We start from the raw sequence: 144179 nt of genomic DNA on the forward strand, positions 1-144179 counted from the left end.
TTTTTCTTCGTTCTCTTGCTATCTTTATTTTAAAAGCAGAAATGTAAATCTTAGCAGCCAGCCCATTTTAGGTTCAGCACCATGAATAGCGCTGGCTTATTGGAGAGGTTTACATTATCCCACCAATAAGCAAGCATAACCCAGGTTCTCAACCAAAAATGGTCCAGCTCCTATGCATCACATTGCTGCTTTTAAATAAAGATAGCAAGAAAACGAAGAAAATTTGACAATAGGAGTAAATTATAAAGTTGCTTAAAATGGCATGCTCTATCGGAATCATGAAAGAAAAAAAAATGTGTTTAGTGTCCCTGTCCTTATACTTTGCGCAATGACAATAAAAGAAGCTAAATGGTTTATTTTATGAAATACATTATCTGATCATTGCTATTCTGCTCTTGTTATGTATTATGGATGGAACGATACTTACTAAAAGTTCAACAAAATTAGTTATTAAAGGGTTAACAGACCCTGGGGGGAAACTGCATAACTGAATAAACTGAACTTCCTTGTTTACAATCCCCTCAGAGTTTGACGCCCTCAGGGAGGAGCCAGCTCAGCCAGCAGCCACACAGTGACATAAACACTCAAAATGTCAACCACGAACCCACCCGCCGCCTCCCAGTCACAAAGCGGGAACCTCGTCTGGAAATAAACGTCATCTAAAAAAGGCTTGGATAATAGACTACAATTCCCGGTACTCTCCGCGGCACAGTGGCAAGACTGCATGCCAATCAGTAAAGGTTTGAGGGGATTTGTCTATCTTTGATTGGCTGGTAATGGGAAAGGCGGTGTCTTGGAGAGCGGTTGTGATAGTTACACCCATCGGGAGGAGTTGAGGCCTGAGTGTGGGGAGGCCGGCCCAGTGAGGTACTGGAGGCCGAGGCTTCATCCCAAAGAAGGCCGTACTCTGTTAGGTAAGTTGGCTATCCGTGGCTTACATCGTGTTATATTTATTTGGTGTGTTCTCTGTTTTCCCATTGTGCTGTATGTTATATGTAGCTTTCTGTTTTGTTTACTCATCCCTACATGTTTGCATAAGCTATTTAACACATTAACATCAACGAATGGATACGAAACGAATACAAATACCTCATAGTTTCATAGCGTGCACAGGTATGCGTTATTGCATAATGTCACAGAAACGATATACGTTTTCATCATAGTTTTAAGGATGTTTTAAAAATAGCTAACCTTGACTTTCTTTTCTAAGTACAAGTCTAAATATTGGGTACAATCTTACTGCTCTCTATCCCTTTAAGACTGTGTGCGTGTGGTACTAGTTGACCCTTTCAAGGCTGTGTGTGTTTTTTTTGTCTGACCCTTTAAGACTGTGTGACCAGGTGCTATCCTGCCCTTTAAGGCTATGTGAACATTATTTCCTCAGCAGTTTGTACAGTTGTTACCCAGAGGGCTGCTTTAAGTGTCTGTGTACAGTAAGCAGTTACAAATGTATAAAACCTGTAGGCTGAGGGTTTGATACAAGGTATCCATGTAGGTGAGCAGAGCTGGCTGGCTGTGGGGAAAACAGGGACTTTACACCCCAAAATATTGCTCCCCTTTTTGTTCCTGGAGACACAAACACTGCAGCATTGTTTGTATCCCTCATCTGAACCCCCACGCCAATTTTTGTAGGAAAATAATGACATATGGCTGAGAAAATAATTTAGAACGCTAAACTAAGATTTTACCAAATGTTGTTTTTAAATGTGCTATATCTCTTGAAACTCTTTTAAATCTTATGGTATATAAATACTAAATCATACTCATAACAAAATGTTGCTACAGTCCTTTTTTAGTATATTTGTCATCTAAAAATCTGTGTTCGTATATAACCCATTTGGTTATTATTTTCAACCAATATTGTTGGAACTCAATGGTCCACATAAATTCAGATTTTGGTGTTAAATCATTTGAAATAACATAAGGAATGTTGAAGTCAAAATTAGTTTCATTCCGATAGAGCATAACTTTGATGTGGCGGCTGTCGTGAACGTTGTTTGCTTATGGACCTGCATAAGCCCCATCTGCACCCCCACCCCTCGACACAGCAAGTTTGCGGCTTGCGATAGAACAACTTGGTGAATGGACGTGGGCAAATCTAACAGTCCGATCAGATAATACATAAGGAAAAAAAGCGTTACTGCATTATCTGGTCCGTGAAGTCGGTGGCTGTACAACCAATGGGGTCTTGTCTGATGAGTAGGGCCGTGTGCGCACGAACATTAGATGTTTCAATGATTTTATATGTATTTTTTTTTTTTTTTAAACACATACGTAGCCTTAAAGTGAGTGACAATTTTGATGAATTAGTGCCCGGTTTTTAATAATCCTATTAAAAACAAGGGCACTTTAAATTCATCAGAAATGACATTTCACTCGTTTTCTTCAAAAACGTACCTTTTTAATCCTGGCAGCCACTCCAGCACTTCATCCGCCCGTCGGAAGCCGTCTTCGCGGGTCCAAAATGACAAATCCGGCTTCCTCCAATCACGGCGTTGCATCAGGGGTGTTTTCAAGAAAACGAGTGAAATGTCAATTTTGATGAATTAAAGTGCCCTTGTTTTTAATAGGATTATTAAAAAAACAGGCACTAATTCATCAAAATTGACATTTCACTTTAGGGCGAGGCGTTGTAATAGTAAATCCTCAAGAATCCACCAAATTTATAAGTGTTAAAGCGTGATACAGAGATATTCATGGAAACCAGCGTTTGTACTGATTTAAAGCGTGCACTTATTTAGCACTTTTTTCAACTATCGCTGATTTTCATGAATATTTGTGTGTTGCTCTTAAAAACGTATAAATCTGGTGCTGTAAAACAGCCGAATGCCACTGCCCGCGGTCATATTTGTTATTTTGTGAACTAAAGCACATGCCTAATATATAGCGAAGGTTTTGCTGCTATTAGGTTACAGATGTGGATACAGCTGCTAAACAAATGAGAAGCAGGCATACATATGTTTGCTCCAATCACTAACTTTAGAGTTGTTTTTTTAACATTGTCTTTGTCTCTTTTTGCTTATTGAAAAGTAGTAAACATTAGACGTGTGCATTTGTTTTAAGAAACGTTAACACAAAATGTACAAATGCAAGTAAAATCTTTGATTTGTTTAGAACAGTTATTCAGAAGATGGCGGAGGCGTAAAAAGTTAAAATTTACACTTCAATATAGATTTAGCTAAAAAAATCTTGCTGCTGGCTTGTAGCACTAGCTATTAAAGGAACACAAAACCTCAATTAGAGTGTGAGATTTAAACAACTTTCCAACTCCTTTCTATTACCTAATTTGTTTTGTTCTCTTGGTATCCTTTGTATAAAGTTATACCGTGATATGCTAAGGAGCTGCTGATTGGTGGTTGCACATATATGCTTCCTGTTATTTGCCTACCTGGTGTTCATCTAGCTCCAAGTAGTGCATTTCTGCTTCTTCAACAAAGTATACAAAGAAAATTAAGCAAATTATTTAATAGAAGTAAAATTTAAAAGTTGTTTAAAATTTTATTCTCTATCAGAATCATGAGAACTTTCTGCTCCCCCCCCCCCCCCCCGTAAACCTCATTTGCTGAGATTAACTTGGGTGGATGTCAGTGGATTGGCCGGGCACTGCGCTGATCCTAGATCTTCTGGCATCCACCCCAAGTGAAGCTTGGGCAATTAGTTTTACAAAGTGGGGGGCGTTGGACCCCCAGACGGAGGAAAAAGATAGTGGAGATGGTGAAATTACAGTGAAGCGCCATCTGCTGCCAGCAAATGTTACCTGTGCTTGTCAAATATCCTGCCAAGTGGGATCTGTGAAAATTCCCTGAAGACTTTCTCTATAAGAAATAGCAGACAAATGTATTTCTGTTGACCAAAATAACCTTAATGAATATAGCATAATTTTTTTTTTTTTTTTTTTGTGTGCACATCTGTTAAACACAGTTGCATTTCTAGAACACTCATATTCTACTCCCACTGGGAATATACCCAGTGATTTTTTAGCATACTGGTGTATGCTTGCTTGTCATTTGCTGGCTCACTATATCCTTCATCTGGAGCAACACAGATTTTTTTTATTTTTTTGCATTTACCTCCTTTGCAGTGGTGAAACGCATAGGAAAAGGCAATAATTTGTTTAAATCTAAACTCAAAGAATTCTGTTTCAAGTGTTAGGGAATATTGCAGATTTGTTTTGCTAACTACAGGGTATTATAATATTTTGGATTTTTGCATGTGTAAAAAGACCTAATCTAAAAAGTTAATAGAGCTACCAACTAAACTATTTTAAAATAATGAATAATAATAATTATGTACCTTTTAACATTGACACACGTTTTAGAATGTCCACATGAGGTATTTGATTCCTGCCTTTATACAGTGACATTTTAGAGCTGGCTATCTGTCTGGACTCTAACAACTAACGTATGAGACCCTCCACACCGTGCTGTCACTATAAATAGTCAGACCCTTCCCCTAGCAATGAGGTATGTGGCCATCATGAGATATTTATGGATATCAGCTGCTGCCTTGTACCAGCTGCCTTCTTCTTTTTTTTTTTTTTTTTTTTTTTTTTTTTGAGTTGGTCACACACACAACGGCACATCAGTGCATCTCTCCTTATTACTTTAAAATCTCTATTATAAACAAACTCCTGCTTTTAAAGCTTCTGTGTAGCCATCAAAGCAAAAATCTGACTTTGCCCACAAAATGCTAACGGCTCTTTCTTTATAGGTTCCTGTGTGTTTTGAAAATCTCGTCATGGCCTCTGTAACATTAGGTAAGTTTTAATTCTTTTTTTAACTTGTCTATCTTTCCTGCATTTTATAACTTGGCAGCATATTGATAAAGGGGGGTGTGTGTATATATATAGAGAGAGAGATCGATCAATATCGGGCTTTAAAATTTTTAAAGCTAAGATCAAAAAATATATATATATATATATATATATATATATATATATATATATATATATATATATATATATATATATATATATATATATATATATATATATATTTTTTTATATATAAATTTAAAATAATGGGGGAGATAAAAAAAAAAAAAAACTGAAATTAAAACCCTCCATGTCTCAAAATTAAATCAATGTAAATATTTGCATAGGAAATTAGCACACCTAGGCAAGTATATCTTTTTGCAAGTGGGGATACTTACCTAGATGTGCTAATTTTACTTTTTCCCTCCCTGGCTCTAACCTTTTTATTTTATTTTCTGGCTCTAAAGTTTAATTTCTATTTGTCATTCCCTGTGTTTTGGCGGTTTTAAAATTTACAATAGCCATTGCTAGTAAAGTTGGAACCTAATCTCTTTTCATAGTAAAGTGTTTTAGCCCTCTTTGGCATCCAAAGGTTAAAGTTTGGTTCAAAAATACCCGCAACCATGTTTTGGCTTCTAAAACTTCTAGTTTTTTAATCCCTACGAATGTTCCACCATGCCCGCCAATTAAGTTTGTGTTTGCTTTTAAAGGGACAGTACACTGTAAAATGGTTTTTATATTAATGTATTTTCAATTACTTGTTATACCAGCAGCAGAGTATAAAATGTATGAGCAATTGCATTTTCATGTTTATTTATATGAAGTAGCTGGTTTTGTGCTTTTAAACCACAGCCTATTACAATGGGTTGAGCACCAGGTAATATCAGATCTCATTATGTTATCACTTTGTGTACACACACTAGCTTCCTTATCTTATATTTGTCTGAAAAATTAAAGCTCAATACATAGAGAACAATGGAAAGTTATCATTTTATTACTTAAAGTGAAGGTCAATTTAGATGACGGTGCCCGGTTTTTAAAAATCCGATTTAAAAACAGGGGCACTTTAATGCATGAATTTACTTTTTACTCGTGTTGTGAAAATTACGTACCTTTTTAATCTTGACAGCCGCTGCATCGCTTCCCCCACCCGTTGCAAAGCCTCTTTCTACGTCAGAAGTGACGGATCGGTCATCCTCCAATCACGGCGCCCCCCCTGGCGAATCGGTGTCTGATTCAACGCCGTGATTGGAGGAAGCTGGATTCCTTATTTTAGACCCGGGAAGAGGCTTTGCGACGGGCGGGAAAAGCGATGCAGCGGCTGTCAAGATTAAAAGGTAAGTATTTTCTCAACACGATTGAAATGTACATTTTGATTAATTAAAAGTGCCCCTGTTTTTAATCAGATTTTTTTTTTTTTTTTTTTTTTTTTTTTTTTTATATAAACTGGGCACTTTATTATGTAAATGTACATTCACTTTAACTATCCTGCACCCCACTGCTAGTTTAATTTCTTCTGCTGGTTGTGTTTACTTATCCATTCAATAGCTGAGCCTCCAGTATCGAAACTTTCAGTATAGGTTGGGAAACCTCAAGCTATTTCAAAGGCCAAAATGTAATACACTCCAGCAGGTAAAATGGATCATTGGGAACAATTTAAATAGGAGAAAACATTTAGGTGAACTGTCCCTTTACAGGGAGTTCAGAATTATTGCATGTTGTCTTACTCCAAGCTGTATAGGCTCGAAAGCCTACTACCAATTAAGCATATTAGGTGATGTGCATCTCTGTAATGAGAAGGGGTGTGGTCTGACATCAACACCCTATATCAGGTGTGCATAATTATTAGGCAACTTCCTTTCCTTTGGCAAAATGGGTCAAAAGAAGGACTTGACAGGCTCAGAAAAGTCAAAAATAGTGAGATATCTTGCAGAGGGTTGCAGCACTCTTAAAATTGCAAAGCTTCTGAAGCGTGATCATCGAACAATCAAGCGTTTCATTCAAAATAGTCAACAGGGTCGCAAGAAGCGTGTGGAAAAACCAAGGCGCAAAATAACTGCCCATGAACTGAGAAAAGTCAAGCGTGCAGCTGCCAAGATGCCACTTGCCACCAGTTTGGCCATATTTCAGAGCTGCAACATCACTGGAGTGCCCAAAAGCACAAGGTGTGCAATACTCAGAGACATGGCCAAGGTAAGAAAGGCTGAAAGACGACCACCACTGAACAAGACACACAAGCTGAAACGTCAAGACTGGGCCAAGAAATATCTCAAGACTGGTTTTTCTAAGGTTTTATGGACTGATGAAATGAGAGTGAGTCTTGATGGGCCAGATGGATGGGCCCGTGGCTGGATTGGTAAAGGGCAGAGAGCTCCAGTCCGACTCAGACGCCAGCAAGGTGGAGGTGGAGTACTGGTTTGGGCTGGTATCATCAAAGATGAGCTTGTGGGGCCTTTTCGGGTTGAGGATGGAGTCAAGCTCAACTCCCAGTCCTACTGCCAGTTTCTGGAAGACACCTTCTTCAAGCAGTGGTACAGGAAGAAGTCTGCATCCTTCAAGAAAAACATGATTTTCATGCAGGACAACCTGTGGTCCATCATCAAATGTGAGATTTACAAGGAGGGAAAACAGTACACCTCTCTGAACAGTGTCTGGGAGGCTGTGGTTGCTGCTGCACGCAATGTTGATGGTGAACAGATCAAAACACTGACAGAATCCATGGATGGCAGGCTTTTGAGTGTCCTTGCAAAGAAAGGTGGCTATATTGTCACTGATTTGTTTTTGAATGTCAGAAATGTATATTTGTGAATGTTGAGATGTTATATTGGTTTCACTGGTAAAAATAAATAATTGAAATGGGTATATATCTGTTTTTTGTTAAGTTGCCTAATAATTATGCACAGTAATAGTCACCTGCACACACAGATATCCCCCTAAAATAGCTATAACTAAAAACAAACTAAAAACTACTTCCAAAACTATTCAGCTTTGATATTAATGAGTTTTTTGGGTTCATTGAGAACATGGTGGTTGTTCAATAATAAAATTAATCCTCAAAAATACAACTTGCCTAATAATTCTGCACTCCCTGTATATCCTGTATTTGTGATCATTACTGATTCTGTGATTTTACTTTTGTGCTTCTCACGGACTTTGCTTTTCTCATGAAATACTGAAAACCTTCTTCTCTTCTTGCTTAGCCACCTCGGAGTGGATTGGCTTCTTTAAGGACGCCGGCATCCCCGCTGGGCCAGCTGTGAATTATGCAGTCACATTTGTGGATAACAGGTGAAGACACAGCTGTTTGACTGTATTATCAGGGGTGGGGAACATGTCACTAATAAAGTACAGCTAAGGGTGATCATTCAAATTAACAGGTGTGGGGGGAGGGCTGTTTTTGTAACTAGTAAAGCTGCTTTCTTTCCTATGGCATGGAGAGTCCACAACTTCATTCCAATTACTAGTGGGATATTCACCTCCTGGCCAGCAGGAGGCTGCAATGAGCACCCCCGCAGAGCTGTTAAGTGTCACTTCCCTTACCCATAACCCCTAGTTTTTCTTTACCTCTTTGATTGGGAGGATGGCGAAGATGAGTGAGAAGATTTAATCCTTTAATGGGTACTTTATCCCTGCAAGCAAGGATTGGGGTCTAGCTGTGTCCATGTCAATCTCTTTAAGAAAGTAGTGGTGGCTTTTAGCAGTTGGAAGGCGGCAAGGTTGTCTTTGTTCTACTTCTAACCTTATTGCTACCCCTGTTATTGAAAGCCATAGTTTGTTACTCTGTTCTCTCTCTCTCTCTCTCTCTCTCTCTCTCTCTCTCTCTCTCTCTCTCTCTCTCTCTCTTTCTACAGGTCCCTGATTGATAGTAAGTGTTCTCTCACACCTTTAGTAGCTGTCTTTCTGCCTGGAAGCTGGATCTTCCGGTAAGTGCTTTTGTCTTCTAGGTACTGAAGGCTTGCACTTTAAGGAGTTTATCTCTTCACTGGATCTCACGGGACATATTTTATCCTTTTCCCCAAGGCAGAACATAAAGGGATGTGAGATGTCATCTCAGAAAATGCAGCATGTCTGCAGAACGAACAGGACACATGCAGGAACTGTTAGCGCTTGAACTTTGTAGTGCTGCTCCACATTAGACAGTTCTCTTCAAACAGAGCTGTGCTCTGGCTGCACTGTCAATTTTCCTTAACACAGTGCGTCCAGGGTAAAATTCTGTTTGAAGTGAGCAGTCAAATATGCAGTAGCGCTGCAAAGCAGCAGCACATTGCTTGTTGACTGGCTCTCAGAGATTTTTCCAGTCTGTTTATTCTAAATGTAAGAGCACTGCATCTTTTTATTACTACTTTTCTATGAGAAAAGGAAACGGATTTATTAAAGAGACATTTTAAAATTTTCTTTTTTTTGTATGCAGCTAATTTGCAATGCAATTTTCAACTACTGCACTATATTATAAAACATTAAAAATTTGCTTTATTCTTCAGTTAACCAACACATTGCAATTGAACTGGCACTATATATATGTGTGAGAGAGACTAAGGGGTTAATTGTTTCCCTTATTATCAGAGATGAAATCTCTTATGGGAATGGCTGAAGGGGCATTATGGAGTTTTTTTTAATTGCAATATTGGAAGTAAAGCTGTTATGGTAATAGGTTTCCTTAAACTTTTCACTTTAGAGTTTATCCGATAGAAACGCTCGCCTTTAGCCTGTGTCGCAGTTTCTTTTGCTGCCGCTCACGTGACTACTTGCTCTTCCGCTTGTAATGCGGAGCGACGTCATTTTCAGTAAGTCTTCTTCTGTGGTGATATCGTCCTGCTGAAGAGTCCTTCTTCTTGTATTAGTTGCAGCTTCTAGATCGGTTACGGTAGGACACCTAAGTCAGACTGAGGTTTAGAGGTGCAATTTTTTAGTCTCACAAATTTTTTTTTATACTTGCCGTTATATCGCTCTGAGGGCTTACTCTCCTTAAAGTGACACACGGTTGCTTTTATCAGGTTATCGTTTATTCCTTTTTATTATTGGGCTTTCAGCTATGGACACAGAACAGGAGCCTGTTTCTTTTGATAAATGCTTATGTTTATAGGCCCAAATTGTTTTACCTATGCAATTTTGTTTCTCATGTTTAGCTATGACTCTAAAATTTTAACATAAGTTACTCCCTTATGAGCCTATTGTCTCTCAGGATAATGCTGTTCAGGATATGCCACAGCTTTCTCAAACGTCTAAAGCCTTAATGGTTTCCCATACACTGCCCTGGTTTTCCCCTCAGCCTCCTGGGGGTGTTTATTTGCCAGGAGATTTTGCTGCACAGTTAAAGCTGCAGATACCGCAGAAGTTATCTGCTTTCCCTGTTGCTGGTCAACCTCTCATATGTCTGAGGAGGATACCTCAGTAGCTTCTGAGGGTGAGATCTCAGATTCTGACATAGTAAGGGAAAATTCTGCTGAATCTGAAGAAGTTCATTTCAGATTTAAACTTCGTTTACTTCTAAAGGAGGTCCTGGCTACTTTGATGACTCAGACCCTCCTGTGCAACCCTAAAAAAATCTAGTAAACTTAATAGATGTTATGATGTTCCTTTTTCCGTGGAAGTATTTCGAGTTTCAGACCGTATGTCGGAAATTGTAGCTTAGGAATGGGATAAAAAAAGATGATTCCTGTTGTTGACTCCATTCGTGATTTGTGGTGCACTGTGCCTAAGGTGGAAGGAGCTATCTCTACTCTAGCCAAAAGAGCTACTATTCCTATAGAGCAGTGTTTCTCAACAGACCGTCTGCAACAGACCTGCTTGTGGGCCGCAACCCGACATAGCCTCCAGACACTCGCTCTGACAGGCCCGCCTTTACACATCTTCGAAATTTCGAACGGGCCTGTCAGAGTGCCAATGCGCATGTTCGTTTGCGCACTGTGAGTGGGTAGTGGCAGCGTGCAGAGCGTGAAGTAAGCCCACTGACACCAATGACATAATTACGGCCACTGATACCAATGTATATATTTAGGGCGGCCACTGGACACCAATGTGTATGGATAAGAAGCTTGCTTAAAGAAGATGTACATTTATCAGGGATTACAGTGGCAACCTACTGCAAGTATTGCTATGGTTTCAGGTGCAACATCTTATTGGTGCAATGCCTTGTCTGAGCTGATTTTAGAAGAGACTTCTATAGAGGAGATCCAAGATAGGATCAAGGCTCTTAAACTGGCCAATTCTTTTATTTATGATGCCAACATGCAAGTCATTAGACTGGGAGCCAAGATGTCTAGCTTCGCTGTTCTAGCTCGCACGGCTCTGTGGCTAAAATCTTTGTCGGCTGATGTAACTTCCAAGTCTAACTACTATCTTTACCTTTTATAAAGGTCCTGGTCCTATTTGGTCCTGGTCTGGTGGATATAATTTCTGAGATTACAGGTGGAAATGGTCTTTCCTACCTCAGGACAAGAAGAATAGACCTAAGGGTCGCCAAAATTCTAATTTTCATTCATTTCATAAATTCAAAGGACAGAAGTCTTCCTCTTCCAAGCCGGAGCAGTCCGAAACCTCCTGTAGGTCCGGCCAGCCTTGGAATAAGGGAAAGCAATCCAAAAAGCCTTCATCTGATGCTAAATCAGCATGAAGGGTCCACCACCGGTCCAGTTTTGGATCAAGTGGGAGGCAGGCTCTTTTTTTTTTTTTTTTTTTTTTTTTTTTTTTTTTACAAGTTTGGATACGCAATGTCCCAGATCCTTGGGCTGTGGACATAGTATCCCAGGGTTACAGAATTGGATTCAAGACTTGTCCTCCCGGGGGCAGATTCATCCTCACAATTATCTGCAGACCAGGTAAAAAGAGAGGCCTTCTTAAACTGAGTACAGGCCTTTTTAAACTGAGTACAGTACCTATCACTCCCTGGGAGTGATCTAGATCCTGTAAGGTAACGGGGTCAAGGAATCTATTCAAATCTATTTGTGGTTCTCAAAAAGGAGGGAAGTTTTCTGTCCCATTTTAGACCTTAAATGTCTCAACAAATTCCTCAGGGTTCTGTCCTTAAAGATGGAAATCATTTGTTCCATTCTTCACTTGGTCCAAGAGGGTCAGTTCTTGATGACCATAGACATGAAGGACACATCTTCATGTTCCCATTCACAGGGATCCTCGCAAGTTCCTGAGGTTCGCCTTTCTGGACAATCACTTCCAATTAGTTGCACTTCCGTTTGGCCTTACCACAGCTCCCAGACTATTCACAAAGGTTCTGGGGGCTCTTTTAGCAGTGGTCAGATCTCAGGAAATTGCGGTAGCACCTTACCTAGACAACATCTTGGTTCAGGTGTCATCTTTTTCAACTAGCAAAATATCATACAGAGTTGATGGTTTTTTCTTCGTTCCTACGGGTGGAAAGTGAATCTGGAAAAGTTTTCCCTTTTTCAGGGCTACAAGGGTGTGTCTCTTAGGAACAATCAGATTCCCTGTCCATGAAGATTTTCCTGATGGATGTCAGAAAATCCAAATTTCTTGGTTTGTGCCTTTCTCTCCAGTCTATTTGTCCATCAGTGGCTCAATGCATGGAGGTAATTGGTCTGATGGTTGCTTCGATTGACATCATTCCTTTTGCTCGGGTCCATCTGAGACCTCTGCATGCTCAGTCAATGGATCAGAGAAAATTCAGATCTATCGCAGAGGATAGATCTGGATCCCCTAACAAGTTTGTGTCTCTCTTTCCCTCTCTCTCGCAGAGTTTCTGAACTTTCGGCTCTGCAATGTAATTCCCCTTACCTTTATTTTTAATGCTGATAAGGCAGTCCTTCATACTAAGCTGTGATTTCTCCCTAAGGTAGTGTCGGATTGCAATATTAATCAGGAAATTGTTGTTTCTTCTTTTTGTCCCAATCCTCCTTCCCAGAAAGAACGTCTTTTGCATAATGTGGATGTTGTGCGTGCTCTAAAATTTTACCTTCAAGCAACTGAAGATTTTCGGCAATCTTCTGCCCTGTTCGTCGTTTTCTCTAGTAAGCGCAAGGGTCAGAAGGCCACTTCTACTACCCTTTCTCTCTGGTTGAGAAGTGTTATCCAGTTGGATAGCTGGGCAGCAACCTCCTGAAAGAGTTACAGCTCATTCCGCTAGGGCTGTTTTCTCTTCCTGGGCCTTCAAAAATGAAGCTTCTGTGGGGCAACATGGTCCTCTTTGCATACTTTTTCAAAATTCTACAAATTTGATACTTTTGCCTTGGCTGAGGCTTATTTGGGAGAAGAGTTCTTCAAGCAGTGGTGCCATCTGTTCTCCCTCCCTTTTTCATTCTGTGTCTTCTAACTTGAGTATTGGTTCCCACTAGTAATTGGAATTAAGTCGTGGACTCTCCATGCCATAGGAAAGAAAACAAAATTTATGCTTACCTAATAAATTTCTTTCTTTCCGGGCATGGAGAGTCCATGACCCCACCCTTATTTAAATTTAAGATGACCGTTTTTATGTAAAACCTCAGGCACCTCTACCTTTTTGTGTTGTGTGTTTTTTGTTTTGTTTTTTCCATTTCCCTTTGGCCGAATGACTGGGGGTTATGGCTAAGGGAAGTGACACTTAACAGCTCTGCTGGGGTGCTCTTTTCCACCTCCTGCTGGCCAGGAGTTGAATATCCCACTAGTAATTGGAATGAAGTCGTTGACTCTCCATGCCCGGAAAGAAAGAAATTTATCAGGTAAGCATACATTTTGTTTTTGTGGTGAGACATTGGGAACCTCCTGTATAAGTGTTGCATGGGAAAATGTTGTAGCATGTTCAATTTTTTTATTTATTTTAATCAAGGGCACAGACACAATTCACATTAAAGTGGCATTAAACACGTTCCAATTGTAATATAAAATGTTTAGTTGTGTGTAATAAAAAAACTTTGCTTACTGTTTGCCCCCCCTTGTTTTCGTTTAATCTAAAAGGACAGTGTACTGTTAATTGATGTCCAATGGCTTTCTTTCTTTTTTTTTTTTTTTTAAATTTTATTTATATCCAGCAGTGCAGACACACGCATAATATGATATCATACCACGCAGGGTAGAAAAGAAGAACAATACATTAGTCAAGATACATAGTAGATAATTGAGGAACTCAGTGCAACCATATCCATATGATAGTCATGCAAACTTTCAGTCTCCATTGAGATCCTGCTTAGTGTCCTGCATATCTACACAGCTGGGGTTTTTATTTTAATTTTGAACCTAAAGTATTCTTACTAACTGAACTACCTAAATAACAGAATGGTTCTAAACTAAATGGGGCTAATGCAAGATGTCTAAGTTGATTGTTGCACTCTTTTGTGTATCTAGTTATGCATAGAACTGGCAAGTTTTAGTGAAGGTAGAGCAGGCTATATAGACTTTATGGTTCATTCAATAGTTAAAATATTGTAGCAGTTGCGCTAAGAGATTTTGAATCAACCTAAGTAGAGCTACTGATAATTGATTGTTGCACTGCTTTGTGTATCTAGTTATGCATAGAACTGGCGAGTTTTAGTGAAGGTAGAGCAGGCTATATAGACTTTATGGTTCATTCAATAGTTAAAATATTGTAGCTGTTGCGCTAAGAGATTGTGAATCAACCTAAGTAGAGCTACTGATATTTGTATGAAAAAGTGTGTAGCTAAGTTGCCCCTAACAACCTAAGTTAGAATCTATATATAAACTCAACTAATCTAAAAAAAGAGTAAATAATAAACAATACCCTGCCTACCAAACAGTATCCAGACAGCCGCTCTACTGTGTCTGCATAATCCTATAGGTTTGACGAATTGGGGTTGCGGTTACTAAAACATATAATCAGATATTCACCCCAAGGATTTATCCTGCAAGCTAAATGTAATTGCCACAGCCAGATTTGCCATTAATTGAGTAGAAATTATATTTGTCAGAAACAGATCAGGTGTCGGGCACATAAAGACTCAAGTGGTTATAGATTTGATCCCTCCTAAATTAGCAGCCTTTAGTTGGTATAGATCTTTTCATGTGTAGCAAGACAGGGCAATAGGTCTAGCAACGTAGGACATCAAGCATGATAGCCATAATATGCATGGGAGCATCTTAAAAGGGTTTATATGCAATACATTGACCACTTTCCCGCCACCAATATGTCACATCCTATCATGCAATAATAAAAGGCATTAACACATTATGTAATATGTCAGACAGGTACACAGGGGGGATAACAATAGATAAAGTACATCAACCCAAGGAGGAGAATGGGAGAGGGAGGGCGCAAATATGAATAAAGGAAAATTAGATTTAAGTTGAAGTTTCTGTAGCGCATTGGTTATAATACAGTAAGATTCTGCTGTTACAGGATTACAATGTGACACAATTCAGTGTGAGAGAAATACATAGGGCTGAATAAAATACATTTGCATCACTTTCGACTGAAATAAATAATCCCCTGAGCGGGAGCTGGATTAGCTGACAGTGTCTAGTGATCCTAATGGCGGCTCTGGTATATGCCTGCCCCATTGTTATCGATCTACAGGCAGCAAGTAGTGATCCCGCTCCCAGAACAAACAAGCAGGTCAAAGTTGTTAACCGTTTAAATTATATTGGACATGAGTTAGTTGCAGGTGCTACAGTATACAAAAGGGAATGTCCTAAACCTGAGTAGTTTTCTCTCGTTGTGCGTTATCATCCTACCCCAGCTTTCGGTGGATCCAGGCTTTCTTTTGATCTCAGGCTAAGGCGATGTCCGGTTATAATGCTGAGGTTTGGTAAGATGCTGAGTAGAGAACCATGGGGCCGGGGAGAATCAACGCTGAGACTTACAGAGCCATAAACATCCACGCTCACGCTGGAGCTGCTTGCTATAGAGGTGCAGTGCCACGGTGAGAATGAGACAGAGTCAACCGATTCTTTCTTTAAACTATACGGCCAGACTCCGGGTGTAGAATCAGATTCTTCAGAAACAATGGTAGGGTATTGCTATTGCCGACCATTCCAGCTTCCCAAGTAACCCGTCCATCCATGTGTACTAGAGCCTTGGTAGAGCGTTCATCCCTCGCCTGGGATGCCGTACTGGGGTCTAAAATGGCCGCTGTCAAAAAGGTCTCCTCGGCACTCATTTTGCCTGTTGGTATCTGTAGCGGTACTTTCAAGCCAGCAGAGGAGGTTTTCAATCGGTCTGTTGTATGCAGCACTCGCGTTTCCCAGAGGAGCATCGCCATGGCAGTTGTTAGGGAGTCAAACAGGGGTTGGAAAGTATCAATAAGGGAGGAAATAGTGCGCTTCATCTTGTGTGCTGCCAGGGCAAACACTCCCAAAACGTTAGTGAGCTTAAATTTTCTTTTATATGCCTTCTCGGTGGCCAGGAGTTGGAACTTCCTGATCCTATAATTTTCCCGGACACACTTATTGTCAAGGGAGTGCTGGATGACTTAAGATTCAGCCACAATTCTTTTAAGGGCAATTGTCGTTCACAGAGCAGTGTGAAACAGTGGCCATCTTGCTGAGCCGCTCACCGGAAGTCCCAATGGCTTTCTTATACCAGATGCTGTGTGTGTGTGTGTATATATATATATATATATATATATATATATATATATATATATATATATATATATATATATATATATATATATATATAATATATATTTTTTTTTATTCCTTTTAGTTTTGTTTTTATGTATGAAATGTCTGTCTGGTCTTTGAAACAACATCCTTTCAAAATGGACTGAGCTTGCAGTGAGTACAGACATCCCTATCTTATTACATTCTACACACTCAAGCGTTTCTCTGTATGCACAAATCACATTGCTTAGAGAGAACAATTGAAAAAGGTGCTAAAATGTTCAATCTCTCTCAAACCCAACTGGGGCTGTTACTGCAGTATTGAAATTTTCAGTATAGGCAGACACAAAACAGGCAAAAGAAGCTTTGTCATTTAGAACAGGGGAAACCATTACAGTACACTGTCCCTTTAACTCTTCAAATTGTGGCTTTTCCAGTTTTGAGAATTGGAAGTGCACACTGGTGGTCTAACCCTTCTTTCATATCTGTACTGAATTGGTCTAAGCAGAGGTGACAAGATAAGATTCTGGGAAAATAAAAAAGTTGTGCTAACAAAATATCAGTCACAAGCTGTGTTTAACCCTGACTAGTTACTGGGTACCATATAAGACATATGGTGGTTAGGCCATAAAAAACACAAAAACAAAATCGGAAAACCAATGTTATAGCAGTTGGTATGGTGGGTTAAAGGGATATGAAACGCAATTTTCTTTCCTAAGACATGGAGAGTCCACAACGTTATTCCAATTACAAGTGGGAATTTCACTCCTGGCCAGCAGGAGGAGACAAAGCTGTTAAGTGTCTCTTACCTTACCCATAACCCCCATTCATTCTCTCTGCCAATGGAGGAGTTGAAGTTGGGTACTATGATTCAGGCTCGCAAGCCTGTTGCTCGTAAGATTTACCATTAGGTGTGGTGTAAATACCTCTGTTGGTGTGAATCAAAGGGCTACTCTTGGAGTAGGGTCAGGATTCCTAGAATTTTGTCTCTTCTCCAGGATGGTCTGGAGAAAAGGTTGTCAGTCAGTTCTCTGAAAGGTTAGATTTCTGCATTATCTATTCTTTTACAGAAGCATCTGGCGGATGAGCCAGATGTTCAATCTTTTTGTCAGGCCCTGGTTAGGATCAGGCCTGTGTTTTAAATCTGTTGCTCCTCCTTGGAGCCTTAACCTAGTTCTTAAAGTTTTTCAGCAGACTCCATTTGAGCCAATGTATTTCATATATATTAAGCTGTTATCTTGGAAAGTTTGTTTCTTATTGCTATATTCCTCTGCTCAGAGTTTCTAAACTCTCGGCTCTGCAGTGTGATTCGCCTTAACTTATTTATTATGCAGATAAAGCGGCCCTTCGTACTAAATTGGGGTTTCTCCCTAAGGTGGTTTCGGATAGAAATATTAATCGGTAGATTGTTGTTCCTTCACATATGGAACGTCTGTTGCACAACTTGGATTTTGTGCATGCTCATAAATTCTACCTACAGGCTTCTAAGGATGTTTTCTTTGGAAAGCGAGAGGGTCAGAAGGCTACTTCTACTAATTTCACTCTGGTTGAGAAGTATGTGTTTTTTTTTTTTTGTTTTGTTTTTTTTTTACTTATGAGACTACTGAAAAGCAGCCTCCTTTAGAGACTTACAGCTCATTCCACAAGGGCTCTGTCCTCTTCTTGGGCTTTCAAAAATGAAGCTTCTGTGAAACAGATTTGCAAGGCTGCAACTTGGTGTCCCCTGCATAATTTTTTTCAAATTCTACAAATTTGATACTTTTGCCTCGGCTGAGGCTTCCTTTGGGAGAAAGGGTTCTTCAAGCGCTGGTGCCTTTTGTTTTGGTCTGCCTGTCTTGTTCTCCCATAACTATTTATTCAGTGTCCTCTAGCTTGGGTATTGGTTCCCACTAGTAATTGGAATGACGTTGTGGACTCCATGTTAAGACAAGGAAAGAAAACAAAATGTATGCTTACCTGATAAATGTCTTTCTTTCTGGACATGGAGAGTCCACGACCCCACCCTTTTGATTAGAAAGTAAAAAAAAATTCTAAACCTCAGGCACCTTTACACCTTTTTGTGTTATCTTTTTTTTCATTTTCCTTTGGCTGAATTACTGCAAACACAAGTAGGACTCCAGCACTCCAATAATTTAAAAGGCAATGTTTATTAGAAAGCAACGTTTCGGGGTCACAGCCCCTTATTCATGCTCAATGAGCATGAATAAGGGGCTGTGACCCCGAAACGTTGCTTTCTAATAAACATTGCCTTTTTAAATTAATGGAGTGCTGGAGTCCTACTTGTGTTTGCTGAGTATTGGAGGGCTGTGGCAGTGCCCTTGGTCTCCCGTGCACCCAACCCTCTGTGCTGTGCTTTTCTTGGGATTGGCTGAATTACTGGGGGTTATGGGTAATGTGAGTGACACTTAACAGCTTTGCTGTGGTGCTCTTTGCCTCCTCCTGCTGGCCAGGAGTGAAATTCCCACTAGTAATTGGAATGATGTTGTGGAGTGTCTATGCCTGGAAAGAAAGTTATCAGGTAAGCATAAATTTTGTTTTTCTTTCATGATTCAGAGAGGGAGCAACCGGGAGTAGTAAACAGATCATTCTTAGATTGGACAAAGGTAATTGGTGGGGTCCCCCAGGAATCGGTACTGGTCTCTGTTCTTTTTAATATTTTTATTAATTACTTAAAGGATTACTTTCTGTTATAATTTTTAAGCCAAACAACTAACATATTAAAGTTAATAAACATTAATTAAAACCTACTGACCTATATTTTCTCCAAAACGAAGTTTCATAACTTTATAAAAGTTATATCTTTTATTCCCCGATGTCACGTTATCCTGCCCACTATTTTCAGCACTGCGTGTTCAAAATACTTAAACCAATGAAATTGTGTTTAAAGTGCCATTTTGAAACCTATGTATTGTAAACGGATTGGTACAGAGCAAAGGATACCCACGGAGTGGGTTTGGAAAACAATTAAATTTGCAGACAAGATTTCTGATATACGGTAGAGATGTTAATGAAATGCTATTGATAAAAAGCGTATTTGGGGTAGTTAGTTAGTAACCGGCATAGAAAATATTTACTTACAGTGGCCCTTTAAATGGCAACATCTCTATTTTTGCAGATGATACAAAGTTGTGTAAGGTCATTAGGTCAGAGCAGGATGAACTAGCATTAAAAGGAGATTTGAAAAAATTAGAAGAATGAGCAGGTTAATAGAAAATGAGATTTAATACAGGAAAATACAAGGTTCTACATTTTTTAAGTAAAAATAAGCAGGCAATGTATTTAAATGGGACAAGACAAGCTTAAAGATTGGGTGCATAATGCAGGGCAGCGGCTTCAAAGGCTAATAAGATACTAGCAAGAGGCATTGATGGAAGAGAGGAAAGCATAATTCTGTCACTATATAAATCCATGTTAAGACCTCACCTTGAGTATGGAGTGCAAGTTCTGGGGACCAATCTCTAAAAACATACATTGCAGACCTAGAAAAAGTTCAGAGAAGGGCCACAAATCTGATCAGGGGAATGGAAAATTTAAGCTATGAGGAGCGGTTAGCCAAACTGGCTCTGTTTTCTCTAGGAAAAAAGGTGCTTGAGGTGACATTACTTTATATAAATATATTCAAGGTCCATATACAGAAATGGCAAAAGCTCTGTTTATTCCAAAAAAAATTTGTGACAAGAGGACACAATTTTAAGGCTGGAGGAAAGGAGATTTAATCTCCAGCAACGTACTGTAAGAGCCATCAAATTGTGGAACTCCTCACCTAAGAAGTAGTAAATGCCAATACCTTAGACACATTTAAAAATGGTTTAGATACATTTCTGTCTAGAAACAGAATTCAGGGATATTATTGCTTGTGTTAAATGGATCACCTTTTTAATGGGATTTGTTTAAGCTCAACTGGAGCTTTTTTGTAAGTATTAAAAAATGTATTTAGGTTAAAGGACTTCTATTTTTTTTTTTTTTTTTAGTCTTTCTAATTTAATGCTATCAATTTTTTTCATTCTCTTGGCATCTTTTGTTGAAAAGCAGGCACGTACGCTTAGAAGCTGGCCCATTTCAGGAGCACTATATGTCAGCAGTTTTGTATCTATTTCCTGCCACAAAGTGCTCCAGATCTTTTTAAAACTGAATATTGTGGAAACTAAGCAAATCTAATAATTGAAGTAAATTGGAAACTTTTTTTTTTTTTTTTTAATAGTACGCTGTCTGAATCACAAAAGAAAATGTTTGGGTTTTATACTCTTTTAATTTGTTACTAGACTATGGAAACATTTTGTAATGTTTTATGACACTTTATTTCGTGTTTTTTTTCTCGGCAGAATCCAGAAGAATATGCTGATGGACCTAAACAAGGAAATAATGAATGAGCTGGGAATAACGGCTGTGGGTGACGTGATTGCTATCCTGAAGCACGCAAAAGTTGTCCATAGACAGGTAGCTAACTTGTCACTGTCCTAGTATCTAAAATATGTACATATACAGACTCAATCCCTACAAAAACGCTCACTTTCTTCTACAAGATACGTCGAGTCCACGGATTTCATCCTTACTTGTGGGATATTCACCTCCTGCTAACAGGAAGTAGCAAAGAGCACCACAGCAGAGCTGTATATATATCTCCTCCCTTCCCTCCACCCCCAGTCATTCTCTTTGCCTGTGTTAGTAATAGGAAGAGGTAAAGTGAGGTGTTAGTTTTAAATTCTTCAATCAAGAAGATTTTTATTTTAAATTGTACCGGTGAGTACTATTTTCCTCAGGGAGATATGGAAGATGAAGATTTCTGCCCTGAGGTTGATGATCTTAGCAGATGTAACTAAGATCCATGTTGGTTCCCACAGAGTTTCTGAAGGTAGTGCAAGAGAAATCTTCAGTGGGGAGAACGGTTCCATGCTTCAAGCAGCATTGAGGTATGTTCAGTCTTTTATTTCTGAGGAGACTTTGTATATCAGAACTGGCTGATATTTTTTCCCTACAAGGGAAGGGGTAAGCAGTAGACCTGTACACTGAGGGTATTACTGAAAACCCTGTGTTTATATCTTTGTGACAGTATTGGGCTGAAAGCAATATTCAATGGGACACTGGGAGAGGCAGCTTGACGTTTTATATTTGATAAAAATAGTCAGGGCTGCAGTGTTATTAGTTGTGTTTAAGGGGACCACATGGCTTATTTTTCAAACCGATTCCCATGCGGTTATACAGACTGGTAGAACGTCCATGATGGGCGGGGCCTATTTCGCACGCTCAGGCGCACAGTTTCCTCTGACTGAGAAGGCAGCAGGCATTAGCTCCGGTGGGGCCTAAACTTGTGTTCTGTTCACCGGATCATAGTAGAGTCATTTTGCAGTACCCTGGGGGCAGGTAGGCGCCACAGCAGAGCTGTGGCGAGGTGCAGGCATAATTTCTCTTGTAAGGTGTATCCAGTCCACGGATCATCCATTACTTGTGGGATATTCTCCTTCCCAACAGGAAGCTGCAAGAGGATCACCCACAGCAGAGCTGTCTATATAGCTCCTCCCCTAACTGCCACTACCAGTCATTCTCTTGCAGCTCTCGACAAAAAAGGAAGTAGCTAGAGAGATGTGGTGTTTATTTAGTTTATCTTCAATCAAAAGTTTATTTTCAAATGGTACGGGAGTTGTACTGTTTTAGCCTCAGGCAGAAAGTTGAAGAAGAGTCTGCCTGTGGTTTTTGATGATCTTAGCAGGTTGTAACTAAGATCCATTGCTGTTCTCACACATAACTGAAGAGATGAGGTAACTTCAGCTGGGAGAATGGCGTGCAGGGTCTCCTGCTATGAGGTATGTGCAGTTTAAATTTTTCTAGAGAAATGAATATGCTAGAAAATGCTGTTAATACCGGATTTATGTAAGGTAAGCCTGATTACAGTGATTTAATAACGACTAGTATCATGCTTGCTGTAAAAGGTAATATTCTTATTACTTTCTCACATTACTGAAAATAAAATAACGTTTGCTGGAAGTGTTTAAACATTTTATTTCTACATATTGGTGATAAAACTTTATTGGGGCCCAGTTTTTTTCAACATGGCTGGCTAGATTTTGCCTAGGGATAGTTTTTTATGGCCCTCTCACTGTGAGTACAGGTTGGGAGAGGCCCAATTTCAGGCCTAAATCGTGCAGTAGTTTTTGCAGCTTGAGACTTCCAGCTTCCCTGAAGGAACCCCCTGAACACTTAGGGCCTCTACAAAGGGTTTTTGTGCATTCAAAAGTCATTGTATGTGCAGGTAGGGCCACAGCAGAGCTGTGGCAGTTTGATGTGACTGTTAAAAAAACGTTTATATTGTTTTTTTGATCCGGTTTTGAAACTAAGGGGTTAATCATCCATTTGCAAGTGGGTGCAATGCTCTGTTAGTCTATTATACACCCTGTAAAAATTTTGTAAGATTTACTGCTTTTTATCACTGTTTTTCAATTACTGACAAAATTTGTTTCTCTTAAAGGCACAGTACTGTTTTTTTTATTTTTTGCTTGTTTACATTTATCAAAGTGTTTTCCAAGCTTGCTGGTCTCATTGCTAGTCTGTTTAAACATGTCTGACATAGAGGAAACTCCTTGTTCATTATGTTTAGAAGCCATTGTGGAACCCCCTCTTAGAATGTGTATCAAATGTACTGATTTTACTTTGTTATAAAGATCATATTCTGTCTTTAAAAGATTTATCACCAGAGGAAATTGACAAAGGGGGAAGTTATGCCGACTAACTCGCCCCACGTGTCAGAACCTTTGACTCCCGCTCAAGGGACTCGCGCTCAAGTGGCGCCAAGTACATCTAGCGCGCCCATGGCGTTTACTTTACAAGACATGGCGGCAGTTATGGATCATACCCTTACAGCGGTATTGTCCAAACTACCAGGGTTACAAGGAAAGCGAGACATCTCTGGGACTAGAAAAAATACAGAGGTCTCTGACGCTTTAGTAGCTATGTCTGATATCCCCTCACAATATGCAGAAGCTGAGGCAGGAGAGCTTCTTTCTGTGGGTGATTTTTCTGACTCAGGGAAGATGCTTCAACCTGATTCTGATATGTCTACATTTAAATTTAAGCTTGAAACCTCCGCGTGTTGCTCAGGGAGGTTTTAGCTACTCTGGATGACTGTGACACCATTATAGTGCCAGAGAAATTGTGTAGATTGGATAAATACTATGCAGTGCCTGTTAACACTGATGTTTTTCCAATACCTAAAAGGTTTTCAGAAATTATTACTAAGGAATGGGATAGACCAGGTGTACCGTTCTCTCCCCCTCCTATTTTTAAGAAAATGTTTCCAAAATATGCCGCTACACGGGACTTATGGCAAACGGTCCCTAAGTTTCTACCCTAGCTAAGCGTACAACTATTCTATTACACTGAGAAACGCTTTGCTGTTTTTTATTGTGGAATAAATTTTATCTTACCTTTTAACGCTCCATCTGCTGCATCATTATTTTTTTGGCTTAGGCCAAACACATCAATTTATAACCCATTTGGAGCTTCTGGATCTTTGGTGTGAGCAATGTGACATTGACCAGCCCCTATTACACAATTTTTTGGGTTTCCCTGGACTCTCCCTGGTGAGACGACTAATTCCATCTGGCGATATCTTCCTACTGAGGTCTACCGGACGACGTGTGGTTCCGGACTACGAATACTGCACATTTGTGCTTTATACTGTGTGAGTAGGATTCTTGTGTTCCTATTGTTGCCCTTACCTATATTTTATGATCTGCACCATGTGGCGCCCTCTATCGATTTCTTCCTAAATTAGAAAGTTGTTTACAATTACATGCCCTATCAGAATCATGAAAGTTTAATTTGGACTTTACTATCCCTTTTTAAAGTAGCTAAACAAAAAATAAATGGGCTATTCTGTGCAGGGGTGATACATAAGTGGCATTTTCTTTCCAATGGCATAAAGAGTACACAAATCTATTCCATTACTAGTGGGAATTCAACTCCTGGCCATCAGGTGGAGGAAAAGAACATTCCAGCAAAGCTTTAAGTATCCTCCCACTTCCCACAATCCCCAGTCATTCTTTGCTGTGTACATTGTAGGTGGTGTGAGAAGATGGTGTCTGAAGAAAATCAAATTTTGAATCCTTTAATTAGTACTTTTCTATGCATGCAAGGATTGGTGCAATCCTGTGTCCATGTAATCATCTTTAGTAAGAGTAATGGTGGCTTTTAGCAGTTGGAAGACAGCGATGTAGTCCTTGCTTACCTTCCAACATTTATGCTACCCTGTTTTTCTTGCATCTTCAGGCCTCTGTCAGCGGTCGGATGAGGCTAACAGACCTGGATGTGCTGTGACTGCTCCACAGCTGAAGACTATGGAGGGCAAGTCCTTTCAAATATTTTTCACAGGGTGATATTTTGAAGGAAGGACTGAAAGATCAGGGACATAGTGGGACCTGCTACCTCCTGAAGGGATTACTATTCTATCTTATAGTGCTTATATTTAGGTGCATTATAAACATAAGGGCCACGTGGTTTTTAGGGTCTATGTGGTAATTTTCCCTTTGTTCACTGCTAAGTGAGTGTTAGGATCGTTGATGGCGCAGTTTTGATTTTGCGCCTGTTTTTATGATTACGGCCATAGAAACTTAGGCTGTATTTTACACTTAATATTTCTTTTCCCCTTTGCGATTGCGGTAGTAAAACTGCTCCGCGTGTTGGAAAGAAAGTCAGCCTTCCCTTTTGCCACGTCAGGTCCTGAATCTTGCTGGGAGACTTAATCTGCCATTGTGGGCAGATATAAGTAGCCGCTCTGTTAATTTTGCGGTGGTAAACGCGGCATCTGATATCGCAGATCAGAGGGGTCTTATCTTGGTTCAGTCGCCATATTTCCATTTTGCAAGATTAATTTCGGGTTCTCTGTTTTTCCATTCTCATGGGTGGACGGTGAATCTGGTTATGTGTTTCTTGGTGCCATGTACCAGGGTATATATTTTTTGAAGACGTTCATAGGCAGCAGTCATTTTGTGGCTTAGTGGTGAGTGTTGTAGCCTTGCAAATAGGTTAAGCGTATGAATCCCACTGTGGGGTTTACCTCCTATACTTGATCTCCATGTGGTTTTTCTTCTCAGAGGCTAGAAAATCCAATCCTTTTTTGTTCCCTGTCATTCTTTTCAGTACTCTGTCCCTCAGTGGTTCTGTATATTTCATTCAATTATAGACCAGCACTCTCCAAAAAAATAAGGCAATTATCCAGGGTGCTCCTGAACATTCGTATCCACACTTCAAAAATAGACAGGCACTCTCCGGTATTAAATCCAAAGTTTTTTTTCTTTTTATTGTGACGTTTCAGGGTATTTAGCCCCTTCCTCAGACAGAAAAATACATATACAACACACATCAAACTTACCCTCCTATATACCCCACAAAGTGCAAATGAGTGAACACAGGTGTGTCGGTTCTGCATCCCATTAGCACTACTGAGCATGTGCAAATGGCCAATTACGGCAACACACCTGGATCAAAACAAAAAAGCAAATGCGAAATGCACAAGTCTAATTGTAAAAATTGACCACATCTAAGCTGTAAGTAATTCTTCAATCAATCTTAGATTAGCAGCTGGAAAACAATCAGAAGACATTCAGAGATATACATAATTAACTGCGGATGTCAATGACGATATAGAACACCTGTGCTTACATAGATAGTATGGTTATGTGCAGGGGCAAAAATGTAACCTGGGTTGTCACTCCTGTAAATACAGCATCACATAGTATACGATTAGGCTCATGATATTATATAAGCGGCAAACCACACTATACCAACAGTTAAAACAAAAATATAACAACCCAAATACAGTAGATAGTAAACGGGGCCAACCTAAAAGGTCATATGTGTGATAAATTAATGACCCATATACATTAATCAGGGTTCAGTTGACACATACACAACAAGTGGGAAGTAATACTCAACGTCAGTGCGCAAATTTCATTACACATGTTTGGCGCAATGTCTTTGACTATGTGTTTAACCTGAAGTGGCTACCACATCGAAGTATCGGGCCACCCAAGCCCATAGATGTATAATTGTTTACACGTGTCCCCAATGGAAAGCTATTGGTTTTGTGATAAAGATCGCTGCAATGTCTAACGATGTGTTTAACCTGAAGTGGCTACCGTATCAAAGTACCAGGCCGCCCAAACCCATAGATGTATAATTGTTTACACATGTCCCCACTGGAAAGCTACTGGTTTTGTGATATAGATCGCTGTAGAGTCACAAGGATTACAAACTGGACACCTAATACCCGCAAATACATATTCCCATTTATCAGTATTAGTTATAAATAATAATAATGTGTTTGTTCAGTCTAACTCACAATATCATACCGGTACGTTTCTGTCTCCCCAAATATGTGGTGGGTATTTACCTATGTGCTTAACCTATTGACTGTGGCTGTATTGGCACGTTACTTTGGTTAAACCCATCAATAACTCACAGCGACCTTATGTTGCATCATAGCTATTGAAGAACACAATGTATAAATAACAGTTTAGAACAAATCTCGGCAGTCATAACTGCGGCTAGGCATCGCATATAGGTGGGCCAGTGTGCCAGACACCCCGTCAATATGGATAGGTACATAATTATTTAATGTTACACTATTCAGCAAAACAGCCAAGTGGAAAACATTTTGCAGTGTGTTTGTACAATAGCAGACTCATATAATAAATCGGAGGAAACCATGCATATCCATGTTGGTATTAAGTCCTCTAGGCACTAAAGTTTGTAGGTTGAAAATCCATCTGCTCTCTTTCTGTAGCAGCAGTTTCGCTCTGTCACCACCCCTATTCAGAGGTGGGTCATGATCAATGATCATGTATTTTAGCTCAGAGACTGAGTGCTTGGCAGATAAAAAAATTCTTGGTCTGCCTTGCCTGTTGCTAAAGCGCTTCTGATGGCACACTGATGATTAGCCATGTGGGTCCTCAAGTCATCGTTTGTTTTACCAACATAGTATTTACCACAGCTACAGTGTAGCAGGTAAACAACAACAAGCGGTGGTACAGGTCAGGCAAAATTTTATAAAGTATCTTTTGTTGCTCCAAGGATGCGTAAAGAATTTACCTTGGGAGAGGCCGTTACAAGTAGTGCATCCACTACATCTGTAGCATCCGTTTCTTGGTGTTCCCAACCAGGTACCTGGATTGTAACTTGCTTTAAAGTCAGGTCGCATCAGAATATCACGTAGTGACTTGCCCCTCTTGCATCCCATTCTCGGGACCTCGTAATCATGCAGTGGGAGACTTTTATCACTCTTGATAGTTTCCCAATTCTTCCTCAGTATCCCAGGTGTTTCCCATTTGTCAGGAGTGAAAGGAGTGACAAACGTGAGCATCTTCTCAGTCCCAACCTCACCTGTTTTCTTTACCAGTGCTTCGTCTTGGGTAAGACCTCTCAGTTCATTCAATGTTGTTTGGAGTTTCTTCTTGTAGTATCCCCTGCTCAGGAATTTCTTATTCATAACACATAGTTGTTTATCTCGTAGTGTTGTCACTGAGGGGACATGTGTAAACAATTATACATCTATGGGATTGGGTGGCCTGGTACCTCGATACAGTAGCCACTTCAGGTTAAACACATAGTTAAAGACATTGCAGCGATCTATATCACAAAACCAATAGCTTTCCATTGGGGACACGTGTAAACAATTATACATCTATGGGCTTGGGTGGCCTGATACTTCGATACGGTAGCCACTTCAGGTTAAACACATAGTCAGACATTGCGCCAAACATGTGTAGGTAACGAAATTTGCGCACTGACGTTGAGTATTACTTCCCACTTGTTGTGTATGTGTCAACTGAACCCTGATTAATGTATACGGGTCATTAATGTATCACACATATGATCTTTTTTAGGTTGGCCCCGTTTACTATCTACTGTATTTGGGTTTTTATATTTTTGTTTTAACTGTTGGTATAGTGTGGTTTGCCGCTTATATAATATCATGAGCCTAATCGTATACTATGTGATGCTGAATTTACAGGAGTGACAACCCAGGTTACGTTTTTGCCCCTGCACATAACCATTCTATCTATGTAAGCACAGGTGTTCTATATCGTCATTGACATCCGCAGTTAACCCCTTAATGACCAAGGACGTATGCCACACGTCCTCAAAAAAAAAAATACAGTTAATGACCGAGGACGTGTGGCGTACGTCCTTGGTCTGGAAAGCAGCTGGAAGCGATCCTGCTCGCTTCCAGCTGCTTTCCGGTTATTGCAGTGATGCCTCGATATCGAGGCATCCTGCAATAACCCCCCTTGGCCACCGAAGGAAGCTACACTACAGAAAAGGGCATTTTTTTTTTGTAAAAAAAAAAGGCACATTTTTTACTCAACGGAGTACTGGCAGACAGCTGCCAGTACCCAAGATGGCGCCCATTAAGGCAGAGGGGGGAGGGTTAGAGAGCTGTTTGGTGGGGGATCAGTGAGGTTGGGGGCTAAGGGGGGATCCTACACAGCAGCATATGTAAATATGCTAGAAAAAAACACACAAAAAAGCCCAAATATAGCTTTTATTTTAGTACTGGCAGAGTTTCTGCCAGTACTTAAGATGGCGGGGACAATTGTGGGGTGGGGGAGGGAAGAGAGCTGTTTGGGAGGGATCAGGGGGTTTCATGTTTCAGGTGGGAGGCAGTTCTACACTAAAGCTAAAATTAACCCTGCAAGCTCCCTACAAGCTACATAATTAACCCCTTCACTGCTAGCCATAATACACGTGTGAAATGCAGCGGCATTTGGCGGCCTTCTAATTACCAAAAAGCAACGGCAAAGCCATATATGTCTATTTCTGAACAAAAGGGATCCCAGAGAAGCATTTACAACCATTTGTGCCATAATTGCACAAGCTGTTTGTAAATAATTTCAGTGAGAAACCTAAAGTTTGTGAAATAGGGAAGGTTTTTTTTTTTATTTGATAGCATTTGGCGGTTAAATGGTTGCATGAAATATACCAAATTGGACCTAGATCAATACTTTGGGTTGTCTACTACACTACACTAAAGCTAAAATTAACCCTACAAGCTACATAATTAACCCCTTCACTGCTGGGCATAATACACGTGTGGTGCGCAGTGGCATTTAGTGGCCTTCTAATTACCAAAAAGCAATGCAAAAGCCATATGTCTGCTATTTCTGAACAAAGGGGATCCCAGAGAAGCATTTGCAACCATTTGTGCCATAATTGCACAAGCTGTTTGTAAATGATTTCAGTGAGAAACCTAAAATTGTGAAAAATGTTATGTTTTTTTTTTTTTTTTAATTTGATCGCATTTGGCGGTGAAATGGTGGCATGAAATATACCAAAATTGGCCTAGATCAATACTTGGGGTTGTCTACTACACTAAAGCTAAAATTATCCCTAAAAGCTCCCTACATGCTCCATAATTAACCCCTTCACTGCTGGGCATAATAAACGTGTAGTATTGGTATACACGTGCCTCTATCGTCTCCCTCTATCGTCTCTATCCTCTATAGTCTCCATCTATCCTCTATCGTCTCCATCTATCCTCTATCGTCTCCATCTGAGACCTCTAAGGTTATGCATGCTCAGACAATGGTTCATGGACAGTTTGGTTCTCTTTTGGAGGATAGTCCTAGTGATTTTTTTAGTACCATCCCTCCCAAGACGTATGTTCCTGAGTCCTGGGGGGGTTCCGATTATGGATACTAATGAGTTCAAGGATCCTGGGCTCAGGCAAAATCTGTTTCTTCCCTATTAGAGCATTGAAAATAGCTCTCAATGCTTAAACTCATCTGCATCAGTCTGGTTTTTTTCGTCTTCCATCAGTGAGCCTCTCATTCATTTGTTTTTCTCCTTCCAGGGAAGAACTGGGCGTTCCTTAACAATGTAGTAGGTGTCTTGATCCCTTCGGTGGGTGGAGTTCCTCTCTACCGCTTTGTGCTGTTCTCCTCCAAGGTGTGATCATCTGGGGATTCAATTTGTGGGTGCTTCACCTTCTGCTACTAAGTCATGTAGCTCAGGGGAGTAGGCTTCCATCTGGAGGTTTTCTCATCGATACCCTCAGGTGGTGGTTTCTGGAGTTGGATTTGATGGCGTTTCATTAAAATCCAATCAATCCTTGATATGGATCTGCTTCAAGGGATCCTCTTTTGTTCTGGGGGATGCTCTAGTGTTCATTGGGATATCGACTGATACGGTTTCTAGCAGTTTGCTTCTTTCCTTGATTATAGCCTGAATCAGGCTTCAGTGATTCTACTTGCTCCAACTTGACCTCGCAAGTTTTTTGATTTGCTACCGGGTAGAGATGTTGTCCTTTCCCACGTGGATATGGCCTCTAAAGAGGTATCTCTTTTTCAGGGCTCTTTACTGCATACAACCTTAGTCTCTCTGAGCCTGCCAGTTTGGAGATTTATGCCTAGTCTTATTCAGATGAGGTGTTTCACAAATGAGTTTTCTTTTAATACCATGATTAGTATATGTCGGTATCTCGCAAGATTTACCATAAAGTGTGGCACACATTCCTTTATTGGTGCAAATCTAGGGGTTTCCCCTAGAGTCAGGTGAGGTTCTCTGCTTTCTGTTCTTCATGAAGGTCTGGAGAAGGGTTTTGCCAGTCAGTTTTCTGAGGGGTCAGTTTTCTGTCCTTTAGATTCTATTGTATTATGTCTGGCTGTTCTACCTGATGTTCAATCCTTGGCTCAGGCCTTAGTCAGATTCAGGCCTGTGCTTTAGTTTATTATTCCTCCGTGGAGTCTTAAACTTGTTTTTAGGGTTCTGCAGCTGTTTTGAACCTCTACCCTCCTTTTGATATCCCGTTGTTGTCTTGGAAAGTTTTGTTTCTTGTAGGGTTTTTTTTTTTTTTCCTGCTCATGGTGTCTCCGAGCTTTCAGCTCTACTGTGTGACCCCCTTGTCGTCTTTCCATAGAATAAGGAAGTTCTCGTGCCAATTGTGATTTCTTTCTTAGGTGGCTTTCGGACTGCAATGTTTATCAGGAACTTGACGTTCCTTTGTCCTGTCCTAATGCTTCTTTTGTTAGGAACGTCTGTTCCATAACTTGAATGTAGTGAATGCTTTATTACTCTACCTACAAGCTCTGAGGTTGTCTTCTGGTTAATGTAAGGGTCAGATGGTCTCTTACACTTCTTTCTTATTGGTTGAGAAGTGTCTTTCAGAGTAAGCTGATTATCAGCCTCCTGAGTGGATCACTGCTCATCCCTCATAAGGCTGTCTCTCTTCCTAGACTTTCAAATTGAGACTTCTGTGGAACAATGCTGCAAGTCAGCCACTGGTCTTATGTTGCATTCTCTTTACAAATTCTATGAATTGAGGTTCTTAAAGAGGTGGTGCCTTCTGTTTAGGTTCACCTGTCTTGTTCTCCCTCACTTCCATTCTGTGTCCTCTAGCTTGGGTATTGATTCTCACTAGTAATTGAATTGACTTGTGGACTCTCCATGCCATTGGAAAGAAAACAAAATGTATGCTTACCTGATCAATTATTTTCTTTCCTTGCATGGGGAGTCCACAACCCACCCTTATTTTTTGCGACTGCTTTTAAAGTTTTTTTATAAACTTCAGGCACCTCTATACTCTGGTTCCTCTTATGTTTCCTTGGCTGAATGACTGGGGATTGTGGGCAGTGGGAGGATACTTAAAGGGACATAATACTCATATGCTAAATCACTTGAAACTGATGCAGTTTAACTGCAAAAAGCTGACCGGAAAATATCACCTGAGCATCTTTATGTAAAGAAGGAAGATATTTTACCTCACAATTTCCTCAGCTCAGCAGAGTAAGTTCTGTGTTAAAAGTTATACTCGGCTTTTCCCAGCTGCAGGTAAAAAAAAAATGAAGAAATGAACAGCAGCCAATCAGCATAAGCAGTGCTGAGGTCATGAACTCTCTTACTGTGATCTCATGAGATTTGATTTAACTCTCATGAGATTTCATTGTAAACTTCCTTTAAACTGAATAGGGAAATAACATGAATGCACGAGGCTCAACCCCTAAGCTGTCCCAAGACAGACACTAATATGCTGCTTAGAAATCCTTTACAATGGGAGGTGGCTACTGAGAAACTTTTGAGGTAAAATATCTTTCTTTTTTACATAGAGATGTTCAGGTGATATTTTCTAGTCGGCTTTTTACAGCTATACTGCATCACTTTCAAGTGTTTAAACATTTGGGTATTATGGCCCTTTAAAACTTTACTGGGGTATTCTTTGCCTCCACCTGCTGGCCAGGAGTTTAATTTGCACTAGTAATTGAATGGATTTGTGGACTCTCCATGCCAGGAAAGAAAATAATTTATCAGGTAAACATTTTTTTTTTTTTTGTAGGATATCTGTAAAGCGCTGATTGATCCTCCATCCACAACTCAGAACACTCTGCAGGCAGAACTGCGCAGGAGCGCCAACAGTCGCAACTGCAGTAAGCAAACCTTGCTGGGCAGATAAATGCGGATTGAAGGGAGTTGGGGCTTGCAATGTTTTTAAAGGGCCAGTAAACAACAATCTGGGCATGGGTCTGCAGTTGTATCATTAGTATGAAGAGTATTGTTTTGCAGTTGCGTTTTAGGGAAAGATGTAGCAGAGTTAGTGTTGAGTCTGCAGTATGCAATTTTTCATTTCTATAAATTTAGAAAATTACATGAAAATGGGTCAAAATAAAGTATATTGCAAAGTTGCATTATAATGTAAAACATTTTTATAATGAAATCTCAAGGTATACACTGTCCCTTTAATTTCCTAGTAACTGCTATAAGAACATGGGGTGACCTTTGCTGCATATTGTAGTAATTGTAGATGTCAAATCAGCAAATGTTAAGTTTTAGTGTGTGTGTATATATGTGTGTGTATGTATGTATGTATGTATCAGGGATCAATCACCCCTTCATCAGACCAAGTGAACAACCAAGTGTTTAACCATTTGAGTGCTCAGCACTTTCCCGCCTGGGTGCTAAGGTTTTTTTAAAGGGTTTTTTTATTTAATATTTTTTACTGTTGGAAAAGTTAGGCGATTACCTTTCCAACAGTGGGTCTTGGGGGTCTGTATATCAGCATGCCCCCTGCTCCTATATTTAACATTGTTAATGTTAAATAAAGTTGCGCGGTGACGTCATTATGCAGCACCGATCGCCGAGATAGGAGCGGATGTGAGCCCCCAGATCTCCCTCAAGTTGGGAGAGTGCTAGTGACGGCTCTGAGCCGTCATTAGCACTAAAGGGATTAAATAAAGTGTAAACCCCTCCCACCAATCAGGACAGCCCCCTGTTGTCAACATTGTAAATATTTGTATCGCATGTTTCATCTCACAATCTCTGTCAATCTAACTTTGTTGCAATAGTGGTATCTCATGATCTAAGTATTTTCAGAAAATAAAGACAAAGTATATATTCTTCTCTCAAAAAATAGTGTTAATACAAACAATGTGATACATTATGTAATAATGTGTACTAGTATTAATGGGCGGAAGTTATGCACATACCTAATATAAACAGTGATAATACCCTTATGGTTATACATCAAATTAAAAAGCAAAAAATGCCCTGATATACTGGAGATAGAGGAGTAATCGTATTAAACACTGCTGCGCTCTGCAGCATATGACAGCCTCAACCACCACTTCTACTAGTTTTTAAACTGTATTAAATAACTTACTTATTCGTTAGCTGTACTTACTCCGAAAAAGGGAGGACGCATCAGTGCCATTGCGTATAACTAAGCCGCCACACGTGTGTATCTTGGGCATGGTCTAAAATGGACCCAGAGAATCACACATCCGAAAACTGCCTAAAGAGGTGGTGCGACACCCATGGGCACACCGTAGGAAGTTAGTATAGGCAAGAAAGTAAACAATCAACTATACACAATAGACAATAATAGAGCATAAACCAGGCAATGTGAAATATGCAATCACACTAAATGTAAAATATACAATAACACTCAATGCAATATCGTAACACAGATGGAGTGGTCTCAGTCACACTGACGAGTGTAGTTGTGGAGCCAATCACACACTTAGTTTACATTGGTGACAAAGCCCATCTGTTTGAGGGAGGTGGAGCTCTTGGGCTGCTAGTGATTATTCACAGTCCATCACTCGGTAACAGAGAGGGGAATGTAGTAATGACAGGCAGACGTTGTCCTAAAAAATGGTAATAAACACACATTACTGGATAGTTATCAAATATGATAATATATCCCTCAAAGGGAGGGAAGGTCCCAATATTTCTGTTAACTCACTAGTCCAACTACCTGCTTATAGGGAACTAATGCATAGTACATTAAAATTGTAGGGTATGCCCGCCCACCACTCCAGACAACTGTTACTAGGAACATAGTAACTAGAACAAATGTTCACCACTTTCCCCACATGAATCAGGGGCGTGGGTAGGTATAAAAATGACTGAGTCCTCTCCATCTGTGTTACGATATTGCATTGAGTGCTATTGTATATTTTACATTTAGTGTGATTGCATATTTCACATTGCCTGGTTTATGCTCCATTATTGTCTTTCTATCGTGTATAGTTGATTGTTTACTTCCTTGCCTATACTAAATTCCCCATGGGTGTCGCACCACCCCTTTAGGCGGTTTTCTGACGTGTGATTCTCAGGGTCCGTTTTAGACCATGCCCTCATGGGCATGGTCTAAAACGGACCCACAGAATCACACGTCAGAAAACACGCGTGGCGGCTTAGTGATACGCAATGGCACTGATGCGTCCTCCCTTTTTCAGAGTAAGTACTGCTAACTAATAAGTAAGTTATTTAATACAGTTTAAAACTAGAAGTGGTGGTTGAGGCTGTCATATGCTGCAGAGCGCAGCAGTGTTTAATACGATTACTCCTCTATCTCCAGTATATCAGGGCATTTTTTGCTTTTTAATTTGATGTATAACCATAAGGGTATTATCACTGTTTATATTAGGTATGTGCATAACGTCAGCCCATTAATACTAGTTCACATTATTACATAATGTATCACATTGTTTGTATTGACACTATTTATTTTTTTTGAGAGAAGAATATATGCAGTTTATTTTCTGAAAATACTTCAATCATGAGATACCACTATTGCAACAAAGTTAGATTGACAGATTGTGAGATGAAACGTGATACAAATATTTACCATGTTGACAACAGGGGGCTGGCCTGTTCTGATTGGTAGAAGGGGTTTACACTTGATTTAAACACTTGGTTGTTCACTTGGTCTGATGAAGGGTTGATTGATTCCCGAAACGTTGTGTGTATGTATATATATATGTGTGTGTATATATGTGCAGGGCCGCCACTAGAAATTTTGGGGCCCCTGACTTATCCATTGATCAGGGCCCCCCCCCCCCTCCTTTGACGTGTAATTTTTGACCAAGTGACAAACATATATGCACTTTATTCTTAAGTGTCTATTTAAACTTGGAAATGTTGTAAAGGTAGTAACATATGCGCGCGCGCACACACACACACTCATACACACTCATACACTGAAACACACTCTCTAGCAGACACGCAAAGAAACACACTCACAGACACTCAGCACTTGTTTACATTGACCTGACAAGTAATGAGGTAAACCACAGTTCTGTAAAAAAGGAGATTTAGAAAACAAAATATGGAGTTCAGATTATCTTTTTGTAAAGGAAGATGCCAACTAAATGATAACAGCATGCAGTGGCTGAAAGGAAGGGCCCTAAACTGCCTAAACAATAATTTAAAGGTTAAATGGTGAATTGGTGACTTCCAAAAAGGTCTCATTAGTCTCAAAGTATGTAGAAAGATGTGAATAATCAGTAGTAATGTCAAAATGTCCTAAAAACACAAACTCAAACTTGCACATACACCCAAGGAAACACAGACATAAACACACACACACATAGAGACACCCACAGAAAACACACAAAGACATACACACAGAGAGAAAACATAAAACGCAGAAAGACATATATACACCCTCACAGAGACACCCACAGAAAACACATACATACACACACACACACACACACACACACACACACACACACACACACACACACACACATACACACATACACACATACACACATACACACATACACACATACACACATACACACATACACACATACACACATACACACATACACACATACACACATACATACATACATACATACACACACAGACAGACAGACACCCTCACACATACATCCACAGAAAACGCAGACATACACACCCTCACAGAGGCATCCACAGAAAATACACAAAGACAGACATACAGACATACAGACAGACACACACACACCCTCACACATACATCCACAGAAAACGCAGACATACACACCCTCACAGAGGCATCCACAGAAAATACAGACAGACAGACAGACACACCCTCACACATACATCCACAGAAAACGCAGACATACACACCCTCACAGAGGCATCCACAGAAAATACACAAAGACAGACATACACACACCCTCACAGAGGCATCCACAGAAAATACACAAAGACAGACATACACGCACCCTCACACATCCACAGAAAACGCAGACATACACACCCTCACAGAGGCATCCACAGAAAACGCAGACATACACACCCTCACAGAGGCATCCACAGAAAACGCAGACATACACACCCTCACAGAGGCATCCACAGAAAATACACAAAGACAGACATACACACACCCTCACAGAGGCATCCACAGAAAACGCAGACATACACACACCCTCACAGAGGCATCCACAGAAAACGCAGACATACACACACCCTCACAGAGGCATCCACAGAAAACGCAGACATACACACACCCTCACAGAGGCATCCACAGAAAACGCAGACATACACACACCCTCACAGAGGCATCCACAGAAAACGCAGACATACACACACCCTCACAGAGGCATCCACAGAAAACGCAGACATACACACACCCTCACAGAGGCATCCACAGAAAACGCAGACATACACACACCCTCACAGAGGCATCCACAGAAAACGCAGACATACACACCCTCACAGAGGCATCCACAGAAAACGCAGACATACACACCCTCACAGAGGCATCCACAGAAAATACACAAAGACAGACATACACACACCCTCACTTTTTAAAGAATCATATTTGTAACTGAGCAAACAAAAATAATTCTGTGAATTCAAAATTGAACATTAATGATCTGGGTAGATGGCTAGATGAAGAAAAGTACTTTTAAAAGGTTGACATATGTTTGTTTGATTTCTCCAACATTGGTGTGTCCGGTCCACGGCGTCATCCTTACTTGTGGGATATTCTCTTCCCCAACAGGAAATCGCAAAGAGTCCCAGCAAAGCTGGTCACATGATCCCTCCTAGGCTCCGCCCACCCCAGTCATTCTCTTTGCCGTTGCACAGGCAACATCTCCACGGAGATGGTTAAGAGTTTTTTGGTGTTTAAATGTAGTTTTTTATTCTTCTATCAAGTGTTTGTTATTTTAAAATAGTGCTGGTATGTACTATTTACTCTGAAACAGAAAAGGATGAAGATTTCTGTTTGTAAGAGGAAGATGATTTTAGCAGACAGTAACTAAAATCGGTTGCTGTTTCCACATAGGACTGTTGAGATGAAGTAACTTCAGTTGGGGGAAACAGTTAGCAGACTTTTCTGCTTAAGGTATGACTAGCCATATTTCTAACAAGACTGTGTAATGCTGGAAGGCTGTCATTTCCCCTCATGGGGACCGGTAAGCCATTTTCTTAGTCAAAAACAAACAGAATATAGGGCTTATTATGGGCTAAAAAACTGGTAGACATTTTTATGGGCTATATCGATTGCTTTATTTGTGCATATTATTCAAATTTAGGCTAACAATTGACATTTATAATCTTGGGGAAAGTTTATAAAACGGCAGGCACTGTATTGGACACCTTTTTTAGTCAGGGGGCCTTTCTAGTCCTAGACTGAGCCTCATTTTCGCGCCATTAATGCGCAGTTGTTTTTTGAGAACAGGGCATGCAGATGCATGTGTGTGGATCTAAGAATCTCTGAAAAAGCTTTTAGAAGGCGTCATTTGGTATCGTATTCCCCTCAGGGCTTGGTTGGGTCTTAGCAAAGACTATATCTGGGACTGTATAGGGGTTAAATTGAAAAACGGCTCCGGTTCCGTTATTTTAAGGGTTAAAGCTCTGAAATTTGGTGTGCAATACTTTTAAGGCTTTAAGACACTGTGGTGAAAATTTGGTAATTTTTGAACAATTCCTTCATACTTTTTCACATATTCAGTAATAAAGTGGTTTCTGTTTGAAATTTAAAGTGACAGTAACGGTTTTATTTTAAAACGTTTTTTTGTGCATTGTTGACAAGTTTAAGCCTGTTTAACATGTCTATACCTTCAGATAAGCTATGTTCTATATGTATGAAAGCCAATGTGTCTCCCCATTTAAATTTATGTGATAATTGTGCCATAGCGTCCAAACAAAGTAAGGACAGTACTGCCACAAATAATGATATTGCCCAAGATGATTCCTCAAATGAGGGGAGTAAACATGATACTACATCATCTCCTACTGTGTCTACACCAGTTTTGCCCATGCAGGAGGCCCCTAGTACATCTAGTGCGCCAATACTTATTACCATGCAACAATTAACGGCTGTAATGGATAACTCCATAGCAAATCTTTTATCCAAAATGCCTACTTATCAGAGAAAGCGCGATTGCTCTGTTTTAAACACTGAAGAGCAAGAGGACGCTGATGATAATTGTTCTGTCATACCCTCACACCAATCTGAAGGGGCCATGAGGGAGGTTTTGTCTGAGGGAGAAATTTCAGATTCAGGAAAAATTTCTCATCAAGCTGAACCTGATGTTGTGACATTTATATTTAAATTAGAACATCTCCGCGCACTGCTTAAGGAGGTGTTATCTACTCTGGATGATTGTGACAATTTGGTCATTCCAGAGAAATTATGCAAGATGGACAGGTTCCTAGAGGTTCCGGTGCCCCCCGACGCTTTTCCTATACCCAAGCGGGTGGCGGACATAGTAAATAAAGAGTGGGAAAAGCCCGGCATACCTTTTGTTCCTCCCCCTATATTTAAGAAATTATTTCCTATGGTCGTCCCCAGAAAGGACTTATGGCAGACAGTCCCCAAGGTCGAGGGGGCAGTTTCTACTCTAAACAAACGCACTACTATTCCTATCGAAGATAGTTGTGCTTTCAAAGATCCTATGGATAAAAAATTGGAAGGTTTGCTTAAAAAGATTTTTGTACAGCAAGGCTACCTTCTACAACCAATTTCATGCATTGTTCCTGTCACTACGGCAGCGTGGTTCTGGTTCGAGGAACTAGAAAAAGTCGCTCAGTAGAGAAACTCCATATGAGGAGGTTATGGACAGAGTTCACGCACTTAAATTGGCTAACTCTTTTATTTTAGATGCCGCTTTGCAATTAGCAAAATTAGCGGCGAAAAATTCAGGGTTTGCTATTGTGGCGCGCAGAGCGCTTTGGCTAAAGTCTTGGTCAGCGGATGTGTCATCCAAGACAAAATGACTTAACATTCCTTTCAAAGGTAAAACTTTATTTGGACCTGATTTGAAAGAGATTATTTCAGACATCACTGGGGGAAAGGGCCACGCCCTTCCACAGGATAGGTCTTTTAAGGCTAAAAATAAGCCTAATTTTCGTCCCTTTCGCAGAAATGGACCAGCCTCTAATTCTGCATCCTCTAAGCAAGAGGGTAATTCCTCACAACCCAAACCAGCCTGGAAACCAATGCAAGGCTGGAACAAAGGTAAGCAGGCCAAGAAACCTGCCACTGCTAACAAGACAGCATGAAGGAGTAGCCCCCGACCCGGGACCGGATCTGGTGGGGGGCAGACTCTCTCTCTTTGCTCAGGCTTGGGCAAGAGATGTTCAGGATCCTTGGGGCGCTAGAAATAGTTTCTCAAGGTTGTCTCCTGGAATTCAAGGAACTACCCCCAAGGGGAAGGTTCCACAAGTCTCACTTATCCTCAAACCAAATAAAGAGACAGGCATTTTTACATTGTGTAGAAGACCTGTTAAAGATGGGAGTGATACACCCAGTTCCAATAAAGGAACAAGGAATGGGTTTTTATTCCAATCTGTTCGTAGTTCCCAAAAAAGAGGGAACGTTAAGACCAATTTTGGATTTGAAGATCCTAAACAAATTTCTCAGGGTACCATCGTTCAAAATGGAAACTATTCGAACGATTCTACCCACCATCCAGGACAAGCGTCGTCCCTGTCAAAGGCAAAGGCTCATACGGACATCGTTCTAGCCTTTCTCACATCTCACGGATGGAAGGTGAACAAAGAAAAGAGTTCTCTGTCCCCGTCAACAAGAGTTCCCTTCTTGGGAACAATAATAGATTCCTTAGAAATGAGGATTTTTCTGACAGAGGTCAGAAAATCAAAACTTCTAAGCTCTTGTCAAGTGCTTCATTCTGTTCCTCGTCCTTCCATAGCGCAGTGCATGGAAGTAATAGGATTGATGGTTGCAACAATGGACATAGTTCCTTTTGCACAAATTCATCTAAGACCATTACAACTGTGCATGCTCAAACAGTGGAATGGGGATTATACAGACTTGTCTCCAATGATTCAAGTAGATCAAAAGACCAGAGATTCACTCCGTTGGTGGCTGACCCGGGACCATCTGTCCCAGGGAATGAGCTTCCGCAGGCCAGAGTGGGTCATTGTCACGACCGACGCCAGTCTAGTGGGCTGGGGTGCGGTCTGGGAATCCCTGAAAGCTCAGGGTCTATGGTCTCGGGAAGAGTCTCTTCTCCCGATAAACATTCTGGAACTGAGAGCGATATTCAATGCTCTCAGAGCTTGGCCTCAACTAGCAAAGGCCAAATTCATAAGGTTCCAATCAGACAACATGACGACTGTTGCTTATATCAATCATCAAGGGGGAACAAAGAGTTCCCTGGCGATGAAAGAAGTGACCAAAATAATTCAATGGGCGGAGGATCACTCCTGCCACTTGTCTGCGATCCACATCCAAGGTGTGGAAAATTGGGAAGCGGATTTTCTGAGTCGTCAGACATTTCATCCGGGGGAGTGGGAACTCCATCCGGAAATCTTTGCCCAAATAACTCAATTATGGGGCATTCCAGACATGGATCTGATGGCGTCTCGTCAGAACTTCAAGGTTCCTTGCTACGGGTCCAGATCCAGGGATCCCAAGGCGACTCTAGTAGATGCACTAGTAGCACCTTGGACTTTCAACCTAGCTTACGTATTCCCACCGTTTCCTCTCATTCCCAGGCTGGTAGCCAGGATCAATCAGGAGAGGGCCTCGGTGATCTTGATAGCTCCTGCGTGGCCACGCAGGACTTGGTATGCAGACCTGGTGAATATGTCATCGGCTCCACCATGGAAGCTACCTTTGAGACAGGACCTTCTTGTTCAAGGTCCATTCGAACACCCAAATCTGGTCTCCCTCCAGCTGACGGCTTGGAGATTGAACGCTTGATTCTATCAAAGCGTGGGTTTTCAGATTCGGTGATAGATACTCTGGTTCAGGCCAGAAAACCTGTAACTAGAAAAATTTACCATAAAATATGGAAAAATATATCTGTTGGTGTGAATCCAAAGGATTCCCATGGAATAAGATAAAAATTCCTAAGATTCTCTCCTTTCTTCAAGAAGGTTTGGAGAAAGGATTATCTGCAAGTTCCCTAAAGGGACAGATCTCTGCTTTATCTGTCTTACTACACAAAAGACTGGCAGCTGTGCCAGATGTTCAAGCATTTCAGGCTCTGGTTAGGATCAAGCCTGTTTACAGACCTTTGACTCCTCCCTGGAGTCTAAATCTAGTTCTTTCAGTTTTTTAAGGGGTTCCGTTTGAACCCTTACATTCCATAGATATTAAGTTACTATCTTGGAAAGTTTTGTTTTTGGTTGCAATTTCTTCTGCTAGAAGAGTTTCAGAGTTATCTGCTCTGCAGTGTTCTCCTCCTTATCTGGTGTTCCATGCAGATAAGGTGGTTTTGCGTACTAAGCCTGGTTTTCTTCCTAAAGTTGTTTCTAACAAAAATATTAACCAGGAGATAGTTGTACCTTCTTTGTGTCCGAATCCAGTTTCAAAGAAGGAACGTTTGTTACACAATTTGGACGTTGTCCGTGCTCTAAAGTTCTATTTAGAGGCTACTAAAGATTTCAGACAAACATCTTCCTTGTTTGTTGTTTATTCTGGTAAAAGGAGAGGTCAAAAAGCAACTTCTACCTCTTTCCTTTTGGCTTAAAAGCATCATCCGATTGGCTTATGAGACTGCGGGACGGCAGCCTCCTGAAAGAATCACAGCTCACTCCACTAGGGCTGTGGCTTCCACATGGGCCTTCAAGAACGAGGCTTCTGTTGACCAGATATGTAAGGCAGCGACTTGGTCTTCACTGCACACTTTTGCCAAATTTTACAAATTTGATACTTTTGCTTCTTCGGAGGCTATTTTTGGGAGAAAGGTTTTGCAAGCTGTGGTTCCTTCCGTTTAGGTGACCTGATTTGCTCCCTCCCTTCATCCGTGTCCTAAAGCTTTGGTATTGGTTCCCACAAGTAAGGATGACGCCGTGGACCGGACACACCAATGTTGGAGAAAACAGAATTTATGCTTACCTGATAAATTACTTTCTCCAACGGTGTGTCCGGTCCACGGCCCGCCCTGGTTTTTTAATCCGGTCTGATGAATTATTTTCTCTAACTACAGTCACCACGGTACCATATGGTTTCTCCTATATATATTTCCTCCTGTCCGTCGGTCGAATGACTGGGGTGGGCGGAGCCTAGGAGGGATCATGTGACCAGCTTTGCTGGGACTCTTTGCCATTTCCTGTTGGGGAAGAGAATATCCCACAAGTAAGGATGACGCCGTGGACCGGACACACCGTTGGAGAAAGTAATTTATCAGGTAAGCATAAATTCTGTTTTTTCCCCATTTTCTCCAACTAAGAGCACCACTTCAAATATAGTGTACAAATGTTCCCATCTGTCAGCTGTACTTATGGATTTTGAAAATGCTGTACTCTATATGGTCTTGGTGGAACCATAAGCTGTGGTACTCATACCATTAGATCTGGTTAAATGCAGGATTTAGGCTTGTTGGTATGTATTCCAAAATTAAGTCAGCTTTAGTGTAAACTGAACAGTTTTAAGTTAACCTGTCTCATTTCAATCACTGAGCAATCTTAGTCTGAGAGTATAACATGTTACGCAGATGTAAAAATCCTTGCATAAAGGGGCAGTAAGCTGGAATGTGTTTTTTTTATATATATATATATATATATATATATATATATATATATATATATATATATATATATATATATATACACACACACTTCTGCATGGTTTTAAATATAGAATTTCTACAGCATTGTCAAATCATAAATACACTGCTGCTAAAAAAAAATGTGTTTTTATGGACCCCTTGCACCACGATACAACTATGGAAATTAAAAACATTTGCTAAGTCCTACCTCCTCTGCAAATGAAAGTGATCTGCCGTCTGACTCAGGCACACACTGTACAAACAAAGTGCCAAGTATGTCTCACACTGTGCATAGTGGTTTAGTGTACACTCAGAAATCCTCTCAAATGCTAATACTTTACTCCTTGTAATAACATTTCCCATGCTCAATTAGCACTCTGATGTAGTACCCACTGGTGGCTGCTAAATTTAAAAAAAAAAAAATTTCTTTCATGTAATTGGCAAGAGTCCATGAGCTAGTATGGGATATACAATCCTACCAGGAGGGGCAAAGTTTCCCAAACCTCAAAATGCCTATAAATACACCCCTCACCACACCCACAATTCAGTTTTTACAAACTTTGCCTCCTATGGAGGTGGTGAAGTAAGTTTGTGCTAAGATTTCTACGTTGATATGCGCTTCTCAGCATTGTTGAAGCTCGATTCCTCTCAGAGTACAGCGAATGTCAGAGGGACGCGATGGGAGTATCACTTATTTGAATACGATGATTTCCCTAACGGGGGTCTATTTCGTAGGTTTTCTGTTATCAGTCGTAGAGATTAATCTCCTACCTCCCTTTTCAGATCGACGATATACTCTCAATTTACCATTACCTCTACTAATAACTGTTTTAGTACTGGTTTGGCTATATGTGGATGGGTGTCTTTTGGTAAGTATGTTTTTTTTATTACTTAAGACACCTCAGCTATGGTTTGGCACTTTATGCATTTATATAAAGTTCTAAATATATGTATTGTACTTATATTTGCCTTGAGTCAGGTTCATGTATTTCCTTCAGCAGACTGTCAGTTTCATATTTGGGGAATTTAAACATTTTAAGAAATTTTTTCTTACCTGGCGTTTAGTCTTTTTTTCAATTGACTACCTCTTGCTATTGCGGGTATTAGGCCTGCGGGTGCGTCAAATGCTAAACTTTATTGCGTCATTCTTGGCGCGAAATATTTTTGGCGCGAAAAAATAAGTTTATGACGCAACTTCGTAATTTCCGGGAATCGTACGTGACGCCGAGACCTTTCACACGGCGCCGTCATTTCCGGTTATTTTTGCCGCCAAAAAAGTTTACGTTACGTTGTGCGTCCTACTTGGTGCCAATTTTTTTTCATTATTTCAATACCCCATTGATGTTTGCCTCTTGCTTTTCTCTATCAGAGGCCTATGCTTTTGCATTTTTTCCCATTCCTGTCATATAAGGAAATAGATAATTTTGCTTTATATGTTGGTTTTTTCTCTTACATTGAGCAATATGTCCCAATCTGATCCTGTCTCAGAAGTTTCTGCTGGAACATTGCTGCCTGACATCGGTTCTACCAAAGCTATGTGCATTTGTTGTAAAAGTGTAGAAATGATTTCACCAAATGTCATTTGTAATAGTTGTCATGATAAACTTTTACATGCAGATAGTGTTTCCATGAGTAATAGTACATTGCCAGTTGCAGTTCCTTCAACTTCTAATGTGCATGATATACCTGTAAATTTTAAAGAATTTGTTTCTGATTCTATTAAGGCTTTGTCTGCATTTCCACCTTCTAATAAACGTAAAAGGTCTTTTAAAACTTCTCATTTAGCTGATGAAATTTCAAATGACCAACAACATAATTTATCCTCTTCTGATGAGGATCTATCTGAAACAGAAGATCCTTCCTCAGATATTGACACTGACAAATCTACTTATTTATTTAAAATAGAGTATATGCGTTCTTTATTAAAAGAAGTGTTAATTACTTTGGATATTGAGGTAACCAGTCCTATTGACGTTCAGTCTAATAAACGTTTAAATGCTGTTTTTAAACCTCCTGTGGTTTCCCATGGGGTTTTTCCTCTTCCTGAGGCTATTTCTGATATGATTTCTAGGGAATGGAATAAGCCAGGTACTACTTTTATTCCTTCTTCAAGTTTTAAAAAATTGTATCCTTTACCAGCAAAATCTATAGAGTTTTGGGAAAAAATCCCCAAAGTTGATGGGGCTATTTCTTCCTATGGAAGATAGTACTTCCTTTAAGGATCCTTTAGATAGGAAGCTTGAATCTTATCTAAGGAAGGCCTATTTATATTCAGGTCATCTTCTCAGACCTGCTATTTCTTTGGCTGATGTTGCGGCTGCCTCAACTTTTTGGTTGGAGAATTTAGCGCAACGAGAATTGGATCCTGACATATCTAGCATTACTCGCTTACTGCAACATGCTAATCATTTTATTTGTGATGCCGTTTTTGATATTATCAAAAAAAAATTGATGTTAGATCCATGTCTTTAGCTGTATTAGCTAGAAGAGCTTTGTGGCTTAAATCTTGGAATGCTGATATGACATCTAAATCTAGATTACTATCTCTTTCTTTCCAAGGTAATAATTTATTTGGTTCTCAGTTGGATTCTATTATTTCAACTATCACTGGAGGAAAATGAGTTTTTCTGCCTCAGGATAAAAAACCTAAGGGTAAATCTAAGACTTCTAACCATTTTTGTTCCTTTCGTCAGAAGAAGGAACAAAAACTCAATCCTCCTCCCAAGGAATCTGCTTCCAATTGGAAGCCTTCCTCAAATTGGAATAAATCCAAGCCATTTAGGAAACCAAAGTCAGCCCCTAAGTCTGCATGAAGGTGCGGCCCTCATTCCAGCTCAGCTGGTAGGGGGCAGATTAAGGTTTTTCAAGGATTTTTGGATAAGATCTGTCCAAAATCATTTGATTCAGAGCCCCAAGGCAGAACATGCAGTGATCTGAGATGTCATCACAGAAAATGCAGCAGGTCTGCAGAAAGAAAGGGACAATTGCAGGAACGGTTCATTTAGCTTTTCATCGCTGCTCCACATTAGGCTGTTCTCTTCAAACAGAGCTGTTCTCTGGCTGCACTGTGTAAGTTTTCCTTACCACAGTTCATACAGAGCAAAGCGCTGTTTGAAGTGAACAGTCAAATATTTAATAGCGCTGCCAAGCAGTAGGGTATTGATGGACTGTCTCTGAGATTGTTTCAAGCCCGTCCCCTAGCATTTCACAGTCTACAAAGCTGTTTTTTTGTGAATGTAAGACGTTCGTATGAGCAATGCACCTAATTTGCAATGCAATTTTCAACTAATGCACTATATTATAAAACTTTAAATATTGCTTTATTCTCCAGTTAATTAACACATTACAATTGAACTGGTGCTTTAGTGTAACTTCCTCATTTAAAATTGAATTTTATTTAAAATTGACCTGCAGAAATTTTTTCACTAAAAAAATCTTATCGCAGAAAGTGAAAAAAAGTTCTGCCTCTGGGATTCAGAGCATTGTCTCTCAAGGATATCGACTGAGAATATTTTTTTCTCACGTATCCCTGTAAATCCAGTAAAAGCTCAGGCTTTTCTGAAGTGTGTTTCAGACGTGGAGTCTTCAGGGGTAATCATGCCAGTTCCTCCTCAGGAACAAGGTTTGGGGTTTTATTCAAACCTATTCATTGTACCAAAGAGAGAAAATTTATTCAGACCAATTCTGGATCTGAAAATTTTGAATTGTTATATAAGAGTACCAGCTTTCAAGATGGTGACTATAAGGACTATTCTGCCTTTTGTTCAGCAAGGACATTATGTCCACAATAGACTTGCTGGATGCATAGCTTCATATTCCGATTCATCCAGAACACTATCAGTTTCTGAGATTCTCTTTTCTAGACAAGCTCTTCCATTTGGCCTAGCAACAGCTCCAAGAATCTTTTCAAAGGTTCTGGGTGCCCTACTATCTGTAATCAGAGAACAGGGTATTGCGGTGTTTCCTTATTAGGACGATATTTTGGTTCTAGCTCAGTCTTTACATACTGCAGAATCTCACACGAATCAACTAGTGTTGTTTCTTCGGAAACATGGTTGGAGGATCAATTTACCAAAAAGTTTCTTGATTCCTCAGTCAAGGGTCACCTTTTTAGGCTTCCAGATAGATTCAGTGTCCATGACCCTTTCTCTAACAGACAAGAGACGTTTAAAATTGGTCGCAGCATGCCGGCACCTTCAGTCTCAGTCATTCCCTTCAGTGGCTATGTGCATGGAAGTTTTAGGTCTCATGACTGCAGCATCGGACGCAATCCCCTTTGCTCATTTTCACATGAGACCCCTACAGCTTTGCATGCTGAATCAATGGTGCAGGGATTATACAAAGATATCACAATTAATATCCTTGAATCCCAATGTACGACACTCTCTGACATGGTGGATAGATCACCATCGTTTGGTTCAAGGGGCCTCTTTTGTTCGGCCAACCTGGACTGTGATCTCAACAGATGCTCAACAGGAGCTAAATCGATTTCAATTTGCACCCAGCTTTTGTGGTTGGAAGTGTTAAATTTGTACCAGTCTTGTACTCTCTGTAGCGATATGGCACGTTTGTAGGATAGGAGATGTGGGACCCCAAGGCCTCCTTCTGATGGGGGTTTAAAAAGTGTGTCTCTATTAATTCGTGGGGGCCTACGGTTCCAAGTCTTTCAGGTTGGGCAGCTGTTTGGGGATCTCTGACAGCACAAGGGGTTTGGAAATCTCAAGAGGCGAGATTACCAATAAATATTTCTTTCATGTAATTAGCAAGAGTCCATGAGCTAGTGACGTATGGGATATACATTCCTACCAGGAGGGGCAAAGTTTCCCAAACCTCAAAATGCCTATAAATACACCCCTCACCACACCCACAATTCAGTTTTACAAACTTTGCCTCCGATGGAGGTGGTGAAGTAAGTTTGTGCTAGATTCTACGTTGATATGCGCTCCGCAGCAAGTTGGAGCCCGGTTTTCCTCTCAGCGTGCAGTGAATGTCAGAGGGATGTGAGGAGAGTATTGCCTATTTGAATGCAGTGATCTCCTTCTACGGGGTCTATTTCATAGGTTCTCTGTTATCGGTCGTAGAGATTCATCTCTTACCTCCCTTTTCAGATCGACGATATACTCTTATATATATATACCATTACCTCTGCTGATTCTCGTTTCAGTACTGGTTTGGCTTTCTACAAACATGTAGATGAGTGTCCTGGGGTAAGTAAATCTTATTTTCTGTGACACTCTAAGCTATGGTTGGGCGCTTTGTTTATAAAGTTCTAAATATATGTATTCAAACATTTATTTGCCTTGACTCAGAATGTTCAACTTTCCTTATTTTCAGACAGTCAGTTTCATATTTGGGATAATGCATTTGATTTAATCATTTTTTCTTACCTTCAAAAATTTGACTCTTCCCTGTGGGCTGTTAGGCTCGCGGGGGCTGAAAATGCTTCATTTTATTGCGTCATTCTTGGCGCGGATTTTTTTGGCGCAAAAAATTCGTTTCCGTTTCCGGCGTCATACGTGTCGCCGGAAGTTGCGTCATTTTTTTGACGTTATTTTGCGCCAAAAATGTCGGCGTTCCGGATGTGGCGTCATTTTGGCGCCAAAAAGCATTTAGGCGCCAAATAATGTGGGCGTCTTTTTGGCACGAAAAATATGGGCGTTGCTTTTGTCCCCACATTATTTAAGTCTCATTTTTCATTGCTTCTGGTTGCTAGAAGCTTGTTCTTTGGCATTTTTTCCCATTCCTGAAACTGTCATTAAGGAATTTGATCAACTTTGCTTTATATATATGTTGTTTTTTCTCTTACATATTGCAAGATGTCTCACGTTGCATCTGAGTCAGAAGATACTACAGGAAAATCGCTGTCTAGTGCTGAATCTACCAAAGCTAAGTGTATCTGCTGTAAACTTTTGGTAGCTATTTCTCCAGCTGTTGTTTGTATTGATTGTCATGACAAACTTGTTAAAGCAGATATTTCCTTTAGTAAAGTACCATTGCCTGTTGCAGTTCCTTCAACATCTAAGGTGCAGAATGTTCCTGATAATATAAGAGATTTTGTTTCTGAATCCATAAAGAAAGCTATGTCTGTTATTTCTCCTTCTAGTAAACGTAAAAAATCTTTTAAAACTTCTCTCCCTACAGATGAATTTTTAAATGAACATCATCATTCTGATGACTCTTCTGGTTCAGAGGATTCTGTCTCAGAGGTTGATGCTGATAAATCTTCATATTTATTTAAAATGGAATTTATTCGTTCTTTACTTAAAGAAGTACTAATTGCTTTAGAAATAGAGGATTCTGGTCCTCTTGATACTAATTCTAAACGTTTGGATAAGGTATTTAAAGCTCCTGTGGTTATTCCAGAAGTTTTTCCTGTTCCTTATGCTATTTCTGCAGTAATTTCCAAAGAATGGGATAAATTGGGTAATTCATTTACTCCTTCTAAACGTTTTAAGCAATTATATCCTGTGCCTTCTGACAGATTAGAATTTTGGGACAAAATCCCTAAAGTTGATGGGGCTATTTCTACCCTTGCTAAACGTACTACTATTCCTACGTCAGATGGTACTTCGTTTAAGGATCCTTTAGATAGGAAAATTGAATCCTTTCTAAGAAAAGCTTATCTGTGTTAAGGTAATCTTCTTAGACCTGCTATATCTTTGGCTGATGTTGCTGCAGCTTCAACTTTCTGGTTGGAAACTTTAGCGCAACAAGTAACACATCATGATTCTCATGATATTATTATTCTTCTACAGCATGCTAATAATTTTATCTGTGATGCCATTTTTGATATTATCAGAGTTGATGTCAGGTTTATGTCTCTAGCTATTTTAGCTAGAAGAGCTTTATGGCTTAAAACTTGGAATGCTGATATGGCTTCTAAATCAACTTTACTTTCCATTTCTTTCCAGGGTAACAAATTATTTGGTTCTCAGTTGGATTCCATTATTTCAACTGTTACTGGTGGGAAAGGAACTTTTTTACCACAGGATAAAAAATCTAAAGGTAAAAGTAGGGCTAATAATCGTTTTCGTTCCTTTCGTTTCAACAAAGAACAAAAGCCTGATCCTTCATCCTCATGAGACCTCCTGCAAAGAGATTTTTTCTTTCCCGTGTCCCAGTAAATCCAGTAAAAGCTCAAGCATTTCTGAATTGTGTTTCAGATCTAGAGTTGACTGGAGTAATTATGCCAGTTCCAGTTCCGGAACAGGGGATGGGGTTTTATTCAAATCTCTTCATTGTACCAAAGAAGGAGAATTCCTTCAGACCAGTTCTGGATCTAAAAATATTGAATCGTTATGTAAGAATACCAACGTTCAAGATGGTAACTGTAAGGGCTATCTTGCCTTTTGTTCAGCAAGGGAATTATATGTCCACAATAGATTTACAGGATGCATATCTGCATATTCCGATTCATCCAGATCATTATCAGTTCCTGAGATTCTCTTTTCTGGACAAGCATTACCAGTTTGTGGCGCTGCCGTTTGGCCTAGCTACAGCTCCAAGAATTTTTACAAAGGTTCTCGGTGCCCTTCTGTCTGTAATCAGAGAACAGGGTATTGTGGTATTTCCTTATTTGGACGATATCTTGGTACTTGCTCAGTCTTTACATTTAGCAGAATCTCATACGAATCGACTTGTGTTGTTTCTTCAAGATCATGGTTGGAGGATCAATTTACCAAAAAGTTCTTTGATTCCTCAGACAAGGGTAACCTTTCTGGGTTTCCAGATGGATTCAATGTCCATGACTCTGTCTTTAACAGACAAGAGACGTCTAAAGTTGATTACAGCTTGTCGAAACCTTCAGTCACAATCATTCCCTTCGGTAGCCTTATGCATGGAAATTCTAGGTCTTATGACTGCTGCATCGGACGCGATCCCCTTTGCTCGTTTTCACATGCGACCTCTTCAGCTCTGTATGCTGAAGCAATGGTGCAAGGATTACACGAAGATATCTCAATTAATATCTTTAAAACCGATTGTTCGACACTCTCTAACATGGTGGACAGATCACCATCGTTTAATTCAGGGGGCTTCTTTTGTGCTTCCGACCTGGACTGTAATTTCAACAGATGCAAGTCTCACAGGTTGGGGAGCTGTGTGGGGATCTCTGACGGCACAAGGAGTTTGGGAATCTCAGGAGGTGAGATTACCGATCAATATTTTGGAACTCCGTGCAATTTTCAGAGCTCTTCAGTTTTGGCCTCTTCTGCAGAGAGAATCGTTCATTTGTTTTCAGACGGACAATGTCACAACTGTGGCATACATCAATCATCAAGGAGGGACTCACAGTCCTCTGGCTATGAAAGAAGTATCTCGAATTTTGGTTTGGGCGGAATCCAGCTCCTGTCTAATCTCTGCGGTTCATATCCCAGGTATAGACAATTGGGAAGCGGATTATCTCAGTTGCCAAACGTTGCATCCGGGCGAATGGTCTCTTCACCCAGAGGTATTTCTTCAGATTGTTCAAATGTGGGAACTTCCAGAAATAGATCTGATGGCGTCCCATCTAAACAAGAAACTTCCCAGGTATCTGTCCAGATCCCGGGATCCTCAGGCGGAGGCAGTGGATGCATTATCACTTCCTTGGAAGTATCATCCTGCCTATATCTTTCCGCCTCTAGTTCTTCTTCCAAGAGTAATCTCCAAGATTCTGAAGGAATGCTCGTTTGTTCTGCTGGTAGCTCCGGCATGGCCTCACAGGTTTTGGTATGCGGATCTTGTCCGGATGGCCTCTTGCCAACCGTGGACTCTTCCGTTAAGACCAGACCTTCTGTCACAAGGTCCTTTTTTCCATCAGGATCTGAAATCCTTAAATTTAAAGGTATGGAGATTGAACGCTTGATTCTTGGTCAAAGAGGTTTCTCTGACTCTGTGATTAATACTATGTTACAGGCTCGTAAATCTGTATCTCGAGAGATATATTATAGAGTCTGGAAGACTTATATTTCTTGGTGTCTTTCTCATCATTTTTCTTGGCATTCTTTTAGAATACCGAGACTTTTACAGTTTCTTCAGGATGGTTTAGATAAGGGTTTGTCCGCAAGTTCTATCTCTGCTCTTTCTGTTCTTTTTCACAGAAAGATTGCTGTTCTTCCTGATATTCATTGTTTTGTACAAGCTTTGGTTCGTATAAAACCTGTCATTAAGTCAATTTCTCCTCCTTGGAGTTTGAATTTGGTTCTGGGAGCTCTTCAAGCTCCTCCGTTTGAACCTATGCATTCATTGGACATTAAATTACTTTCTTGGAAAGTTTTGTTCCTTTTGGCCATCTCTTCTGCCAGAAGAGTTTCTGAATTATCTGCTCTTTCTTGTGAGTCTCCTTTTCTGATTTTTCATCAGGATAAGGCGGTGTTGCGAACTTCTTTTGAATTTTTACCTAAGGTTGTGAATTCCAACAACATTAGTAGAGAAATTGTGGTTCCTTCATTATGTCCTAATCCTAATAATTCTAAGGAGAAATCGTTGCATTCTTTGGATGTTGTTAGAGCTTTGAAATATTATGTTGAAGCTACGAAATATTTCCGTAAGACTTCTAGTTTATTTGTTATCTTTTCCGGTTCTAGAAAAGGCCAGAAAGCTTCTGCCATTTCTTTGGCATCTTGGTTGAAATCTTTAATTCATCTTGCCTATGTTGAGTCGGGTAAAACTCTGCCTCAGAGAATTACAGCTCATTCTACTAGGTCAGTTTCTACTTCCTGGGCGTTTAAGAATGAAGCTTCGGTTGACCAGATTTGCAAAGCAGCAACTTGGTCTTTTTTGCATACTTTTACTAAATTCTACCATTTTGATGTATTTTCTTCTTCTGAAGCAGTTTTTGGTAGAAAAGTACTTCAGGCAGCGGTTTCAGTTTGAATCTTCTGCTTATGTTTTTCGTTAAACTTTATTTTTGGGTGTGGATTATTTTCAGCAGGAATTGGCTGTCTTTATTTTATCCCTCCCTCTCTAGTGACTCTTGTGTGGAAAGATCCACATCTTGGGTAGTCATTATCCCATACGTCACTAGCTCATGGACTCTTGCTAATTACATGAAAGAAAACATAATTTATGTAAGAACTTACCTGATAAATTCATTTCTTTCATATTAGCAAGAGTCCATGAGGCCCGCCCTTTTTTTGTGGTGGTTATGATTTTGTATAAAGCACAATTATTCCAATTCCTTATTTTATATGCTTTCGCACTTTTTTATCACCCCACTTCTTGGCTATTCGTTTAACTGAATTGTGGGTGTGGTGAGGGGTGTATTTATAGGCATTTTGAGGTTTGGGAAACTTTGCCCCTCCTGGTAGGAATGTATATCCCATACGTCACTAGCTCATGGACTCTTGCTAATATGAAAGAAATGAATTTATCAGGTAAGTTCTTACATAAATTATGTTTTTAGAACTCCGTGCAATTCTCAGGGCTCTTCAGTTCTGGCCTCTGCTAAAGAGAGAACAGTTCATTTGTTTTCAGACAGACAATATCACAACAGTGGCATATGTCAATCATCAGGGTGGGACTCACAGTCCCCAAGCTATGAAAGAAGTATCTCGGATACTTGCTTGGGCGGAATCCAGCTCCTGTCTAATCTCTGCGGTGCATATCCCAGGTGTAGACAATTGGGAGGCGGATTATCTCAGCCGCCAGACTTTACATCCAGGGGAGTGGTCTCTCCATCCAGATGTGTTTTCTCGGATTGTTCAGATGTGGGGTCTTCCAGAGAGAGATCTCATGGCCTCTCATCTAAACAAGAAACTTCCCAGATACCTGTCCAGGTCCAGGGATGTTCAGGCGGAAGCAGTGGATGCACTGACACTTCCTTGGTGTTATCATCCTGCTTACATCTTTCCGTCTCTAGTTCTTCTTCCAAGAGTGATCTCCAAAATCATCATGGAACAGTCTTTTGTGTTGCTGGTGGCTCCAGCATGGCAACACAGGTTTTGGTATGCGGATCTGGTTCAGATGTCCTGTTGCCCGCCTTGGCCACTTCCTTCACGGCCAGACCTACTATCTCAAGGTCCGTTTTTCCATCAGGATCTCAAATCATTAAATTTGAAGGTATGGTAATTGAACGCTTAGTTCTAAGTCATAGAGGTTTCTCTGACTCAGTGATTAATGCTATGTTACAAGCTCGTAAATCCGTCTCTAGGAAGATTTATTATAGAGTTTGGAAGACTTACATTTCATGGTGTTCTTCTCATAAATTCTCCTGGCTTTCTTTTAGAATTCCTAGAATTTTACAGTTCCTTCAGGATGGTTTGGATAAGGGTTTGTCTGCAAGTTCCTTGAAAGGACAAATCTCCGCTCTTTCTATTTTATTTCACAGAAAGATTGCTATACTTCCTGATATTCACTGTTTTTGTCTTGTAAGGTGTATCCAGTCCACGGATCATCCATTACTTGTGCGATATTCTCCTTCCCAACAGGAAGCTGCAAGAGGACCACCCACAGCAGAGCTGTCTATATAGCTCCCCCTCTCCCTGCCACCCCCTGTCATTCTCTTGCAGCTCTCGACAAGAAAGGAAGTAGTTAGAGAGATGTGGTGTAATTTAGTTGTTTTTCTTCAAATCAAATGTTTGTTATTTTTAAATGGTACCGGAGTTGTACTATTTTGGTCTCGGGCAGAAAGTAGAAGAAGAGTCTGCCTGTGGTCTTTAATGATCTTAGCAGGTTGTAACTAAGATCCATTGCTGTTCTCACACATAACTGAAGAGAGAGGTAACTTCAGCTGGGGAATGGCGTGCAGGGTTTCCTGCTATGAGGTATGTGCAGTTTAAATTTTTCTAGAGAAATGTAAATGCTAGAAAATGCTGTTAATACCGGATTTATCTGAGGTAAGCCTGATTACAGTGATTTAACAACAACTAGTATCATGCTTGCTGTTAGACGTAATACTCTTATTATTTTTCACATTTCTGACATATAAAAAGTTTGCTGGAAGTGCTTAAATGTTTTTTATATGCATATTGGTGATAAAACTTTATTGGGGCTTAGTTTTTTCCACATGGCTGGCTAATTTTTGCCTAGGGATAGTTTTGTTTGGCCTTTCACTGTGAATACATAAGTGGGAGGGGCCTAATTTCACGCCTAAATGCGCATTAGATTTTGCAGCCTGAGACATCCAGTTTCCCTTAAGGAGTCCCCTGAATGCTTAGGACCTCTCTGAAGGGTTTTTGTGCTTTCCAAAGTCGATTGTATGGGAAGGTAGGGCCACAGCAGAGCTGTGGCAGTTTGTTGTGACTGTTAAAAAAATGTTTATTTTGTTTTTTTGATCCGTTTTTGAAACTAAGGGGTTAATCATCCATTTTGTAAGTGGGTGCAATGCTCTGTTAGCCTATTATACACACTGTAAAAATTTCGTTTGATTTACTGCTTTTTATCACTGTTTTTCAAATTCTGACCTTTTTTATTTTTCTTAAAGGCACAGTACCATTTTTATTTTTTGCTTGTTTACCTTCATTAAAGTGTTTTCCAAGCTTGCTGGTCTCTTTGCTAGTCTGTTTAAACATGTCTGACATAGAGGAAACTCCTTGTTCATTATGTTTAGAAGCCATGGTGGAACCCCCTCTTAGAATGTGTACCAAATGTACTGATTTCACTTTAAGCAATAAAGATCATATTCTGTCTTTAAAAAATTTATCACCAGAGGAATCTGACGAGGGGGAAGGTATGCCGACTAACTCGCCTCACGTGTCAGAACCTTTAACTCCCGCTCAAGAGGCGCCAAGTACATCTAGCGCGCCCATGGCTTTTACTTTACAAGACATGGCGGCAGTCATGGATAATACCCTTTCAGCGGTATTATCCAGACTACCTGGGTTACGAGGAAAGCGAGACAGCTCTGGAGTTAGAAGGAATACAGAGCACTCTGACGCTTTAGTAGCTATGTCTGATACCCCCTCACAATATGCAGAAGCTGAGGAAGGAGAGCTTCTTTCTGTGGGTGATTTTTCTGACTCAGGGAGGATGCTTCAACCTGATTCTGATATGTCAACATTTAAATTTAAGCTTGAACACCTCCGCGTGTTGCTCAGGGAGGTTTTAGCTACTCTGAATGACTGTGACACCATTATAGTGCCAGACAAAATGTGCAGATTGGATAAATACTATGCAGTGCCGGTTTACACTGATGGTTTTTCCAATACCTAAAAGGTTTTCAGAGATTATTACTAAGGAATGGGATAGACCAGGTGTTCCGTTCTCTCCCCCTCCTGTCTTTAAGAAAATGTTTCCCATAGATTCTGCCACACGGGACTTATGGCAAACGGTCCCTAAGGTGGAGGGAGCAGTTTCTACTCTATCTAAGCATACTACTATCCCTGTCGAGGACAGTTGTGCTTTCTTAGATCCAATGGATAAAAAGTTAGAGGGTTACCTTAAGAAAATGTTTATTCAACAAGGTTTTATTCTACAGCCTCTTGCATGCATTGCCCCGGTCACTGCTGCTGCGGCCTTCTGGTTTGAGTCTCTGGAAGAGGCCTTACGGGTACAGACCCCATTGGATGATATTCTTGACAAGCTTAGAGCACTTAAGCTAGCCAATTCATTTGTTTCTGATGCCATTGTTCATTTAACTAAACTAACGGCTAGGAATTCTGGTTTTGCTATTCAGGCGCGTAGGGCGCTATGGCTTAAATCATGGTCAGCTGACTTTACTTTAAAGTCTAAGCTTCTTAATATTTCCTTCAAGGGGCAGACCCTATTCGGGCCTGGATTGAAGGAGATAATTTCTGATATTACTGGAGGAAAAGGTCATGCCCTTCCTCAGGATAGGTCTAACAAGTTAAGGACCAAACAAACTAATTTTCGTGCCTTTCGAAACTTTAAGACGAGTGCGGCATCAACTTCCTCTAATACAAAACAAGAGGGAAATTTTGCCCAGTCCAAGCCGGTCTGGAGACCTAACCAGACTTGGAACAAAGGTAAGCAGGCCAAGAAACCTGCTGCTGCCTCTAAGACAGCATGAAGGATTGGCCCCCGATCCGGTAACGGATCTAGTAAGGGGCAGACTTTCTCTCTTCGCCCAGGTTTGGGCAAGAGATGTCCAGGATCCCTGGGCGTTGGAAATTGTGTCCCAGGGATATCTTCTGGACTTCAGAGCTTCCCCTCCAAAAGGGAGGTTTTACCTTTCACAATTATCTGCAAACCAGATAAAGAGAGAGGCATTCTTACATTGTGTTCAAGACCTCCAAGTTATGGGAGTGATCCACCCAGTTCCAAAGGAGGAACAGGGTCAAGGTTTCTATTCAAATCTATTTGTGGTTCCCAAAAAAGAGGGAACCTTCAGACCAATATTAGATCTCAAGATCCTAAACAAATTTCTCAGGGTCCCATCATTCAAGATGGAGACTATTCGGACCATCCTACCTATGATCCAGAAGGGTCAATACATGACTACTGTGGACTTAAAGAATGCTTATCTTCACATTCCGATACACAAAGATAATCATCGGTTTCTCAGGTTTGCCTTCCTATACAGGCATTACCAGTTTGTGGCTCTTCCCTTTGGGTTAGCTACAGCTCCAAGAATCTTTACAAAGGTTCTGGGGGCACTTCTGGCAGTCCTAAGGCCGCGGGGCATAGCAGTAGCCCCTTACTTAGACGACATTCTGATACAGGCGTCAAATTTCCAAATTGCCAAGTCTCATACGGACATCGTTCTGGCATTCCTGAGGTCGCATGGGTGGAAGGTGAACGAAAAGATGAGTTCTCTATCCCCTCTCACAAGAGTTTCCTTTCTGGGAACTCTGATAGATTCTGTAGAAATGAGGATTTACCTGACAGAGGCCAGGTTATCAAAACTTCTAAATTCTTGCCGTGTTCTTTATTCTACTTCTCGCCCTTCGGTGGCTCAGTGTATGGAAGTAATCGGCTTAATGGTAGCGGCAATGGACATAGTTCAGTTTGCCCGCCTACATCTCAGACCGCTGCAACTCTGCATGCTCAGTCAGTGGAATGGGGATTACACAGATTTGTCCCCTCTACTAAATCTGGATCAAGAGACCAGGGATTCTCTTCTCTGGTGCCTATCTCGGGTCCATCTGTCCAAAGGTATTACCTTTCGCAGGCCAGATTGGACAATAGTAACTACAGATGCCAGCCTTCTGGGCTGGGGGTCAGTCTGGAACTCCCTGAAGGCTCAGGGATCGTGGACTCAGGAGGAGGTTCTCCCGATAAATATTCTGGAACTAAGAGCGATATTCAATGCTCTTCAGGCTTGGCCTCAGCTAGCAACAATGAGGTTCATCAGATTTCAGTCGGACATCATCACGACTGTAGCTTACATCAACCATCAAGGGGGAACAAGGAGTTCCCAAGCGATGTTGGAGGTTTCAAAGATAATTTGTTGGCCAGAGATTCACTCTTGCCACCTATCAGCTATCCATATCCCAGGAGTAGAGAACTGGGAGGCGGATTTTCTAAGTCGACAGACCTTTCATCCGGGGGAGTGGGAGATCCATCCGGAGGTGTTTGCACAGTTGATTCAACGTTGGGGCAAACCAGAACTGGATCTCATGGCGTCTCGCCAGAATGCTAAGCTTCCTTGTTACGGGTCCAGGTCCAGGGATCCCAAGGCAGCGCTGATAGATGCTCTAGCAGCGCCTTGGTCCTTCAACCTGGCTTATGTGTTTCCACCGTTTCCTCTGCTCCCTCGTCTGATTGCCAAAATCAAGCAGGAGAGAGCATCAGTGATTTTGATAGCACCTGCGTGGCCACGCAGGACTTGGTATGCAGATCTGGTGGACATGTCATCCTTTCCACCATGGACTCTGCCTCTAAGACAGGACCTTCTACTTCAGGGTCCTTTCAACCATCCAAATCTAATTTCTCTGAGACTGACTGCCTGGAGATTGAACGCTTGATTTTATCAAAGCATGGCTCCTCCGAGTCAGTCATTGATACCTTAATTCAGGCACGAAAGCCTGTCACCAGGAAAATCTATCATAAGATATGGTGTAAATATCTTCATTGGTGTGAATCCAAGGGTTACTCATGGAGTAAGGTCAAGGTTCCTAGGATATTGTCTTTTCTCCAAGATGGATTGGAGAAGGGTTTGTCAGCGAGTTCCATAAAGGGACATATTTGTGCTTTGTCTATTCTTTTGCACAAGCGTCTGGGGGATATTCCAGACGTTCAGGCATTTTGTCAGACTTTAGTTAGAATCAAGCCTGTGTTTAAACCTGTTGCTGCATGGAGTTTAAATTTAGTTCTTAAAGTTCTTCAAGGGGTTCCGTTTGAACCCTTGCATTCCATAGATATCAAGCTTTTATCTTGGAAAGTTCTGTTTTTGGTAGCTATCTCCTCGGCTCGTAGAGTTTGACAGTGTGATTCCCCTTATCTGATCTTCCATGCAGCTAAAGTAGTTTTGCGTACCAAACCTGGGTTTTTACCTAAGGTGGTATCGAATAAGAATATCAATCAGGAGATTGTTGTTCCGTCATTGTGTCCTAATCCTTCTTCAAAGGAACGTCGATTACACAATCTTGACGTGGTTCGTGCTTTAAAGTTTTATTTACAAGCTACTAAAGATTTTCGTCAAACATCTGCATTGTTTGTTGTCTACTCTGGACAGAGGAGAGGCCAAAAGGTTTCGGCAACTTCTCTTTCGTTTTGGCTAAGGAGTATAATATGCTTAGCTTATGAGACTGCTGGCCAGCAGCCTCCTGAAAGGATTACAGCTCATTCTACTAGAGCGGTAGCTTCCCCATGGGCTTTTAAAAATGAGGCTTCTGTTGAACAGATTTGTAAGGCGGCGACTTGGTCTTCGCTTCATACTTTTTCAAAGTTCTATAAATTTGATACTTTTGCTTCTTCGGAGGCTATTTTTGGGAGAAAGGTCTTGCAGGCAGTGGTGCCTTCAGTTTAAGTTCCTGCCTTGTCCCTCCCTTCATCCGTGTCCTATAGCTTTGGTATTGGTATCCCACAAGTAATGGATGATCTGTGGACTGGATACACCTTACAAGAGAAAACATAATTTATGCTTACCTGATAAATTTATTTCTCTTGTGGTGTATCCAGTCCACGGCCCGCCCTGTCATTTTAAGGCAGGTATATTTTATTTTTAAACTTCAAACTTCAGTCACCACTGCACCCTATGGTTTCCCCTTTCTCTTGCTTGTCTTCAGTCGAATGACTGGAGGTGGCAGGGAGAGGGGGAACTATATAGAGAGCTCTGCTGTGGGTGGTCCTCTTGCAGCTTCCTGTTGGGAAGGAGAATATCCCACAAGTAATGTATGATCCGTGGACTGGATACACCACAAGAGAAATAAATTTATCAGGTAAGCATAAATTATTTTTTTACAGGCTTTAGTTCGTATTAAGCCTGTCATTAAATAAATTTCTCCTCCTTGGAGTCTGAATTTGGTTCTGAAGGCTTTACAGGCTCCTCCATTTGAGCCTATGCATTCTTTGGACATTAATCTACTTTCTTGGAAAGTGTTGTTCCTTTTGGCTATCTCTTCTGCTAGAAGAGTTTCTGAGCTATCTGCTCTTTCTTGTGAGTCTCCTTTTCTGATTTTTCATCAGGATAAGGCAGTTTTGCAGACTTCTTTTCAATTTCAGAAAGACTTCCAGTCTATTTGTTTTATTTTCTGGTCCTAGGAAAGGTCAGAAGGCTTTTGCTATTTCCTTGGCTTCTTGGTTGAAACTTGATTCATCAAGCTTATTTGGAGTCGGGTCAGGCCCCGATTCAGAGAATTACAGCTCATTCTACTAGATCAGTTTCCACTTTGTGGGCTTTTAAGAATGATGCTTCAGTTGATCAGATTTGAAAAGTGGCGACTTGGTCCTCTTTGCATACATTTACTAAATTCTACCGTTTTGATGTATTTGTGGTGATTTGTAGACAAATCAATTTTTTTTATTTTATTGTGAATTGTTCAGTTGGTGTCCTTTTAACCACGCATGTCGTACAGGGTACGTTGCACACAACCTGGTCTTTAAAGATCAGCGAGGTACCCTGTACGACATCAGGGTTTAAAACGTCTGGAAGCGATCCTGATCGCTTCCAGCCGCTTTCAAGGTATTGCTGTGATGCCTCGAGATTGAGGCATTACTGCAATACCTTTTTTCGAAAACCGATGCAGAGAGCCACTCTGTGGCCCTCTCTCCACCGGTAGCAATGGGCCCGATCGTGGGTGGGCGGCCCATCGCTATCCGGTTTCTGAATGTGCAAGGTGCACGCCGGGTGCGTGCAGGGAGCGCGCATGCGCGCGATTGCGTAACAGCCACTGCCACCAATGAATTAATGAATGGGAGAGAGGGAGGGGGGAAATAATTGTCAAAGGATCTGGGAGAGGGAGGAGGGTATTGAGGGGGGGCAGCTACACTACAGAAAAAATGTAATTACATAAAAAAATAAATAAAAAAAAAAACATTTTTAGGAGGCAAATTGGGTACTGGCAGACAGCTGCCAGTACCCAAGATGGCAGCAAATAGGATGTGGGCAAGAGTTATAGAGCTGTTTGGGGGGATCAGAGAGGTTGGGGGCTAAAGGGGGGGGGTCCATCACAGCTAAACAGATATATAAAAAAAAAAAAAAATTCATAAAAAAATGCCTTTTATTTTAGTACTGGCAGACTTTCTGCCAGTACTTAAGATGGCGGGACAGTTGTGGGGTGGGGGAGGGAAGAAAGATGTTTGGGAGGGATCAGGGGGTCTGATGTTTCAGGTGGGAGGCTGATCTCTACACTAAAGCTAAAATTAACCCTGCAAGCTCCCTACAAGCTATCTAATTAACCCCTGCACTGCTGGGCATAATACACGTGTGATGCGCAGCAGCATTTAGTGGCCTTCTAATTGCCAAAAAGCAACTCAAAAGCCATAAATGTCTATTTCTGAACAAAGGGGATCCCAGAGAAGCATTTACAACCATTTATGCCATAATTGCAGCACAAGTTGTTTGTAAATAATTTCAGTGAGAAACCTAAAATTGTAAAAAATGTAACATTTTTTTTTTTTTTTTTATTTGATCGCGGTGAAATGGTGGCATGAAATATACCAAGATGGGCCTAGATCAATACTTGGGGTTGTCTACTACACTAAAGCTAAAATTAACCCTAGAAGCTCCCTACATGCTCCCTAATTAACCCCTTCACTGCTGGGCATAATACATGTGTGGTGCGCAGTGGCATTTAGCGGCCTTCTAATTACCAAAACGCAACGCCAAAGCCATATATGTCTGCTATTTATGAACAAAGGGGATCCCAGAGAAGCGTTTACAACCATTTATGCGATAATTGCACAAGTTGTTTGCAAATAATTTCAGTGAGAAACCTAAAGTTTGTGAAAAAAAATTATGAAAAAGTTAATTTTTTCTTTATTTGATCTCATTTGGCGGTGAAATGGTGGCATGAAATATACCAAAATGGGCCTAGATCAGTACTTTGGGATGTCTTCTAAAAAAAATATATACATGTCAATGGCTATTCAGGGATTCCTGAAATATATCAGTGTCCCAATGTAACTAGCTAACTAATTTTTCTCTCCATCTCTCTCAACTCCATCTCACTTTCTTTCTCTATTCTCGCTTTCTTTCTCTATTCTCGCTTTTTTCTCTTTCTCTATTCTCGCTTTCTTTCTCTATTCTCGCTTTCTTTCTCTATTCTCGCTTTCTTTCTCTATTCTCGCTTTCTTTCTCTATTCTCGCTTTCTTTCTCTATTCTCGCTTTCTTTCTCTATTCTCGCTTTCTTTCTCTATTCTCGCTTTCTTTCTCTATTCTCGCTTTCTTTCTCTATTCTCGCTTTTTTTCTCTATTCTCGCTTTTTTTCTCTATTCTCGCTTTTTCTATTCTCGCTTTCTCTAGTCTCGCTTTCTTTCTCTATTCTCGCTTTCTTTCTCTATTCTCGCTTTCTTTCTCTATTCTCGCTTTCTTTCTCTATTCTCGCTTTCTTTCTCTATTCTCGCTTTCTTTCTCTATTCTCGCTTTTTTTCTCTATTCTCGCTTTTTTTTCTATTCTCGCTTTTTTTTCTCTATTCTCGCTTTCTCTAGTCTCGCTTTCTTTCGCTATCATCAATCAACTAAAAGACTCTTCCACCATTTGTTACTTGTAGCTGCCACAAGGATGATTGCCAACAGTCTGAGCAGGGATTCTCCACCGTCCACTCCCGTCCGGCGCCCTGACACCAGTGCTTCCAAAATTTCTGTCACTGTGTCCAACAAAGTGGCCTTAAAAAATGCGCAAGCAGGTAAGCTCACTAAAGGTTAATTTTAAGACCACATAAAGCGTTACTTTGGTAAGGTAGAAACTTTCTTCAGGTATGTTTTTTTTTAATGACCTTCACATCCGGTTTCATTTTTCAAGTCTCCAGTTCAATGTCATCCTCCTAAAAATCCAATAGATTTGGAGCTCTATTTTTGCTTAAAATTGTATTTTGTTAATTTAAATGAATGCTAAACCCAAAAAATATTTTATTATTCAGGTAGAGAATGCAATTTTAAACAACGTTCCGATTTACTTCTGTTATCTAATTTTACTTCATTAGCAGCTTCTAAGCCAATCTAGATGTGTTTTTCAGCAAAGGATAACAAGAAAATGAAGTAAATTATGTAATGGAAGTAAATTAGAAAGTTGTTTAAAATTGCATGAGGGTTTAAAAGGGACACTTAACTCAGATTTTTTCTTTTGTGATTCAGATAGAGCATGCAATTTTAAGCAACTTTCTAATTTACTCCTATTTTCTCCAACATAGGTGTGTCCGGTCCACGGCGTCATCCTTACTTGTGGGATATTCTCTTCCCCAACAGGAAATGGCAAAGAGCCCAGCAAAGCTGGTCACATGATCCCTCCTAGGCTCCGCCTACCCCAGTCATTCTCTTTGCCGTTGTACAGGCAACATCTCCACGGAGATGGCTTAGAGTTTTTTAGTGTTTAACTGTAGTTTTTATTATTCAATCAAGAGTTTGTTATTTTGAAATAGTGCTGGTATGTACTATTTACTCAGAAACAGAAAAGAGATGAAGATTTCTGTTTGTATGAGGAAAATGATTTTAGCAACCGTCACTAAAATCCATGGCTGTTCCACACAGGACTGTTGAGAGCAATTAACTTCAGTTGGGGGAACAGTGAGCAGTCTCTTGCTGCTTGAGGTATGACACATTCTAACAAGACGATGTAATGCTGGAAGCTGTCATTTTCCCTCTGGGATCCGGTAAGCCATGTTTATTACGATTGTAAATAAGGGCTTCAAAAAGGGCTTATTAAGACTGTAGACTTTTTTTGGGCTAAATCGATTGATTATTAACACATATTTAGCCTTGAGGAATCATTTTATCTGGGTATTTTGATATAATAATATCGGCAGGCACTGTTTTAGACACCTTATTCTTTAGGGGCTTTCCCAAAGCATAGGCAGAGCCTCATTTTCGCGCCGGTGTTGCGCACTTGTTTTTGAGAGGCATGGCATGCAGTCGCATGTGAGAGGAGCTCTGTTACTTAGAAAAGACTTTCTGAAGGCGTCATTTGGTATCGTATTCCCCTTGGGGCTTGGTTGGGTCTCAGCAAAGCAGATACCAGGGACTGTAAGGGGTTAAAGTTCAAAACGGCTCCGGTTCCGTTATTTTAAGGGTTAAAGCTTCCAAATTTGGTGTGCAATACTTTTAAGGCTTTAAGACACTGTGGTGAAAATTTGGTGAATTTTGAACAATTCCTTCATGTTTTTTCGCATTTGCAGTAATAAAGTGTGTTCAGTTTAAAATTTAAAGTGACAGTAACGGTTTTATTTTAAAACGTTTTTTGTACTTGTTATCAAGTTTATGCCTGTTTAACATGTCTGAACTACCAGATAGACTGTGTTCTGAATGTGGGGAAGCCAGAATTCCTATTCATTTAAATAAATGTGATTTATGTGACAATGACAATGATGCCCAAGATGATTCCTCAAGTGAGGGGAGTAAGCATGGTACTGCATCATTCCCTCCTTCGTCTACACGAGTCTTGCCCACTCAGGAGGCCCCTAGTACATCTAGCGCGCCAATACTCCTTACTATGCAACAATTAACGGCTGTAATGGACAATTCTGTCAAAAACATTTTAGCCAAAATGAACACTTATCAGCGTAAGCGCGACTGCTCTGTTTTAGATACTGAAGAGCATGACGACGCTAATAATAATGTTTCTGAAGGGCCCCTAACCCAGTCTGATGGGGCCAGGGAGGTTTTGTCTGAGGGAGAAATTACTGATTCAGGGAACATTTCTCAACAAGCTGAACCTGATGTGATTGCATTTAAATTTAAGTTGGAACATCTCCGCATTCTGCTTAAGGAGGTATTATCCACTCTGGATGATTGTGACAAGTTGATCATCCCAGAGAAACTATGTAAAATGGACAAGTTCCTAGAGGTGCCGGGGCTCCCAGAAGCTTTTCCTATACCCAAGCGGGTGGCGGACATTGTTAATAAAGAATGGGAAAGGCCCGGTATTCCTTTCGTCCCTCCCCCCATATTTAAAAAATTGTTTCCTATGGTCGACCCCAGAAAGGACTTATGGCAGACAGTCCCCAAGGTCGAGGGAGCGGTTTCCACTTTAAACAAACGCACCACTATACCCATAGAGGATAGTTGTGCTTTCAAAGATCCTATGGATAAAAAATTAGGTTTGCTTAAAAAGATGTTTGTTCAGCAGGGTTACCTTCTACAACCAATTTCATGCATTGTCCCTGTCGCTACAGCCGCATGTTTCTGGTTCGATGAGCTGATAAAGGCGGTCGACAGTGATTCTCCTCCTTATGAGGAGATTACGGACAGAATCAATGCTCTCAAATTGGCTAATTCTTTCACCCTAGATGCCACTTTGCAATTGGCTAGGTTAGCGGCTAAGAATTCTGGGTTTGCTATTGTGGCGCGCAGAGCGCTTTGGTTGAAATCTTGGTCGGCTGATGTGTCTTCCAAGAACAAGTTACTTAACATTCCTTTCAAGGGGAAAACGCTGTTTGGCCCTGACTTGAAAGAGATTATCTCGGATATCACTGGGGGTAAGGGCCACGCCCTTCCTCAGGATCGGCCTTTCAAGGCAAAAAATAAACCTAATTTTCGTCCCTTTCGTAGAAATGGACCAGCCCATAGTGCTACGTCCTCTAAGCAAGAGGGTAATACTTCTCCAGCCAAGCCAGCTTGGAGACCAATGCAAGGCTGGAACAAGGGAAAGCAGGCCAAGAAACCTGCCACTGCTACCAAGACAGCATGAAATGTTGGCCCCCGATCCGGGACCGGATCTGGTGGGGGGCAGACTCTCTCTCTTCGCTCAGGCTTGGGCAAGAGATGTTCTGGATCCTTGGGCGCTAGAAATAGTCTCCCAAGGTTATCTTCTGGAATTCAAGGGACTTCCCCCAAGGGGGAGGTTCCACAGGTCTCAGTTGTCTTCAGACCACATAAAAAGACAGGCATTCTTACATTGTGTAGAAGACCTGTTAAAAATGGGAGTGATTCATCCCGTTCCATTAAGAGAACAAGGGATGGGGTTCTACTCCAATCTGTTTATAGTTCCCAAAAAAGAGGGAACGTTCAGACCAATCTTAGATCTCAAGATCTTAAACAAGTTTCTCAAGGTTCCATCGTTCAAGATGGAAACCATTCGAACTATTCTTCCTTCCATCCAGGAAGGTCAATTCATGACCACGGTGGATTTAAAGGATGCGTATCTACATATTCCTATCCACAAGGAACATCATCGGTTCCTGAGGTTCGCATTCCTGGACAAACATTACCAGTTCGTGGCGCTTCCTTTCGGATTAGCCACTGCTCCAAGGATTTTCACAAAGGTACTAGGGTCCCTTCTAGCTGTGCTAAGACCAAGGGGCATTGCTGTAGTACCTTACTTGGACGACATTCTGATTCAAGCGTCGTCCCTTCCTCAAGCAAAGGCTCACACGGACATTGTCCTGGCCTTTCTCAGATCTCACGGATGGAAAGTGAACGTGGAAAAGAGTTCTCTATCTCCGTCAACAAGGGTTCCCTTCTTGGGAACAATAATAGACTCCTTAGAAATGAGGATTTTTCTGACAGAGGCCAGAAAAACAAAACTTCTAGACTCTTGTCGGATACTTCATTCCGTTCCTCTTCCTTCCATAGCTCAGTGCATGGAAGTGATCGGGTTGATGGTAGCGGCAATGGACATAGTTCCTTTTGCACGCATTCATCTAAGACCATTACAACTGTGCATGCTCAGTCAGTGGAATGGGGACTATACAGACTTGTCTCCGAAGATACAAGTAAATCAGAGGACCAGAGACTCACTCCGTTGGTGGCTGTCCCTGGACAACCTGTCACGAGGGATGACATTCCGCAGACCAGAGTGGGTCATTGTCACGACCGACGCCAGTCTGATGGGCTGGGGCGCGGTCTGGGGATCCCTGAAAGCTCAGGGTCTTTGGTCTCGGGAAGAATCTCTTCTACCGATAAATATTCTGGAACTGAGAGCGATATTCAATGCTCTCAAGGCTTGGCCTCAGCTAGCGAGGGCCAAGTTCATACGGTTTCAATCAGACAACATGACAACTGTTGCGTACATCAACCATCAGGGGGGAACAAGGAGTTCCCTGGCGATGGAAGAAGTGACCAAAATCATTCTATGGGCGGAGTCTCACTCCTGCCACCTGTCTGCTATCCACATCCCAGGAGTGGAAAATTGGGAAGCGGATTTTCTGAGTCGTCAGACATTGCATCCGGGGGAGTGGGAACTCCATCCGGAAATCTTTGCCCAAGTCACTCAGCTGTGGGGCATTCCAGACATGGATCTGATGGCCTCTCGTCAGAACTTCAAAGTTCCTTGCTACGGGTCCAGATCCAGGGATCCCAAGGCGGCTCTAGTGGATGCACTAGTAGCACCTTGGACCTTCAAACTAGCTTATGTGTTCCCGCCGTTTCCTCTCATCCCCAGGCTGGTAGCCAGGATCAATCAGGAGAGGGCGTCGGTGATCTTGATAGCTCCTGCGGGGCCACGCAGGACTTGGTACGCAGATCTGGTGAATATGTCATCGGCTCCTCCTTGGAAGCTACCTTTGAGACAAGACCTTCTTGTTCAGGGTCCGTTCGAACATCCGAATCTGGTTTCACTCCAGCTGACTGCTTGGAGATTGAACGCTTGATCTTATCGAAGCGAGGATTCTCAGATTCTGTTATCGATACTCTTGTTCAGGCCAGAAAGCCCGTAACTAGAAAGATTTACCACAAAATTTGGAAAAAATATATCTGTTGGTGTGAATCTAAAGGATTCCCTTGGGACAAGGTTAAGATTCCTAGGATTCTATCCTTCCTTCAAGAAGGATTGGAAAAGATTATCTGCAAGTTCCCTGAAGGGACAGATTTCTGCCTTGTCTGTGTTACTTCACAAAAAGCTGGCCGCTGTGCCAGATGTTCAAGCCTTTGTTCAGGCTCTGGTTAGAATTAAGCCTGTTTACAAACCTTTGACTCCTCCTTGGAGTCTCAATTTAGTTCTTTCAGTTCTTCAGGGGGTTCCGTTTGAACCCTTGCATTCCGTTGATATTAAGTTATTATCTTGGAAAGTTTTGTTTTTAGTTGCAATTTCTTCTGCTAGAAGAGTTTCAGAATTATCTGCTCTGCAGTGTTCTCCTCCTTATCTGGTGTTCCATGCAGATAAGGTGGTTTTACGTACTAAACCTGGTTTTCTTCCAAAAGTTGTTTCTAACAAAAACATTAACCAGGAGATTATCGTACCTTCTCTGTGTCCGAAACCAGTTTCAAAGAAGGAACGTTTGTTGCACAATTTGGATGTTGTTCGCGCTCTAAAATTCTATTTAAATGCTACAAAGGATTTTAGACAAACATCTTCCTTGTTTGTTGTTTATTCCGGTAAAAGGAGAGGTCAAAAAGCAACTTCTACCTCTCTCTCTTTTTGGATTAAAAGCATCATCAGATTGGCTTACGAGACTGCCGGACGGCAGCCTCCCGAAAGAATCACAGCTCATTCCACTAGGGCTGTGGCTTCCACATGGGCCTTCAAGAACGAGGCTTCTGTTGATCAGATATGTAGGGCAGCGACTTGGTCTTCACTGCACACTTTTACCAAATTTTACAAGTTTGATACTTTTGCTTCTTCTGAGGCTATTTTTGGGAGAAAGGTTTTGCAAGCCGTGGTGCCTTCCATTTAGGTGACCTGATTTGCTCCCTCCCTTCATCCGTGTCCTAAAGCTTTGGTATTGGTTCCCACAAGTAAGGATGACGCCGTGGACCGGACACACCTATGTTGGAGAAAACAGAATTTATGTTTACCTGATAAATTACTTTCTCCAACGGTGTGTCCGGTCCACGGCCCGCCCTGGTTTTTTTTTAATCAGGTCTGATATTTATTTTCTTTAACTACAGTCACCACGGTACCATATGGTTTCTCCTATGCAAATATTCCTCCTTAACGTCGGTCGAATGACTGGGGTAGGCGGAGCCTAGGAGGGATCATGTGACCAGCTTTGCTGGGCTCTTTGCCATTTCCTGTTGGGGAAGAGAATATCCCACAAGTAAGGATGACGCCGTGGACCGGACACACCGTTGGAGAAAGTAATTTATCACGTAAACATAAATTCTGTTTTTTCTTCGTTCTCTTGCTACCTTTATTTGAAAAAGGCATCTAAGCTAAGGAGCAAGCCAATTTTTGTTTTAGAACACTGAACAGCACTTGTTTATTGGTGGGTGAATTTATCCACCATTCAGCAAGAACTAAGGTTGTTCACCAAAAATGGGCCGGCATCTAAACTTTCATTCTTGCTTTTCAAATAAAGATACCATGAATAAAATTTGATAATAGGAATAAATTAGAAAGTTGCTTAAAATTGCATGCTCTATCTGAATGACGAAAGAAAATTTCTTTCATGTAATTAGCAAGAGTCCATGAGCTAGTGACGTATGGGATATACATTCCTACCAGGAGGGGCAAAGTTTCCCAAACCTTAAAATGCCTATAAATACACCCCTCACCACACCCACAATTCAGTTTTACAAACTTTGCCTCCGATGGAGGTGGTGAAGTAAGTTTGTGCTAGATTCTACGTTGATATGCGCTCCGCAGCAAGTTGGAGCCCGGTTTTCCTCTCAGCGTGCAGTGAATGTCAGAGGGATGTGAGGAGAGTATTGCCTATTTGAATGCAGTGATCTCCTTCTACGGGGTCTATTTCATAGGTTCTCTGTTATCGGTCGTAGAGATTCATCTCTTACCTCCCTTTTCAGATCGACGATATACTCTTATATATATACCATTACCTCTGCTGATTCTCGTTTCAGTACTGGTTTGGCTTTCTACAAACATGTAGATGAGTGTCCTGGGGTAAGTAAATCTTATTTTCTGTGACACTCTAAGCTATGGTTGGGCACTTTGTTTATAAAGTTCTAAATATATGTATTCAAACATTTATTTGCCTTGACTCAGAATGTTCAACTTTCCTTATTTTTCAGACAGTCAGTTTCATATTTGGGATAATGCATTTGAATTAATCATTTTTTCTTACCTTCAAAAATTTGACTCTTTTTTTCCTGTGGGCTGTTAGGCTCGCGGGGGCTGAAAATGCTTCATTTTATTGCGTCATTCTTGGCGCGGACTTTTTTGGCGCAAAAATTATTTTCCGTTTCCGGCGTCATACGTGTCGCCGGAAGTTGCGTCATTTTTTGACGTTATTTTGCGCCAAAAATGTCGGCGTTCCGGATGTGGCGTCATTTTTGGCGCCAAAAGCATTTAGGCGCCAAATAATGTGGGCGTCTTATTTGGCGCTAAAAAATAAGGGCGTCGCTTTTGTCTCCACATTATTTAAGTCTTCTTTTTTCAGTGCTTCTGGTTGCTAGAAGCTTGTTCTTTGGCATTTTTTCCCATTCCTGAAACTGTCATTTAAGGAATTTGATCAATTTTGCTTTATATGTTGTTTTTTCTCTTACATATTGCAAGATGTCTCACGTTGCATCTGAGTCAGAAGATACTACAGGAAAATCGCTGTCTACTGCTGGAGCTACCAAGCTAAGTGTATCTGCTATAATTTTTGGTATCTGTTTCTCCAGCTGTTGTTTGTATTGCATGTCATGACAAACTTATTAATGCAGATAAAATTTCCTTTAGTACTGTTACATTACCTGTTGCTGTTCCGTCAACATCTAATTTTCAGAGTGTTCCTGATAAACATAAGAGATTTTATTTTTTAAATCCATTAAGATGGCTATGTCTGTTATTTCTCCTTCTAGTTTACATAAAAGTCTTTTAAAACTTCTCTTTTTTCAGATGAATTTTTAAATGAACATAATCATTCTGATACTGATAATGGTTCTTCTGGTTCAGAGGTTTCTGTCTCAGAGGTTGATGCTGATAAATCTTTGTATTTGTTCAAGATGGAATTTATTCGTTCTTTATTTAAAGAAGTATTAATTGCATTAGAAATAGAGGATTCTGGTCCTCTTGATTCTAAATCTAAACGTTTAAATAAGGTTTTTAAATCTCCTGTAGTTATTCCAGAAGTGTTTTATCTCCCTGATGCTATTTCTGAAGTAATTTCCAGGGAATGGAATAATTTGGGTAATTCTTTTACTCCTTCTAAACGTTTAAGCAATTATATCCTGTGCCATCTGACAGATTAGAGTTTTTTTGGGACAAAATCCCTAAGGTTATGGGGCTGTCTCTACTCCTGCTAAATGTGCTACTATTCCTACGGCAGATAGTAATTCATTTAAGGATCCTTTAGATAGGAAAATTGAATCCTTTCTAAGAAAAGCTTACTTATGTTCAGGTAATCTTCTTAGACTTGCTATATTTTTAGCGGATGTTGCTGCAGCTTCAACTTTTTGGTTAGAAGCTTTAGCGCAACAAGTAACAGATCATAATTTTGTAGCATTATTATTATTCTATAACATGCTAATAATTTTATTGGTGATACCATCTTTTGATATCATTAGAGTTGATGTCAGGTATATGTCTCTAGCTATTAGCTAGAAAAGCTTTATGGATTAAACTTGGAATACTGATATGTCTAAGTCAACTTTGCTTTCCCTTTCTTTCCAGGGTAATAAATTATTATTTCAACTGTTTCTGGAAGGAAGGGAACTTTTTTTCCAAAGGATAAAAAATCTAAGGTAAATTTAGGTCTAATAATCATTTCGTTCCTTTCCTCACAATAAGGAACAAAAGCCTGATCCTTCATTCTCAGGAGCGGTATCAGTTTGGAAACTATTTCCAGTTTGGAATATATCCAAGCCTTTTAGAAAACCTATAGCCAGCTCCTAAGTACCCATGAAGGTGCGGACCTTATTCCAGCTCAGCTGGTATGGGGCAGATTACGTTTTCTTCAAAGAAATTTTGATCAATTCCGTTCTCAATTTCTGGTTTCAGAACATTGTTTCAGAAAGGTACAGAATTGGCTTCAGTTAAGGCCTCCTGCTAAGAGATTTTTTTCTTTCCCGTGTCCCAGTTAACACAGCAAAGGCTCAGCATTTCTGAAATGTGTTTCAGATCTAGAGTTGGCTGGAGTAATTATGCCAGTTCCAGTTCTGGAACAGGGGCTGGGGTTTTATTTTATCTCTTCATTGTACCAAAGAAGGTCAATTCCTTCAGACCAGTTCCGGATCTATCAATATTGAATCGTTATGTAAGGATACCAACATTCAAGATGGTTACTGTAGGACTGTCCTGCCTTTTGTTTAGCAAGGGCATTATATGTCTACAATAGATTTACAGGATGTGTATCTACATATTCCGATTCATCCAGATCACTTTTAGTGTCTGAGATTCTCTTTTTAGACAAGCATTACCAGTTTTGTGGCTCTACCGTTTGGCCTAGCCTCAGTTCCAAGAATTTTTTTCAAAGGTTCTCGGTGCCTTTCTTTCTGTAATCGGAGAACAGGGTTTTTTGGAATTTCCTTATTGGACAATATCTGGGTACTTGCTCAGTCTTCTCATTTTCGAAGAATCTCATACGAATCGACTTGTGTTGTTTCTTCAAGTTCATGGTTGGAGGATCAATTTACCAATCAGTTCATTGATTCCTCAGACAAGTGTAACCTTTCTCCAACATAGGTGTGTCCGGTCCACGGCGTCATCCTTACTTGTGGGATATTCTCTTCCCCAACAGGAAATGGCAAAGAGCCCAGCAAAGCTGGTCACATGATCCCTCCTAGGCTCCGCCTACCCCAGTCATTCTCTTTGCCGTTGTACAGGCAACATCTCCACGGAGATGGCTTAGAGTTTTTTAGTGTTTAACTGTAGTTTTTATTATTCAATCAAGAGTTTGTTATTTTGAAATAGTGCTGGTATGTACTATTTACTCAGAAACAGAAAAGAGATGAAGATTTCTGTTTGTATGAGGAAAATGATTTTAGCAACCGTCACTAAAATCCATGGCTGTTCCACACAGGACTGTTGAGAGCAATTAACTTCAGTTGGGGGAACAGTTAGCAGTCTCTTGCTGCTTGAGGTATGACACATTCTAACAAGACGATGTAATGCTGGAAGCTGTCATTTTCCCTCTGGGATCCGGTAAGCCATGTTTATTACGATTGTAAATAAGGGCTTCAAAAAGGGCTTATTAAGACTGTAGACTTTTTTTGGGCTAAATCGATTGATTATTAACACATATTTAGCCTTGAGGAATCATTTTATCTGGGTATTTTGATATAATAATATCGGCAGGCACTGTTTTAGACACCTTATTCTTTAGGGGCTTTCCCAAAGCATAGGCAGAGCCTCATTTTCGCGCCGGTGTTGCGCACTTGTTTTTGAGAGGCATGGCATGCAGTCGCATGTGAGAGGAGCTCTGTTACTTAGAAAAGACTTTCTGAAGGCGTCATTTGGTATCGTATTCCCCTTGGGGCTTGGTTGGGTCTCAGCAAAGCAGATACCAGGGACTGTAAGGGGTTAAAGTTCAAAACGGCTCCGGTTCCGTTATTTTAAGGGTTAAAGCTTCCAAATTTGGTGTGCAATACTTTTAAGGCTTTAAGACACTGTGGTGAAAATTTGGTGAATTTTGAACAATTCCTTCATGTTTTTTCGCATTTGCAGTAATAGTGTGTTCAGTTTAAAATTTAAAGTGACAGTAACGGTTTTATTTTAAAACGTTTTTTGTACTTGTTATCAAGTTTATGCCTGTTTAACATGTCTGAACTACCAGATAGACTGTGTTCTGAATGTGGGGAAGCCAGAATTCCTATTCATTTAAATAAATGTGATTTATGTGACAATGACAATGATGCCCAAGATGATTCCTCAAGTGAGGGGAGTAAGCATGGTACTGCATCATTCCCTCCTTCGTCTACACGAGTCTTGCCCACTCAGGAGGCCCCTAGTACATCTAGCGCGCCAATACTCCTTACTATGCAACAATTAACGGCTGTAATGGACAATTCTGTCAAAAACATTTTAGCCAAAATGAACACTTATCAGCGTAAGCGCGACTGCTCTGTTTTAGATACTGAAGAGCATGACGACGCTAATAATAATGTTTCTGAAGGGCCCCTAACCCAGTCTGATGGGGCCAGGGAGGTTTTGTCTGAGGGAGAAATTACTGATTCAGGGAACATTTCTCAACAAGCTGAACCTGATGTGATTACATTTAAATTTAAGTTGGAACATCTCCGCATTCTGCTTAAGGAGGTATTATCCACTCTGGATGATTGTGACAAGTTGGTCATCCCAGAGAAACTATGTAAAATGGACAAGTTCCTAGAGGTGCCGGGGCTCCCAGAAGCTTTTCCTATACCCAAGCGGGTGGCGGACATTGTTAATAAAGAATGGGAAAGGCCCGGTATTCCTTTTGTCCCTCCCCCCATATTTAAAAAATTGTTTCCTATGGTCGACCCCAGAAAGGACTTATGGCAGACAGTCCCCAAGGTCGAGGGAGCGGTTTCCACTTTAAACAAACGCACCACTATACCCATAGAGGATAGTTGTGCTTTCAAAGATCCTATGGATAAAAAATTAGAAGGTTTGCTTAAAAAGATGTTTGTTCAGCAGGGTTACCTTCTACAACCAATTTCATGCGTTGTCCCTGTCGCTACAGCCGCATGTTTCTGGTTCGATGAGCTGATAAAGGCGGTCGATAGTGATTCTCCTCCTTATGAGGAGATTATGGACAGAATCAATGCTCTCAAATTGGCTAATTCTTTTACCCTAGACGCCACTTTGCAATTGGCTAGATTAGCGGCTAAGAATTCTGGGTTTGCTATTGTGGCGCGCAGAGCGCTTTGGTTGAAATCTTGGTCGGCTGATGCGTCTTCCAAGAACAAGCTACTTAACATTCCTTTCAAGGGAAAAACGCTGTTTGGCCCTGACTTGAAAGAGATTATCTCTGATATCACTGGGGGTAAGGGCCACGCCCTTCCTCAGGATCGGCCTTTCAAGGCAAAAAATAAACCTAATTTTCGTCCCTTTCGTAGAAACGGACCAGCCCAAAGTGCTACGTCCTCTAAGCAAGAGGGTAATACTTCTCAAGCCAAGCCAGCTTGGAGACCAATGCAAGGCTGGAACAAGGGAAAACAGGCCAAGAAACCTGCCACTGCTACCAAGACAGCATGAAATGTTGGCCCCCGATCCGGGACCGGATCTGGTGGGGGGCAGACTCTCTCTCTTCGCTCAGGCTTGGGCAAGAGATGTTCTGGATCCTTGGGCACTAGAAATAGTCTCCCAAGGTTATCTTCTGGAATTCAAGGGGCTTCCCCCAAGGGGGAGGTTCCACAGGTCTCAGTTGTCTTCAGACCACATAAAAAGACAGGCATTCTTACATTGTGTAGAAGACCTGTTAAAAATGGGAGTGATTCATCCTGTTCCGTTAAGAGAACAAGGGATGGGGTTCTACTCCAATCTGTTCATAGTTCCCAAAAAAGAGGGAACGTTCAGACCAATCTTAGATCTCAAGATCTTAAACAAGTTTCTCAAGGTTCCATCGTTCAAGATGGAAACCATTCGAACTATTCTTCCTTCCATCCAGGAAGGTCAATTCATGACCACGGTGGATTTAAAGGATGCGTATCTACATATTCCTATCCACAAGGAACATCATCGGTTCCTAAGGTTCGCATTCCTGGACAAGCATTACCAGTTCGTGGCGCTTCCTTTCGGATTAGCCACTGCTCCAAGGATTTTCACAAAGGTACTAGGGTCCCTTCTAGCTGTGCTAAGACCAAGGGGCATTGCTGTAGTACCTTACTTGGACGACATTCTGATTCAAGCGTCGTCCCTTCCTCAAGCAAAGGCTCACACGGACATAGTCCTGGCCTTTCTCAGATCTCACGGATGGAAAGTGAACGTGGAAAAGAGTTCTCTATCTCCGTCACCAAGGGTTCCCTTCTTGGGAACAATAATAGACTCCTTAGAAATGAGGATATTTCTGACAGAGGCCAGAAAAACAAAGCTTCTAGACTCTTGTCGGATACTTCATTCCGTTCCTCTTCCTTCCATAGCTCAGTGCATGGAAGTGATCGGGTTGATGGTAGCGGCAATGGACATAGTTCCTTTTGCACGCATTCATCTAAGACCATTACAACTGTGCATGCTCAGTCAGTGGAATGGGGACTATACAGACTTGTCTCCGAAGATACAAGTAAATCAGAAGACCAGAGACTCACTCCGTTGGTGGCTGTCCCTGGACAACCTGTCACGAGGGATGACATTCCGCAGACCAGAGTGGGTCATTGTCACGACCGACGCCAGTCTGATGGGCTGGGGCGCGGTCTGGGGATCCCTGAAAGCTCAGGGTCTTTGGTCTCGGGAAGAATCTCTTCTACCGATAAATATTCTGGAACTGAGAGCGATATTCAATGCTCTCAAGGCTTGGCCTCAGCTAGCGAGGGCCAAGTTCATACGGTTTCAATCAGACAACATGACAACTGTTGCGTACATCAACCATCAGGGGGGAACAAGGAGTTCCCTGGCGATGGAAGAAGTGACCAAAATCATTCTATGGGCGGAGTCTCACTCCTGCCACCTGTCTGCTATCCACATCCCAGGAGTGGAAAATTGGGAAGCGGATTTTCTGAGTCGTCAGACATTGCATCCGGGGGAGTGGGAACTCCATCCGGAAATCTTTGCCCAAGTCACTCAGCTGTGGGGCATTCCAGACATGGATCTGATGGCCTCTCGTCAGAACTTCAAAGTTCCTTGCTACGGGTCCAGATCCAGGGATCCCAAGGCGGCTCTAGTGGATGCACTAGTAGCACCTTGGACCTTCAAACTAGCTTATGTGTTCCCGCCGTTTCCTCTCATCCCCAGGCTGGTAGCCAGGATCAATCAGGAGAGGGCGTCGGTGATCTTGATAGCTCCTGCGTGGCCACGCAGGACTTGGTATGCAGATCTGGTGAATATGTCATCGGCTCCACCTTGGAAGCTACCTTTGAGACGAGACCTTCTTGTTCAGGGTCCGTTCGAACATCCGAACCTGGTTTCACTCCAGCTGACTGCTTGGAGATTGAACGCTTGATCTTATCGAAGCGAGGGTTCTCAGATTCTGTTATCGATACTCTGGTTCAGGCCAGAAAGCCTGTAACTAGAAAGATTTACCACAAAATTTGGAAAAAATATATCTGTTGGTGTGAATCTAAAGGATTCCCTTGGGATAAGGTTAAGATTCCTAAGATTCTATCCTTCCTTCAAGAAGGATTGGAAAAAGGATTATCTGCAAGTTCCCTGAAGGGACAGATTTCTGCCTTGTCTGTGTTACTTCACAAAAAGCTGGCAGCTGTGCCAGATGTTCAAGCCTTTGTTCAGGCTCTGGTTAGAATTAAGCCTGTTTACAAACCTTTGACTCCTCCTTGGAGTCTCAATTTAGTTCTTTCAGTTCTTCAGGGGGTTCCGTTTGAACCCTTACATTCCGTTGATATTAAGTTATTATCTTGGAAAGTTTTGTTTTTAGTTGCAATTTCTTCTGCTAGAAGAGTTTCAGAATTATCTGCTCTGCAGTGTTCTCCTCCTTATCTGGTGTTCCATGCAGATAAGGTGGTTTTACGTACTAAACCTGGTTTTCTTCCAAAAGTTGTTTCTAACAAAAACATTAACCAGGAGATTATCGTACCTTCTCTGTGTCCGAAACCAGTTTCAAAGAAGGAACGTTTGTTGCACAATTTGGATGTTGTTCGCGCTCTAAAATTCTATTTAGATGCTACAAAGGATTTTAGACAAACATCTTCCTTGTTTGTTGTTTATTCCGGTAAAAGGAGAGGTCAAAAAGCAACTTCTACCTCTCTCTCTTTTTGGATTAAAAGCATCATCAGATTGGCTTACGAGACTGCCGGACGGCAGCCTCCCGAAAGAATCACAGCTCATTCCACTAGGGCTGTGGCTTCCACATGGGCCTTCAAGAACGAGGCTTCTGTTGATCAGATATGTAGGGCAGCGACTTGGTCTTCACTGCACACTTTTACCAAATTTTACAAGTTTGATACTTTTGCTTCTTCTGAGGCTATTTTTGGGAGAAAGGTTTTGCAAGCCGTGGTGCCTTCCATTTAGGTGACCTGATTTGCTCCCTCCCTTCATCCGTGTCCTAAAGCTTTGGTATTGGTTCCCACAAGTAAGGATGACGCCGTGGACCGGACACACCTATGTTGGAGAAAACAGAATTTATGTTTACCTGATAAATTACTTTCTCCAACGGTGTGTCCGGTCCACGGCCCGCCCTGGTTTTTTTAATCAGGTCTGATAATTTATTTTCTTTAACTACAGTCACCACGGTACCATATGGTTTCTCCTATGCTAATATTCCTCCTTAACGTCGGTCGAATGACTGGGGTAGGCGGAGCCTAGGAGGGATCATGTGACCAGCTTTGCTGGGCTCTTTGCCATTTCCTGTTGGGGAAGAGAATATCCCACAAGTAAGGATGACGCCGTGGACCGGACACACCGTTGGAGAAAGTAATTTATCAGGTAAACATAAATTCTGTTTTTTAGGTTTCTAGAATAGATTCAGTGTCTATGACTCTGTCCTTGTCAGACAAGAGAAGTTTAACATTGATATCAGCTTGTCAAAACCTTCAGTCACAATCATTCCCTTTGGTAGCCTTATGCATGGACATTTTAGGTCTTAGGACTGCCGCATCAGATGCGATCTCCTTTGCTCGTTTTCACATGCGACCTCTTCAGCTCTGTATGCTGAACCAATGGTGCAGGGATTACTCAAAGATATCTCTATTAATATCTTTAAACCGATTATACGACACTCTCTGACATGGTGGGCAGATCACCATCGTTTAGTTCAGGGGGCTTCTTTGTTCTTCCGACCTGGACTATAATCTCAACAGATGCAAGTCTTACAGGTTGGGGAGCTGTGTGGGGGTATCTGACGGCACAAGGGGTTTGGGAATCTCAGGAGGTGAGATTTCCGATCAATATTTTGGAACTCCGTGCAATTTCAGAGCTCTTCAGTCTTGGCCTCTTCTGAAGAGAGAGTTGTTCATTTGTTTTCAGATAGACAATGTCACAACTGTGGCATACATCAATCATCAAGGAGGGACTCACAGTCCTCTGGCTATGAAAGAAGTATCTCGAATTTTGGTTTGGGCGGAATCCAGCTCCTGTCTAATCTCTGCGGTTCATATCCCAGGTATGGACAATTGGAAAGCGGATTATCTCAGTCGCCAAACGTTGCACCTGGGCGAATGGTCTTCACCCAGAGGTATTTCCTCAGATTGTTCAAATGTGGGTACTCTCAGAAATAGATCTGATGGCTTCTCATCTAAACAAGAAACTTCCCTGGTATCTGTCCGGATCCAGGGATCCTCGGGCGGAGGCAGTGGATGCATTATCTCTTCCTTAAAAGTGTCATCCTGCCTATATCTTTCCGCCTCTAGTTCTTCTTCCAAGGGTATTCTCTAATATTCTAAAGGAATGCTCGTTTGTCCTGCTGGTAGCTCCAGCATGGCCTCACAGGTTTTGGTATGCGGATCTTGTCCGGATGGCCTCTTGCCAGCTGTGGACTCTTCCGTTAAGACCAGTCTTTCTGTCTCAAGGTTCTTTTTTCCATCAGGATCTCAAAACCTTAATTTTAAGGTGTGGAGTTTGAACGCTTGATTCTTGTTCAAAGAGGTTTCTCTGACTCTGTGATTGATACTATGTGACAGGCTCGTAAATCTGTATCTAGAGAGATATATTATAGAGTCTGGAAGACTTATATTTCTTCCGGATGGTTTAGATAAAGGTTTGTCCGCAAGTTTCTTGAAAGACAAATCTCTGCTCTTTCTGTTCTTTTTCACAGAAGGATTGCTAATCTTCCTGATATTCATTGTTTTGTACAAGCTTTGGTTCGTATAAAACCTGTCGTTAAGTCAATTTCTCCTCTTTGGAGTTTGAATTTGGTTCTGGGGGCTCTTCAAGCTTCTCCTTTTGAACCCATGCATTCTTTGGTCGTTATATTACTTTCTTGGAAAGTTTTGTTTCTTTTGGCCATCTCTTCTGCCAGAAGAGTCTCTGAATTATCTACTCTTTTTTGTGAGTCTCCTTTACTGATTTTGCATCAGGATAAGGCGGTGCTGCGAACTTCTTTTGAATTTTTTACCTTAGGTTGTGAATTCTAACAACATTAGTAGAGAAATTGTGGTTCCTTTATTATGTCCTAATCCTATGAATTCTAAGGAGAAATCATTGCATTCTTTGGATGCTGTTAGAGCTTTGTAATATTATGTTGAAGCTACTAAGTCTTCCGAAAGACTTCTAGTCTATTTGTCATCTTTTCCGGTTCTAGAAAAGACCAGAAAGCTGCTGCCATTTCTTTGGCATCTTGGTTGAAATCTTTATTTCATCATGCCTATGTTGAGTCGGGTAACACTCCGCCTCAAAGGATTACAGCTCATTCTACTAGGTCAGTTTCTACTTCCTGGGCGTTTAAGAATGAAGCTTCGGTTGATCAGATTTGCAAAACAGCAACTTGGTCCTCTTTGCATACTTTTACTAAATTCTACCATTTTGATGTGTTTTCTTCTTCTGAAGCAGTTTTTGGTAGAAACGTACTTCAGGCAGTGGTTTCAGTTTGAATCTTCTGCTTATGTTTTTTCATTAAAATTTTATTCTGGGTGTGGATTATTTTCAGCAGGAATTGGCTGTCTTTATTTTATCCCTCCCTCTCTAGTGACTCTTGTGTGGAAAGATCCACATCTTGGGTAATCATTATCCCATACGTCACTAGCTCATGGACTCTTGCTAATTACATGAAAGAAAACATAATTTATGTAAGAACTTACCTGATAAATTCATTTCTTTCATATTAGCAAGAGTCCATGAGGCCCGCCCTTTTTTGTGGTGGTTTTGATTTTTTTGTATAAAGCACAATTATTCCAATTCCTTATTTTATATGCTTTCACACTTTTTTCTTATCACCCCACTTCTTGGCTATTCGTTAAACTGAATTGTGGGTGTGGTGAGGGGTGTATTTATAGGCATTTTAAGGTTTGGGAAACTTTGCCCCTCCTGGTAGGAATGTATATCCCATACGTCACTAGCTCATGGACTCTTGCTAATATGAAAGAAATGAATTTATCAGGTAAGTTCTTACATAAATTATGTTTTTTGGGTTCAGTGTCCCTTTAAAGCAGGGATGGGAAACATTGGCCTTCCAGATGTTTCAGAACTACATTTCCCATGATGCTCAACTGGACTTCATAGTGCCTAAGCATCATGGGTAATTTAGTTCTGAAACATCAAGGTTCCCTGCTTTAAAGCCATGCATCAAACTTCAATCTGACTTTCTTTTCCCAGCATCAACCACTAAACCATGCAATACTTCTGAGGTGCCAGTAAAACGACGCAGAGTAACAGCCGAAATGGAGGGGAAATATGTCATCAACATGCCCAAAGGGACCACTGCTAAGACTAAAAAAATACTTGAAGAGCAAGCGTCCAGAGGTGGGTACAAATGGTTATTAATGGCGTTGAACTGATTAATATGAAATTCTCTAGCCAATGACAAATGTGTGCTTTGTGATGCAGGTTTCGGGAGGACTTCGGTCTTTGATAGATTGGGAGCAGAGAACAAAGCTGATACAACTACAGGCAATAAGGTAGGTTTCTTAGGCTTTGAATCACAATTTGACACAAGTAGATGTTTTGTGTCCATTAATAGTCAACGTTACTTGTGGAGTGCTTAATATTTTTTTTTTTTTTTTTTTTTGCTTTATATAATTTTATATTTTTGAGGGCTTTGGTGGTGAAAGTTGTCTTATTTGTTTATTTTGTTTTTTGTTCCCTCTTCTCCACAGCCTACTGGAGTGTTTAGCAGATTAGGAGATGCCCATGAGGATGACAAGTCAACAGAAAGTGATGAAGAAGATTATATCCTACCTTATGAAGGTGTCTTGAAGAAAAGGACATCCCTGCAAGAAAGGCCAGGACTTGGTGTCACGGTTAAAGCTAAAGCCACCAGCTCAGAGAATAAACCAGCCGTCACTACACTCAGACGCCTGACGAGCAAACCTTCCGCTAGCGCCCCTGCCAAACTGTCCACTCCTAAAATCAGCATTGCGCAGAGGCTCGGTAAGGTCATAGAACCTGAAGATGATAGACCCAGAAAGGTTCCCTCTGCTGCTCTGGCAAAACGACTGGGGAAACCACAGATGGCTGCTCAGGACAGCAAGGTTACCAGCACCAAACCACCCACTGGAGGGTTCAAGGTCACTATCAAACGGACTTTGGGGAGCCCAAAAGTGAGCAGCAGCAGCGATAGCACTGCACGAATGGACAATACTAGAAATGTCAGTGTATTCAAACGGCTGGGCAGGAAGTCCCTCTGAGAAATGGGGGGGGTGCTTGAAATAAATATGTTGGCTTTTTACAGTTGCATTTCTGCCAGTTCTAATGTGTCACTGGAAGGCAAAGACCTGTTCCGCCATAAGTTTTGCTAAAATTTGCACCTATTTCTATGTTGGATATTTTTTTCACCTTGCTTTCTTGGTTTTTATTACTATCCAGGAACCAAGAATGCCACCAACATTAGTTTTTTAATATTTTGCGCAGGTTATCAGATGTCACTATTTATTTTTAGAACTAAAACAAAAAAAATAATCTAGTTAGGCTTACAAGTTTAATATTTTTTTCTTTTTAATGAAATATTTTACTATAATACACATGATTTTGCCCTATGTCTCTGCCATTTATTTTGGGTGCTAGTGTAACAGTAGATGTTTTGGGATGTGAAACACCTTACTCCAATCCTATTTCCAAGAGATTTATTTTCTTGAAAAACAAATATATAGAAAGAATCCAGGTGCTTTAGAGGTGTCGAACATCAATAAGCAAAGGCCCCAAACATTCCAGGATTTAAAGGGACAGTCAAGTATAAATTAAACTTTCATTATTCAGATAGGACTTTTAATTTTAATCGACTTTCCAATTTACTTTTATCATCAAATTTGCTTTTTTCCTCTTGGTATTCTTAGTTTAAACTAAACATAGGTAGGCTCATATGCTAATTTCTAAGCCTTTGAGGGCTGCCTCTTATCACATGCTTTTTAAATCTCTTTTCAACACAAAGAGACAAAGTACACGTGGGCTATATAGATAACACTGTTCAGGCACAGAAAGTTATTTAAGATCTAGCACAATACAATGCTAAATGTAAGACAATAGATAATAAACAGTCACAGTCATGTGATCAGGGGGCTGGAAGAAGGTTCCTAGATAAAAGGTAATCACAAAGGTAAAAAGTACATTAATATAACTGTTGGTTATGCAAAACTGGGGAATGAGTAATAAAGGGATTATCTATCTTTTAAAATAACAATAATTCTATGGTTGACTGTCCCTTTAAGAATCTCCAGTGTAAATAAGTCATACAAATTAATTCAATTTTAGCTAATCTTAAACTGACATAATACCCATATGCTAAACCACTTGAAAGTGATGCAGCATGAAAAAGATGACCAGAAAATATCACCTGTACATCTATATGTAAAAAATACTTGTGCCTCAAAATGTCTTCAACTACTGTCAGAGAAGAAAAAAAAAAAACACCCAATCAGCTTCATCAGTGCTGAAGTTAATTTGCTTTACCGCAATCTCATGAGATTAAACTCCCTTAGGAGGGAAATAACATGACTTTGCTTTAAAGTAAAAGAAATTTCAAAATTGCAAAGCGCATTGGTGCATTTTTGTGATATACTTTCATTAGCAAAAATGCTTCTAATAAAAGTTATGTGCGTATATGGTATGCGCACATATTATGTAAAGGCCTAGGCACCAGTATTCAAACACCAGACCACCTCATGGGGGCCGATTTTATCAAGTTCCGTATGGAGCTTGATGCCCCTGAAAGCTCGCCAGAAACAGAAGTTATGAAGCAGCTGTCTAAAGACCGCTACTTCATAACTTGTCCGCCTGCTCTGAGGCCGCGGACAGAAATTAACCCGATCGGGTTGACACCCCCTGCTAGCAGCCGATAGGTTGCAAATCTGCAGGGGGCGGCATTTATCATTGTCTGCATTTATATGCTGTCGGCGTTTATCGATGTGCAGCGGACATGATACGCTACATTGTATCATGTCCGCTCGCGCTATAATAAATATACCCCATAGAGTCAGTGGTGGCTGTTATGACACAAATGACATCTTTACAGAAGCAATACACACCACCGCCAGCTCTCTGAACTTGAATACTAGTGCACAGACCTGCACAACATATGTGCGTATGCCACAGAAACAGTAATAAATTACTTAAAGCATTTTTGCTAATGGAAGTATATAGCAAAAATGATTTTATTTCAAATTGAAATGTGTTTATGCACATTTCAATTTTGACTTTTCTATCCCTTTAAGTCTCTTTACTATGGGATGCAACTACTGAGGAAATGTTGAGGTAAAATATCTTTCTTTTTTTACAAGGGATATTTCCTAGTCGGCTTTTTTTTTTTTTCCCCCTGCTATGCTGCATCACTTTCAAGTACTTTAACATTTAGGTATCATGTCCCTTTAAAGGGACAGTATACACCAATTTTCATATAACTGCATGTAATAGACACTACTATAAAGAATAATATGCACAGATACCGATATAAAAATCCAGTATAAAACTGTTGAAAAAAACTTACTTAGAAGCTTCCAGTTTAGCGCTGTTTAAAAGGTTACTGGAACACCCACTGCAAGTGGGAAATAGCAGACCCCTTCCCTTTGCATATGAAAAGACCCTTTACACAAACAGAAGCAAGCTGGAGTAGGTATATGTCGGTATTCTCCTAAAACTTTGGGGCTTGGTTAGGAATCTGAAAATCAGAGCAATGTTTAAAAATAAGCATAACTATCCATTTAAAAAAAAAAAACTGTAAGGGCTGTATAAATTGATCATCTACAAAACATTTATGCAAAGAAAAATCTAATGTATAATGTCCATTTAAGGGGACATAAAATACCTTGTAATTCCAGACGTTTCTGTAGTCTTGCAATAAATTAGCAAACCAGCTCAGCTGCAATTGTTTTTTATTTTGTTAAATAGCCACTCCCCTCCTGCTTGTTATCTGGAGAAGCCAATCTGGATTTGTTACCAGAGTACACAAGGCTTGCCACTGTCATTTGATTAGCAAAAGTTACTGTTATGCAAGGTTTTAATCACTGGTCACTTCTGTTTAAGCCAATCAGGGGCAGTCTGCACATTGGTTCTAAGAGTTATATTTAGAGTAAAATTGTAGAAAGAGGGGAAAATTTTAATACTGGAAATATAGGGGTAATTTTTTGTTTAATATGCGTAATTGAACATTTTTATATTGCAGTCTCAAAGTATTATGTCCTTTTTAAGTCTTTTGGCTACCAAACTGGGCTGCATCTCATTCACAAATATTGTGATGCCTGTTTGCAGCAATTAGATGTTGTAATTGGACACCCCTGAAGTTGTTAAGAGACCAGCAGGAGCAGTTCTGCAGATGCTTATGAAAAGAGGAGCAGCAATGTGTGAGATAAGCAACGGTTTTATTGTTTCAAGACTGTCCACATTCCTAACAGGTGTGTCTTAGGTAGACTAAATACACAGAGAGAAGCACACTCACAGGAACGAACATCTGGCTCAATACTATTGTCATGTCTGTATACACTGAGTGAAATTAACCATCCATTTATATGCATGTCTATCAAGCTCTGCCCATCTGGGTTAAAGGGACTGTTAACCCAAAAACTTTCATTTAATTTGTTTCCAATAATTATTTATTTTTTAAGACACGAGTCCAAGGATCATCTTATTTACTAATGGAATATTCACCTCCTGGTCAGCAGGAGGAGACAAAGAGCACCACAGCATAGCTGTTAAATAGCTCCTCCCACTCCAGTCATTCTCTTTGCCTATGTTAGTGATAGGAAGAGGTAAAGTGAGGTGTTAGAAAAGATACCCCTAGGTGGAGTTAATAGATGCTCTGGCGGTCCCTTAGACCATCAGTCTAGCATACCTATTTATTATGTTTGCTCTTCTTCCTAGGGTCATTGCTCGCATCAAACAGGAGAGGGTTTCGGTGATCCTCATAACTCCGGCATGGCTTCACAGGATTTGACATGCAGATCTGGCAGAGATAGCATCTCTACCTCCTTTCAGACTCCCGTTGAGGAAGGACCTTCTGATTCTGGGGCCCTTCCTTCACCCAAATCTAGTTTCTCTGAAGCTGACTGCTTGGAGATTGAACGCTTAGTTTTATCCAAGCAGGGATTTTCTGTTTTGGTCACAGAGACCATGATTCAGGCTCATAAGCCTGTGACTAGAAGGATTTACCATAAGATTTGACGTAAATCTCTTTTGTTGCGAATTCAACTCAGGGAGTATAGTTCGAATTCCTAGAATTTGGTCTTTTCTCAGAGAGGGTTTGGAGAAGGGTTTTTCTATTCTATAAGATACGAGTCCACGGATTCATCCTTTACTTGTGGGATATTATCCTCCTGTTAACAGGAAGTGGCAAAGAGCACCACAGCAGAGCTGTCTATATAGCTCCTCCCTTGACTCCACCCTCCACCCCCTAGTCATTCTCTTTGCCTACTCTAAGTAATAGGAAGGGTAAAGTGAAAGAGGTGATAAAATGTTAGTTTTTATTTTCTTTAAGCAAGACTTTTTTATTTTAAATGGTACTGGTGAGTGCTATTTTCTCCCAGGTAGCAGATGGATGAAGACTTCTGCTTGGAGACTGATGATCTTAGCAGTTGTTACTAAGATCCAGAGTAGTTCCCACAGAATGGCTGAGGCAAACGTTTTTACTTTAAGAATGGAGGGTACACATGGCTTCACTTAATGGGTATATGAACCCACATGGCTAGGTTTTAGACCGCTCTGGTGCGGTTATTTTAGTCTGTGAGACATCGAGTGAGATGGGCGGGGCCTATTTTCGCGCCTCAGTTGCGCAGTTTTTCCCAGACAAGCAGCAAGCTCCAACTCCGATTGGCCTTTCAGAGACTGTTTGGGCCTAATCGAAGGGTTAATACGATTTTACAGACCCCTGAGGGCAGGTAGGCGCCACAGCAGGGCTGTGGCGTGGTGCAGGGAGTGTTTTCTCTTGTTAGGTGTATCCAGTCCACGGATCATCCATTACTTGTGGGATATTCTCCTTCCCAACAGGAAGTTGCAAGAGGATCACCCATAGCAGAGCTGCTATATAGCTCCTCCCCTAACTGCCATATCCAGTCATTCTCTTGCAAGCTCTCAACATAGCTGGAGGTAGTAAGAGGAAAGATGTAAAATATAGTTAGTTTTTTCTTCAATCAAAAGTTTGTTTTTAAATGGTACCGGAGTGTACTATTTTATCTCAGGCAGCATTTAGAAGAAATCTGCCTGCGTTTTTCTATGATCTTAGCAGAAGTAACTAAGATCCACTGCTATTCTCACATATGTCTGAGGAGTGAGGTAACTTCAGAGGGAGAATGGCGTGCAGGGTAACCTGCAATAAGGTATGTGCAGTTAAGTTTTTCTAGGGATGGAATTTGCTAGAAAATGCTGCTGATACCGGATTAATGTAAGTTAAAGCCTAAATACAGTGATTTAATAGCAACTAGTATCAGGCTTGCTATCAGAGGTATATACTCTGATTAATGTGCAATATAAAACGTTTGCTGGCATGTTTAATCGTTTTTATATATGCTTTGATGATAAAACTTATTGGGGCCTAGTTTTTTCCACATGGCTGGCTTTATTTTTGCTTAGAAACAGTTTCCTGAGGCTTTCCACTGTTATAGTATAAAAGTTACAGTTGGTGCAGTTAAAATTCCAAACTGTGACATTCAGCTTCCCTCAGCAGTCCCCTGCATGCTATAGGACATCTCTGAAGGGCTCAAAAGGCTTCAAAAGTAGGAGCTGTGGCAGTTGTTATGACTGTTTAAAAAACATATTTTCTCTTGTTAAGTGTTTCCAGTCCACGGATCATCCATTACTTGTGGGATATTCTCCTTCCCAACAGGAAGTTGCAAGAGGATCACCCACAGCAGAGCTGCTATATAGCTCCTCCCCTCACTGCCATATCCAGTCATTCTCTTGCAACTCTCAACTAAGATGGAGGTCGTAAGAGGACTGTGGTGTTTTATACTTAGTTTATTTCTTCAATCAAAAGTTTGTTATTTTTAAATGGTACCGGAGTGTACTGTTTATCTCAGGCGTTTTCTATGATCTTAGCAGAAGTAACTAAGATCCTTTGCTGTTCTCACATATTCTGAGGAGTGAGGTAACTTCAGAGGGGAAATTAGCGTGCAGGTTTTCCTGTAATAAGGTATGTGCAGTTAAAATATTTTTCTAGGGATGGAATTTGCTAGAAAATGCTGCTGATACCGAAGTAATGTAAGTAAAGCCTTAAATGCAGTGATAGCGACTGGTATCAGGCTTATTAATAGAGATACATACTCTTATAAAAGTGTATTTTAAAACGTTTGCTGGCATGTTTAATCATTTTTTACATATGTTTTTTTACATATGTTTGGTGATGAAACTTATTGGGGTTTTTTTTCCCACATGGCTGGCTTGAATTTTGCCTAGAAACAGTTCCCTGAGGCTTCCCACTGTTGTAATATGAGTGGGAGGGGCCTATTTTGGCGTTTTTTTTGCACAGCAAAAATTACAGACACAGACATCCAGCTTCTTCCTGCATGATCCAGGACTTCTCTGAAGGGCTCAAAAGGCTTCAAAAGTCGTATTGAGGGAGGTAAAAAGCCACAGTAGAGCTGTGGCAGTTGTGACTGTTTAGAAAAATGTTTCCAATAGACGCCACTACACGGGACTTATGGCAGACGGTCCCTAAGGTGGAGGGAGCAGTTTCTACTTTAGCAAAGCGTACCACTATCCCGGTTGAGGACAGTTGTGCTTTTTCAGATCCAATGGATAAAAAATTGGAGGGTTACCTTAAGAAAATGTTTATTCAACAAGGTTTTATTTTACAGCCCCTTGCATGCATTGCGCCTGTCACTGCTGCGGCGGCATTCTGGTTTGAGGACCTGGAAGAGGCCATCCAGACAGCTCCATTGAATGAAATTATTGACAAGCTTAGAACGCTTAAGCTAGCTAACTCATTTGTTTCTGATGCCATTGTTCATTTGACTAAACTAATGGCTAAGAATTCCGGATTCGCCATCCAGGCGCGTAGGGCGCTATGGCTTGAATCCTGGTCAGCTGACGTGACTTCAAAGTCTAAATTACTCAACATTCCTTTCAAGGGGCAGACCTTATTCGGGCCTGGCTTGAAGGAAATTATTGCTGACATTACTGGAGGCAAGGGTCATACCCTTCCTCAGGACAGGGCCAAATCAAAGGCCAAACAGTCTAATTTTCGTGCCTTTCGAAATTTCAAGGCTGGAGCAGCATCAACTTCCTCCGCTTCAAAACAAGAGGGAACTGTTGCTCATTCCAGACAGGCCTGGAAACCTAACCAGTCCTGGAACAAGGGCAAGCAGGCCAGAAAGCCTGCTGCTGCCCCCAAGACAGCATTAAGGAACGGCCCCCTATCCGGAAACGGATCTAGTGGGGGGCAGACTTTCTCTCTTCGCCCAGGCGTGGGCAAGAGATGTTCAGGATCCCTGGGTGTTGGAGATCATATCTCAGGGATATCTTCTGGACTTCAAAGCTTCTCCTCCACAAGGGAGATTTCATCTTTCAAGGTTATCAGCAAACCAGATAAAGAAAGAGGCATTCCTAAGCTGTGTGCAAGACCTCCTAGTAATGGGAGTGATCCATCCAGTTCCGCGGACGGAACAAGGACAAGGATTTTATTCAAATCTGTTTGTGGTTCCCAAGAAAGAGGGAACCTTCAGACCAATCTTGGATCTAAAGATCTTAAACAAATTCCTCAGAGTTCCATCATTCAAAATGGAAACTATTCGGACCATCCTACCCATGATCCAAGAGGGTCTGTACATGACCACAGTGGACTTAAAGGATGCCTACCTTCACATACCGATTCACAAAGATCATCATCGGTTCCTAAGGTTTGCCTTTTTAGACAGGCATTACCAATTTGTAGCTCTTCCCTTCGGGTTGGCCACTGCCCCGAGAATTTTTACAAAGGTTCTGGGCTCACTTCTGGCGCTTCTAAGACCGCGAGGCATAGCGGTGGCTCCGTATCTAGACGACATCCTGATACAGGCGTCAAGCTTTCAAATTGCCAAGTCTCATACAGAGATAGTTCTGGCATTTCTGAGGTCGCATGGGTGGAAAGTGAACGTGGAAAAGAGTTCTCTATCACCACTCACAAGAGTCTCCTTCCTAGGGACTCTTATAGATTCTGTAGAGATGAAAATTTACCTGACGGAGTCCAGGTTATCAAAACTTCTAAATGCTTGCCGTGTCCTTCATTCCATTCCACGCCCGTCAGTGACTCAGTGCATGTAAGTAATCGGCTTAATGGTAGCGGCAATGGACATAGTGCCATTTGCGCGCCTGCATCTCAGACCGCTGCAATTATGCATGCTAAGTCAGTGGAATGGGGATTACTCAGATTTGTCCCCTCTACTAAATCTGGATCAAGAGACCAGAGATTCTCTGGTGGCTTTCTCGGGTCCATCTGTCCAAGGGTATGACCTTTCGCAGGCCAGATTGGACGATTGTAACAACAGATGCCAGCCTTCTAGGTTGGGGCGCAGTCTGGAACTCCCTGAAGGCTCAGGGATCGTGGACTCAGGAGGAGAAACTCCTCCTAATAAATATTCTGGAGTTAAGAGAAATATTCAATGCTCTTCTGGCTTGGCCTCAGTTAGCAACACTGAGTTTCATCAGATTTCAGTCGGACAACATCACGACTTACACGTGGCTTACATCAACCATCAAGGGGGAACCAGGAGTTCCCTAGCGATGTTAGAAGTCTCAAAGATAATTTGCTGGGCAGAGTCTCACTCTTGCCACCTGTCAGCAATCCACATCCCAGGCGTAGAGAACTGGGAGACGGATTTTCTAAGTCGTCAGACTTTTCATCCGGGGGAGTGGGAACTCCATCCGGAGGTGTTTGCTCAACTGGTCCATCGTTGGGGCAAACCAGAACTGGATCTCATGGCGTCTCGCCAGAACGCCAAGCTTCCTTGTTACGGATCCAGGTCCAGGGACCCGGGAGCAACGCTGATAGATGCTCTAGCAGCTCCTTGGTTCTTCAACCTGGCCTATGTGTTTCCACCATTTCCTCTGCTCCCTCGACTGATTGCCAAAATCAAACAGGAGAGAGCATCTGTGATTCTGATAGCGCCTGCGTGGCCACGCAGGACCTGGTATGCAGACCTAGTGGACATGTCATCTCTTCCACCATGGACTCTGCCCCTGAGGCAGGACCTTCTAATACAAGGTCCTTTCAATCATCCAAATCTAATTTCTCTGAGACTGACTGCATGGAGGTTGAACGCTTGATTCTATCAAGGCGTGGCTTCTCTGAGTCAGTCATTGATACCTTAATACAGGCTCTGAAGCCTGTCACCAGGAAAATCTACCATAAGATATGGCGTAAATATCTTTATTGGTGTGAATCCAAGAGTTACTCATGGAGTAAGGTTAGGATTCCTAGGATATTGTCCTTTCTCCAAGAGGGTTTGGACAAAGGCTTATCAGCTAGTTCTTTGAAAGGACAGATCTCTGCTCTGTCTATTCTTTTGCACAAGCGTCTGGCAGAAGTTCCAGACGTCCAGGCATTTTGTCAGGCTTTGGTTAGGATTAAGCCTGTGTTTAAAACTGTTGCTCCCCCGTGTAGCTTAAACTTGGTTCTTAAAGTTCTTCAGGGAGTTCCGTTTGAACCCCTTCATTCCATTGATATTAAACTTTTATCTTGGAAAGTTCTGTTTTTGATGGCTATTTCCTCGGCTTGAAGAGTCTCTGAGTTATCTGCCTTACATTGTGATTCTCCTTATCTGATTTTTCATTCAGACAAGGTAGTTCTGCGTACCAAACCTGGGTTTTTACCTAAGGTGGTTTCTAACAGGAATATCAATCAAGAGATTGTTGTTCCATCATTGTGTCCTAATCCTTCTTCAAAGAAGGAACGTCTTGCATAATCTGGACGTAGTCCGTGCCTTGAAGTTTTACTTACAGGCTACTAAAGATTTTCGTCAAACATCTGCCCTGTTTGTCGTTTACTCTGGACAGAGGAGAGGTCAAAAAGCTTCAACAACCTCTCTCTCCTTTTGGCTTCGGAGCATAATACGCTTAGCCTATGAGACTGCTGGACAGCAGCCCCCTGAAAGGATTACAGCTCATTCTACTAGAGCTCTGGCTTCCACCTGGGCCTTTAAAAATGAGGCCTCTGTTGAACAGATTTGCAAGGCTGCGACTTGGTCTTCGCTTCACACCTTTTCAAAATTTTACAAATTTGACAATTTTGCTTCTTCGGAGGCTGTTTTTGGGAGAAAGGTTCTACAGGCAGTGGTTCCTTCCGTTTAAGTTCCTGCCTTGTCCCTCCCATCATCCGTGTACTTTAGATTTGGTATTGGTATCCCACAAGTAATGGATGATCCGTGGACTGGATACACCTAACAAGAGAAAACATAATTTATGCTTACCTGATAAATTTATTTCTCTTGTAGTGTATCCAGTCCACGGCCCGCCCTGTCCTTTTAAGGCAGGTCTAAATTTTAATTAAACTACAGTCACCACTGCACCCTATGGTTTCTCCTTTCTCGGCTAGTTTTGGTCGAATGACTGGATATGGCAGTGAGGGGAGGAGCTATATAGCAGCTCTGCTGTGGGTGATCCTCTTGCAACTTCCTGTTGGGAAGGAGAATATCCCACAAGTAATGGATGATCCGTGGACTGGATACACTACAAGAGAAATAAATTTATCAGGTAAGCATAAATTATGTTTTTCGTTTTTGTTAATCTGTTTTTTGTATTAAGGGGTTAATCATCCATTTGCAAGTGGGTGCAATACTCTGCTAACTTGTTACATACTCTGTAAAAATTTCGTTAGTTTAACTGCCTTTTTTCACTGTTATTTCAAATTTTGGCAAAATTTGTTTCTCTTAAAGGCACAGTAACGTTTTTTTATATTGCTTGTTAACTTGATTTAAAGTGTTTTCCAAGCTTGCTAGTCTCATTGCTAGTCTGTATAAACATGTCTGACATAGAGGAAACTCCTTGTTCATTATGTTTAAAAGCCATGGTGGAACCCCATAGGAGAATGTGTACTAAATGTATTGATTTCACTTTAAACAATAAAGATCAGCTGTTATCTTTAAAAGAATTATTACCAGAGGATTCTGACGAGGGGGAAGTTATGCCGACTAACTCTCCCCACGTGTCGGACCCTTTGACTCCCGCTCAAGGGACTCACGCTAAAATGGCGCCAAGTACATCAAAGACGCCCATAGCGATTACTTTGCAGGACATGGCGGCAATCATGGATAATACCCTGTCAGCGGTATTAGCCAGACTGCCTGAATTCAGAGGAAAGCGCGATAGCTCTGGGGTTAGACGTAATACAGAGCGCGCAGATGTTTTAAGGCCCATGTCTGATACTGCGTCACAATATGCAGAAGTTGAGGAAGAGCTTCAGTCTGTGGGTGACGTCTCTGACTCGGGGAAACCTGATTCAGATATGTCTACTTTTAAATTTAAGCTTGAGAACCTCTGGGTGTTGCTTGGAGAGGTTTTAGCTGCTCTGAATGACTGTGACACAATTGCAGTGCCAGAGAAATTGTGTAGACTGGATAAATACGCGGTGCCGGTGTGTACTGACGTTTTTCCAATACCTAAAAGGTTTACAGAAATTATTACTAAGGAGTGAGACAGACCCGGTGTGCCGTTTCCCCCCCCCCCCTCTTATTTTTAGAAAAATGTTTCCAATAGACGCCACCACACGGGACTTATGGCAGACGGTCCCTAAGGTGGAGGGAGCAGTTTCTACTTTAGCAAAGCGTACCACTATCCCTGTCGAGGACAGTTGTGCTTTTTCAGATCCAATGGATAAAAAATTAGGTTACCTTAAGAAAATGTTTATTCAACAAGTTTTTATCCTGCAGCCCCTTGCATGCATTGCTCCTGTCACTGCTGCTGCAGCGTTCTGGTTTGAGTCTCTGGAAGAGGCCTTTCAGACAGCTAGTCCATTAACTGGAATACTTGACAAGCTTAGAACACTTAAGCTAGCTAATTCTTTTGTTTCGGATGCCATTGTTCATTTGACTAAACTAACGGCTAAGAATTCTGGATTCGCCATCCAGGCGCGTAGGGCGCTATGGCTTAAATCTTGGTCAGCTGACGTGACTTCAAAGTCTAAATTACTTAACATTCCCTTCAAGGGGCAGACCCTATTCGGGCTTGGTTTGAAGGAAATTATTGCTGACATTACTGGAGGTAAGGGTCATACCCTTCCTCAGGACAGGGCCAAATCAAGGGCCAAACAGTCTAATTTTCGTGCCTTTCGAAACTTCAAGGCAGGTGCAGCATCAACTTCCTCTGCTACAAAACAAGAGGGAACTTTTGCGCAATCCAAGCCGGCCTGGAAATCTAACCAGGCCTGGAGCAAAGGCAAGCAGGCCAGAAAGCCTGCTGCTGCCTCTAAGACAGCATGAAGGAACGGCCCCCTATCCGGCAACGGATATAGTAGGGGGTAGACTTTCTCTCTTCGCCCAGGCGTGGGCAAGAGATGTTCAGGATCCCTGGGCGTTGGAGATCATATCTTAGGGACATTACTGGAGGTAAGGGTCATACCCTTCCTCAGGACAGGGCCAAATCAAGGGCCAAACAGTCTAATTTTCGTGCCTTTCGAAACTTCAAGGCAGGTGCAGCATCAACTTCCTCTGCTACAAAACAAGAGGGAACTTTTGCGCAATCCAAGCCGGCCTGGAAATTAACCAGGCCTGGAGCAAAGGCAAGCAGGCCAGAAAGCCTGCTGCTGCCTCTAAGACAGCATGAAGGAACGGCCCCCTATCCGGCAACGGATCTAGTAGGGGGTAGACTTTCTCTCTTCGCCCAGGCGTGGGCAAGAGATGTTCAGGATCCCTGGGCGTTGGAGATCATATCTCAGGGATATCTTCTGGACTTCAAAGCTTCCCCCCCACAAGGGAGATTTCACCTTTTGAGATTATCTGTAAACCAGATAAAGAAAGAGGCATTCTTACGCTGTGTGCAAGACCTCCTAATAATGGGAGTGATCCATCCAGTTCCACAGATGGGACAGGGATTTTATTCAAATCTGTTTGTGGTTCCCAAAAAAGAGGGAACCTACAGACCAATTTTGGATCTAAAGATCTTAAACAAATTCCTCAGAGTTCCATCATTCAAAATGGAAACTATTCGGACAATCCTACCTATGATCCAGGAGGGTCAGTACATGACCACAGTGGATTTGAAGGATGCTTACCTTCACATACCGATTCACAAAGATCATCATCGGTTCCTAAGGTTTGCCTTTCTAGACAGGCATTACCAGTTTGTGGCTCTTCCCTTCGGGTTAGCTACAGCCCCAAGAATTTTTACAAAGGTTCTGGGGTCTCTTCTGGCGGTCCTAAGACCACGGGGCATAGCAGTGGCCCCTTATCTAGATGACATCCTGATACAGGCGTCAAACTTCCAAATTGCCAAATCTCATACGGACATAGTGTTGGCATTTCTGAGGTCGCATGGGTGGAAAGTGAACGAGGGAAAGAGTTCTCTATCACCCCTCACAAGGGTTTCCTTCCTAGGAACTCTGATAGATTCTGTAGAAATGAAAATTTACCTGACGGAGTCCAGGTTATCAAAGCTTCTAAATTCCTGCCGTGTTCTTCACTACATTCCGCGCCCTTCGGTGGCTCAGTGCATGGAAGTGATCGGCTTAATGGTAGCGGCGATGGACATAGTGCCATTTGCGCGCCTACATCTCAGACCGCTGCAATTATGCATGCTCAGTCAGTGGAATGGGGATTACACAGATTTGTCCCCTCTGCTAAATCTGGATCAAGAGACCAGAGATTCTCTTCTCTGGTGGCTCTCTCGGGTCCATCTGTCCAAAGGTATGACCTTTCGCAGGCCAGATTGGACAATTGTAACAGATGCCAGCCTTCTAGGTTGGGGTACAGTCTGGAATTCCCTGAAGGCTCAGGGATCGTGGACTCAGGAGGAGAAACTCCTCCCAATAAATATTCTGGAGTTAAGAGCAATATTCAATGCTCTTCTAGCTTGGCCTCGGTTAGCAACCCTGAGGTTCATCAGATTTCAATCGGACAACATCACGACTGTGGCTTACATCAACCATCAAGGGGGGACCAGGAGCTCCCTAGCGATGTTAGAAGTCTCCAAGATAATTCGCTGGGCAGAGACTCACTCTTGCCATCTATCAGCGATCCATATCCCAGGTGTAGAGAACTGGGAGGCGGATTTTCTAAGTCGTCAGATTTTTCATCCGGGGGAGTGGGAACTCCATCCGGAGGTGTTTGCTCAATTGGTTCATCTTTGGGGCACACCAGAATTGGATCTCATGGTGTCTCGCCAGAACGCCAAGCTTCCTTGTTACGGGTCCAGGGACCCAGAAGCGACACTGATAGATGCTCTAGCAGCACAGTGGTTCTTCAACCTTGCTTATGTGTTTCCACCGTTTCCTCTGCTCCCTCTACTGATTGCCAAAATCAAACAGGAGAGAGCATCGGTGATCTTGATCGCGCCTGCTTGGCCACGCAGGACCTGGTATGCAGACCTGGTGGACATGTCATCCTTTCCACCTTGGCCTCTGCCTCTGAGACAAGACCTTCTACTACAAGGTCCTTTCAATCATCCAAATCTAATTTCTCTGAGACTGACTGCCTGGAGATTGAACGCTTGATTTTATCAAGACGTGGCTTCTCCGAGTCAGTCATTGATACCTTAATACAGGCACGAAAGCCTGTAACCAGGAAAATCTACCATAAGATATGGCGCAAATATCTTCATTGGTGTGAATCCAAGAATTACTCATGGAGTAAGGTTAGGATTCCTAGGATATTGTCCCTTCTCCAAGAGGGTTTGGATAAAGGATTATCAGCTAGTTCTTTAAAGGGACAGATTTCTGCTCTGTCTATCCTTTTGCACAAGCGTCTGGCAGAGGTTCCAGACGTCCAGGCATTTTGTCAGGCTTTGTTTAGAATTAAGCCTGTGTTTAAACCTGTTGCTCCTCCATGGAGCTTAAACTTGGTTCTTAAGGTTCTTCAAGGAGTTCCGTTTGAACCCCTTCATTCCATTGATTTCAAACTTTTATCTTGGAAAGTTCTGTTTTTGATGGCTAATTCCTCGGCTCGTAGAGTCTCTGAGTTATCAGCTTTACAATGTTATTCTCCTTATCTGATTTTCCATACAGATAAAGTAGTTCTGCGTACAAAACCTGGGTTTTTACCTAAGGTAGTTTCCAACAAGAATATCAATCAAGAGATTGTTGTTCCATCATTGTGTCCTAATCCTTCTTCAAAGAAGGAACGTCTTTTACATAATTTGGACGTAGTCCGTGCTTTAAAGTTTTACTTACAAGCGACTAAAGATTTTCGTCAAACATCTTCCCTGTTTGTTGTTTACTCTGGACAGAGGAGAGGTCAAAAGGCTTCGGCAACCTCTCTTTCTTTTTGGCTTCGGAGCGTAATACGCTTAGCCTATGAGACTGCTGGACAGCAGCCCCCTGAAAGGATTACAGCTCATTCTACTAGAGCTGTGGCTTCCACCTGGGCCTTTAAAAATGAGGCTTCTGTTGAACAGATTTGCAAAGCGGCGACTTGGTCTTCGCTTCATACCTTTTCAAAATTTTACAAATTTGATACTTTTGCTTCTTCGGAGGCTATTTTTGGGAGAAAGGTTCTACAGGCAGTGGTCCCTTCCGTTTAAGTACCTGCCTTGTCCCTCCCTTCATCCGTGTACTTTAGCTTTGGTATTGGTATCCCACAAGTAATGGATGATCCGTGGACTGGATACACCTAACAAGAGAAAACATAATTTATGCTTACCTGATAAATTTATTTCTCTTGTGGTGTATCCAGTCCACGGCCGCCCTGTCCTTTTAAGGCAGGTCTAAATTTTAAACTACAGTCACCACTGCACCCTATGGTTTCTCCTTTCTCGGCTAGTTTCGGTCGAATGACTGGATATGGCAGTTAGGGGAGGAGCTATATAGCAGCTCTGCTGTGGGTGATCCTCTTGCAACTTCCTGTTGGGAAGGAGAATATCCCACAAGTAATGGATGATCCGTGGACTGGATACACCACAAGAGAAATAAATTTATCAGGTAAGCATAAATTATGTTTCTTTCATGTAATTAGCAAGAGTCCATGAGCTAGTGACGTATGGGATATACATTCCTACCAGGAGGGGCAAAGTTTCCCAAACCTTAAAATGCCTATAAATACACCCCTCACCACACCCACAATTCAGTTTTACAAACTTTGCCTCCGATGGAGGTGGTGAAGTAAGTTTGTGCTAGATTCTACGTTGATATGCGCTCCGCAGCAAGTTGGAGCCCGGTTTTCCTCTCAGCGTGCAGTGAATGTCAGAGGGATGTGAGGAGAGTATTGCCTATTTGAATGCAGTGATCTCCTTCTAAGGGGTCTATTTCATAGGTTCTCTGTTATCGGTCGTAGAGATTCATCTCTTACCTCCCTTTTCAGATCGACGATATACTCTTATATATACCATTACCTCTGCTGATTCTCGTTTCAGTACTGGTTTGGCTATCTGCTATATGTAGATGAGTGTCCTGGGGTAAGTAAGTCTTATTTTCTGTGACACTCCTAGCTATGGTTGGGCACTTTGTTTATAAAGTTCTAAATATATGTATTCAAACATTTATTTGCCTTGACTCAGAATGTTCAACTTTCCTTATTTTTCAGACAGTCAGTTTCATATTTGGGATAATGCATTTTAATTTAACATTTTTTACCTTAAAATTTGACTTTTTCCCTGTGGGCTGTTAGGCTCGCGGGGGCTGAAAATGCTTCATTTTATTGCGTCATTCTTGGCGCAGACTTTTTTGGCGCAAAAATTCTATTTCCGTTTCCGGCGTCATACGTGTCGCCGGAAGTTGCGTCATTCTTTGACGTTATTTTGCGCCAAAAATGTCGGCGTTCCGGATGTGGCGTCATTTTTGGCGCCAAAAAGCATTTAGGCGCCAAATAATGTGGGCGTCTTATTTGGCGCGAAAAAAGATGGGCGTCACTTTTGTCTCCACATTATTTAAGTCTCATTTTTTATTGCTTCTGGTTGCTAGAAGCTTGTTCTTTGGCATTTTTTCCCATTCCTGAAACTGTCATTTAAGGAATTTGATCAATTTTGCTTTTTATGTTGTTTTTTTCTTTTACATATTGCAAGATGTTCCACGTTGCAACTGAGTCAGAAGATACTTCAGGAAAATCACTGCACAGTGCTGGAGCTACCAAGCTAAGTGTATCTGCTATAAACTTTTGGTATCTGTTTCTCCAGCTGTTATTTGTATTGCATGTCATGTCAAACTTATTAATGCAGATAAAATTTCCTTTAGTACTGTTACATTACCTGTTGCTGTTCCGTCAACATCTAATTTTCAGAGTGTTCCTGATAACATAAGAGATTTTATTTTTTAAATCCATTAAGAAGGCTATGTCTGTTATTTCTCCTTCTAGTATACATAAAAGTCTTTTAAAACTTCTCTTTTTTCAGATGAATTTTTAAATGAACATCATCATTCTGATACTGATAATGGTTCTTCTGGTTCAGAGGTTTCTGTCTCAGAGGTTGATGCTGATAAATCTTTGTATTTGTTCAAGATGGAATTTATTCGTTCTTTACTTAAAGAAGTGTTATTTGCATTAGAAATAGAGGATTCTGGTCCTCTTGATACTAAATGTAAACGTTTAAATAAGGTTTTTAAATCTCCTGTAGTTATTCCAGAAGTGTTTTATCTCCCTGATGCTATTTCTGAAGTAATTTCCAGGGAATGGAATAATTTGGGTAATTTATTTACTCCTTCTAGACGTTTAAGCAAATTATATCCTGTGCCATCTGACAGATTAGAGTTTTTTGGGACAAAAATCCCTAAGGTTATGGGGCTGTCTCTACTCCTGCTAATGTACTACTATTCCTACGGCAGATAGTACTTCATTTAAGGATCCTTTAGATAGGAAAATTGAATCCTTTCTAAGAAAAGCTTACTTATGTTCAGGTAATCTTCTTAGACCTGCTATATTTTTAGTGGATGTTGCTGCAGCTTCAACGTTTTGGTTAGAAGCTTTAGTGCAACAAGTAACAGATCATAATTTTATAGCATTATTATTATTCTATAACATGCTAATAATTTTATTGGTGATACCATCTTTTGATATCATTAGAGTTGATGTCAGGTATATGTCTCTAGCTATTTTAGCTAGAAAAGCTTTATGGATTAAACTTGGAATGCTGACATGTCTTCTAAGTCAACTTTGCTTTCCCTTTCTTTCCAGGGTAAATAATCATTTTTCGTTCCTTTCCTCACAAGGAACAAAAGCCTGATCCTTCATCCTCAGGAGCGGTATCAGTTTGGAAACTATTTCCAGTTTGGAATATATCCAAGCCTTATAGAAACCTATAGCCAGCTCCTAAGTACCTATGAAGGTGCGGCCCTTATTCCAGCTCAGCTGGTATGGGGCAGATTACGTTTTCTTCAAAGAAATTTGGATCAATTCCGTTCTTAATCTCTGGTTTCAGAAACATTGTTTCAGAAAGGTACAGAATTGGCTTCAAGTTAAGGCCTCCTGCTAAGAGATTCTTTTCTTTCCCGTGTCCCAGTTAACACAGCAAAGGCTCAGCATTTCTGAAATGTGTTTCAGATCTAGAGTTGGCTGGAGTATTTATGCCAGTTCCAGTTCTGGAACAGGGGCTGGGGTTTTATTTTATCTCTTCATTGTACCAAAGAAGGTCAATTCCTTCAGACCAGTTCCGGATCTATCATTATTGAATCGTTATGTTAGGATACCAACATTCAAGATGGTTACTGTAGGACTATCCTGCCTTTTGTTTAGCAAGGGCATTATATGTCTACAATAGATTTACAGGATGTGTATCTGCATATTCCGATTCATCCAGATCACTTTTAGTGTCTGAGATTCTCTTTTTAGACAAGCATTACCAGTTTTGTGGCTCTACCGTTTGGCCTAGCCTCAGTTCCAAGAATTTTTTTCAAAGGTTCTCGGTGCCCTTCTTTCTGTAATCAGAGAATAGGGTTTTGGTATTTCCTTATTTGGACGATATCTTGGTACTTGCTCAGTCTTCTCATTTTCGAAGAATCTCATACGAATCGACTTGTGTTGTTTCTTCAAGTTCATGGTTGGAGGATCAATTTATCATTCAGTTAATTGATTCCTCAGACAAGGGTAACCTTTTTAGGTTTCTAGATAAATTCAGTGTCTATGACTCTGTCCTTGTCAGACAAGAGAAGTTTAACATTGATATCAGCTTGTCAAAACCTTCAGTCACAATCATTCCCTTTGGTAGCCTTATGCACGGAAATGTTGGGTCTTAGGACTGCCGCATCAGATGCGATCTCCTTTGCTCGTTTTCACATGCGACCTCTTCAGCTCTGTATGCTGAACCAATGGTGCAGGGATTACTCAAAGATATCTCAATTAATATCTTTAAACCGATTTTACAACACTCTCTGACATGGTGGACAGATCACCATCGTTTAGTTCAGGGGGCTTCTTTGTTCTTCCGACCTGGACTATAATCTCAACAGATGCAAGTCTTACAGGTTGGGGAGCTGTGTGGGGGTATCTGACGGCACAAGGGGTTTGGGAATCTCAGGAGGTGAGATTTCCGATCAATATTTTGGAACTCCGTGCAATTTTCAGAGCTCTTCAGTCTTGGCCTCTTCTGAAGAGAGAGTTGTTCATTTGTTTTCAGATAGACAATGTCACAACTGTGGCATACATCAATCATCAAGGAGGGACTCACAGTCCTCTGGCTATGAAAGAAGTATCTCGAATTTTGGTTTGGGCGGAATCCAGCTCCTGTCTAATCTCTGCGGTTCATATCCCAGGTATGGACAATTGGAAAGCGGATTATCTCAGTCGCCAAACGTTGCATCCGGGCGAATGGTCTCTTCACCCAGAGGTATTTCTTCAGATTGTTCAAATGTGGGAACTTCCAGAAATAGATCTGATGGCTTCTCATCTAAACAAGAAACTTCCCAGGTATCTGTCCAGATCCCGGGATCCTCAGGCGGAGGCAGTGGATGCATTATCACTTCCTTGGAAGTATCATCCTGCCTATATCTTTCCGCCTCTAGTTCTTCTTCCAAGAGTAATCTCCAAGATTCTGAAGGAATGCTCGTTTGTTCTGCTGGTAGCTCCGGCATGGCCTCACAGGTTTTGGTATGCGGATCTTGTCCGGATGGCCTCTTGTCAACCGTGGACTCTTCCGTTAAGACCAGACCTTTTGTCTCAAGGTCCTTTTTTCCATCAGGATCTGAAATCCTTAAATTTAAAGGTATGGAGATTGAACGCTTGATTCTTGGTCAAAGAGGTTTCTCTGACTCTGTGATTAATACTATGTTACAGGCTCGTAAATCTGTATCCAGAGAGATATATTATAGAGTCTGGAAGACTTATATTTCTTGGTGTCTTTCTCATCATTTTTCTTGGCATTCTTTTAGAATACCGAGAATATTACAGTTTCTTCAGGATGGTTTAGATAAGGGTTTGTCCGCAAGTTCCTTGAAAGGTCAAATCTCTGCTCTTTCTGTTCTTTTTCACAGAAAGATTGCTATTCTTCCTGATATTCATTGTTTTGTACAAGCTTTGGTTCGTATAAAGCCTGTCATTAAGTCAATTTCTCCTCCTTGGAGTTTGAATTTGGTTCTGGGGACTCTTCAAGCTCCTCCATTTGAACCTATGCATTCATTGGATATTAAATTACTTTCTTGGAAAGTTTTGTTCCTTTTGGCCATCTCTTCTGCCAGAAGAGTTTCTGAATTATCTGCTCTTTCTTGTGAGTCTCCTTTTCTGATTTTTCATCAGGATAAGGCGGTGTTGCGAACTTCTTTTGAATTTTTACCTAAGTTGTGAATTCCAACAACATTAGTAGAGACATTGTGGTTCCTTCATTATGTCTTAATCCTAAGAATTCTAAGGAGAAATCGTTGCATTCTTTGGATGTTATTAGAGCTTTGAAATATTATGTTGAAGCTACTAAGTCTTTCCGAAAGACTTCTAGTTTATTTGTTATCTTTTCCGGTTTTAGAAAGGCCAGAAAACTTCTGCCATTTCTTTGGCATCTTGGTTGAAATCTTTAATTCATCTTGCCTATGTTGAGTCGGGTAAGACTCCGCCTCATAGGATTACAGCTCATTCTACTAGGTCAGTTTCTACTTCCTGGGCGTTTAGGAATGAAGCTTCGGTTGATCAGATTTGCAAAGCGGCAACTTGGTCCTCTTTGCATACTTTTACCAAATTCTACCATTTTGTTGTATTTTCTTCTTCTGAAGCAGTTTTTGGTAGAAAAGTACTTCAGGCAGCGGTTTCAGTTTGAATCTTCTGCTTATGTTTTTCATTAAACTTTATTTTGGGTGTGGATTATTTTCAGCAGGAATTGGCTGTCTTTATTTTATCCCTCCCTCTCTAGTGACTCTTGTGTGGAAAGATCCACATCTTGGGTAGTCATTATCCCATACGTCACTAGCTCATGGACTCTTGCTAATTACATGAAAGAAAACATAATTTATGTAAGAACTTACCTGATAAATTCATTTCTTTCATATTAGCAAGAGTCCATGAGGCCCGCCCTTTTTTTGTGGTGGTTATGATTTTTTTGTATAAAGCACAATTATTCCAATTCCTTATTTTATATGCTTTCGCACTTTTTTCTTATCACCCCACTTCTTGGCTATTCGTTAAACTGAATTGTGGGTGTGGTGAGGGGTGTATTTATAGGCATTTTAAGGTTTGGGAAACTTTGCCCCTCCTGGTAGGAATGTATATCCCATACGTCACTAGCTCATGGACTCTTGCTAATATGAAAGAAATGAATTTATCAGGTAAGTTCTTACATAAATTATGTTTTTTGTTTGAATTTAACGTTTTATAGCACGTTTTATTAGTAAGGGTTAAGTATTCCTTTCCTTGTGGGGCAAACTTAGCTGACAAGTTGGGATGCATTTATCATAAAATTGTGATAATATTATCGTTTTAAAGCGGTTTTGGAAAAATTGTATGCTTTTTTTTCTCAAAGGCGCAGTACCATTTTTTCAGATTGTTATTTTTTTCATAAAATAAAGTGTTTCAAGTCTGTGGTCATTACTAGCCTGTTTTAACATGTCTGACATTGAGGAAAGTCAATGTTCCATGTGTTTAGAAGCCATTGTGGAACCCCCACTTAAAATGTGTCCCTCATGTACTGAAAGGGCCTTACATTGCAAAGAACATATTTTAGCTGATAAAAGTATGGCTCAGGATGATTCTCAGTCAGAAGAGAATCAGGTTATGCCATCTACTTCTCCCCAAGTGTCACAACCTTTAACGCCCGCCTAAGCGACGCCAAGTACTTCTAGTGCGTCTAATTCTTTCACCCTGCAATATATGGCCATAGTTATGTCTACTACCCTTACAGAGGTATTATCTAAACTGCCTGGTTTGCAGGGTAAGCACATTAGGTCCGGTATTAGAGTAAATGCTGAGCCCTCTGATGCTTTATTGGCCATCTCCGATGTACCCTCACAGTGTTCTGATTTGGGGATGGGGGAATTGCTGTCTGAGAGCTTTCTGATTCAGGAAAGATGTTCCCTCAAACAGACTCAGATATGACGGCCTTTAAGTTTAAGCTTGTTACTCTGAGGTTTTGGCGACTCTGGATGATTGTGACCCTATTGTTACACCTCCAGAGAAATTGTGTAAAATGGATAGAAATCTAGAGGTCCCTGCTTACACTAATGTTTTTCCAGTCCCTAAGAGGATTTCAGACATTGTTACTAAGGAATGGAATAGACCAGGCATTCCGTTCTCTCCCCCTCCTACTTTTAAGAAAATGTTTCCCATATCTGACACCATTCTGGATTCGTGACAGACGGTCCCTAAGGTGGAGGGAGCTATTTCTACCCTGGATAAGCGTACAACTATACCTATTGAGGACAGTTGTGCTTTCAAAGGTCCTATGGATAAAAAATTAGAGGGCCTTCTAAAGAAATTGTTTATTCATCAGGGTTTTCTTCTACCATCTATAGCGTGCATTGTTCCTGTAACTACTGCATCCGCTTTTTGGTTTGAGGCTCTAGAGGAGTCTGTTAAGGTTGAGACCCCATTAGCTGATATTTTGGATAGAATTAAGGCTCTCAAGCTAGCTAATGCTTTTATTACAGATGCCGCTTTTCAAATGGCTAAATTAGCGGCAAAGAATGCAGGCTTTGCCATTTTAGCGCATAGAGCATTAAACTTCCTTGTTACGGGTCCAGATCAAGGGATTCTCCAGCAGTACTGATAGATGCTCTAGCAGTACCGTGGTCGTTCAACCTGCCTTATGTGTTTCCTCCTTTTCCTCTCCTACCTCGTCTGATTGCCAGAATCAAACAGGAGAAGACTTTGGTAATCTTGATAGCGCCTGCGTGGCCACGCAGGACTTGGTATGCAGATCTGGTGGAAATGTCATCTCTGCCACCATGGAAACTGCCTCTAAAACAGGACCTTCTCATTCAGGGTCCGTTCCAACATCCAAATCTAGTTTCTCTGCGGCTGACTGACTGGAGATTGAACGCTTGATTTTATCTAAGCGGGGATTCTCTGAGTCGGTCATTGATACCTTGATTCAGGCTCGAAAGCCTGTCACTAGGAAAAATTTTCATAAGATATGGCGTAAATATCTTTATTGGTGCGAATCCAAAGGCTACTCATGGAGTAAGATCAGGAGTCCGAGAATTTTGTCTTTTCTCCAAGAAGGATTGGAGAAGGGGTTATCAGCTAGTTCCTTAAAGGGACACTGTACCCAAAAAATTTCTTTCGTGATTCAGATTGAGCATGAAATTTTAAGCAACTTTCTAATTTACTCCTATTATCAAATTTTCTTCATTCTCTTGGTATCTTTATTTGAAATGCAAGAATGTAAGTTTAGATGCCGGCCCATTTTTGGTGAACAACCTGGGTTGTCCTTGCTGATTGGTGGATAAATTCATCCACCAATAAAAAAGTGCTATCCAGAGTACTGAAACAAAAAAAAAAGCTTAGATGCCTTCTTTTTCAAATAATGATAGCAAGAGAACAAAGAAAAATTGATAATAGGAGTAAATTAGAAAGTTTCTTAAAATTGCATGCTCTTTCTGAATTACAAAAGAAAAAATTTGGGTACAGTGTCCCTTTAAAGGGACAGATTTCTGCTTTGTCAATCTTACTACAAAAGCGTCTGGCAGATGTCCCAGATGTTCAGTCGTTTTGTCAGGCATTGGTTAGAATTAAGCCTGTGTTTAAACCTGTTGCTCCACCATGGAGTTTGAATTTGGTTTTAAATGTTCTTCAAGGGGTTCCGTTTGAACCCATGTATTCCATAGATATTAAACTTCTATCTTGGAAAGTTCTGTTTTTAGTAGCTATCTCTTCTGCTCGAAGAGTTTCTGAGCTATCTGCGTTACAATGCGACTTGCCTTATCTTATATTTCATTCTGATAAGGTGGTTTTGCGTACTAAACCTGGATTCCTTCCTAAGGTTGTTTCAAATAAGAATATTAATCAGGAAATTGTTGTTCCTTCTCTGTGTCCTAACCCTTCTTCTAAGAAGGAGCGTCTGATACATAACTTGGACGTGGTTCGTGCCTTGAAGTTTTACTTGCAAGCGACCAAGGATTTCCGTCAAACATCTTCTGTTTGTTGTCTATTCTGGAAAACGTAGAGGTCAAAAAGCTACGGCTACCTCTTTCTTTTTGGCTGAAAAGCATCATCCGTTTGGCATACGAGACTGCTGGACAGCAGCCTCCTGAAAAAAATTACAGCTCATTCCACTAGAGCGGTGGCTTCCACATGGGCTTTTAAAAATGATGCTTCTGTTGAACAGATTTCTAAGGCAGCAACTTGGTCTTCCCTTCATACCTTTTACAAATTTTACAAATTTGATACTTTTGCTTCTTCGGAGGCTATTTTTGGGAGAAAAGTTCTTCAAGCAGTGGTGCCTTCTGTTTAGGTATCTGTCTTGTCCCTCCCGTTCATCCGTGTCCTGTAGCTTTGGTATTGTATCCCACAAGTAAAGGATGAATCAGTGGACTCGTCGTATCTTATAGAAGAAAAGGAAATTTATGCTTACCTGATAAATTGATTTCTTCTATGATACGACGAGTCCACGGCCCGCCCTGTCAATTTAAGACAGATTATATTTCTCTTGTAAGGTGTATCCAGTCCACGGATCATCCATTACTTGTGGGATATTCTCCTTCCCAACAGGAAGCTGCAAGAGGACCACCCACAGCAGAGCTGTCTATATAGCTCCTCCTCTCCCTGCCACCTCCAGTCATTCTCTTGCAGCTCTCGACAAGAAAGGAAGTAGCTAGAGATGTGGTGTTTTTATTTAGTTTATCTTCATTCAAAAGTTTGTTATTTTCAAATGGTACCGGAGTTGTACTATTTTAGCCTCAGGCAGAAAGTAGAAGAGTCTGCCTGTGGTCTTTAATGATCTTAGCAGGTTGTAACTAAGATCCATTGCCGTTCTCACACATAACTGAAGAGAGAGGTAACTTCAGCTGGGGAATGGCGTGCAGGGTTTCCTGCTATGAGGTATGTGCAGTTTAAATTTTTCTAGAGAAATATAAATGCTAGAAAATGCTGTTAATACCGGATTTATCTGAGGTAAGCATGATTACAGTGATTTAACAACAACTAGTATCATGCTTGCTGTTAGACGTAATACTCTTATTATTTTTCACATTTCTGACATATAAAAAGTTTGCTGGAAGTGCTTAAACGTTTTTTATATGCATATTGGTGATAAAACTTTATTGGGGCTTAGTTTTTTCCACATGGCTGGCTAATTTTTGCCTAGGGATAGTTTTGTTTGGCCTCTCACTGTGAATACATAAGTGGGAGGGGCCTAATTTCACGCCTAAATGCGCATTAGATTTTGCAGTCTGAGACATCCAGTTTCCCTGAAGGAGTCCCCTGAATGCTTAGGACCTCTGAAGGGTTTTTGTGCTTTCCAAAGTCGATTGTATGGGAAGGTAGGGCCACAGCAGAGCTGTGGCAGTTTGTTGTGACTGTTAAAAAACGTTTATTTCATTTTTTTGATCCGTTTTTGAAACTAAGGGGTTAATCATCCATTTGCAAGTGGGTGCAATGCTCTGTTAGCCTATTATACACACTGTAAAAATTTCGTTTGATTTACTGCTTTTTATCACTGTTTTTCAAATTCTGACCTTTTTATTTTTCTTAAAGGCACAGTACCGTTTTTATTTTTTGCTTGTTTACTTTCATTAAAGTGTTTTCCAAGTTTGCTGGTCTTTTTGCTAGTCTGTTTAAACATGTCTGACATAGAGGAAACTCCTTGTTCATTATGTTTAGAAGCCATGGTGGAACCCCCTCTTAGAATGTGTTCCAAATGTACTGATTTCACTTTAAGTTATAAAGACCATATTCTGTCTTTAAAAGATTTATCACAAGAGGAAACTGACAAGGGGGAAGTTATGCCGACTAACTCGCCTCATGTGTCAGAACCTTTAACTCCCGCTCAAGGGACTCCCGCTCAAGAGGCGCCAAGTACATCTAGCGCGCCCATGGCGTTTACTTTACAAGACATGGCGGCAGTCATGGATAATACCCTTTCAGCTGTATTATCCAGACTACCCGGGTTATGAGGAAAGCGAGACAGCTCTGGAGTTAGAAGGAATACAGAGCACTCTGACACTTTAGTAGCTATGTCTGATACCCCCTCACAATATGCAGAAGCTGAGGAAGGAGAGCTTCTTTCTGTGGGTTATTTTTCTGACTCGGGGAAGATGCTTCAACCTGATTCTGATATGTCAACATTTAAATTTAAGCTTGAACACCTCCGCGTGTTGCTCAGGGAGGTTTTAGCTACTCTGAATGACTGTGACACCATTATAGTGCCAGAGAAAATGTGCAGATTGGATAAATACACTGATGTTTTTCCAATACCTAAAAGGTTTTCAGAGATTATTACTAAGGAATGGGATAGACCAGGTGTTCCGTTCTCTCCCCCTCCTGTCTTTAAGAAAATGTTTCCCATAGATTCTGCCACACGGGACTTATGGCAAACGGTCCCTAAGGTGGAGGGAGCAGTTTCTACTCTAGCTAAGCGTACTACTATCCCTGTCGAGGACAGTTGTGCTTTCTTAGATCCAATGGATAAAAAGTTAGAGGGTTACCTTAAGAAAATGTTTATTCAACAAGGTTTTATTCTACTGCCTCTTGCATGCATTGCCCCGGTCACTGCTACTGCAGCCTTCTGGTTTGAGTCTCTGGAAGAGGCCTTACAGGTAGAGACCCCATTGGATGATATACTTGACAAGCTTAGAGCACTTAAGCTAGCCAATTCATTTGTTTCTGATGCCATTGTTCATTTAACTGAACTAATGGCTAAGAATTCTGGTTTTGCTATTCAGGCGCGTATGGCGCTATGGCTTAAATCATGGTCAGCTGACGTTACTTCAAAGTCTAAGCTTCTTAATATTCCCTTCAAGGGGCAGACCCTATTCGGGCCTGGATTGAAGGAGATCATTTCTGATATTACTGGAGGAAAAGGTCATGCCCTTCCTCAGGATAGGGCTAACAAGTTAAGGACCAAACAAACTAATTTTCGTGCCTTTCGAAACTTTAAGATCAACTTCCTCTAATACAAAACAAGAGGGAAATTTTGCCCAGTCCAAGCCGGTCTGGAGACCTAACCAGACTTGGAACAAAGGTAAGCAGGCCAAGAAACCTGCTGCTGCCTCTAAGACAGCATGAAGGATTGGCCCCCGATCCGGTAATGGATCTAGTAGGGGGCAGACTTTCTTCGCCCAGGTTTGGGCAAGAGATGTCCAGAATCCCTGGGCGTTGGAAATTGTGTCCCAGGGATATCTTCTGGACTTCAGAGCTTCCCCTCCAAAAGGGAGGTTTCACCTTTCACAATTATCTGCAAACCAGATAAAGAGAGAGGCATTCTTACATTGTGTTCAAGACCTCCAAGTTATGGGAGTGATCCAGCCAGTTCCAAAGGAGGAACAGGGTCAAGGTTTCTATTCAAATCTATTTGTGGTTCCCAAAAAAGAGGGAACCTTCAGACCAATATTAGATCTCAAGATCCTAAACAAATTTCTCAGGGTCCCATCATTCAAGATGGAGACTGTTCGAACCATCCTACCTATGATCCAGGAGGGTCAATACATGACTACTGTAGACTTAAAGGATGCTTATCTTCACATTCCGATACACAAAGATCATCATTGGTTTCTCAGGTTTGCCTTCCTAGACAGGCATTACCAGTTTGTGGCTCTTCCCTTTGGGTTAGCTACAGCTCCAAGAATCTTTATGAAGGTTCTGGGGTCACTTCTGGCGGTCCTAAGGCCGCGGGGCATAGCAGTAGCCCCTTACTTAGACAACATTCTGATACAGGCGTCAAATTTCCAAATTGCCAAGTCTCATACGGACATCGTTCTGGCATTCCTGAGGTTGCATGGGTGGAAGGTGAACGAAAAGAAGAGTTCTTTATCCCCTCTCACAAGAGTTTCCTTTCTGGGAGCTCTGATAGATTCTGTAGAAATGAGGATTTACCTGACAGAGGCCAGGTTATAAAAACTTCTAAATTCTTGCTATGTTCTTTATTCTACTTCTCGCCCTTCTGTGGCTCAGTGTATGGAAGTAATCGGCTTAATGGTAGCAGCAATGGACATAGTTCCGTTTGCCCGCCTACATCTCAGACCGCTGCAACTCTGCATGCTCAGTCAGTGGAATGGGGATTACACAGATTTGTCCCCTCTACTAAATCTGGATCAAGAGACCAGGGATTCTCTTCTCTGGTGGCTATCTCGGGTCCATCTGTCCAAAGGTATATCCTTTCGCATGCCAGATTGGACAATAGTAACTACAGATGCCAGCCTTCTGGGCTGGGGGGCAGTCTGGAACTCCCTGAATGCTCAGGGATTGTGGACTCAGGAGGAGGTTCTCCTCCCGATAAACATTCTGGAACTAAGAGCGATATTCAATGCTCTTCAGGCTTGGCCTCAGCTAGCGACAATGAGGTTCATCAGATTTCAGTCGGACAACATCACAACTGTATCTTACATCAACCATCAAGGGGGAACAAGGAATTCCCTAGCGATGTTGGAGGTTTCAAAGATAATTCATTGGGCAGAGATTCACTCTTGCCACCTATCAGCTATCCATATCCCAGGAGTAGAGAACTGGGAGGCGGATTTTCTAAGTCGACAGACCTTTCATCCGGGGGAGTGGGAGCTCCATCCGGAGGTGTTTGCACAGTTGATTCAACATTGGGGCAAACCAGAACTGGATCTCATGGCGTCTCGCCAGAACGCCAAGCTTCCTTGTTACGGGTCCAGGTCCAGGGATCCCAAGGCAGCGCTGATAGATGCTCTAGCAGCGCCTTGGTCCTTCAACCTGGCTTATGTGTTTCCACCGTTTCCTCTGCTCCCTCGTCTGATTGCCAAAATCAAGCAGAAGAGCGCATCAGTGATTTTGATAGCACCTGCATGGCCACGCAGGACTTGGTATGCAGATCTGGTGGACATGTCATCCTTTCCACCATGGACTCTGCCTCTAAGACAGGACCTTCTACTTCAGGGTCCTTTCAATCATCCAAATCTAATTTCTCTGCGACTGACTGCCTGGAGATTGAACGCTTGATTTTAGCAAAGCGTGGCTTCTCTGAGTCGGTCATTGATACCTTAATTCAGGCACGAAAGCTTGTCACCAGGAAAATCTATCATAAGATATGGTGTAAATATCTTCATTGGTGTGAATCCAAGGGTTACTCATGGAGTAAGGTCAGGATTCCTAGGATATTGTCTTTTCTCCAAGATGGATTGGAGAAGGGTTTGTCAGCGAGTTCCTTAAAGGGACAGATTTGTGCTTTGTCTATTCAGGTATTTTGTCAGGCTTTAGTTAGAATCAAGCCTGTGTTTAAACCTGTTACTCTGCCATGGAGTTTAAATTTAGTTCTTAAAGTTCTTCAAGGGGTTCCGTTTGAACCCTTGCATTCCATAGATATCAAGCTTTTATCTTGGAAAGTTCTGTTTTTTTCGGCTCATAGAGTTTCTGAGTTATCTGCCTTACAGTGTGATTCCCCTTATCTGATCTTCCATGCAGATAAGGTAGTTTTGCGTACCAAACCTTGGTTTTTACCTAAGGTGGTATGTAATAAGAATATCAATCAGGAGATTGTTGTTCCGTCACTGTGTCCTAATCCTTCTTCAAAGAAGGAACGTTTATTACACAATCTTGACGTGGTTCGCGCTTTAAAGTTTTATTTACAAGCTACTAAAGATTTTCGTCAAACATGTGCATTGTTTGTTGTCTACTCTGGACAGAGGAGAGGCCAAAAGGCTTCGGAAACTTCTCTTTCGTTTTGGCTAAGGAGTATAATACACTTAGCTTATGAGACTGCTGGCCAGCAGCCTCCTGAAAGGATTACAGCTCATTCTACTAGAGCGGTAGCTCACACATGGGCTTTTAAGAATGAGGCTTCTGTTGAACAGATTTGTAAGGCGGCGACTTGGTCTTCGCTTCATACTTTTTCAAAGTTCTATAAATTTGATACTTTTGCTTCTTCGGAGGCTATTTTTGGGAGAAAGGTTTTGCAGGCAGTGGTACCTTCCATTTAAGTACCTGCCTTGTCCCTCCCTTCATCCGTGTCCTATAGCTTTGGTATTGGTATCCCACAAGTAATGGATGGTCCGTGGACTGGATACACCTTACAAGAGAAAACATAATTTATGCTTACCTGATAAATTTATTTCTCTTGTGGTGTATCCAGTCCACGGCCCGCCCTGTCATTTTAAGGCAGGTATATTTTATTTTTAAACTTCAGTCACCACTGCACCCTATGGTTTCCCCTTTCTCTTGCTTGTCTTTGGTCGAATGACTGGAGGTGGCAGGGAGAGGAGGAGCTATATAGACAGCTCTGCTGTGGGTGGTCCTCTTGCAGCTTCCTTTTGGGAAGGAGAATATCCCACAAGTAATGTATGATCCGTGGACTGGATACACCACAAGAGAAATAAATTTATCAGATAAGCATAAATTATGTTTTTTTTATTTAAAACTTCAGTCACCTCTGCACCTTGTAGTTTCTCCTTTTTCTTCCTATACCTTCGGTCGAATGACAAGGGAGGAGCTATATAGACAGCTCTGCTGTGGTGCTCTTTGCCACTTCCTGTTTGCAGGAGGATAATATCCCACAAGTAAAGGATGAATCTGTGGACTCGTCCTATCATAGAAGAAATCAATTTATCAGGTAAGCATAAATTTCCTTTTTGTTACAAAAACGTCTGAAGGATGTCCCAGATGTACAATCTTTTTGTCAGGCCTGTGTTCAAACCAGTTACTCCTCCATGGAGTTTTAACTTAGTTTTCAGAGTTCTTTAGGGCTCTGTTTGAACCTTTGCATTCCTTAGATATTACATTTTTATCTTGGGAAGTTTTATTTCTTCTGCTCGGGGAGTGTCATAGCTCTCGACATTGCAGTATGAGTCTCCTTATCTTCTCTCAGATAAGGTAGTTTTACGTACTAAACTAGGATTTCTTCCTAAGGTTGTTTCTGTTCAGAACATTAATCAGGAGATTGTTGTTCCTTCCTTGTGTCCTAATCCTTTTCAGAAGAAAGGAATTCTACACATTTTGGACGTGGTCCGTCCTATAATGTTTTTCCTACAGAAAGATTTTTGTCAGTTTTCTTCTTTGTGGTTTTTTTTCTCAGAAAAGCGCAAGGGAAAGAAAGTTACGGCCACTTCTCTTTCTTTTTGGCTGCAGAGTATCATTTATTATGCATCTGAGTCTGATGGACAGCAGCCTCCCGAAATAGTTTCGACTCATTCCATGGGGGCTGTGGTTTCCTCATGGGCATTCTGAAATGAAGTTTCTGTGGAAGAGGTTTGCAAGGCTGCAACTTGATCTTCTCTTCACACTTTTCGGAGTCTTACAAATTTGACACTTTTGCCTCGGCTGAGGCCGCTTTTGGGAGAAAGGTTCTTCAAGCAGTGGTGCCTTCTGTTTACGTTTCTTGTCCCTCCTTTATCATCTGTGTACTCTAGCTTTGGTATTGGATCCCATTAGTAATTAAGATGATCCGTGGACTCATCGTGTCTTAAAAAAGAATAGGAAACTTATGCTTACCTGATAAATTTATTTCTTTTTTGACACGATGAGTCCACAGCCTGCCCTGTTCTTCTAGGACAGGTTGTGAGTTATGGTAAACTTCAGACACCTGCACCTTGGCTTTTCCTTTCTCTTCCGAACTTCGGTCCAATGACTGGAGTGGGAGGGAAGGGAGGAGCTATTTGACAGCTATGCTGTGGTGCTCTTTGCCTCCTCCTGCTGACCAGGAGGTGAATATACCATTAATAATTAAGATGAACCGTGGACTCATCGTGTCAAAAAAGAAATACATTTATCAGGTAAGCATAAATTTCCTTTTTTACCTGCTGTAGTGTATTTCCTTAATATAAGGAGAGTCCACGGCAAAATTCCTTAATGTTGGGAAATACTGAACTTGGCCTCCAGGAGGAGGCAGACAAACCCCAGCCAAAGGCTTAAATACCCCCCCCCATCCCCCAGTCATTCTTTACCTTTCGTCACCGGAGGATGGCAGAGAAGTGTCAGAAGATTTCGGAGTAGTTCCTTAGGAAGGATATCTACCCTTCAATATGGGACTGGAGTTTTAAGTAGTCCTGTCAGCCTCTCAGTGAGAGCATTGATGAAAGTTAGTCTGGAGATGCAGGGAGAGTCTTTCTGCGAAACCATACAGACTCATATTAACAGCTCCTAAGCAATCAGCGTTGACGAGTTTCGCTGCCTGCTTTTCATCACTCAAGTCCATAAGCGATGCTACTAGACATGTGTGGTTCATTTCGGATTTATTCGGAAATTCGGAAAATTCAGTAAATTCGGAGATTCGGATCGATTCGGATTTCCGAATTAAAATACTTCCGAATCTACCGAATGAATCCGAAATAGCTGCCGTATCTCCGAATAAATCCGAATTAGCTCGGTAAAATTCGGCATTTCCCCATAGGAAACAATGGGAGTTTCGGCTGAAAAAAAAACTAACACCGCAGCTCGATTGTTTCCTATGGGGAAACACTAAGTCTGCACCTAACACCCTAACATGTACCCCGAGTCTCTAAACACCCCTAATCTGACACTTATTAACCCCTAATCTGCCGCCCCCGCTATCGCTGACACCTGCATTATTTTATTAACCCCTAATCTGCCGACCGAATATCGCCGCCACCTACATTATAGCTATTAACCCCTAATCTGCTGTCCCTAACATCGCCGACCCCTAAATTATAGTTATTAACCCCTAATCTGCCCCCCCACGTCGCCGCAATCTAACTACAAGTATTAACCCCTAATCTGCCGACCCGATATCGCCGCCGCCTACATTATAGCTATTAACCCCTAATCTGCTGTACCTAACATCGCCGACCCCTACATTATAGTTATTAACCCCTAATCTGCCCCCCCAACGTTGCCGCAATCTAACTACAAGTATTAACCCCTAATCTGCCGACCCGATATCGCTGCCGCCTACATTATAGCTATTAACCCCTAATCTGCTGTCCCTAACACCGCCGACCCCTACATTATAGTTATTAACCCCTAATCTGCCCCCCCCCAACGTCGCCGCAATCTAACTACAAGTATTAACCCCTAATCTGCCGACCCGATATCGCCGCCGCCTACATTATAGCTATTAACCCCTAATCTGCTGTCCCTAACACCGCCGACCCCTACATTATAGTTATTAACCGCCGCACTCCCGCCTCGCAAACACTATAATACATTTTATTAACCCCTAATCTGCCCTCCCTAACATCGCCGACAACTACCTACAATTATTAACCCCTAATCTCCCGCCCCCAACGTCGCCACTATAATAAGGTTATTAACCCCTAAACCTAAGTCTAACCCTAACACTAACACCCCCTAACTTAAATATAATTTAAATAAAACAAAATAAATTTACTATAATTAAATAAATTAATCCTATTTAAAACTAAATACTTACCTGTAAAATAAACCCTAATATAGCTGCAATATAACTAATAGTTACATTGTAGCTATTTTAGCATTTATATTTATTTTACAGGCAACTTTGTATTTATTTTAACTAGGTACAATAGCTATTAAATAGTTAATAACTATTTAATAACTACCTAGCTAAAATAAATACAAATTTACCTGTAAAATAAATCCTAACCTAAGTTACAATTACACCTAACACTACACTATCATTACATTAATTAAATAAATGAATCCTATATAAAACTAAATACTTACCTGTAAAATAAACCCTAATATAGCTGCAATATAACTAATAGTTACATTGTAGCTATTTTAGCATTTATATTTATTTTACAGGCAACTTTGTATTTATTTTTACTAGGTACAATAGCTATTAAATAGTTATTGACTAATTAATAGCTACCTAGTTAAAATAATTACAAAATTACCTGTAAAATAAATCCTAACCTAAGTTACAATTAAACCTAACACTACACTATCATTAAATAAATTAACTACAAGTACCTACAATTATCTACAATTAAATAAACTAAAGTAAAAAAAACCACTAAATTACAAAAAAAAAAAAACACTAAATTACAAAAAATAAAAAAATATTACAAGAATTTTAAACTAATTACACCTAATCTAAGCCCCCCAAAATAAAAAAAAATGCCCTACCCTATACTAAATTACAAAAGTTAACAGCTCTATTACCTTACCAACCCTTAAAAGGGCCTTTTGCGGGGCATGCCCCAAAGAAAACAGCTCTTTTGCTTGTAAAAAAAAAACACAATACCCCCCCCCCACATTACAACCCACCACCCACATACCCCTACTCTAACCCAAACCCCCCTTAAATAAACCTAACACTACCCCCCTGAAGATCTCCCTACCTTGAGTCGTGTTCACCCAGCCGGGCCAAAGTCTTCATCCGATGGGGCAGAAGAGGACATCCAGACCGGCAGAAGTCTTCATCCAAGCGGGGCACGAAGAGGTCTTCCATCCATCATACAAGTACCAAAATACAAACAAACACTAAATTACCAAAAATAATAAAATATTACAATAATTTTAAACTAATTACACCGAATCTAAGCCCCCTACTAGCTATTAATATAGCTACAATATAACTAATAGTTACATTGTAGCTATTTTAGGATTTATATTTATTTTACAGGCAACTTTGTATTTATTTTAACTAGGTACAATAGCTATTAAATAGTTAATAACTATTTAATAACTACCTAGCTAAAATAAATACAAATTTACCTGTAAAATAAATCATAACCTAAGTTACAATTACACCTAACACTACACTATCATTAAATTAATTAAATAAATGAATCCTATATAAAACTAAAGACTTACCTGTAAAATAAACCCTAATATAGCTGCAATATAACTAATAGTTACATTGTAGCTATTTTAGGATTTATATTTATTTTGCAGGCAACTTTGTATTTATTTTAACTAGGTTCAATAGCTATTAAATAGATATTGACTATTTAATAGCTACCTAGTTAAAATAATTAGAAAATTACCTGTAAAATAAATCCTAACCTAAGTTACAATTAAACCTAACACTACACTATCATTAAATAAATTAACTACAAGTACCTACAATTAAATACAATTAAATAAACTAAACTAAAGTACAAAAAAACAAACAGTAAATTACAAAAAATAAAAAAATATTACAAGAATTTTAAACTAATTACACCTAATCTAAGCCCCCTAATAAAATAACAAAGCCCCCCAAAATAAAAAAAATGCCCTACCCTATACTAAATTACAAAAGTTAACAGCTCTATTACCTTACCAGCCCTTAAAAGGGCCTTTTGCGGGGGCATGCCCCAAAGAAAACAGCTCTTTTGCCTGTAAAAAAAAACACAATACCCCCCCCACATTACAACCCACCACCCACATACCCCTACTCTAACCCAAAATCCCCTTAAATAAACCTAACACTACCCCCCTGAAGATCTCCCTACCGTGTCTTCACCCAGCGGGCCGAAGTCTTCATCCGATGGGGCAGAAGAGGACATCCAGACCGGCAGAAGTCTTCATCCAAGCGGGGCAAGAAGAGGTCTTCCATCCATCAGAAGTCTTGATCCAGGCGGCATCTTCTCTGTTCATCCATCTGGAGCGGAGCGGCAGCATCCTGAAGAGACATCCGACGCAGAGCATCCTCTTCTTTCTTGATCCGACGACTAAATGACTGTACCTTTAAGTGACGTCATCCAAGATGGCATCCCTTGAATTCCGATTGGCTGATAGGATTCTATCAGCCAATCGGAATTAAGGTAGGAAAAATCTGATTGGCTGATTCAATCAGCCAATCAGATTCAAGTTCAATCCGATTGGCTGATCCAATCAGCCAATCAGATTGACCTCACATTCTATTGGCTGATCGGAACAGCCAATAGAATGTGAGGTCAATCTGATTGGCTGATTGGATCAGCCAATCGGATTGAACTTGAATCTGATTGGCTGATTCCATCAGCCAATCAGAATATTCCTACCTTAATTCCGATTGGCTGATAGAATTCTATCAGCCAATCGGAATTCAAGGGACGCCATCTTGGATGACGTCACTTAAAGGTACAGTCATTTAGTCGTCGGATCAAGAAAGAAGAGGATGCTCTGCGTCGGATGTCTCTTCAGGATGCTGCCGCTCCGCTCCGGATGGATGAACAGAGAAGATGCCGCCTGGATCAAGACTTCTGATGGATGGAAGACCTCTTCTTGCCCCGCTTGGATGAAGACTTCTGCCGGTCTGGATGTCCTCTTCTGCCCCATCGGATGAAGACTTCGGCCCGCTGGGTGAAGACACGGTAGGGAGATCTTCAGGGGGGTAGTGTTAGGTTTATTTAAGGGGGGTTTGGGTTAGAGTAGGGGTATGTGGGTGGTGTGTTGTAATGTGGGGGGGGGTATTGTGTTTTTTTTTACAGGCAAAAGAGCTGTTTTCTTTGGGGCATGCCCCCGCAAAAGGCCCTTTTAAGGGCTGGTAAGGTAATAGAGCTGTTAACTTTTGTAATTTAGTATAGGGTAGTTCATTTTTTTATTTTGGGGGGCTTTGTTATTTTATTAGGGGGCTTAGATTAGGTGTAATTAGTTTAAAATTCTTGTAATTTTTTTTATTTTTTTGTAATTTAGTGTTTGTTTTTTTGTACTTTAGTTTAGTTTATTTCATTGTATTTAATTGTAGGTACTTGTAGTTAATTTATTTCATGATAGTGTAGTGTTAGGTTTAATTGTAACTTAGGTTAGGATTTATTTTACAGGTAATTTTGTAATTATTTTAACTAGGTAGCTATTAAACAGTAAATATCTATTTAATAGCTATTGTACCTAGTTAAAATAAATACAAAGTTGCCTGTAAAATAAATATAAATCCTAAAATAGCTACAATGTAACTATTAGTTATATTGTAGCTATATTAATAGCTAGTAGGGGGCTTAGATTGGGTGTAATTAGTTTAAAATTATTGTAATATTTTATTATTTTTGGTAATTTAGTGTTTGTTTGTTTTTTGGTACTTTTCTGATGGATGGAAGACATCTTCTTGCCCCGCTTGGATGAAGACTTCTGCCGGTCTGGATGTCCTCTTCTGCCCCATCGGATGAAGACTTCGGCCCGGCTGGGTGAACACAACTCAAGGTAGGGAGATCTTCAGGGGGGTAGTGTTAGGTTTATTTAAGGGGGGGTTGGGTTAGAGTAGGGGTATGTGGGTGGTGGGTTGTAATGTGGGGGGGGTATTGTGTTTTTTTTTACAGGCAAAAGAGCTGTTTTCTTTGGGGCATGCCCCGCAAAAGGCCCTTTTAAGGGCTGGTAAGGTAATAGAGCTGTTAACTTTTGTAATTTAGTATAGGGTAGGGCATTTTTTTATTTTGGGGGGCTTTGTTATTTTATTAGGGGGCTTAGATTAGGTGTAATTAGTTTAAAATTCTTGTAATTTTTTTTATTTTTTGTAATTTAGTGGGGGGGTTTTTGTACTTTAGTTTAGTTTATTTAATTGTATTTAATTGTAGGTACTTGTAGTTAATTTATTTAATGATAGTGTAGGGTTAGGTTTAATTGTAACTTAGGTTAGGATTTATTTTACAGGTAATTTTGTAATTATTTTAACTAGGTAGCTATTAAATAGTCAATATCTATTTAATAGCTATTGAACCTAGTTAAAATAAATACAAAGTTGCCTGCAAAATAAATATAAATGCTAAAATAGCTACAATGTAACTATTAGTTATATTGCAGCTAAATTAGGGTTTATTTTACAGGTAAGTCTTTAGTTTTATATAGGATTCATTTATTTAATTAAAGGGCCATAATAACCAAATGTTTAAACACTTGAAAGTGATGCAGCATAGCTGTAAAAAGCTGATTAGAAAATATCACTTGAACATCTCTATGTAAAAAAGAAAGATATTTTACCTCAAAAGTTCCTCAGTAGCCACCTCTCATTGTAAAGGATTTCTAAGCAGCATTTTAGTGTGTTTGTCCTGGGACATCTGAAGGGACTAGCATCGTGCACTCTCATATTATTTCACCAATCAGGTAAAGGAAGCTTACTATGAAATCTCATGAGAGTTAAGTCAAATCTCATGAGATCACAGTAAGAGTTCATGACCTCAGCACTGCTGATGCCGATTGGCTGCTGTTCATTTCTTCATTTTTTTTAAATTTTTTACCTGCAGCTGTGAGCAGTTGAGTATAACTTTATACACAGAACTTACTCTGCTGAGCTGAGGAAATTGTGAGGTAAAATATCTTCCTTTTTTACATAGAGATGCTCAGGTGATATTTTCCTGTCAGCTTTTTACAGTTATACTGCATCAGTTTCAAGTGATTTAGCATATGAGTATTATGTCCCTTTAATTTAATGATAGTGTAGTGTTAGGTGTAATTGTAACTTAGGTTATGATTTATTTTACAGGTAAATTTGTATTTATTTTAGCTAGGTAGTTATTAAATAGTTAATAACTATTTAATAACTATTGTACCTAGTTAAAATAAATACAAAGTTGCCTGTAAAATAAATATAAATGCTAAAATAGCTACAATGTAACTATCCTATATTATAAAAGACAAGAGTTTGTCTGAAGCCGTCATGCGCAGTTCAGACAAACTCTTGCCGCTGATCGCACGCGCACCCTTGGCCAGCTGTTGATACTTCGCACGCGCGCACTCTCCCACCCACTTAGCATGTTTGTTAGCACTTTGACCCCCCTTGCTGCGCACGCACACTCACAAAACTGATTTGAGCACGCGCACGTGAACCCTAGCCGCCTATCACACCCTCGCACTAGCCGTTGACAACCCACTTAGCCTACTAGCCTATCACAATGCGCACGCGCACGCGAACCCACGCGCACGCAACTAGCCTAGCCGCCTATCACACCCTCGCACTAGCCGTTGACAACCCACTTAGCAAATAGCCGTTGAAAGCAGCTGATCAGAGACGAGGGAGACAGGGGAGAGGGAGACAGGGGAGAGGGAGACAGGGGAGAGGGAGAGAGAGACAGGGGAGAGGGAGACAGGGGAGAGGGAGACAGGGGAGAGGGAGACAGGGGAGAGGGAGACAGGGGAGAGGGAGACAGGGAGAGAGGGGAGAGGGAGAGAGGGGAGAGGGGGAGAGGGAGACAGGGGAGAGGGAGACAGGGGAGAGGGAGACAGGGGAGAGGGAGAGAGGGAGACAGGGGAGAGGGAGACAGGGGAGAGGGAGACAGGGGAGAGGGAGACAGGGGAGAGGGAGTCAGGGGAGAGGGGAGAGGGAGACAGGGGAGAGGGAGACAGGGGAGAGGGTGAGAGGGGAGAGGGAGACAGGGGAGAGGGAGACAGGGGAGAGGGAGACAGGGGAGAGGGAGACAGGGGAGAGGGAGACAGGGGAGAGGGAGAGAGAGACAGGGGAGAGGGAGACAGGGGAGAGGGTGAGAGAGACAGGGGAGAGGGAGACAGGGGAGAGGGAGACAGGGGAGAGGGAGACAGGGGAGAGGGAGACAGGGGAGAGGGAGACAGGGGAGAGGGAGACAGGGAGAGAGGGAGACAGTGGAGAGGGAGACAGGGGAGAGGGAGACAGGGGAGAGGGAGACAGGGGAGAGGGGAGAGGGAGACAGGGGAGAGGGAGACAGGGGAGAGGGAGAGAGGGAGAGAGGGGAGAGGGAGACAGGGGAGAGGGAGACAGGGGAGAGGGAGACAGGGGGACAAGGGAGAGGGAGAGGGAGACAGGGGAGAGGGGAGAGGGAGACAGGGGAGAGGGAGACAGGGGAGAGGGAGACAGGGGAGAGGGAGACAGGGGAGAGGGAGACAGGGGAGAGGGAGACAGGGGGACAAGGGAGAGGGAGAGAGAGACAGGGGAGAGGGAGAGAGAGACAGGGGAGAGGGAGACAGGGGAGAGGGTGAGAGAGACAGGGGAGAGGGAGACAGGGGAGAGGGAGAGAGAGACAGGGGAGAGGGAGACAGGGGAGAGGGAGACAGGGGAGAGGGTGAGAGAGACAGGGGAGAGGGAGACAGGGGAGAGGGTGAGAGAGACAGGGGAGAGGGAGACAGGGGAGAGGGTGAGAGAGACAGGGGGGGAGAGAGAGAGACAGGGGGGGGAGAGAGAGAGAGGGGAGAGAGAGAGACAGACAGGGGAGAGAGAGAGAGACAGGGGGGAGGAGAGAGAGACAGGGGGGAGGAGAGAGAGGCAGGGGAGTGAGAGAGAGACAGGGGAGTGAGAGTGAGAGTGAGACAGGGGAGTGAGAGTGAGAGAGACAGGGGGGATAGAGTGAGAGAGACAGGGGGGAGAGAGTGAGAGAGACAGGGGGGAGAAAGAGGGGAGAGAGAGAGATAGGGCACAGAGAGAGAGAGAATATAAAAATAAAAATAAACCACACGGCCCGTGTGAACGGGCTTTAGGACTAGTTAGTTATATTGCAGCTATATTAGGGTTTATTTTACAGGTAAGTATTTAGTTTTAAATAGGATTCATTTATTTAACTATAGTAAATTTATTTTGTTTTATTTAAATTATATTTAAGTTAGGGGGTGTTAGTGTTAGGGTTAGACTTAGGTTTAGGGGTTAATAACCTTATTATAGCGGCGACGTTGGGGGCGGGAGATTAGGGGTTAATAATTGTAGGTAGGTGGCGGCGATGTTAGGGAGGGCAGATTAGGCATTAATAAAATGTATTATAGTGTTTGCGAGGCGGGAGTGCAGCGGTTTAGGGGTTAATACATTTATTATAGTGGCAGCGATTTGCGGTCGGCAGATTAGGGGTTAATACTTGTAGTTAGATTGCGGCGACGTTGGGGGGGGCAGATTAGGGGTTAATAACTATAATGTAGGGGTCGGCGGTGTTAGGGACAGCAGATTAGGGGTTAATAGCTATAATGTAGGCGGCGGCGATATCGGGTCGGCAGATTAGGGGTTAATACTTGTAGTTAGATTGCGGCGACGTTGGGGGGGCAGATTAGGGGTTAATAACTATGATGTAGGGGTCGGCGGTGTTAGGGACAGCAGATTAGGGGTTAATAGCTATAATGTAGGCGGTGGCGATATCGGGTCGGCAGATTAGGGGTTAATACTTGTAGTTAGGTTGCGGCGACGTTGGGGGGGGCAGATTAGGGGTTAATAACTATAATGTAGGGGTCGGCTATGTTAGGGACAGCAGATTAGGGGTTAATAGTTATAATGTAGGTTGCAGCGATATCCGATCGGCAGATTAGGGGTTAAATAATGTTATTATAGGGTTTGCGATGTGGGGGGGCCTCGGTTTAGTGGTTCATAGGTAGTTTATGGGTGTTAGTGACTTAGTGTACTAAATGGGTGTTAGTGTACTAAAACATACCGAATTTCGGAACCGAATAGAACCGAATTCAGCTGAATCCGAATAAATCCGAAACGAATTTATTCGGATCCGAATAAATCCGAAACAAATTTATTCAAATTTTGCCGAATCCGATTCGATCCGAACCGAAATTCGAAAAGACCGAATCGTTCCGAACCGAAAATTAACCGAATTTTTTAGCCGTGCACATGTCTAGCATGCTACAGTCTGTCACACTTGAGAGGCTCTTTTTCTTTTTCATTGCATGGATTCTTGAAAGATCGTTTCAATTTTTACATATATTGGAAACATTAGAAGACAGGGTCACAGTGTGGCTCCTTTTATCTTAATAGACTCATGGGTTAATATCGCCTGAGGGGGATTATTGAACAGTGGGGTTAATCAAATGTGATGCTTTGATTTTATGCTGCTTTGTGTGATATATTTTATTGGGCTCATAGGCTGTTTGTTATATGGCTGGAACGCACAAGTTTTTACTTACACTTTTAGTGCTGTGCAGCTTGTAGCTTGGCGGGCTTTCTCACAGCAGGGGAGGTCCTGCCTTGCACACCATGTGACCAGGAGTGGTCTTGCTTTCATTTCCTCTTTCCTGACTGAGCTGTCTGTCAGAGAAGACGCTATTTCTCTGTATTGTCTGGGTCTAGGAGGTGGTGAGTGCCCCAGCCATTGGGAGTATAAAGGTGCTGTTTTTGAGAAATAAAAATAGTTTAATTTCTGTGTCCTACTGTCATTAGCTTAAGATATGGAAGATTCTGAGATACTAGAGGGTAACTCCCTCTTCCAAAGAGTAATACCTGTTTATATTGTGAGGAGGCCTTGGTATGCCTGCCCGCCCGCCCACCCTCTTAACTATGTTCCACATGCCTTGACAACATTATTAGGTCAAAGAAGGTTTTAACTCCTTTAGTACCCCAGAGCCATCCCCGTCCCGTGAGGTGCATACCCAACAGTCATCTACTACACATGCAGCTTCCCGTACCATGGTTGATCCTCCATCTGGAGGGGGCCTTTTACCATCAGATTTTACCGCGCAGTTAGAGGCAGTGGTGTCTGAGGCCCTCAGTGCTTTACCTCGCCCTGCTAAATGCAAGCAGAAGGTTAAACAGAGCTCTCCTGCCCAGGGGTCATCACGTAATTTATTGGATTTCTCTTTGTCTGTTATCCGAGGATGATTCTCACTCTGAGGCTTCAGAGGGAGAACTTTCTGGGATGGAGTCTGCTGCCTCTAAGCCTTCTGCTGCGGAGGAACCAGCCTTTAGATTTAAGATTGAACACTTATGTTTTCTTCTAAAGTCCTGTCTACATTAGAGGTTCCAGAGGCCAAGCTGCCTGATGAACCTTTGATTCCTAAATTAGACAGTTTACGAGGACAGGGTAGTGCCTTTTAACTTTTCCTGTGCCTGTAAAGATGGCGAACATTATAAAGAATTAGATTTTTTTCCCCTTCGTCTTCCTTTAAAAAAAAAATATATATATACCCGGACTCTCAATTGGAGTTGTGGGGTTCCGTTCCTAAGATGGATGGCGCGATCTCCATGCTTGCCAATCGTACTACTATCCCGCTTGAGGATAGCTTGTTGTTCAGAGAGCCGATGGATAAGAAGATGGAAATTATTCTAAGAAAGATGTTTCAGCAGTTAGTAACATAGTAGATGAGGTTGAAAAAAAGACCGAAGTCCATCGAGTTCAACCTATGCAAATCTAAAATATATACAAAAAGCTCCAGTTAAGCTTAAATAATCCCACTAAAAGGTGACCCATTTAATACTAGCAATCATATCCATGAATTTTGTTTATAGACAGAAATGTATCCAAATAATTTTTAAATGTATCTAGGGTATTGGCATTCACTACCTCCTTTGGCAATACAGTGAAAATACCTTTCCGTTGCAGGAGATTAAATCTCCTTTCCTCCATCCTTAAATTGTGACCTCTGGTCACAAACAATTTTCTTGGAATAAAAAGCGCTTCTGCCATCTCTGTATATGGGCCTTGAATATATTTATATAAAGTAATCGTGTCACCTCTTAAAGGGACAGTCTAGGCCAAAATAAACTTTCATGATTCAGATAGAGCATGTAATTTTAAACAATTTTCCAATTTACTTTTATCACCAATTTTGCTTTGTTCTCTTGGTATTCTTAGTTGAAAACTTAACCTAGGAGGTTCATATGCTAATTTCTTAGACCTTGAAGGCCACCTCTTTTCAGATTGCATTTTAACAGTTTTTCACCACTAGAGGGTGTTAGTTCACGTATTTCATATAGATAACACTGTGCTCGTGCACATGATGTTATCTGGGAGCAGGCACTGATTGGCTAGACTGCAAGTCTGTCAAAAGAACTGAAAAAAGGGGCAGTTTGCAGAGGCTTAGATACAAGATAATCACAGAGGTTAAAAGTATATTATTATAACTGTGTTGGTTATGCAAAACTGGGGAATGGGTAATAAAGGGAATAAAGCAATAACAATTCTGGTGTAGACTGTCCCTTTAAGCGCCTTTTTTCTAAAGAAAACAGACCCAGTTTGGCTAGCCTCTCCTCATAGGTTAAATTCTCCAATCCCCTTATTAGCTTTGTGGCCCTTCTTTGAACTTTTTCTAGTTCTGCAATATCTTTTTTTGCGATTGGTCCCCAGAACTGCACTCCATACTCAAGGTGAGGTCTTACCAGGGCTTTATATAGTGACAGAATTATGCTTTCCTCCCTTGAGTCAATGCCTCTTTTAATACATGCTAGTATCTTATTGGCCTTTGAAGCTGCTGCCCTGCATTGTGCACCCATCTTTAGCTTGTTATCTATTACTACCCCCAAATCCCTTTCCTCCTGTGTTTGGCTAAGTCTTGTCAAATTGAAATAATACGTTGCCTGCTTATTTTTACTTTTCTACTGGCTATTGCTTCTGCATGCAGAGTATCTGAGACTGCTGCCTTGCAATGTGAGCCTCCTTATCTGGTGTTCCATTCTGATAATACTGTCCTACGTACTAAGTTAGATTTTCTTCCTAAGATCGTGTCAGACTTCAACATCAATTAAGAGTTTGTGGTTCCTTCCTTGTGTCCCAATCCTCCTCCTCCGAAGGAACGTTTGCTTCATAATTTGGATGTGGTTCGTGCCTTGAAGGTCTACGTTCAGGCTACTAAGGATTTTAGACAAACTTCTTCCTTATTTGTTGTCTATTCCGGGAAGCATAAGGGACAGAAGGTCTCTTTGACTTCCTTATCTTTTTGGTTAAGGAGTGTTATCCACTTTGCTTATGAGACAGCAGGACATAGACCTTAGGATTATGGCTCATTCTACTAGAGCAGTGGCTTCCTCTTGGGCCTTTAAGAATGAGGCCTCTACGGATCAGATTTGTAAGGCGGCTACCTCGTCGTCCTTACATACTTTTTCTAAATTCTACAAGTTTGATGTTTTTGCTTCGGCTGAAGCAGCTTTCGGGAGAGGTTATGCAGGCTGTATAAGAGTCTACGGCCCCGCCCGTGTTCTCTGATGGGTGGCCCTCAAAATTATGTTTTTCTTCTGGCACCATTTATACTCAGATATTTCTCCTACTGTTCCTTGTTCCCTCAGCAGAATGACTGGGGGGAGTGGGAGGGGCATTTAAGCCTTTGGCTGGGGTGTCTTTGCCTCATCCTGGTGGCCAGGTTCAGTATTTCCCAACAGTAAGGAATGATGCTGTGGACTCTCCTTCTACAAAAGGAAATTAAATGATCTGGTAAGCATAATTTGTTTCTTTCATATAAGTGGCATGAGTCCATGAGCTAGTGACATATGGGATATACATTCCTACCAAGAGGGGGCAAAGTTTCCCAAACCTCAAAATGCCTATAAATACACCTCCCACCTCACTCATACCTCAGTTTTACAAACTTTGGCTCCTTATGGAGGTTGTGAAGCAAGATGTGCTTGATTTTCTTCTGTGAAAGGCGCTTCTAAGCATTTTGAAGCCTCTCTAAGTACATTGTTTGTCTGAGGGATGTGAAGGGAGTATTGCCTGATGACACCATGTTTTTGCCTGTGGGAAATCTATTCTATTCTCTGTAAATCGGTTGCAGGGATTCATCTGCTGCTTCCCTTTACAGATCGACATTATACACCTCTACCATTACCTTGGCTGCTATGTTTCAGTACTGGTTTGGCTGTCTGCTATATGTGGATGGGTGTATTCTGGTAAGTATATATCATTTCTTAACAAATACAACAAGGGGGTTTGGTTAAACACACCTAACAAAAACATTTTATAAATTAGCACACATATTGTGGGAGTGCTGCCAAAGTGACCAAAATAAGTATAAGACAAAAACGGGTATTGGCGCACATCCAAACATATAAGACCACATATTTTTAAAATATTTGTAAATGCTGCAAAGCCAGGGAGTCTCATTCTGTGCAGTCATGATTTGAGGCATAGTACTGCAGTGTTGGAATTCTGTATTGGTATATTAGAATCAAATGATTCAGCCCAGTAAGGCTAAACTTTATAGTGTTAGGACCAGTCTATTTTGGGACACCTTGTAAGTGGTGACTGGCTGAGCAGAATATGGCCATATTGTGTGACTAAGATCCCAACTTTATTTAAAAATTTATAAAATATTAAGGAGGTAATTTTTTGCAGCATTTAAAAATATGTAAAAAAATATGTGGTCTTGTGTGTTTGGATGTGCGCCAATACCTGTTTTTCTCATATAATTTTTTAAGACACTCTCAGCTATGTTTGGCACTTTATATTATAAAGTTTTTAATGTATATTGCATATATTTGCCATGAGTCAGGTCTGTGTATTTCCCTTTGCAGTCTAACAGTTTCAGCAGGGAAATTATGTTTATGGGAGATTTTAGGTAGTTTTTTTCTTTCCTGGGGTTCCAGTCAGTTGTAACTTGGAGTCTTTTTTTCTAAATTTTTGTGGGCTAATAGGCTTGTGATGATGCAAAATGCTACTCTTTATTGCGAATCGCGTAATTTCCTGAGTATTGACGTGATTTTTTTTACACAAAGTCGCTCATGTTATGACACGAGTTGCGCCATTTCATTTGTTGGCTTTGGCGCCGTTTTTTCCTCTGCATTTGCGTCATCTTTGCATCATTTTTGGCGCCAAAATTTGTTCTATTAAGTCTCTCCCTCTTTTGCTCACTGCTCTCATTTGTTTATAGAGGGCTATGATGTTTGCTTTTGATTTTACTTTTGTATAAAGAATTTTATCATAAGCATTTTTTTCCCATTCCTGAAACTGCTATTTTCAGGAAATTGGATATTTTGTTTAAATGTTATTTTTTCTTTTTTGTTACATTTTGCAAGATGTCTCAAACTGATCCTGCCTGACTCTGTTACTGTAGGAATTAAGCTGTCTGAACACAATTCTACCAAAGCTAAGTGTGTTTGTTGTAAATTAGCTGATCTTACTTCTTCAGCTCAAATATGTGGCACTTGATAAATTATTACATGCTGATAATGTTTCTATAAGTACAAATACATCTACTGTTACTCATTCACAGTCTAATGTACATGATATTCCTGCAGATGTGAAAAATTATATTGCTGCAGCCAGAGAAGGCTATGACTGCTAATCCACCTTCAAATAAAGATAAAAGGTCTATCCAAACTTATCATAAATCTGATAAAATTTGAATTGTTCGACAACGTACTGAAGTATCTTCTGCTGATTAGGATTTTTAAGGCTCAGATGATCCTGCTTCAGAGACTGCAATTGACAACTCTACTTTTCTTTTTAAGATTGAATATATATTTGTTCTTTATTAAGGGAAGTATTGTTTACTTTGGGTGGTATTGAGGATTCTAGTCTTCTTGATAAAAAAACTAGCAAACGTTTGAATTCTGTTTTAAAACTTCTGAGGTTACTCCTGAAGTTTTTCCTATTCCAGATGCTATCTCTAATATGATTACTAAATAATGGTCTAAGCCTGGTGCTTCCTTTAACCCTACTTCTAGGTTTAAGAAGCTATATCCTTTACCTGTGGCCAATTTTTTGGGAAAGAGTCCCTAAGGTTGATGGGGCTTTTTCCACTCTTGCCAAATGTACTACTATTCCTATGGAACATAGTACTTCCTTTAAGGATCCTTTAGATAGGAAGATTGAATCTTATCTTAGAAGAGCATATTTACATACTGGCTATATTCTTAGACCTGCTATTTCTATGGCTGATGTTGCTGCGGCTTCAACTTTTTGGTTGGACAGTTTAGCACAGCAGTTATCAGATCCTGAATCGTCTAGCATTGTTCTTTTACTTGTGATGCTATATTTGATCTCAATAAGATTGATTTTAAATCTATGTCTTTAGCTATTCTTACTAGTAGAGCTTTATGGCTTAAATCTTGGAATGCTGATATGGTGTCTAAATCTAGATTACTATCTTTATCGTTTCAGGGTATTTATTTGGTTCTCAATTGGATTCTATTATCGCCACTATCACTGGGGGAAAGGGAGTTTTTCTGCCCCAAGATAAGAAATCTAAGGGTAAGTTTAAAGCTCCTAATCGTTTTCATTCCTTTTGTCAGAATAGAAAACAATAGACCTCTCCTTCCCCTAAGTCCTCTGGCTCTAATTGGAGACCATCTCTGAATCGGAATAAATCCAAGCCTTATAAGAAACCAAATCCAGCCCCTAAAACTACATGAAGGTGCGGCCCTCAAACCAGTTCAACTGGTGGGGGACAGATTGAAATTATTTCAAGACATTTGGACAGATTCTGTTCAAAATCAGTGGATTCACAATATTGTTTCTCAAGGGTATTGAATAGGTTTCAGAATAAGACTTCCCATGGGAAGATTCTTTCTCATGTTCCAACAAACCCTGTCAAGGCTCAGGCTTTTGGAAGTGTGTTTCAGACCTAGAGCTTTCAGGGGCGATTGTTGCAGTTCCTCAGCAGGAACAGGGTTTGGGTTTTTATTCAAATCTGTTCATTGTCCCAAAGAAAGAAGATTTGTTCAGACCAATTCTGGATCTGAAACGTTTAAATCGTTTTGTAAGAGTCCCAACTTTCAAGATGGTGACTATAAGGACTATTCTGCCTTTTGTTCAGCAAGGTAATTTCATGCCCACAATAGACTTACAGGACGCTTATCTTCACATTACAATTCATCCAGACCACTATCGTTTTCTGAGGTTCTCTTTTCTAGACAAGCATTACCAATTTGTTGCTCTTCTGTTTGGCCTAGCAACAGCTCCAAGAATCTTCTTCATGGTTCTTGGTGCCCTTCTATCTGTAATCAGAGAGCAGGGTATTGCGATATTTTCTTATTTTGACGATATCTTGGTACTAGCTCAATCTTTTCATTTAGCACAATCTCACACGGAACTACTAGTGTGGTTTCTTTAAAGACATGGTTGGAGGATCAATTTACAAAAGAGTTTCTTGATTCCTCAGACAAGGGTCACCTTTTTAGGTTTCCAGATAAATTCAATGCCCATGACTCTTTCTCTGACAGACAAGAGACGGATGAAGTTGGTCTTAGCTTGTCTAAACCTTCAGTCTCTATCATTACATTCAGTGGCTATGTGCATGGAAGTTTTAGGTCTCATGACTGCAGCATCGGACGCCATCCCCTTTGCTCATTTTCATATGATGCCTCTACAGCTTTGCATGTTGCACCAATGGTGCAGGGATTATACTCCGATATCAAAACTCATATACTTAAATACCAACACTCAACTCTCTCTGACTTGGTAGGACTTCCTGTCTTATTTCATAGAAAGATTGCTAAGCTTCCTGATATTCACTGTTTTGTTCAGGCTTTGACTTGTATCAAACCTGTTAATAAATATATTTCTCCTCCTTGGAGTCTCAATTTGGTATTGAAGATTTTACAGGCTTCTCCTTTTGAGCCTATGCATTTTCTGGATAATAAACTACTTTATTGGAAAGTGTTATTTCTTTTGCCTATCTCTTCTGCTAGAAGAGTTTCTCAATTGTCTGCTCTCTTTTATGAGTCTTCTTATCTAATTTTCCATCAAGATAAAGCTGTTTTGAGGACTTCGTTTAAATTTTTGCCTAAAGTTCTGAATTCTAACAACAATAATAGGGAAATTGTTGTTCCTTCCTTGTGTCCTAATCCTAAGAATACTCTTGAAAGGTCTTTACATTCTTTGGATGTGGTAAGAGCTTTGAAATATGTTGAGGCTACTAAAGATTTCAGAAAGACTTCTAGTCTATTTATTTTTTCTGGTTCCAGAAAGCCTCTGCCATTTCTCTGGCATCTTGGTTGGAACGTTTGATTCACAAAGCTTATTTGGAGGTGGGGCAGTCTCCGTCTCAGAGAATAACAGCTCATTCTACTAGATCAGTCGCCACTTCTTGGGCTTTCAAGAATGAAGCTTCAGTTGATCAAATTAGCAAAGCAGCAACTTGGTCTTCTTTGCATACATTTACTAAATTTTACCATTTTGATGTGTTTGCTTCTTCGGAAGCAGCCTTTGGTAGAAAGGTTCTTTAGGCAGCTGTCTCAGTTTGACTCCAGTGCCTTTGATTTTAATTTTTAAGAAAACATAATTATTTTTTGGATTTAATTTTTCAGTGTATATAGCTGTTTTTATTTTATCTCTCCCTCTCTAGTGACTCGTGGACTTCCACATCTTGGGTATTATATCCCATATGTCACTAGTTCATGGACTCTTGCCACTTACATGAAAGAAAACATCATTTATGTAAGAACTTACCTGCTAAATTAATTTATTTCATAGTGGCAAGAGTCCATGAGACCCACCCTATTTTTTTTGTGGTTATGATTTTTTTGTATAAAGCCCATTATTTTTGCAGTTCCTCTTTTTGTGTGCTTTTTACTTTTTTTTACACCTCACTGCTTGGCTATACGTTAAACTGAGGTATGAGTGAGGTGTGAGTTGTATTTATAGGCATTTTGAGGTTTGGGAAACTTTGCCCCCTACTGGTAGGAATGCATATTCCATACGTCACTAGCTCCTGGACTCTTGCCACTATGAAATAAATTAATTTATCAGGATAGATATCACAATTAATATCCTTAAAATGCAATGTTCGACTATCTCTGACTTGGTGGTTAGATCACCATCGTTTAGTTCAAGGGGCCTCTCTTGTTCGTCCAGCCTGGACTGTAATCACAACAGATGCGAGTCTTTTAGGTTGGGGAGCTGTCTGGGGATCTCTGACAGCGCAGGGGGTTTGGAATTCTCAAGAGGCGAGATTACCAATCAATATTTTGGAACTCAGAGCTCTTCAGCTTTGGCCTCTTCTGAAGAGAGAACCGTTTATTTGTTTCCAGACAGGCAATGTCACAACCGTGGCGTATGTCAATCATCAAGGTGGGACTCACAGTCCTCAAGCTATGAAAGAAGTATCTTTGATACTTGCATGGGCGGAATCCAGCTCCTATCTAATTTCTGCGGTCCATATCCCAGGTATAGACAATTGGGAAGCGGATTATCTCAGTCGCCAGACTTTACATCCGGGAGAGTGGTCTCTTCACCCAGATGTGTTTTTTCAGATTGTTCAGATGTGGGGGCTTCCAGAAATAGATCTGATGGCTTCTCATCTAAGCAGGAAACTTCCCAGGTATCTGTCCAGGTCCAGGGATCCTCAGGCGGAAGCAGTGGATGCGTTGACACTTCCTTGGAGTTATCAACCTGCTTATATCTTCCCGCCTTTAGTTCTTCTTCCAAGAGTGATCTCCAAAATCATAATGGAGCGTTCGTTTGTACTGCTGGTGGCTCTAGCATGGCCACACAGGTTTTGGTATGCGTATCTTGTTCGGATGTCCAGTTGCCAACCTTGGACACTTCCGTTAAGGCCAGACCTTCTATCTCAAGGCCCATTTTTCCATCAGGATCTCAAATCATTCAATTTGAAGGTATGGAGGTATAGTGCTTAGTCATAGAGGTTTCTCTGACTCAGTGATTAATACTATGTTGCAGGCTCGTAAATCTGTGTCTAGAAAGATTTATTATCGAGTTTGGAAGACTTACATTTCATGTTGTTCTTCTCAGAAATTCTCTTGGCATTCTTTTAGAATTCCTAGAATTTTACAGTTTCTTCAGGATGGTTTAGATAAGGGTTTGTCTGCAAGTTCCTTGAAAGGACAAATCTCTGTTCTTTCTGTTCTGTTCCACAGAAAAATTGCTAATCTTCCTGATATTCATTGTTTTGTACAGGCTTTGGTTCGTATCAAGCCTGTCATTAAGTCTCTCCTCCTTGGAGTCTTAATTTGGTTTTGAGGGCTTTTGTCATCATCCGGTGTACATGCGCTCAGGACACAGACCCTCGGGGCAGTGGTAGGGATTTGAAGACACCGACCCCTGACCCGGGGAAGAGTATCCTGGACGTGGATAGATTATATTCTGTGATTCATAGTTGCTAGAAGTTATTGTAGAATAAATGGAGAGTGCAACATTTGTATACAATATATTCTGACTTCACTGTGACTTATAGTTACTTAATAGGAGTAGCTGCAGGATTTAATGAGAGAAAAATATAGCAATGTGGAATGTTCAGGCTTTAGAGTAAACTGGTAGAAGATTTACACTTAGATGCAAACTAAGGTTTGTTGCACGTTCACAGTACATAATATTATATAGCGCTGTATGTCAGAATTAAGCAGAGCAGCACAGGTGATAGACTAGTTGCAACTTTTATGCATTAATTACTGTTTGTGCATATATATGCAAACTAAGGTTTGTTGCAGGTTCACAGTACATAATATTATATATAGCTGTATGTCAGTAATAAGCAGAGCAGCACAGGTTTAGTCAAGTTGAAAGTTTAAGGCATCAATTACTGTTTGTGCATATAATTGGAGAATCACATGAAAGCTTTTAACTGAACACATAGATGCAGAGTTCTGAATATGTTAACATATTTGTAGAAGGATATTTCAGCTATGACAACTTGTTGCAGAGAATAGTTATAAAGTTCTGAGTAAGATGCTGTTGTTATAATTAGAGAGTGATGATAACCAAAAGTATACTTGATTTATAATAAAGTTCAGAGTTTAAGTAGCAGTGTCCAGGTAACAAAAATGGAATTATTTGGATACTTGCGATTTGATGATTTTAAGCATAGGACAAAGGAAAGGCTGTAGCTTGAATAACTTGGTTGAATTCATGCAGGAAACAGTCACAGACCTCTGTTCAGGATCACAACTTCAAAGTTGATGCAAAGCACATTAGGCCTGAGAAGACTTAAAAAGAGGCTGAGGAAATCAGGTGCATGAATGATTAATCAGGCAGGCAAGCTGAATGCAAATACTGCCCAAACCAGCATGATTGTCAGAAGCAGGGAAGGCAGTCTTAAAGGGACATTGATATTAGGCTGAGATATGTTACAGAACCCCCTCCTTAAAGGCGACCTCCGGGCGCCCAATGCAATTCTAATGGAGAGAGAACAAAAATGATATGGAGAGCCGGTAGTAGATGTATGGAGGTAGTGAGCCCAATCCGAAATCAAGACAAAGCGAAGGCCAAGGAATTCAGGTATCAAAAGATCTTGGAAATGATGAGAGCAAAACTTGAAGTCATCTTTCTTGTAGTCATTGTGAGAATGCATGAACGTAACATACAATGAGCTTCCTACCAAAGAATCATCCTGAGGGTTGATAGGCGGATGTTCTTCATAATAGATGACCATGTACACAGCCAATGAAAAGGTGCCCAAGTCCTAGACATATGAATAGGCTTTCCTCAACATCAGAAATAGAGATGCAGCATTCTGGATTGATAACCAGATAATCCACCTTTGTGTCAGAGATTTGAGTATCCTCAGAATTAACCTCTTGTCTGAGGATTAGATATACTCCAAAAGAAAAAGCTATAGCCACTTCTAACCCAATAGCAGGGCTTTCTTCAAAGTAGGAGATAGGAGTGTAGAGTGCAAGATTTGTCCAGTTCTTGCCATCTTCTGATTCAATATGAAATGTCTCCTTACTGGATTCGGAATCAAGAGTGTCCTCACTAGGAACAGGTATATGAATGCCCACACCAGGGCAAGGTTCAGGAATACCCACATCAGGGCAAGGTATAGGAATATTCTCAATAGGATCAAGTGAAGGAATGCCCTCACCAGGGCAAGATTCAGGAATTTCCTCAATAGGATCGGGTGAAGGAATGCCCATGCCAGGGCAAGGTTCAACTATAGAAAAAGAAAAAGAACCCACTTTAGAGCCAGGAACCATACTCTCTTCTGAGCAGAGGGCAAGGCTTTCTTCAGGGTTCATAAACAAGGAATTTACAAGAACCCCTTTAGAGCCAAGAAAGAACCATAATCGCTTCTGAGCAGAGAGCATGGTTATCTTCAGGATCAAGTATTATTACACCCATTTCTGGGTTAAACAAAGGAATACCCATATCAGGGTCAAAAACAGGAGAGTCCACCTTGATGCCAGGTTTAGTAGTATCATCATGGTAAACAGGGACAGGAATGGCCACTGTGGAATCTTCTTGAAGAACTTTTGTACAAATTTCAGGGTCAAGAATGTCCACTTGCAAACTAGGTTCAATGTTGTCCACACAGGGTTCAGTATCAGGAATTCCTGTACAGGAAACGGATGTAGTAGAAAATGTAGGTTGATGCAAAGTATCTCCCAAGGAAAACAATTTCTTAGATGCAGTAACAGAAGAATTTTGAGAAGGTGAAGTGCACTGAAATATGCCACTCTCAGGTAGAAGCGGAGGAATTGTGACACAAGATTCTGACTGAGAAGTTGTCTGGGGTTCAGCAGGCATATTTATTTGAGTTTGAATATCAGAGCTAAATTCTCGGGGGCTATCTCTGGTAAACTGAAAGGTTGTATATCTGGATCAAAATTATCTTTTGCTTCTAGCACAGGTTTTATTGACATTGAGGCAGCATGAGAGGGATGTAAGAAAGCAGTAGTTGGACACAGTGTTTGTAGTCGAAGAGTCTTAGAAGAGATACCATTAGATGCTTTAAAAACAGACTGATGGTGACTAGAGACAACATCCAACTTGGTGTTGACAGTATCATGAGGCAAAAGAGGATCTGGCACAACAGAAACTGAAACAGGAGATTCAGGCTGAGTTTCCTCTTTAAACTTCTGATTTTCTGTAGGCAGAAAGATTTTCTTTTTCTTTTTTGAGAGCTTAGATAACTGATATTTCTTCCCTATATGAGGTTTCTTAGGGTGGTGCCACTGTGGCCTGTAGTACCTTATATCAGGTTGAGAACAGAAATCCTCTTCATCACTGGATGCATAATTCTGATGTAATAAATCAGCATAGTAGTTGAGGGAACCTTTTCTCCAAACTGCAGTCTGTAAACCGGATGTCTTTTCTTCCGGCTCTGAATCTGTCCAATCTAACGAATCCATGGGAATATCAGAAATAGGAAGATCAGTATTTTCATGAGAGCTTTCATGATGTGAGCTGTCTGTATCATCTATATTGTAAATATAGCTACCAAGGATGTCATTATAGCCAATAGGTTGAGGTTTAGTCTGAGTTTGTGGTAAATTAAAGTTGCGCTCATACCAGTCTAATGCCAGTTCAGCTGGATCTGTGAAGTCATCCTCCTCATTGACATATTCAGACTCAGAGTCAGTATCACCAGGATGGGAATCACAAACAGGAGGAGTAAATGGTATTCTGGAACAGTAGTCCTGTCTCTTTAAATCTTTAAAGATCTGATTTTTTTCTGCTGAATCTATGAATACATCCTCTTCAATTACATAGTCAGACTCAGAATCAGTCTCACCAAAATGGAAATCACGAACATGAGTAGATGAAATTCTAGAAAAGTGGTTCTGTCTCTTTAAATCTTTAAAGTTCTGATATTTTTCTGCTAAATCTATGGATACATCCTCTTCATTTTCATAGTCAGATTCAGAATCAGTTTCACCAAAATGGAATTCACGAACATGTGGAATAGATGAAATTCTAGATAAGTGGTTCTGTCTCTTTAAATCTTTAAAGATCTGAATTTTTTCTGCTGAATCTATGGTTACATTCTCTTCATTGTCATAGTCACCAAAATGGTAACCACGAACATGAGTAGATGATACTCTAGAATGGGAGTACTGTGTCTCTAAATTTTTAAAAGTATGAAAATCTTCTGTTTTTCTTTTGGGGACAGCTTGGGTCTGAGATAGGTTGTAATTTTTTATTTTCCTTCGAGGGTCGGAGCATCCGCTACCACTGCTGATCCCTTTTTTAGGCATTAACTTTCTGTCATGATCCGGTGTACATGCGCTCAGGACACAGACCCTCGGGGCAGTGGTAGGGATTTGAAGACACCGACCCCTGACCTGGGGAAGAGTATCCTGGACGTGGATAGATGATATTCTGTGATTCAATATTGCTAGAGACAGCTTAATCAATGATTCAAACTATCAATCCAGCTTTGTGATAACTCTTCTAACTTGCTAAAAAACACTTTAATGCACTAAAGACTGATACTGGCATATAACCTGACTTAATAAGTGAACTATCTCCTCTAAAACACATTCTTAACTGTTTCACCACCAACTCTGTTACATACTTGCTGGTGTGAATACACTTAATCTAATTTCAAACAAACTGCTAAATCCTCTAATGTGATTATTCAACACATTAAGTTTCATATGTGCTTGAATCTATAAGGATTAGCTACAAAACAAAATATTATTTTTATTTAACAATAAGATAAAACACTGTGAATATCCATTTAAAGAGACAGTGCATGACAACTTTACAGGCTCCTCCGTTTGAGCCTATGGCCCCAAGTTATCAAAGTCTGGCGGACCTGATCCGACAGTGCGGATCAGGTCCGCCATACTTCGCTGAATACGGAGAGCAATACACTGGCGGTATTCAGCATTGCACCAGCAGCTCACAAGAGCTGCTGGTGAAATGCCGCCCCCTGCAGACTCGCGGCCAATGGGCTGCAAGCAGGGGGTGTCAATCAACCCAATCGTACTCGATCGGGTTGATTTCCAGCGATGTCTGTCCACCTGCTCAGAGCAGGCAGACAGGTTATGGAGCAGCGGTCTTTGTGACCGCTGCTTCATAACTGCTGTTTCTGTCGAGCCATTCGGAGCTTGATACATATGCCCCTATGCATTCTCTGGACATTAAATTACTTTCTTGGAAAGTTCTGTTCCTTTTGGCAATCTCTTCTGCTAGAAGAGTTTCTGAATTATCTGATCTTTCTTGTGAGTCTCCTTTTCTGATTTTTCATCAGGATAAGGCTGTTTTGCGGACTTCATTTAAATTTTTACCTAAAGTTATGAATTCCAACAACATTAGTAGAGAAATTGTTGTCCCTTCGTTGTGTCCTAATCCTAAGAGTTCTCTGGAGAGATCTTTACATTCTTTGGATGTGGTAAGAGCTTTGAAATATTATGTTGAAGCTACTAAAGATTTCAGAAAAACTTCTAGTCTATTTGTTATCTTTTCTGGTTCTAGGAAAGGTCAGAAGGCTTCTGCCATTTCTTTGGCATCTTGGTTAAAGCTTTTGATTCATCATGCTTATTTGGAGTCGGATAAATCCCTGCCTCAGAGGATTACGGCTCATTCTACTAGGTCAGTTTCCATTTCCTGGGCTTTTAAGAATGAAGCTTCTGTTGATCAGATTTGCAAAGCAGCAACTTGGTCTTCTTTGCATACTTTTACAAAATTCTACCATTTTGATGTTTTCTCTTCTTCAGAAGCAGTTTTTGGTAGAAAAGTACTTCAGGCAGCTGTTTCAGTTTGATTCTTCTGCTTATAATTTCATTTTTTTTCATTATAAAGATTAAAACTTTTGATTTGGGTTGTGGATTAATTTTTCAGCTGAATTGGCTGTCTTTATTTTTATCCCTCCCTCTCTAGTGACTCTTGCGTGGAGTTCCACATCTTGGGTATTTGCTATCCCATACGTCACTAGCTCATGGACTCTTGCCAATTACATGAAAGAAAACATAATTTATGTAAGAATTTACCTGATAAATTCATTTATTTCATATTGGCAAGAGTCCATGAGACCCACCCTTTTTATGGTGGTTATGATTTTTTTGTATAAAGCACAATTATTCCAATTCCTTGTTGATGCTTTCACTCCTTTCTTATCACCCCACTTCTTGGCTATTCATTAAACTGAATTGTGGGTGTGGTGGGGGTGTATTTATAGGCATTTTGAGGTTTGGGAAACTTTGCCCCTCCTGGTAGGATGTATATCCCATACGTCACTATCTCATGGATTCTTGCCAATATGAAAGAAATGAATTTATCAGGTAAATTCTTACATAAATTATGTTTTCTACTTTAGCCAAGAGAACAACTATTCCTATAGAGGATAGTTGCTCTTTAAAAGATCCTATGGATAAAAAGATGGAGGTTTATTTAAAAATAATTTACGTTCATCTAGGTATTTTATGGCAACCTGCAGTATGTATTGCCACTGTAACAAGTGCTGCATCCTATTGGTTCGATGCTTTGTCTGACTCTCTTCATGTAGAGACGCCTTTAGATGAGATTCAAGACCGAATTAAAGCTCTTAAGCTGGCTAATTCCTTTATTTCAGATTCTATCTTGCAGGTGAGTAGGCTGAGTGCTAATTCATCTAGTTTTGCTGTGTTAGGCCGAAGAGCCTTGTGGCAAAAGTCTTGGTCAGCAGACGTATCCTCTAAGGTCAAGCTTTTAACTCTTCCTTATAAAGGGAAGACATTTTTTGGACCAGGATTGACAGAAATTATTTCCGATATTACGGGTAGAAAAGCATCTTTTCTACCTCAAGATTCAGAAGTAAGTCTTCCCCTACATCTGCCAAGCAGGACCAAGCTAAGCCCTCTTGGAAGCCAAATCAGTCTTGGCATAAGGCGAAGCAATCGAAGAAGCCCGCAGCTGACTCTAAATTGGCATGAAGGGTTTGCCCCCGATCTGGGTCCGGATCTAGTGGGGGGCAGACTTTCTCAATTCTCTCAAGCTTGGATTCAAGATGTCCCAGACCTTTCGGCTGTGGACATAGTTTCACAGGGTTACAAATTGAAATTCAAAAACTTTCCTCCCAGGGGCAGGTTCCATCTTTTGAGATTATCTGAGAACTAGGCAAAAAGAGGCATTCTTAAAATGTGTTCAAGATCTCTCCTCCCTGGGAGTATTGTACCGGTTCCAATACAGGAACAGGGTCTGGGGTTTTATTCCAATCTGTTTGTTGTTCCCAAAAAGGAGGGAACTTTCAGACAATTCTAGACCTGAAGTGTTTAAACAAATTTCTAAGAGTACCGTCCTTCAAGATGGAGACGATACGTTCAATTCTTCCTTTAATACAAGAGGGTCAGTTCATGATGACTAAATGATCTAAAGGATGCTTATCTTCATATTCCCATTCACAGAGATCATCACAAATTTCGGAGGTTTCCCTTTCTGGAAAAGCATTTTCAGTTTGTGGCACTTCCGTTTGGCCTTGCTACAGCTCTCAGCGTCTTTTCAAAGGTTCTGGGAGCTCTCTTGGCAGTGGTCAGATCTCAAGGTTTTGCAGTGACACCCTATCTGGACGACATACTGATCCAGGCGCCATCTTTTCAACAACAGAGATCTTGTTGTCTTTTGTTCGCTCCCATGGTTGGAAAGTAAATCTGGAAAAGAGTTCCCTTGTTCCAGCCACAAGGGTGGTGTTTTTAGGGACTATAATAGACTCTCTATTAATTAAAAATTTTCTGACGGAGGTCAGAAAATCCAAGATCATCTCCTCTTACCTCTCCCTGCAGTCTTCTGTTCAACCATCAGTGGCTCAATGTATGGAGGTAATTGGACTAATGGTTGCTTGTATGGATATCATTCCTTTTGCTCAGTTCGATTTGAGAGCTCTACAACTTTGCATGCTCAGACAATGGAACGGGGATCATGCAGATCTATCTCAGAGGATAGATCTGGATCAGTCAACAAGAAACTCTCCCTTTGATGGCTTTCTCAGGAAAATCTGTCTCAGGGTACATGCTTTCAGAGACCTTCCTGGGTGATTGTCACCACGGACGCTGTGACGAGACCAATATCGCCACTGTGCATTGGAGGATCCTGGTTGCCCGCCTGCTGCCTTTAGACTATGGCCCCATGTTAAAACGCTTACTTTTTCCCTGCAAAGACATGAAAGCCGGGTCATTCAGTACTTGCCCTATTTCAACAGTGATACCCCAGATAGCTATGCCATGTAGCCCATTTGTATAACGAAAGACTATGTGAAAGACTTTGGCCTCTATTTATCAATGTCTGTTGGACCTGATCCAACAGTGCGGATCAGGTCCGACAGACATCGCTGAATACGGCGAGCAATACGCTCGCCGTATTCAGCATTGCACCAGCAGCTCACAAGAGCTGCTGATGCAACGCCGCCCCCTGCAGACTCACGGCCAATGGGCCACCAGCAGGGGGGTGTACTCGATCGGGTTGATTTCCAGCGATGTCTGTCCGCCTGCTCAGAGCAGGCGGACAGGTGATGGAGCAGCAGTCTTTGTGACCGCTGCTTCATAACTGCTGTTTCTGGCGAGTCTGAAGACTCACCAGAAACAGGGGCCATCAAGCTCCTTACGGAGCTTGATAACTAGAGACCTTTGGCTCCATGGTAATTGAACTGTATTTCTCTGCCTGTGATAATTACATCAACCATTGTGTAAGGTAATTGTATCAACCATTGTGTAAGGTAATTGTATCAACCATTGTGTAAGGTAATGGCATCAACCATTGTGTAAGGTTATTGTATCCCAGGCAGAGGGGAGGATTTTGTAACCCATTGTGTAAGGTAATTGTATCACAGGCAGATGGGAGGATTTTGTAACCCATTGTGTAAGGTAATTGTATCACAGGCAGAGTGGAGGATTTTGTGTGGGAGTGTCTGAGAGTATTGTATGTGTTTATTGGTTGTTTAACAAAACCCTGTGGGTGGTACTAATGTGTAAGAATGTGTATATAAGAACAATAAACCCACAGCTCTTGCTGATTCCTGTTTTACCCTCAAGACGGAGCTTGGTCTCATGTTTGGGGGGAAGTGCTACTTTGAATTATCCTTTTGCCTGTTCCAGGAGAGAAGGATTTTGTGTATTTTTCCCTTTCGGTGTATTAACTGGGTTCATGTGTTGCTATTCCCGTATTAAGGGCATCTTTCATCTGGTATTAACCCTCGATATCCGAGCTATACCATAACAGACGCCAGCCTGCAGGGACTCTTTAAATGCTCAGGGACTTCTTCATCCAAATCTCGTTTCTCTGAAACTGACTGTTTGGAGATTGAACGCATAATTCTGTCTAAGCGGGGATTTTCCGTGTCGGTCATTGAGACCATGATTCAGGCTCGCAAGCCTGTTACTAGGAAGATTTACCATAAGATATGGCGTAAATATCTTTATTGGTGTGAATCCAAGGGCTATTCTTGGAGTAGGGTCAGGATTCCTAGGATATTGTCTTTTCTCCAGGAAGGTCTGGAGAAGGGTTTGTCAGCAAGTACTCTAAAGGGTCAGATTTCTGCTCTGTCTGTTTTGCTACATAAGCG

At 41.1% G+C, this 144179-nt stretch overlaps 1 protein-coding gene across 1 annotated transcript; it reads left to right on the forward strand.

The window, feature by feature from the left end:
• Positions 1-619: 619 nt before the first annotated feature.
• On the forward strand, positions 620-83504 carry C7H19orf47 (chromosome 7 C19orf47 homolog). Its single transcript, XM_053721762.1, has 9 exons — positions 620-914; positions 4711-4756; positions 7954-8041; positions 20581-20695; positions 32580-32670; positions 63527-63661; positions 82126-82272; positions 82357-82427; positions 82626-83504. The coding sequence occupies exons 2-9, from the start codon at positions 4738-4740 to the stop codon at positions 83154-83156; spliced, it is 1197 nt and encodes a 398-aa protein (XP_053577737.1). The 5' UTR covers positions 620-914; positions 4711-4737; the 3' UTR covers positions 83157-83504.
• Positions 83505-144179: the final 60675 nt, after the last annotated feature.

This window comes from Bombina bombina, chromosome 7, assembly GCF_027579735.1.
Source record: "Bombina bombina isolate aBomBom1 chromosome 7, aBomBom1.pri, whole genome shotgun sequence".
In the NCBI taxonomy this organism is placed as follows: domain Eukaryota; kingdom Metazoa; phylum Chordata; class Amphibia; order Anura; family Bombinatoridae; genus Bombina; species Bombina bombina.

Bases quoted from the DNA above. Each gene is read 5' to 3' on its own strand.
- C7H19orf47 (XM_053721762.1), top strand. The intron at 8,042-20,580 runs GTGAAGACACAG...TTTTCTCGGCAG, and splicing joins GTCACATTTGTGGATAACAG to AATCCAGAAGAATATGCTGA. The intron at 82,273-82,356 runs GTGGGTACAAAT...TTTGTGATGCAG, and splicing joins TGAAGAGCAAGCGTCCAGAG to GTTTCGGGAGGACTTCGGTC.